Consider the following 144,179-nt stretch of genomic DNA (forward strand, 5'->3'; position numbering starts at 1 on the left):
TGGAGCCCACTGGGGGAGAGCACAACGCCGCTAACCTTCCTGCACTTTCTTAGACCCTGTCGCGTCATTCTCCGCCATATCGTACTTTCAAATATCTCCTCAAAATTCCTGATGCGACTCTTTCTCTCCTTGTGTAAGGTGCACTTATCCACTTTGCCCTCCTTGATGGCCGAGTTTACCCACTACTGACCCCAATGACGTGTGAAATTCACACATCAGGATCGGGAGGGGGGGGGGGCAATTAGAACTCAAAAAATCCCACAACACGGATGAAGCTAAAGATGCCCGGAGAGAGACTCCTAGGAATCGAACCCGGGCGATCTCGTTTGCCAGATGAGCGATTCCCCGCTGTACCGCGGGCCTCGGACAGCAGGATTCCGTCTGCAACGGCCGAGCTCCTCATTGATACTCCAGCTATCTTCGAATCCACCGAGCTCGATGGGGTAATGGACTCACGAAGAGCAGACAGGGACGGATTTCTCAGTGTTCACATTAGTTTCTTGGCCTTGACCCTTCGACCGAATCTACTCATACCCTTCCTTCGACCACAAAGACAGCTCACTCTCAAGTCTCCCCTTCCTCTCATTCCTTCCACCTCCCTATATATTTGGTGAATACATACTATTTACATGGTGATGCTTTAATAAGAGAAACCTATGCAGGTCGTAGTAAAAATTTAACTCGTGAGATTGTTCTTTGGGCGATCTATTGCCACCTTCAATGTTTCGTTTCCACACAAAATGGGTGTCGCCTGAATCTTCATAATTCATTGGAAACTTGGTACTTTTGGAACTCGTTTTGTTAACTTCCTCAATTCTACCATTGCAAATTCAAATTTAAATGGAACAAGTCATAAAGATATTTCCACATTTCTCTCTTCCTGAGTTGTTGTTACAACATCGAATTTACCGAATTTCAAGGTAATCGTAGATTTTCTTCTGAAAGATAACGAATATTGAGACGAAAATACTTGCTTGCTGTGGAATCTTAGGCTTCCATCTTATCTAGTGCCCTCGAATATACGATAACATAATGTGAGATTTTCCGATACGTCATGTACAAAATTCCGTACAAATCAGCCGTAACCTTCTATTAGTTGGTAATTCACTTACTCATTCCGAGGAGAAATTCGCAAAACAAGCGTCTAAATGTGATATTAAAGCGTAATCGAGTATTTAGATACTGCGAGCATAAATAATGATGCGAAGGAGGAGTGAACAGGAATCGATTCTCAAGAACCTAATGTGAACACTGAACAATCCTTCCCTGTCTGCTCTTCGTGCGTCCATTCCCTCAACAAGGTCGGTGGAGTTGAAGATAGCAGGAGTATCAATGAGGTGCTCGGCCGTTACCGACGGAGTCAGGGTTAACATAACATGCAAGAATGAAAACACACAAGGCGAAAGCATCTCAACATCTTCCTCTGCTTATCCTGGGGTCTGTCTCTGGTTACGGCTCGTGACTTGTGCCTCTCTGCCTTAGGTGGCGGCCGATGACAGGATAGCGTTTGTTGGAAATTCACGGGGGTCGGAGATGAGAGGAGTAAAGGTGACGTCCCTCCTTAAGGGTGCTGTCCCATGAGGAATGGTAGTTGGCGCTGAAGGTCCAGTGGGAGAAAGTCCGATGGTACAGGGAATGTGACGAGTAACGGGAGGGTGAGGCCTTGGGGGTTGGGGCACTTGATAAAGTTTTAGTCGTCTTTACAACGATGAACCCCTTGCCCCGAGGAATTGCCTAGCAAATCTACACAAAAAAGAAACTGCTATCAGACCAGTGACCTCCAGCGTGAATGCACCAGCACATAAATGAGCATTTAAAGAAAATTCGATTTTTAGACTATTAACCGATATCTCCGCCAAGAATGCGATTAAATAGTTCGTTGTAAACAATAGACCCAATAGTAACTGAGAATATTTAGTTACCCGACTTGTCTCTAACTGTTAGCACAGATCTTACCTTTTTGCTTCCCGATAGTGATTTCACCTTGCTGTACAATTATAGCGCACCAATTTCTCCCTTCCTCTGCAAATTTGGCATATTCTCGCACTGCGTCTTCCACCATGCTTCTTTTGCTTTATTCGTTGCCCGTCTCAATTTATTATTTAACTCTTTGTGCTTCCTTTTGCCTATCTCTGTGTTTACATTCTTCCATTTTCTTCTCTCATCTATCTTTGTAATAATCTCATCCGTGATCCATGGTTTCTTTGCCCTTTTCCCATTAACGGTTTCTATCGTTTCTTTTGCGGCTTTGCTGGGATATCGAAAGCCGCAAAAGAAACTATAGGAATCGCTAATGAGAAAAGGGCAAGGAAACCATGGATCATGGATGAGATGATTACAAAAATGGATGAGAGAAGAAAATGAAAGAATGTTAACACAGAGTTAGGCAAAAGGAAGTATAAAGACTTAAATAATAAATTGAGACGGACAACGAATAAAGCAAAAGAAGCATGGTGGAAGACGCAGTGAGAGGAAATGGGAAGTTTGCAGAGAAAGGGTGAAAATGGTGCGCTATGCAGCTACGCTAAATCACTATCGGGAAGTAAGAAGGGAAGATCTGTGCTAACAGCTAGAGATAAGTCGGGTAAGATAATAGTTGAGACAGAATAGGTCCAAGAGAGATGGAAGGATTATATACATAGAAGATCTGTGTGGCAAAGAACTTAGGCTGACAAGGTTAGTCATAGAAAAGGAACATGATGTAGGGGAAGATAGCTTAGGTCCAGGCATACTGGACGATGAGATAGAAGGGGCATTAAGGGAGATGAAACTAAATAAGGCCGTGGGGGTGAATAACATTCCTGCGGAACTACTGAAATGTTTAGGAAAATGTGGGAGGAAGAGGCTCTATGGGCTGATTCGTAGTATCTATGAGGAAGGAATCTGGCCGGAAGACTTTGTGAGATCAGTTTTAGTTCCTATCCCGAAAAAAGTAAAGGCTACATCATGTGAGGACTACAGGACAATAAGTTTGACATCCCACGCAGCAAAAGTTGTTTTCAGGATCATAAACAAAAGGATAGAAAGTAGGGCAAATGACTACTAGGGGGATGATCAGTTTGGGTTTAGGAAGGGGAGAGGCACGTGTGATACCATTGCAGGAATAAGATCACTAATCGAGAGAAGTATAAAATACAATCAGGAACCATATGCCTGTTTCGTAGATTCCGAAGGGCGTTTGCTAAAGAGAATTGTGAAAAACTAATGAGTATAATGCGGAAAATATTTTTTGCATAAAATAGTAACATCTAAATACTTTGATCCATCTCTATCTAATCTAAGTATTTTTAATAAATTGTAAGCTAAAAAAATCAAGGTGCGTGTAATGGGCCGGGGAATGCGGTAACATTTATAGTGTTAAGTTGAATTCCACTTCCGTCCTGTCCTGCAGGTTCCCCTCCGTAACTTATGGTGTCCTATCCTTGCAACATCTATATTTCTGCACCCCTGGGTCTGTTATTATCTGTTTATATTACTGAAAAGTTAACTTTGTTAGACTGCTTACATGAATTGTGGATTTTAATAACTCTTTTGGGGCCATTCAAAAATAGGGACTATAACAAATAACATCCCCTTATTTATATCCTCAAATATTTAGGTACTTGCGTATATTTTGGAGTACGTATTTTTATAGTACAATAAACAAAGTTCGAATTAATAGTGATTTCATCGAGTCTCAGTCAATCATCAATATTTATTTATCTACTACATTTCGTATCCAGTTTCATATTTTAAATTATTTTTCTTCGTAACCATATTTTCTTCTAAAACAATAAACTTAATTCAAATGTATCAATTCTGGGTAAGCATAGCATTCAATGTTACTCTTTTCGTTATTATTTATGTAAAATAAATTTGAACTCTGGGAATTTTTTTAAGTTGTGATAAACACATTCTTCTTAAATATTTCTCTTTAGTAAGTTGGTGGGCATATTTAAATGGGGTTATAAATAAACATACAAGAATATAAGTTCATTGGAACAAATGTTCTTGCTTATTTTAATTTCAGTTTTTATATCACTAGATTTTAGAGTTTTGGAATCCCACTCTACATATAAGTACAAAAAGAAGTATAAAATGAGCACGTCTACAGTCATTTTGAATTTCCAATAAGTGATGACGTTTCTTCTAGTTCATTGAAGAGCCATATTAAATGAGCAAAGCGTTAGTATCTCAGCAAAAAACTTGCTACGCGAAATATAACACGTAGTGTTGCATCTTTCCGTAGGCAGTATGATCGTTGCTGCTATTCGGTGTAATTCATGGGTGGAGCAAACTAAGTTGAAAAATTAAGGCAGTTGTAAACATATTGAAATCATATTTACAAATTCTCTCCAGTGTCATGTTTAATTTAACACATGGCGTTTAAGGAAGAGACGAGTCAAGCTCAAAACTTTGTAGAAGAAATAAACTTCAATGAAATTATAGAATTTGAGGCGAGTTTTGCAGTGCATTTCCTTTATGTTTATTTTTTGTATGGTTGGACATTGGTATTGTGCATTGATAGTTCGTATTCATTCCATGGTCATCATTGTTTTAAGAAGTGTTTCGCCTTGTGTTTCTTTCATTACTTAGGTTGTTCAGACTGTTTACCAGTTGTTACTGTGTTTTTATTCGGCTTTTGTTGACAGAAGCAGAGCAGGCTGAGCAAAGTGTGTAATCTCACTGTGCTCGGGAATAGAATTCGTGTAGCTTTACAGCTTAGTTCCTTGAATAATTTGATTCATGTTGGAAACTTAAGTTCACAGTTAATGTTTCCATCAAATGGCAATATTTCGTTATTTTTCGTTATAGAAAGCTTTAATTGACACTCTTTCCCTTGTATCCTCTTCTTAGGTTGTGGGGAAAGGCTCGTTTGGAGTTGTTAAGAAAGGAAAATGGAGAGATAAATTTGTTGCCGTAAAGCACATAGAATCTGAGGACGAGAAGAAAGCATTTACTGTAGAAGTAAGACAACTATCGAGGGTTAATCATCCAAATATTGTTAAGCTTTATGGTGCTTGCACCAAAAACCCCGTGTGCCTAGTGATGGAGTATGCCGAAGGTGGTTCACTATACAACGGTAGGTAGTATTTTTATTTGGTGCATTTGAAATTAATGGGAATATGCTGTCAAACTAGTTATAATTTTTTTCTAATGGAAACATCCTCCTAAATTGCAATTGAAAGTTTTTGAGCTTAGTAAAATTTAGCTGTTAATTCTGCGCAAGAGGCAGAAAGTTAAAGATAGTTTCAGTTATAAGATAGTGGTGCACCTCGGTTTAAATACAGCTGTTTATTATAAGACTACACTCATGAAGACTTAGCTATGCGAAGAATATCTTTTCAAATGACAGCCGTCAAGATGACACTGTGATCTTGTTATGATTTTCACTTTGCTCCATCTTAGTTGTGACCTTGTCAGTTGCCTTTTTGGGTTTATCTACATTTTATTGGCCAATTAGCATAACTTACCATGTGTACAAAATGTGTAACTTAATGTGATGCTTGGCCTATCCATGATCCAATATATTGAAAATACCCAATAATTAAAGTTACGTTCACATTATTGGCGTTTTTCATGGGAAACTATTAATTTGCAGTTCATGTGGACATTGCTTGTAATTTCTGTTACTTGATTTAATTTCTGAACGAGAAATTTTGAGAAAGCTGTCTTGTTATTATTCTTAATTTCATTCTCAGAATCAGGTTTCAAAACCTATTATCAATGGGAAAGGTATGATACTTTTTAGCAATTTTGTGCATAATTTCGGGGATAAATGATGTTAAAATAAAAAAACAGCTGGATTCCACATGGTAACATTTTGACTAGGTGAATTTTAAATGGTTAGCATAATCCTATAGATTAATATAAAAAAATTGCTGATTTTATTCTAGTTCTCCATTGCGAGCCATTGCATCATTACAATGTGGGGCACGCAATCAGTTGGGCCTTGCAGTGTGCAAAAGGAGTAGCCTATCTTCATGGAATGACTCCCAAAGCTTTAATTCATAGGTAATCTTTTTATTTATTTAAAAATTTAGTTTTGTAACTGTTGAAAATATATGTTCAATGTCACCTTAACCAGTTTCTGAAAGTCCCAAAGCCAAAAATGTCTGTTTCTAATAATTTTTACCCTCTTGCGGATACTATCTCAGCACAAATCCAGAATATTTTAGTCAGACATGAATGTCTATCGTGATACAAGGCTTTGTATCCACTGAGGCACTTTCCAAAAATTTTCTCCAATTGGAGTAAACATCTCGTTACCCCTCTGAAAATCAAACCTTCAATACATAACTAGTGGAATGCACATTTTTTGGAGACAGTGTGCCATGAAATCTAAGAATCCTGTCAAAATTATTCTTCATTTGGTGTCATATTCATTCAAGCATGGCATGCTTAATGAATTTCAAAAGAAATGACATTTTGGATCTGCTGATTGCAGAAATTGGCAAGTTGGAGCCAAAGAAACTTATGCAGATAGTTTATCCCTTGATAACTTTTAATTGGTATCATTTGGATGTAGGTGTTACATATTTGGTAACAAACTGACTGATTATTAACACACTGCTCACATTCCTTCTAATGAAATGCCACTTTTTCTAACACAAAAGCGTACCTCATACGAGACTTAAGTATTTTAATGCATGCACAGCAATATTCCTATGCTGGAAAATAATCCTGTCATTTCTTCCACTATGGATAGCGTCTCATTCGTAGAATCCATTAACCATCCATGTAGAAACACATCAACAATTGTATTTCTAGGGATCCCATTTAAAGTTGTTGAAAACCAAGGGCTTAATTGTGAATTTCCTTGGTAAATGCTGTGGTATTTGTATGTTTAGTTAGTCAGTATCTAAGGTTGATAGTGTCTAAAGTTATAATTAGGAATTTTTGTGTTTGAATTTCTTAATGCAAAGTCAAATGTGCATTAATTATACATTGCATTTTAGAAGTACACACATACACTATGACAGATGAAAATCATTCCATTCTTTCTCATTCGCTGCAACAGCGATCCCTGGCAATGTGTGGTGGTTTCATATGAAAACCGTTGGCATTATAAGTGACGTCTATTGAGGGTAACCAGCATTTGTCACAATGTCATGCCCATGTGTAAGATCTAGCCTTTTCACCAGGATACGTAAAATTTATTAAAATTTTATACTCGTGCAGGGTCTATCCCAAAAATAAGTAGAATAATTTTTTGCTACCAATGCAGATGGATGGAGTGGGGTGATTTGTGATGGGATAGGTAATGGGAGATCTAGGGAAAGAAATGCGACCCACGTCAGTTAACTGTAGGTATTTACAGTGTGAAGTTAACCTGTCATTCAATTGGGGCTAACTCAATTCCAAAGCTTTAGGAAAAGAAATGATGATACAGCAAAAAAGGATTTGAATTATATACTTTGTACTTCTGGGCTTCACTTGGTGAAATTGTGTGATGTCCATATTAAAGGAGTTTGTAATTTTCTATGGACTTCATTTTGATGTACAACACATTTCACCGACTTGTGGCATCATCAGGTTCAAAGATCTTTCACGTGCAGCAGTTGATTATACATGCTTAGGGCAGAGGTGAGGGGGCAGGTCTGTGGGAGGGAGAGGGAGGGTGGGAAGTTGAAGGTCAGGGTTAATCGAGCAAGGGAAAGGAATAGGTGGTGGTACCTTGGTTATGACGTGGCATGGGCTGGGGTCAAGGGCATGGGAGGGAAAGGGGTGAATAGGTACATTGGACGGTTGGATTTGTTGGGAACTAACCCTCAAGGTCAGTTTCTCGGAAAGAAGATGGGAGGGATGAGAGTATAATTGCATTACAAAGAATCGTTTTTTAGGAGAATATGGAATATTTCAGGGAAAAGTTGCTATTGTGTATCAAATCTATGAGGTGTTTTGCAAAGAGGGAATTAGTGTTTTGATTTTTGTGACACCTGGCGTGGTCTTTGGCTCGTGTTGTGAAATAGAAGATATATGTCCTATCACCTTTCTACTTCACACAAAGCAACCTTTTACCCACCCCTCATTCTCTCGAAATTCATCAGTAATGGCAAAAACAAACTGGAAACACTTTTTTAATCGGGCATCTGAAAACTAAAATGTGATGATTGCAACACCTCTTGGTGCCCAACTGTGAGGAAGTCCCACATGAAAACCAAAGTGAATGCTGATACATGCTTGATTTCCACTTACAGTAAATTTAATATTGTACTCTTGAGGTTTCTTACTAAGAGTAACTGTGAAGTGGTATTGGCAGATGCTATTCATTCATGCCACGTTTAATTCTGTGGCCAGTAGGTTTGTTTACCTATAGGTTAGGGGTACAAGTCCTACCAAAATAATATCATATTGCATGAACAAAATAAATTGTGTGTTATAAGGGTAAAAAGAAACTTAACATATCGACCATTTCAACCATTATGGTGGAAATTTCCATTACCACATTTATGGTGTAAATGTTCAGTTTCTCTTCAAAATGCATGTGCTACATCTACCACTGCTCCTGCAGATGTTGTTTCCCATCTTTGAGGTGGGCATTTGGTTGCAAAATCTATGAGGGTCTACTTATCACAGGTAAATACCCTTAACAGCACTCCGGAGATTTAATTTTCATTTAAAGTAATAGATTTGATTTATTATATGTCGTGATTGTACAGTAGTACAGTTGTTCATCCGCCACTCTTTACCCATGCGTACTCGTTTCAGTCGCTCATCTTTAATCGCTTTATAAAATGCTAAGTTCCCATGACTTGTATGCAAAAGGGCCATGATCTTTTTGAGTGCATAATACCATGTACTGGTAAATAACATTTAAATGGGTTCGGCTATCACCCACTCATTCCCAGGGAAGTGCAAGTAATAACCCCTTTTTTCCATGCCCACAACTGAGTGTGAAAGATGAATTCAAAAACCCCAGTCCCCTTTCTTTTTTTGGGTTCCCATCTCTTTAGTTTTTTAGGCCCTGACACTGACAAGTAATACTGATTGCTTAAAGTAGCTCCATAGACTGCGGGCATCTTTCTTGCTGTACTATATTGGGTGTATTCATGGAGTGACTTTCATTCCATTTGCTCCGCAAGGGTATTGTATTTAACTATGTATTGAAAATGTCTTTTAGGGACCTGAAGCCTCCGAACTTGTTGCTCATAATGGGAGGGAAAATTTTGAAGATCTGCGACTTTGGTACAGCCTGTGACCAGAAGACATACATGACAAACAACAAAGGCAGTGCTGCATGGATGGCTCCTGAGGTATTTGAGGGTGAGCTTTATTTTATAATACTAAATGGGAATTACACCAGTAATCAGTGTGTTAGTTTGGAAGGTGAAAGTAAAGCTCACCTTGTCCTAAGCCCAATGCTGCATGTGAAAGGCACATTTCAGGATAATAAAGGGGTCAATGCAAGCTCCCCATAATGCGAGCCTCAGGTTTCAATCTCAGAGATATTATTTCTGCAGCGAGAATGAATCAAGCCCTGTATACCAAACGAAATAAGGTTTTTGTTTATCTGAATGGCTTGCTCAAGAATTTGCTGTTGATCAGGGGTTGAGGAAGTGAGAGAGAATGTGTATTTGGCGAAGCATTGCAGAGCAACTCTTGTATTTGTTACGGAGCCCAACACAACTCCACTTTTTTGTGAGAGACATGTAGTCTTCTATGGGATAAAGGTGGGAGGCATTAGGGAGCAGGAGCAGCCTGGGAGCACCTGCTCTCAAGCTCCTCTAAGGGATATCTCGATCCCTCTAATTTCTTTGCCATACACTCTAGGGACACAATAAACAAGGAAAATAAAGGAAAGCCTTGATCATCTACACTTGGCAGTGTTTCTTTCAAACCCTGAATCTCAACTGTCAAGGGCAAGGTCCCTAAACTCATAGTTGTGTCATGTGGTGCTTGGCTCCAGTGTGTGTAACAATTTGGTGGCCAGAGTACGATTTGGTCTCACCCATTATTTGTGAGGTTTCTCTTTGCTTGGGTGCTGTAAGGAGTCATTATACACAAATTAGTGAATGTGCATTTGTAGAAATATACTGTAGGCTGCCCCACGTAAAGGAGCTGAAAAACTTTCTTATTGATTTTCCAGGGGAGGGCGATTTTTCAGGGTGCGTTCCAGGCATGGTAGACACATCTCCTAAAGTGTATTGATGCAGGGGGAGGGTATTTTGAAGAATTTTAAGCATTTGTACAAGTACGGTGAATAAATCAATTTTCCCTGAGAATGGACATTACTTTTATGGTGGACTCTGTATATGAAAATACGAATATTGAAAGCCATCAAGGAAACAATAGCATATTTGGAAAAGGACATAAAAATCATGGATCATGGATTAGATGATTGGAAATATAGATGAAAAAAGGAAATGGGAGAATATACTACCTTGATCAAAAATTTCCCGGAATTTATTCAGAAAATTAAAAATACAAGTTTATTCATCTAAATCTATATTGTCCCCTTCAAAGTAATCCCCATCGACTGCAACACACTTATGCCAGCGCTTGATCCAATCCTCGAAACATTTTTTATATTCGGTTTTCGGTATGTCCATCAGTGCTTCCTGCGATTTTTCCATTACTTCCTCTCGGCTGCTAAAACGCGTTCCCCGTAATGGTTTTTTAACTCGATTGAACAGAAAGAAGTCACAGGGAGCCAAATCAGGTGAATTCGGTGGCTGTTGGATGGTATTTGTTGCATTTTTCGTCAAAAAATTACGAATAATGATAGCACTGTGCGACGGTGCGTTATCATGGTGCAAAATCCACGAGTTTTCTGCCCACATTTCTGGTCTCTTTCGGCGAATTGCTTCACGCAAACGTCTCATAACGCCCAAATAATACTCTTTGTTTACTGTCTGGCCTTCTGGCAAAAATTCATGATGCACTACACCGTTGTAATCCATGAAAACCGTCAGCATTGCCTTCTTTTTTGACTGAAAACGACGTGGTTTTTTTGGTCTCGGCTCATTTGGTGAACGCCATTCACTTGCCTGATGTCTGGATTGCGTGTCGTACTCATAAACCCACGTCTCGTCTCCAGTAATGATCCTTTTGATGAATGTGAGATCGGATTCAGCCTCGCAAATCATGTCTTTTGCGACGTCAACACGGTCTCTTTTTTGCATGAAATTGAGGTCTTTTGGCACCAACTTTGCTGCTACCCGACGGAAACCCAAATCATTAACCACAATGTCTTGGGCGGATCCATAGGCAATGTTCAAGTCCTCCGCTATTTCTCTGATGGTTAATTTGCGGTTATTGACCAACATTTCTTTTACTTTATCAATTTTTTCACCGACTTTCGATGTCGATGGTCTGCCACTGCGTTCATCATCTTCGATTAACTCACGACCACTTCTGAACTGCTCGTGCCACTGGTAAACGACCGTTTTTTTTAGAGAATCGTTGCCGAAACCCTTTTCCAACATTTCCAACGTCCGTGCGCCACTAAATCCGTTTTTTACGCAAAATTTAATACAAGTTCGTTGTTGCAAATTTAAATCCATTTCTGCAATTGTAAAAAATCGCCAACACACACAGAGATAGATGTACTCTTGGCTACGTAACTTTTGCAAATGTCAAGTTATGACACTAAGATTTAAAGGAAATATCAACAACAGATGTACCAAGTTAACAAAAAAAACAGAACTCAAATCGGAACGATGGGAGCGCCACACGGTGGTTATTCCGGGAACTTTTTGATCAAGGTAGTAAATACAGAGTCAGTTAGAAGCGAGTGCAGAGTTAATAATAAATTGAGACTGTAGCAAATAAAGCAAAAGAAGCATGGTGGAAGGGGCAGTGCAAGGGTGTGGAAAGTTTGCAGATGAAGGGTGAAATTGGTGCGCTATACAGAAAAGTTAAATCACTATCGGGAAGTAAGAAGGGAAGATCTATGCTAACAGTTATAGATAAGTCAGGTAAGATAATAGTTGACACAGAAAAGATCCAAGAGAGATGGAAGGAATACATACATAGAAGATCTGTATGCTAAAGAACTTGGGCCAAAGAGGTTAGACATAGAAAGAGAATATAATGTAGATGAAGATAGTTTAGGTCCAGGAATACTTGACGATAAGAGAGAAAGGTCATTAAGGGAGATTAAATCAAATAAGGCCGTGGGGGTAGACAACTTTCCTGCGGAACTACTAAAAGGTTTAGGAAAATGTTGGAGGAGGAGTTTTTATGGACTAGAATCTAGCATTTGTTGCATCTATGAGGAAGGAATCTGGCTGGAAGACTTAGAGAGATCAGTGTTAGTTCCTATTCCGAAAAAGATGAAGGCTACATCATGTGAAGACTGCAGGACAAAAAGTTTGATATGCCACACAGGTAAAGTAATTCTCAGGATCATCAACAAAAGGGCGGAGAGTAGGGCAAATGATTACTTAGGGGATGATCAATTTGGGTTTAGGAAGGGGAGAGGTATGCGTGATGCCATTGCAGTAATGAGATTTTTAGTTGAGAGTAATATGGAATACAACCAAGAGGTATTTGCCTGTTTCGTAGATTTCAAAAAAGCATTTGATCGAGTGAATTAGGAGAAACTAATGAGTCTATTGCAGAAAATAGAAATAAATTTAAGGAACAGGAGGCACAACCTATCAATGTATCAGACTGTATCAATGTAATGCATTTTTCCAGAAGGAGAGAGGCTAAGTTAAAAATTAAAATATGAGGGCATAAGTAGAGCATGTTGAAGAGTTCATGTATCTCGGAAGTGTTTTGGACCAAATAGGTCAAAGTAATAGTGACATAAGGAGAAAAAATTGCGTAATGCATAGCATCTTTCACATGGAGGAGGGAAATGATGACAGGGACGTTGAGTAAGGATGTTAAGAAAAGGCTCCTTAAAACTTTGATTCAGAGCGTAGTTATGTATGGCTAGGAAACATGGTCACTGAAGCAGGATGATAGACATCAGAAGGTTTAAAATGGCGGTGGGGAGATGAATGGAGAAGGTGAAGTGGACAGAAAGGAAAAAAAGCAAAGAAGTACTAGGTATGGTGGGCGGGGAGAGGGGATTGTTGGGAGAAATCATGAAAAGGCAGGAAAAATGGATGCCAAACATATTTATTGGCTGTGTGATGTTGAAGAAGATAGAGGGGAGAACTTAAGGCAAATGAGGGAGAGGCTGGAATAGAATAGGGATGTTGGAACGGAATGAAGGGCGGAAGGATGTATATGGAGATGAAAAGGGGCTAAGGGGCTAATTGTAGAGAAGGATGTTGGGTTGGTTTTTATCAGCAGAAACAAGATAATTATTTGGTAATTGCGTACATCCAAAACCTACCTTAACTGGTAGATTGCCTTCAAAAATAGGTTAACACTGGGCCCTTAAATGAAATTCTTTTGCTCAGCTTAACAGCAATTTTTTAATTTTCTGGTTTCGATCTGAAGATTTATGGAGGACCAAGAAATCATTTGGCGCATCAATGGAATGCCAATTGTAGCAGAATGTTATCAGTTGGGATTAAATTTTAAAATGAATTTTTGTTCTAAATACTTAGAATTTAGACATGAATGTGTTCCCTTAATTAATTGGAGGAAACCAGTAAAATATTTCCACTCTTGGCAAAAGCAGCACTTAATTTAATTGCTATCAAAGCTAACTCAATCAAAGGGTAAATGCTGAAGGACACAAATTTTGATATTTCCCGTCATAATTTCATAATTTGAAACTCATTTGGGTTTAAAATATCAGTGATTAATTATTAAATTTGATTGCCACTTGAAAAAGAATGGATAATGGTAAAACAAAAGTTTTCGAAGTATATCCATATCTGTTATATACTATATTAGTTTTAGACTTCAGCATGAAGATGGTAGCACTCTTCGACAAAAGTTGGGGAATGAAATCCTGGAAATATTTTAAAAAACTTTTTTTGGATTGGGTATTCCTTTTTAAGTTCGTATAAAAACAATAAATTCTTGATTTTTTGAACCCAAATCAAAGAATCGTGTCTGGAAATATTAAAAGGTATATCAGTCGGTGTAAACCCACCAACTGAATTAACTCTCTATATTGAGCAGTTTGTGGCTTGAATGGCAGAATGGCAGGTAAAATGAATGCTATTTTTGCCAAAAGTGTAAATAGGGTGCTCTTTTCTTTCCAGTTAAGTGATGGATGGTCATCATGATTAAATGATGGCTGTTTACTGCACTTGTGGACTTTCATACAAATTTCATGCAACTGATAACACTAGGCTGTTAAAAAATAATAATGTATTGTTTCACTAAAATGTTACACCTGGATCTTCATCTTATTAAAGATGTAAATTGCATCAAAATTTACCAAATTTTACAAAAATATTTTCAAAAATGGTCAAAATCTTAAAAATTCAAGCTATTTTAAATCTCCATTAAAGAAATTTGTTGAACAATAACTGATGTCATCTATTTAAATTATTTTTTTATATTTTTAAGTTCATGTTTGCTTCAATATTTCATCTCCTAATGTTGTATTTGCCTTTCAAAATTCCGGTTGCTGCTTTCCTAAAATTTTTTTATAACCGTGCTGAAACAGCATCTTGCAAAGTGATGTATATCACTTTTTTGGTGAAGCCTTCGGAATGCAAATTGGCAGAGAGAAGTTGAGTCTTATAGGATCCAACACTTTACAGTGGCGATGGTCAAGGCATACAGTGCCCTATGTATGTTGAAAAAAATTTCACGGAAGGTGAATGGGAAAAATGGATTCTAGAAGCTTTAATAAGATCAAATAGGAGGATATAGGAAAGTCAAGGTGTGTGGATAGAGAAACAGGTAAAATAGAAGAAAGGGGAAACATATAGGTATGGTGTATCAAAAGCCACCAAGGAAACTGTGGGATCAGTTAATAAGACTAATGCCAGGAAACTATGGATTACACATGAGGAAATAAAGCATGTGAAGGAGAACTAGGAAGAAGAAAGTACAAAAAGACAAGAAATTAACTGAGGTGTGAAGTGAATAGTGGGTGAGAAGCATGGTGGAAGGTGGCAACTTATCTGCAACCGGTACATGCCTCAGACTTCTTAGGTTCTTGTAGCATATGGGGAGTCGGCATGGGCAGTGTTAGGGAGAGGGACAAGACTGGCGTTTCAGTGATCGCCTGTGCTTTTCATTGGTATAAATCCACCGGAAGGAGAATGCATTTTCACACAATTATAGGTGTAAAGAACGAGGATAGGAATACACCAAATAATTAACACATGGACAGTGGGGAAGGTAAAAGGATTCAGGTTCTAAGCAGAAAAACGTTTCCTTGAGCAGGACTTGAGCCATGGAGTCTGGACTTGCCAGGCCGATGCTCTTACAATTAAGCTTCCATTGAAATGTAATTACCTGTGGAATCTGGAAGGCATTTATGTAACCAAGTCCAAATTCTTTGACCAAGAGATTGTGTTCAGGAGCTATTTTATATATGTGTGAGATCAACTGAATATCATTCCTTAATCCTCTACCTCTATATATCCGTACATATGGCTGTCATATTTGAAATTCCTTAGTAAAAAATCATTTAAATTTTGATGCTCTGTTTGTAGCATCATGTAGTGAAAACCCCAGGTACATGTACAATGTGCATAGCATAAGTAGTTGCTGTTACTTTTCTTTGCTGTATGCATACTGGTCTTTATTTTTCTCTGACACACAGGTTCAAATTACACGGAAAAATGTGATGTGTTCAGCTGGGGCATAATCCTGTGGGAGGTTCTGGCTCGGCAGAAGCCGTTTGATGGCATTTACATGTCAGCATTCCGCATAATGTGGGCCGTGCACACTGGGGAGCGGCCGCCGCTCATCCGACACTGCCCTCCCCCTCTCGAGCAGCTCATGACCAGGTGAGTGAGTGGGGGTGGGTAAGAGGCACCATGGGCCATGCTGCCCTCTCAGCCAGATGTACATTGCGATGATTTAATGATTCTGTTCATGTTTACAGTTGCTGGGATAAAAACCCAGCCAACAGACCATCGATGGGAGAAGTGGTCAACATCATGTCAGAATTATTTCCATTTTTTGGTGGGCATGATGAACCAATTCAATATGTTGACTCATCCGAAGGCTCTCCGATGGGTAAGTGTGACCTAAATAGTTCATTACAAAGCTAATTGTTGGTAGAAAGAATAAATATTAGAGAAGGCGAGCGAGGAGTAAGTTCATGTGTGCCATTGGGTGACATTAGGTAGAGTTAGAATATTCAGGAATAGGAGGAAGAGTGGAGAGAACCATGACATTGACATTAGCCTATTGTTAATGATGGGCATCAAGGGGGCCACAGTTAAAATGCCCTGGTTGATGCATTGGCGTACTGCACTGTGTTCTCCATGTTAAACCCCAAGTAGGGATCAGGGTACCACTGAAAAATCCTACCACCACCAGATGTGACACCTAAGTCCGAAGGCAGTGCATATATATATATATATATATATATATATATATATATAAATGTATATGTGTGTATATATATATAAATGTATATTTCTATATATATATATACATATATATATATATGTATATATATATATATATATATATATATATATATATATATATATATATATATATATATGTATATATATATGCACATATATATATATATATATATATATATATGTATATATATATGCACATATATATATATATATATATATATATATATATATATATATATATATATATATATATATATATATGTATATATATATATGCATACATATATATACATATATACATATACATATATATATATATATATATATATATATATATATATATATATGTATATAAATACATACATACATATATATATATATATATATGTATATATATACATACATACATATATATATGTATGTATATATATATATGTATGTATATATATATATGTATGTATATATATGTATATATATGTATATATATATATGTATGTATATATATGTATATATATATATGTATGTATATATATGTATGTATGTATATATATGTATATATATATATATTTACATATATATATTTACATATATATACATATATATATGTATATATATACATATATATATATATATATATATATATATATATATATATATATATATATCAATTCATGCCACTGTAGCTAATAATAATCTTCAACTATTTATGATCACAAATTTTCATTGTTCCACACCAAGAGCAAAAAAAAACTCATGGAAAAGTCTGGAATTGAAAGGGTTACAAATGGGTGAATGACAATGTGAGTGGCAAAATGACAACTTGAGCTATCATTTGCCCTATCCTTGTATGAGCTGTAACTGAAATAATTCTTGGAGTTGTATGTGAAAAATGACAATTTTTTCCTTATATACCAGGGTGGGGTGAAAAGTTTCCGACCTAACAAATATACAAGACATTATTTCTGAAATTATCTGAGGTCAGAAACTTTTCAGACCACCCTCGTATTGTAGCTGCCTAAAGATGGTGCGTGCTGCAATTGGATCTCATAGTGGTAGCAGTTATTAGGGGAGACGACCGACAGCTGAGGTCATTTGAACCATGAGGGATGGATGGGAAAGGAGGAAGGGTGGAGAGAAAGCCAGCGACTGAATTAGCCTGTTCTAAATGAAAGTTGCCAAGGAGTGGGCAGCTTAACATCCCTTCTGATGGACGGCGTACTCACTCAAAGTGTTCTCCGCAAACCACCTCAAGTAGGGATTGGGATACCACTGAAAAAGATCTGCCGTCTTCTCGATTCATGCCCGGGTCCTCTGCGTGAGAAGCCAGTACATTAGCCACCATGCCATCAGGGTCCCCTTGACACTCATTATATGGAATAAGCTGTTTTTGAAAACTGCCAAGTTCTTGTATTAAATGCGTAAGTACCTTGCATAAGTCCATAAATCTGTTCTGGACGAGATGCCAAAAACATGCATATGTAATTATATGGCATTTATTCATCATTAATGCTCATGAAAAAGGCCAAACTACCGATCTTCCCTATAAAAGCACCACAATATCATATACCTTGTATACAGCATCATGAGAGTGTCATCTGAGTAATTCATTTTTTGTGTGGAATTCTAGCCTTGAAGTTCAATGTGCTACCATAGCCAAAATGATTTGTTCTCGAGGGTTAAACTCAATGCATGTTCTTATTTACTCTTAAAGGGTTCTAAACAAATGTAAGTGTAACTAGAGGGATACAACTTATTTAGGGTGGTTCATCGTCTCTTAGTTTTCTTGGTGAAATACAGCTTGTCCATTTGGGTTGCCACCGTGGCATTAAAAATCAATGCTGCCACAAATTAATAAGCCATGAGAGTTTTCCTGTAGAGTTTACTTTGTTAACGGGAATGCATGGTATTTCTTAATGCCATCCATCAAAAGAGAGCTAATTCTCATTATTTGGGGGTTCGCGATGGTGCGGTGGCTAGCGTACTGGCTACCCACCCTGAGGGCTCGGGTTTAAATCCTGGAGGTGTTGAAAATTTTGCAGTGGTATCTCGATCCCTACTTGAGGTGCTTTGTGGAGGGTACTTAGAGTGAGTAAGCCGTCCGTCAGATGGGACGTAAAGCTGCGGACCCTTTGGCGTCTTTCGTAAAGAGTAGGTTAATGTTGATGCCGGGTTTCTCTCCACCCTTCATCCTTTCCTGTCCATCCCTTATGGCGAAAATGGCTTCAGCTGTCGGTTGTCTCCTCTTAATACTACTGTTACTTCTCATTATTTTTTGAGAAAGGGATAGGATGAGAATAAAGTTTCCATGTCTCCAAAATTTAAATTTTAAAAGCATAGTTCATGTGGTTATTTTATTAATTTGATGGTAAAAATGGCAAGTATTCTTTTTTTCAGGCGAGGATGATGGTGATACATATGTCCGATCAATGAGTGATGACTTCACGGACACCCCAGAAGAATGTATGTGTAAGCATTTACTTATGAATGAATATTGATGAAACTTATCATTGAAAGATTGTTAGCGTGGGCGAATCCATTGATTTTTAACTATCTGTAATTGATTCAGTCACAGACTCATTTATTCCAACTGATGCCAACCAGAGCATTATTGAAGAAAGGGAAAACTTCAAGGTACCAGTTCCAGAGAGCAGACTAACACACCCTCTCCACATTCACGTGGATGAGGTGAGTACGGGAGTGGGCAAGCGGCCTTACACTTATCCTCTTATGCATGCAATCTCTTCAGCTGCCCTGCACTGACCCCTCGAGGGCACCTTTGGGAGGGCTGTCATTTAGTTAAGGACCTGGTGTGCCAATATATTTTCTCTTTTTTCATATAGTTGATTTGGAATATAATGGGATGTGGTAACACACCATTCCTGTGTGTTGCATAAATTACTTGCGCCCACTGAAAATGACTTCTTGCCAAGTGGGGGCAGTAAATGATTAAACGCAGTTAATGGTTAATGACAGTTAATGAATTAATTTCCATTTCATGTTAATGAATTGTGAAGAAAATAATGTCTTATGCTGCCATAATGGTACAATCCATGGTGGTATTATTAGAAAATATGGGAATATTCATTTATAGCAATCCCGCATATAGCAAAATTCTGCCTATGAGTTGAGTACTCGGTCCGATGGACATTTCTATGGTCGCACATTTTAATCATCGGGCATATGATGAGTTCGGATGAGACAATCTCAGCTATAGTGAATTATCCTTTGGTCAATCATTCCATATTTTATAATGAAATTCTCACCATTTCCATCTCCTAACCAACCCTTCCTGCATTGTAAGTTTTTCTAATGCATGGCATCACTTAAACCGCCCTCAAGAGTGGCCGCCTGCAGTGCTGCTGCTGCTGTTTGGCATATCCTTCCGTCAGGTGTTTGATGCAAAGGAAATCTTCATTGAGAACTCCTTAATGCTCCATGAAATTTTTAAAGTTTTATGGTACACAAACTGGTATAATGTTATTAACTAAATTGATGAACATTAATCCAAAAACACACTACAAAATGAACATTGATATGTAATCAACTTATGCTAAAAAATTTTTAACTGCGAAGGATGTAACTCATCGAGCCTCTCCGTCTACATTGTTCATCTAATTCAAACTATGTGAAAAAAAGAGTAATTGTTGATTGGCTTTATGCGGTTTGTGAAGCTGATGAATCATCCTGAAAACTTCCTCTTCCATGTTCATCTGACTTATTTATTGCTGGAAAATTTTCTCTGTTGGAGTCACTATTGGATGTTTGTCATTGCCATCATATTCATTCTCTCCTGTGTCCGAACCTCTTATCGGTGTCAAGGCGACCTCGGGGATGGAGTACCTCATTGACAGTCAGCACATCTGTAATATGTGTCGCCCACTCAAACCAAACCTCAAACTCGTTTAAATTTGCTGACAACTTAAAGGTGATTGTATTTTCTCTCATCCACCAGTGAAACTTTGGTCAGCTTCTTCTTCTGGAGGTTCTGTGTTACCAATGTGAACCTCTTCATCAGTGATGACCTTAAATTCAGCTTTTCGGAAGAAATTGTGCACCGTTTGTGGCCTTACTTGATCCCAAAACATCGATTACAAAGAAGGAATAGTGAGAGAGCGTGTAAAGCCATACTTTCTTCCTGCACTCGTACTCTTTTTTAAAAATAGCCTTAATAATGTTGGGTATAAACTTAGTTAAATGTGATAATTAGTGTTGGTGGCACTTACTGCGGCAAAATGCATAGCCTGATGACTTATAGTTGATGACTGATGGTTGATTTTCATGGCCTTCTTCTCTACCTTCTGGTCAACCAAATTGGATAGGTGTCCAACCAACATCTTCTTACAGTGATGCTTTATCACCCCGATGATTCTCATATAATAACAGGTTGGAGCTTTCATGTGGCATTAGGTGGAAAGAATTCGGCCTGAACATTTTTAGGGAAACCTAAATCTGTTGGATGTCCAGGGTGGCAATCGATGAATAAAATAAAGATAAGATTCATAGCCTCCACCTTCTAGTCAAGTTTCTTCAGCCACTCACTGAACAGAGCTCCAGACATCCATGCCTTATTTTAGTGCTTGTATTCACATGGAAATGGTTACATGTTATTAGATTCTTGCCTAGGTTTGGTGGATTTCTTATCAGCAAGGGGTTGTAACTTCCCTTATCCGTCTGTATTGCAGCATGGAATAACAGTGACTCACTTTTTGCTGTTGTCTATCTCTGTGGCATGACTCTCTATGGAATACCATGTTCTTATCAATAAAGATTAAAGAAAAAGCTCCTATTCATCTGAATTGAATATGCCTCCAGGCATGTATCTCTTGTTTTTCGTGGGAAGAATTTCATTAACCCACTTGTCAATGGATATATGATCAACTGCCTTGGGTTTACCACTAATTTGCTGGTATGCAATTTTTTTCCTCTTCCTAAATGGATCCAGCCATTCATTCGTTGCTGAAAATCCTTGAATATGCCTACAACTAGCTATTTTCTCCAGTTCCTCTTTAAAGTTTTGACCATTGAGTTAGATGTTGTTGGCTCTAGTTTGATCAAACCATTCCACAAGCCTGTCCTCTTAATTCTTTAATCTCTGGTGTTTTAGTTTCTTTCTTTTTACATTGCCCTCAGCTGTAACTTTTTCAGAAGGCCCTTTTGAGCTTAAACAGTAGATGGTGAGATGTTGTATTTCTTGGCCATTTCCCCTGTTGAAATTTGGAAAAAAAAGATTATACTGTGAGATAAAGGTAAATTAAAAAGGATCTGTTGTGTTAATACCGAAGATTAGTGGTTAAAAAAGCTTGTGCTCCTATGGCGTGCATAGCAAAAAATTACAGAGTTCCAATGTTGCAAAATCCCATTAATGACAAAGTACTGTGTCTTCAAATTCTTTTTAAGCAACTTCTTAATTCTATTATTATCTGGAGTTGCCATCTAAATTTGTAAAAGGACCGCATTTTTAAAGCACCTGAACATATTTTGATAGTTAATAAGATAAAAACAATATTCAAATGCAACCATAAACTTTAGCAGTGATATTTAAGACTGTTTTGGTGTATAACACTCAGAAGTTATGTCACTTCAGGCCGTGTGTTATCTTGTATTCCTTTTGAGAAGTAAGCATATTTATGACATGCAAGGTGATATGTTGCTGCTTTAAGGCCTAGAGAAAGATTTTTTTTAAATTTCCGCTATGTATTAAGTACAGAGAGTAGAACACCTTCGGGTTCATTTCCATGAAGATGATGCTTGAAAAAAATTCAATTTATCTGCCTTATTCAACATTTTTCTTTTATACTTCCTATCTTATCAAAATGCTTGTCGCAAGTATAGAAATCATCAAACCTATGCCCAATGCAGTATTTTTTTTAGGCGCAAGTCATCATACCATGGAAACTTCAGTACTATCACACCTTTTAAGTTACCAAAATTTGATCTTTTTTGAAAGATACGGTGCCTATCTTGATTGTAGTTACTCAGTACGTGTGATCCTTCCGTTGAGTTTTGCTAATTTCATGTATAAGTTAAGATAAACCTTCATTTATACAGTTGAAGATATGAACTGTGCTTAAAATGTTACTTTCGTAGAGATGACATAGACATTCTCTGTAAAAAATCGCAATTGGTGTTGGATCCGTTCACTGATAATGTCATTAGTTCTATGCATTAGGAGAAGTATGTATGTTTTATTAGGACTATAGCATCTGATGCTGTGAATGTTTTCTCATTCGGTATGTAAATGTGAATTCAGAGCTCTGCGTGAATGGAGGCATATGTTGAAACTGGAAAATTGGAGTACATTTCTGATTCTTTGATAGTGGGCTCATGCTAAAATGAGTCTGATCCCATTAGAAATTTTCGAACAATTGCGATAAAGCGGACGTACAGCATTCCAACCAAAGGCCCAGGTTCAAATCCTGGAACAAATACTTTTCAAAGGTATCCTGAACCCTACTTGTGGTGCTTTGTGGAGAGCACTTTGAGTGAGTACGACGTCCATCGGATGGGACATTAAACTGCAAACCCCTTGACGCCTTTCGACAAGAGTAGGCTAATCCTGATACCGGGTTTCTCTCCACCCTTCCTTTCCCATCCATCCCTAATGGCGCCAATGGCCTTAGCTGTCAGTTGCCTCCCATAAAAACTACTGCTACTCGAACAAGTGAAAATGAAAGGATTGCGTTCAATCAAAAATTAGCCATTCCAAAGTATGAGGTTGTTTAATATGAGGCATATTCAAAAAGTAAGAGCTGTGGGGTCATAAAAATAAATTCATCGGAAAAAGTTTTCTTTGGATGTTTTAATTTACTGTGAACCAACATCACTTCTCTACGGATTCGCCATTAACCTTGTAGCTTTTTTCGATTGCTGCACCAGCAGTTTTAATCTCTCACCATAGAAGTTCACCGTGGAGGAATAGAACTATTTGACAATGGTGTTCTTGAGTTCATCATTTTCTTCGAACCGTTTGCCCACTAAGCCTTAGTTTCGAGTGCAAGAAGTAGAAATAGTCACTAATTTCCAGGTCTGGACTGTAGTGTGAGTGATCAAAAAGTTCCCAACCAATCGTGAATCCTCTCTCCCTGGCTCAGACAGCGGTGTGAGGGCAAGGAGGAGGAGAACTATTCTGGATGACAGTTTCCCTCGCTGTTCATTTTGGATCACACATCTCAGTTCGGTGAGTATTTCATAGGATGCATCAGCTGCAATTACCGTCCCACATTCCATGAAATCAACCAAAAGAGCACCCTTTTCATCCCTGAAAATGGTGGTCAGTACTTTAGGACTTGGGGAAAAAGAATACTTGAAGTTTTTTGGTTTTAGTGGAGTTCAATGGTTCGAGTGCTTTGACTGTTGTTTTGTTTTTGTGTTGGCATAGGATATTCACATCTCATTGCCTGAAACAATGTGGGAAAACTAGTCATCTCCATCTGTGGTCCATAAATGCTTGTCCACACAGCATTCTTTGCTCTTTTTATTGGTTGGTAAGCATTTTTGGTACCCAACATGCACAGGGTTTGTTATATCTGAGCTTTTTTTCCATGACACTCATGTAAATGCTGATGCATCTGTCAAGAGGAAATTTATCAGCCAGAACACTAATTGTCAATTGTTAATCAGATTGAAGTTCTTGGTTCACTTGTTGAACAATGATTCTCTCATCAGATTCTGGATAAACTGGGCCTGTATTCTTTATCATGCACATTATTTGTACGGCCATGTTTGAAGTCTCAACACCACTATCCAACCTTTCCTTCACCCATTGCTCTAGTTCTATAAATTAGGCATGACTCGATGAATTTCGGTGGCTGATGATCCTTTTACATGTGAAAATCGAATTGAATGTGACTGGTGGAAGCAATCTTTTTGGTGGACATGTTATCTGTATTCATGAGCAGATAAACAACTGCTGAATCAAAAAAATAACTTGAGTGGCTCCAGAAACGGGCAATAGATGGCGCTGGATGCATACAACAATTTTTTGGGTTTTCGATGGCCAATGATTGTGAAGTGGGGAGAGAAATACCTAATTTTTTTTTCAAGTTGAAAATATATAAGTAGTTATTTCCTTTATTATATAGCGTGATGGGGAAAAGGCAAAGTCAGTTTGAAATTATGGAATAACCTTATGTGATGGTGTGTTTTTTGAAAAAAAGTGAAGTGTACGAAAGTGAATTTGGTGTTACACGATGCCCGCAGAGGTTGAAAAAAATTCTGAGTATATCGCTTTCCCTATTAGTTAATTAATAGTTGATTGAAATTCCCACAGGAAACACTATTTTTACCTGCAGAAGTTTCTCAGTGTTTTATGAATTTTCAGGTCCCTGGGCCCCCTTTGATACTTTTACTTTATAAATTCTTCAGTAATGTGCAGAAAACTAAGTTATAATTCTAATTATAAATTTCCTTGCCTTTTGATTTTGAAGACACAGCTAACAGGCAACCAAACATGGCATTAATATATGCCTGTTATTAGTACACAATCACTGAAGAAATAGGGGAGCATGTGAAAGAAAAGTATTTAACCTTTGATGAAATATTTGATCAGTATGCTCATACTCTTCATTTAGTTTAACATCAAACTTTTGACTGATAATCTTACTCAAAAGATATACTTCGCAGCTATTTTTTCCATTAGTTAAGTGATGCTAAATATTCACTGAATGGTTAGGTTTAAGTGTTTTTGGTAGATGGAGCTCATGCCATGAAGACTTCGAGTTGCATGGAGTCTATTGATGATAATAAATGGTGCAGCACATGTTACCACCCTCCATTACACAGTTTGGGAAGTGAAATATATTAAATTATATTAAATTGAACAATCTTTTCTGAGTAGTTGTAAATTAGCTTTAAAAAGTATAGTCGCTTTGAGAAATGGACCTGATGAAACATTTGAAAAAGTGAAATCTTTAACCATGGTGAAATCTTACTTAAATGAACGTATATCCAAGCTAAACAAAATATATTTCTAATTTAGATTTCTAAAATAAATTTCTAATGTATAAAAACTTAAATCAATGCAAATGAATTAATTGTTTTGACTATGTTCTACATCATGTATGCAATATTCCTCCTTTAATCAATTTGACTGCATAGACAATTGGCTTTAATTTTATAGACTATGGATAGATTTATTCTAATGTCATGATAGGTTTTTATTTTACCACTTTGGATAAAAATAATAAGTATTAATTTACTCTCAACAGCAAATACAAATAAAAAGTAACTACCAAACATGCAATAGCATTATGGCTATTTTGTTAAAATTTCCATGTAAATCCCTCGATTAGGGTAGAATACTGCGAGAATGTTAACATTTCCAAATTTAATTACACAAAGTGTTATTTTTTAAATTTGACATTGATAAAATCTTAGGTCTCTGTTGATAATTTTTTTACAGTGCAACTGAATATTTGTGTGCTCATATGCATGAATTAAATATTGGGCATGCTTATTTGTTCATGGATTGGATGTGCACTGAATAAGGAAATTTGGAAATTTTTAATTAAATAAAAATTGGATATTGCCATTAAATGGTAATCTGATGGAAGAGGGCCATGTCCCGCTCAGCTAGAGAAATGCTAGCGTGGGTTTTTCATTTTCATCCTTCAGTGCCCTTGGAGACCGGCATTTAGGAATAATGGTTTTAGTACCCATAAAAATTGATTTTATTATTAATCTGAATGGGAAAAAGTATGAAATTGCAAGGTTATTCCTTGGTGACTTTTTGTTTTCTTATTAACATCAGTCAGGTTGGTAGGTCTCTGGTACCTTTTTCACATTCCTCTGCCTCCCAAAGATTGTGACTCTAAGAAGCTATTCCAATTATTTCAGGAATCTGTTTGCAATTGAGTGAAGTGTGTCATTTGCTTTTGATTTTCATATTTTATGAACTGATTTGGAGATTTTATCATTTTAACGAACACATTCCTTAAATGGAAAATCAATCTTGCCTAACAAATCAGTCATGTTGAAACTATTGACATTGACTTCATTATTTAACTACTTACTTTTTAAATTGTTTACATTTTAATTTTATTTCATAGAATACTTGGACATTACCTGAAAACAAGGAGAACCTCATTCATACTGACCGAGAGTGTGAAGGCATTTCCAGTGGACGAACTTTGACCCCCAGTGTTTGCTGTAATACATCTAGTCGTGTTCTCCAACCCATTGAATGTAATAGTGAGAGCTTGAGTGATTTCTGTCACATGCCATCTAAAACTGGTACGCACCAGTTGTTTGCACCTTCAAACATTGCTTGTGTGAATGCACCGAATAGGTGTAATGGGAAAAAATTGGGACTGACTCCTCTCACGGCAGAGCTGGGTCACTGTAAGAGGAACGGTTGCAGCCCTGACCAATTGAACTGTATTGTTGGGGGTAACAAACTGCCTTGTAAGGATCCAGTGCATGCATCCCCATGCAAGGACTTCCCAGCCAAGTATTGCAATGAGTCATGTAGGGATTGGCTCTGGAATGAAGATCTGATGCTTAAGGAAAACAAGGACTTCCTGCAACACGGTAATACTACACCATTTTTTGTTAAAACGATGATAATTTTTTTTTGAATTAAGTATCATACATGGTAATAGACCGATAGTAATAGTGAGCACGTACCAAAGTCCATGCTTGAGGTCTTCAAAATGAATTTCCACCATACCATGACATGCAAAGCTGCATAGAGCCTTGATCATATCCTTGTGTGGTATGTTGGCCAAAATGTCCCGATAATTGCCGCAGCTCCCAACTCAAGCCTCAGAGTTCCATTAACTATGCCAAAGTTGTGTATTTATTTTATTTTAAAAAGTAATGTTTTTTGAGTGACATCTTGAAGTCTTATTTCTTTCAAAGGAATTAAAACAAGTTAAACTGGTTTTTAAAGATATCTAAAAATGTTCCTCAGACTGCATTTGCCTTAGACAAGTATTTTAAATAAGCAAATTGTGAAGCCTAATTGTTGTTGCAATAAATATGCTTTTTGTAGTCAAAGATAGCATTTGTTTATTGCAAGTTCCTATTTCTATGATGCATCATTTAAAAGACTTAAAGAGAAATTGTTAGTATTATTTTCAGAGAAAAACTCTCACTTAAGCTTATAATGAGACATGAACATAAAGTTTTCTGTTTGCAACTTTGGCATGAGCATGGCAGACACATAGAAACTTTGGGTTCAGTGACATATGAGGCCCATGCTGCTCTCAAACCTCCTGGTTTACCCCCATTCACAGATGTGTCTAAACAGGCTCAGAGTAACAAATTTTAAATTTGTTTATTTTTTGGTAAATTTTGCTTGTGTCAGTGATTTCATGAAAGCTTTTGATTAAAATATCCTAAGTATTGTTGTGTAGACAGTAATCTTAAAAAATCTGACTGTTTTTTTTCGTTAGTGACTGTTACTTCATCAACAAAAAAGCCAGGCATTGCGTATTCTGAAATAATGGAAATTCTCCATGTTGTCCCATTTCATGACGTGCTGTTGACCGGCCAAAGGCCTCTAAAATATTTAGTGCATAATACATATTTCATGTGATTTGCATGTAAAATGCTGGCGCATTGTAATTTAGTTTGGATGATGGAGATAGAATGCCAAGAAAGCATAAATACAATGTTTATTTGATACCAAGAGAGATTAATTTTCAATCTAAAAAGGAGATGAGAAGATGTTTGCTAGACTAAGGCATTCAAAATGCATCTGAACAAATCTCATAAAATATGCATGGTTTTTTTTTTCATTTGTATTTGACTATGTATGGCTTATTTTAAGGGTCCAATCACCTTACTTGCCTTTTAAAAAACCTTCACAGTTCGCCACCAACTGACATTTGCCTTCGTGTTCCACTGAGTTAAACGAACTCAAAAAGTAAAATTTAGCAATATTTGTAGGTTATTAAGGTTTTTGTTCTCTTTGTTTGAGACTGTTTACCTGTGGGGATTTTTTGTCGGAACTGATAGAAATATTTAATTTGAAGGAAGGATAGTAAGTTCGGTAGTTTCAGAAATATTTGTATTTTTCACATAGAGCTTGTGCCATTCTTAGATTATCCTGCTTGTCATACCTCTTTGAAGCACTTCCCTTGAGATAATATATTTTGCATGAAGACAGATCACCAGTGTAAGATAAACGTAATTATAAATTAACGAAGAGGTACATTGCTTGAGATTGGTTAATCCCAATAAGTGTTCCAGGTTGTTACCCTTTGGAAATTCCATGCAGGAGCCATTTTATTTGTTACTCAGAAAAGAATATTAAGTTAAGTGGTTTCGTAAGTGTTTAAAAAGATTGTACTGGAGTGAGTCTTCCTTTTTTTTGGCCTTCTTCAGAGCATCGTGATAAACGGTGTATGTCCAGAAGGTTCAATCATGTGTGGAGTTCCTATTAGGAAAAAATTTGCATACTTTTGTCATTTGGTGGGATGTTTCTCGCTCTGTTACCATCCTCCTTAAAATGCATCATTTCCCGGTGGACCTTTGGCTAACTTGAGCGATTGAGTGTGTCTACCCGGTTCTGGATGAGTGGGTTGATCAGTCAGTTGATCAGATCAGTTGATCAGATATTGCCTAAGTATGAGACAAGCAAGTGTACTTGGTGAATAAGCAGTTGTGGATGGTTGGTGGCGTTACTCTGATGATGTAGAAGACTTGTTGAAAAATTTGGTGAAGGGCCTTTGAAGGTGCCATGACTTGGGGAGTGGCAAGCAATAGGCCATGATGGGCTTCTGAGCAATGTAACTATTTGGGCACTGAAAAATTTGTAAAGAATTATGCCAATGAAAGTGGAGAAGAAAGCAGTAGAGTATTTTATTGAAGACCAATTTTTACTTTGAATAAGTAGTAGGACAAATGAAGCTATTATTGCTCTCAGACTAGTCATAGAGAAGATAATACCGAAAGATCAACGTAATTGTATTGGATTCCTTGACCTAGAGATAGCCTTTGATATCATGAGGGTAATCCCAAAAATATGGTTTCCTATTTTTTTCAGAAGTACAAAAATCTTTGTCATTTCAAAAGTTAAACATTTGCCTATTTTTCAGCCTAATTGCCATTTAGATCGATGAATATTTGTGGATGCTGTGACAGTTTTTGTATGTCCGTGTCATACCAGCTCATCACCATGTCCTTGAGAAAGCATTGAACCTCATCTTACACCTCGTTATCGGAATTGAATTGTCTTCTGGTCAAATGTTCTTTCAACTTATGGAACAGGTGGTGGTATCAAATTCGAAATTATAGGGTGAGTGGGGGATGATGTTCCATTTAATCAGCTGCAAGAAAGGTATGGTTTGACAGGCAACCTGTGGGCGAGTATTGCTGTGAATAATGCTTACGTCCTTGCTCAGCATTCCTTTTCTCTGGTTTTGAATTGCCCATCTGAGTTTTTCCCATGTTTAGCAATACCTTTCTGCGTATAATGTGGTTCCAGCAGGTGTAAAGTTGACCAACAATACCTTTTTGATCATTAAATGAAGAACACAATGTACATTTCCACTGTTCTTTATTTACATACAACAAGTTTCAATGCATAGGTGTCATCATCAGGTACAAATTAATCAAGACGCGGTCCATTTATGTACCATTCATGAGGGAGAGGAGGGAGAAGGAGGGGAAAAAGTGGGGTTGCGTTTGGCGTTGATGGGAAGGGGGAGAGGGGTGTTAAGCCTCAGGAAAAGTGAATGGTGGGTTCAGAGTGAAGGGGGGGATTGTTGGGTTTTTCCTTGGAGGAAAGAGGTATTCCAGGAATAGGGAGAGGTATTCAAACAATAAATCGTTATCCAAATGACCCATTTTTAAATTCTTCCTAATTTCCAGCTCTTCCCACTTGTCCATTCTCATTCCTTTTTCCATCTGGTGTAAGAGTTCCAGTTTGAAATCACTCCCATGATTTTCTTCCCATAGATGCTTGGTGAAGTGAGATTGCTTGAAGTCAGAGTTTCTGAAACAGTGTTTGTGTTCCTCCGCCCGTATTTTTAATGATTCCCCCGTATTTTAATGATATATATATATATATATATATATATATATATATATATATATATATATATATATATATATATATATATATATATGTATATATATATGTATATATATATATATATATATGTATATATATATATATATATGTATATATATATATATATATGTAGCACTGCAGTCCTTACATGTTAACTTATAAATGCCAATTTTGTGTACATATTTTGTCTTTTGTAGTATTCAAGAATGATTTTAAGTTATTCGGATAGTAAAAAGCTATTCAAAATTTCTTCCTAGGAAAGAGGTTGGCTTACTTTTGTGAAATCAATCCATAATACGGGAGTTTGCACCATTTGTAACCTATTTCCTCCACATTAATTGGTTTGGACAAAAGATTGTATGCTTTGAAGGAACATTTTCTGTGCAGTATTTTTTAAATTAAATTTTCTTTGTAGGCATTTTTCATTGCTAAGCCTTTAATCGTTTTGAGTTCATTAGCAAAATTACTTCTGGAAAGAGGAATGGCCAACAGTCTGTTTAGTAGGAAATGAAAAGTGGAAAGCTTGTGTGATATGTGATGGCAGGAGTTGGAGGGGATGATGTGGCCTGTGGTGGTACTATTCCAGAAAATTGCAAATACAAAGTCCTGTCTCTTTCTCGACACTGTAATATTTAGAAAATTTAGTTGATTATTTTGTTCTTTCTCACAAGTGAAACTGATACTTTTGCATTGGGAATTAAGTTGTTCACAAAGATTTCTAACTGTCTGTCAGTGCCTGTCCATATAGCAAAGATATCATCTACGTATCGAAACCAACAGTGAATATTCTTTGTAAAAATTGATGGGCTGCTGAATATTTTTCTTTCAAAATCGTCCATGTACAGGTCAGCAAGTAGTGGTGATAACGGGGACCCCATGGCTAATCCTTCCACTTGTTTGAAAAATTCATCTTTAAATTGGAAATAATTTTTTTCAACACGAAATCTTAATAGTGACATGAACTCATTGAGGAAGGGTGGTGGTTCGTCCCCAGCACTTTACAGCAATTTTTCAACCACTACCAATATACCTTTGTGATCTGAAAACACAGTTGCCATGACCTTACCGGCAGACTGCATTTGTTTGATTTTGTGCAATTTGGGGAAAGAGGGATACCACCACTTGCGTGAATGTTGCCTGGTCTCTGGTGTAAAGTGGGATGCCCAGGTTTCATCACCCATGACAATTGAGTCCAAAGGTTTTACAGGTGTTTACAATTTTGCATAAAAAATTGGGTGTGAAAAAAATCTCGGCCAGATAGGTGCTGCATTTGCTTTCTTTGAAGAATATACGCAATCATGTGGTTGATTTAGAGGCTGGTTTGTGGCTTTTCTGTCACCATCCTGGTAGGTTACTGCATCGAAACTTAAGTGTGGATGAAATATGGATACACTACTACTCTTCAGAGACAAGAGAACAGTTGAAGCTGTGGGTTTCTGAAGGCAATCTGGCCCCAGGGAAGGCAATGGCAGTGAAATCAGTCGACATGGTGATGGTCATGATTTTTAGGGAAGCATGTGGAATCAGCTGCATTGATTACTTGCAAAAAGGATGAGTGATAAATGAAAGTATTATACATTGCTATTGCAGAGGCTGAGCAAAGAAATCAAGAAATAACCTCCTCTCTTGGCTAAAGAAAAAATTCTTTTACATTCAGACAATGTACAGATGCATTATCTTGATGAAAGTGCAGTTTTTATGGTGAAAATTATGGAATTTAAGTTCTTATTACAACATCACTGTGTTCCACTGATTTGGCTCTCAGTGACTTTTTTAATTTCCAAACTTGCAAAAATATCTCGGAAGAAAATGATTCACATTGAGTGAAGAGGTAACTCAAATGCTTACTTTGAGGACCTTCTGGATTCCTACTTTTAGAATTGCTTAAGAAAATTACAAAAACGCTGACCTGACAATTGCAGAAACACTGACCATAAAATTGCAGGAACACTGACCATAAAATTGCAGAAAAGTGTATCGAGTGCTAATGGGAGTATGTGTTTACAAATAAAAAAATCCACCCAAAGTAGTTTGTTTTTCTATTTTTGCTAAGAACTTATTGAATGACCCACTTACCTTGTCTTGCAATGTGCTGAAAATTTATTTTGTTGCTATAGAATCATTAATGATTTATGCCAAGATGTGTGGATTTTTGTACTGAAATTATAGGTAGAAGAAGCTTTTTTGGAAGCATTTCAAATTCCACCAGTGGAAAGGCAATAATAATATAGAATGTTTTGTGAGTAGGCATGGATGGATGGATTGAAAATGGATTGAAATTAATGCTGAAGAATGAATAGCATCTCTAAGAGTGTTTATATATTTTACCAAAGACTATGGCCATAGCATTGATAGTGGATTTTCTATAATTCCTGTATAATTCTCTGTAGATGTATAAATGTATCAATATATTTTTGTGCGCGTGGCATTTCATTCTGAGGGACATATTTTCCACGTTTATTCATCTTTTAGTTTATTTATCTCTTTATTTAACCTAGTTGAAAGTTGAGCTTGTTGAAACTTTAATAGGTTTTTACTATCGTGTGTAATTTGATAGTATTTTTACTTTGATTAATCACTACTCAATTCTTTGTGATGTTTTAAACTTCATTCTCCACAACAATGATTGTTTGCTCATTTGCTACCACGAGACAGCCATTTGGGTTGGGCTGAGCGTGCATATTCTAACGTGCAACCCAACATGAGGAGGGGAACTATGTGCAAGAAATAGACCAACAATGCTTACAAATAGTGAAAAGAATGAGGGAATGTAAGTTCCACGTATTTGAAGTTCTAAAAAATATTGCCCAATGGAAGTGATTCTAGTGCATCTGTTCAGAGAAAAACTTGTTTATGACTTGGTAGGAAAATAAATATTCCATGATGGGTAAATAAGCTCATCACTTAGATTTGTTTTACACTGAAATGAATATTCTTTTCAGTCTTGTCATGAAATCAGGAAATTATTGTACGAAGTGCTTTGTTCCGATTTTGATTAGATAAAGGAAATTGAGAGACACTTGTGGATTAACTCTTGCATAATGGCAAAAATTGGCAAAATTGTTTAGGTTTAACTTTGTCGAACTTATCCTTTACAGAAGGAAAAATTACAACTTTGTCAGTTCCACTTTATATTTTAATCTTATGACCAGGTTTCAATACATAATATTGTTTTCAGGTGCATTTTCAAGCTTTACTTTCAAATGTATACATATTGGTCTTGTGGCAAAAGGAGGCATTTTGGAATTGGACAGGAGTAGAGTGGGTGGGTTCATAGAAACAAGGTTTTACACATCACATAAAATTGGTGAAACAAATTGCATTGTCCTCTTGAAAATGATCCACAGCAGTCAAAATCTCAAATTATTTTGAAGCTTTCTTGGGAAGGGTTGCTCAAGTTGGTGGAAGGAAATTGAGAAATGACCGAGGAAAAGAGGGCCGAGGGAAGTGGGGGGGAGGGTGGGAGAAAACATCAGTGAAATCTTTGTATACCTATTTCTTGGAGTCGTATTCATTGAACGATATATGTGTTGGACTGACATGGATAGTAGGGTGGAGGGGATCGAGATGGTGCGGGGGCTAACGTACTGGCTTCCCACCCTGAGGGCGCGGGTTCAAATCCCGGCGGTGTTGAATATTTTTCAGAGGTATCTCGATCCCTACTTGAGGTGCTTTGTGGAGGGCACTTTGAGGGAGTACGCCGTCCGTCGGATGGGACGTTAAACTGCGGACCCCTTGGCGCCTTTCGTAAAGAGTAGGCTAATGCCGACGCCGGGTTTCTCTCCACCCTTCATCCTTTCCTGTCCATCCCCTATGGCGCAAATGACCTTAGCTGTCGGTCGCCTCCCCTCAAAACTACTACTAGTAGGGTGGAATGAGAGGGAAGCACTTGCTCATTAGACAATTAATCGTTGTTCTTGGAATGCTGGGCAATCTCTAGCATCTCCAATGCATCAAGTCTTCTTCTGTTATCTTCCGAGAGGAGGATGTTTGACACAAAGTTACTTTTGAGGTTGCCATCCAGAAGATGATTGGCAAAGATGGCATGCCCTTCTTTCTCTCAAAGACACATTCGATGATCCACAATTGTAATGGTTTATTTAATATTTCAAACTCTGTTCTTGGCTGTTGATGTGAACGGATGTGTCTCAGCGAGCTCTGGCTTCTTCTTCACCTTCCCCTCCCACCTGCGCTTTACCAATGATCCAGTTTTTTGGTGGCTGTGACCGACTACTGGATGTTCTGTAGCTTTAGCGATAAGTGTTTTATATTTTATTGTATTACTATATTATTCTTTTCCAGAGTTAAGTGCCTAAGAGTCATTTATTATTAGTGAGTGCAAAATATTAGCTGGTTGGCGGGGAGGAGAGTTTACTTAGTGTATTACTTTGTATTCAAGTGTGTCGATAGTAAGTCTCACTGCGTTGAGCATTGCCTGCTTCACTTAAATCGCTCTCCATCACGCGTCGTCTACGTACGTTATATTCAATCTCAAATTTAGTGTTTTGATCCATTTTCTGAAATAGCTAGTGGATTTATTTTTGTTAGTTTAGAAAGTCAGTGACATCAATTTGCATGATCAAGTAGCCTTTGTTGAGCCCAAGGAAATTTTTTATTTATTAAATATGTAACTCTAATTGTTTTAACCTAGCCCTTGTTTAAAAATTTGGCATTTTCGATAGAATTACGATGGCTTCCACTTTGTCTTCTGTCGTGATGCACACCTGCGCCGATGAAGGTGTTGCTCTAAGGACCTGTATAGCTGTGTTGGAGGGTGTCATGACAGCTTCGCTCTAAGTTTGACGAGAAAGTTGCTCTTCCGCAGAAGAGCTTGCCTCTGGGTGGAGTTGCGAAAACTTGCCGCCCCAATGGGTACACTAGGGTGTGCCCGAATGCAACATATGGCGGAGTGATCAATGCCAACGTATGCATGATCTGCATGGTCTGTAGACCATGAATCTGAAGAGATTCAGGATTCCTTCAGAGAATGGAACTTGAAGTGAAGCGGGTGGTGGTGTCACGGGGGTTGACGTGATTCTCTCGACCTGCAGCCTTGTCCCGAGCATTGATCGTGGACCTCTGGTTTGGAGCCAAGTAGAAGGTATCAATCAGAGGCCACGTGCTTCCTGCAGGGATATTGGGGTGTCCTTCATCGACCTTCAGCCAGAAATCCAATCGTGTGGGAACCCCTGAACCGTTCTGGTGTTTACTACACATCTGAGGCCGTCAGGTGTGTAGCGGGTAAGATTTTTGAGCACTGCAGGGCTTTTTTAGGTGAAAGTGTAGGTCCAGGAGTGGGTCTCTTAAGTCTTCTTTGCCAAACTATTTAGCTTTAAATGTAGTGAGGGTCAGTGCTTACAATGTTTCATTTAATACGAATCAGATGGATGGAAAACATAGGATGGATAATTTTATAATGGATTCAATGGTAATAAGAAGGTGATCCTCGTTAAAAATTCAAAAAACTGTCATGTCAAGGAAAAAGTATCTATTGTAGTGATAAAAAACCGAAGTTAAAAAAGAAGTAGCAGAATATCATCACCTTATTCAAAGCACAGGTGCAGATATAATTATTGGAACGGAAAGCTGGTTATTCACTACTATTGCTGGCGGTGAAATTTTCCCAAAATACTTTTTCCATTTACAGAAATGACAGGACAAATATAATCAAGGGTGTTGTCTTTATTGCAGTTAAAAATTCTTGCTTCAGCAGGGCTGAGGTAATTCCTTGTAATGGTTTAGAAAGCATTTGGTGCTCAATTAAAAGTCCTCAATTCAAAAGAATTTATGTATGCGCATTTTATAGATGCTGAGTTGACAGAGTCCATTCAATACTAGAATTAGGTCAGCAAATCAAAGTTTTTTTATCCCATTTCAATGATCGCGATGTTAAAATTGATGGAGATTTCAATGTCCCATCTATTGACTGGAGCACATACAATTTTAAAACGGGCGGTAAAGACAAAGATAGTCTTAATTATAGAGAAAATGAAAGGAATTAGTGACTGCAGCATGGAAATGCTAAGCTTTCACTTCATGGGGCCCAAAATAAGAAGCTTAAAGGAAAATTTACTTGTTCAAAGAAGGGGACTGCAATGGCCTTAAGTGTGTTCTACTGAATCAGTTTGCTAGTTTTAAGAAAGACAGTAATCAATACTGAGGATACGTGCAATCACTTCCATGAAATCATGCACTTAACAGTCAACAAGTTCATTCCCAGTAAATTTATAAGAGATGGCACGGGACCGAAATGGTACAATGGGAATGTTAGAAAAGTAATGCGACGTCAAGGACTCGGTCACACCAAGATAAAAAATATTAAGGCATGATATCTCTAGCAACAAAAGAATGAGATCACTTATGATTATAAGAAGCAAATGTCAAGAATGAATTTTGGAAAGCATTACGTGAACTCAAAAGGAAAAGATTGGCGGAAAAATTTAAAATAGTATCTAAAACCATCTTGGTCACACGTCATAGAGGTTCATGGAAATAAGTCAACTGTTAATTCACTCAAAAATGATAAAGGCAAAAGAGTAACCAATAGTTTTGCAAAGGCTAACTTATTAAATTCCTTCTTTCAAAGTGTCTTCACTTATGTCTCACCGAATGCCTCCAATAGTTTACCAAATTGTGCCTATCAACCAATGCCCAAAAATACAGTTGAATGTTTGCTAAAAAATAAGCTTAATAAATCCTCCAGTCCTGATGAAACATCATATATTTAAGAATCCCTCCCGAATGAAATATCTTATTGTTAAGAATCTAGTTATAGAAATTGCATCATATCTGGAAATCATATTTGAGAAGTCGCTAATAGATCACATGGATCCCAGAGATTGGAAAACTGCTAATGTAACACCTATATTTAAAAACGGAGGCAAGGAGGAACCAAACAATTACAGGCCTATTTCCCCAACATCCATTTCATTAAAGGTTATGAAACATATAGTTTCTAATTTGATCGTGAGTTACCGAGATATCAGAAGTTATTAATGAAATATCAACACCGTTTCCGAAAAGGAATATCCTTGGAGAGATAACTTTCGCTTTTTGTTCATGATATTCTAACATCAGGAGAATGCAAAGTTCCAGTGGATGCGATTTTTTTTAGATTTTAAGAAAGCCTTTGAAAAAGTACCTCATAGTAAACTACTCACAAAGCTAGAAGCATATGGCATAGCTAAAAATATTTGGGGTTGGATTAAAGACTTTTTGAATGGTCCGGTACAAAGAGCAGTCATAGATGGAGTAAGCGCAATTGCAGTAGAAGCTACTTCAGGTGTTCCCCAGGGAAGTGTTATTGGACCTCTTTCATTCCTACTTTACATTAATGACATTGACTCCATAGTCACCAGTAAGATATCGTTTATTTGCCAATGATGCAGTGGTTTACCGTGATATCCGTGATCCAGAGGACACAGCAGCTTTATCAGATGACCTACATGCTAAGCAATGCTGGTGCGACACTTGGTAATTAGAATTAACCTTGAAAAAGTGCGTAGTCTCTCTCTTTTATCTCCTTAATCAACTTCAATAAATTACATTGTGCCCTTAGTGCTATAAAACCATCTCAGTATCCTCTGGAAAAAGCTCTTAAACTACTCCATATCCTTTTTTCGCCTCAACTTCACTTCTCCCTGATACATCCCCATCCTCTATTCCCCTTCTTACCCAAACCCAAGAGATGAATGGATTGGGAATGTGATGGGCTCCCAGGTTGAGGCCCCTATTCATTTCTAAAGACATGTCATCATGCCTTAATTCTTTCTTGTTACATTAATTTGCAGTTACTCTAAATCACCCATATAAGCATTTTCTAGTTACCAATACAACCCTCCCATCCCATCTCATGACCCCACAGTTTTCTCTGTGCTTCAGTCTCCAGTAACCAAGCACCCCATCACTGGTCATAGGTTTGTGAACATTTGTTTCCTCTTGATGAGAATAAATAAGAAAATATGTGGAATTAAAGAGTTATTGTACTATGTAGTATGGGGTATTGAAATATTTTAGTGTAATGTTAGTGCTTACAAGTACAGCAGTGTGTAGTGCCAGGGTCAATCAAAATTGCACTAAGCTGGTGGGCAATATCTAATAATGGTATTTCTTGAAGTACTTAAATCCCCCTAAAAATTAACATAATAATAGGAGAGCCAACAAGAATAAAAAGCTATTTATATTTCCAAAGCATTGTATCCATTTAATGATCCTTGCTTCGACTTATAATCATCATTCCTTTAGTCCACAATTTCAAAAATACTGTTTCTAGAGACTGAATTCGGTGCTACTAAAGGCCAATGAATATAGCCATCGTCCTCTCTTGTAACACTTAAACATGTCACTTGTATATGCTCCAAAAATTTCACGAACTCAACAATGGTTGCAATTTGGAAACAAATAGGACGATTTATGTTGGCTGTGACAGTAGGAAGTAGTAGGGGAGATTTTTCTGGCATACTCTGGCTTGGGTGTGGCAGCCATAATTTCAATGTCTATGAGAGTAGGTTGCAGTATATAAGATTTTTAATTAGTCAACTGGCACTTGTGGGTGGCATACCTCTTCTGTGACTTTTGTTTGATGATAGAGAGGATTACCTTGAGTTAGCTGGTGCAAGGTTTGGAAGGCATAAACATTTTGCATGTGAAAATAAGATGGAGGGAATATTTTCGGTGATTGCTCCAGTGTAGGTTTGGTGTCTGTATTCTCATTGACTGTAAGGGTTGAGAACAGGAATGGAGGTTTTTTCATTTTAATGCTGGCAAGGTTATGGCAATGCAGAATCATCATGCTCGAGGGTCAAGAGATGGAATGTAGTTTATCATTCAGCCAGCAGGCACGAGTGTGGCAATTGCATGTTCTTTGTCCTTGAGGGTAAGTGGCGGTGGGGAATATTTTTCATGAGTCACCAGTTACCTATTTAGTGGGCGTAACCTCTTCATCCCTCCCATGACCTTGATGTGATGAAAGTGCTTGTGTGCCCTGATGACCCCTAGAGCTGTGCTACCGGGAGCAATGATAATTGCTCCTGGTAGGGTCATTCATGGCAGATAGATTGAAGATTAGGAGCCAGGTAAAAAGTTGTCTACAGCGTCTATTCCTCAGTGAGGTGGCTGCAAAAGTATCGGACTCCAGTGGGGCAGCCATTGAGTGACGGTATTACATTAAAAACTTTTGAGGAAGGCAATGGGGAACCATCTCAATTATTACTCCAAAGTTTATATGATGGACAGTATAGAGAAAATGAGTCCTGGCAACTACGGTACTAGGCCTAATTGGTCAAATTGCCTGGCAGCGGGAGAGGCAAGGCTTTCATGATCTTCATCGCACAAAAGCCTTGGGAAGCAAAACTGACTGCAAGCATATTAAGCGAGAAATGGGAAGAGGAAATATAGATATTTTAGGTCTATGCAAGGTGAGATGGAAGGATAGCGGGGATTATTGGAGTGATAGTTATAAAATAATATACAGTGGAAGGGACGAGAGCCACTGAGGGGTTGCCATAATATTGAATGAAAAGGTAGAAAGAAGCGTAGTCAACACAGAGCAAGTAAAGGATAGAATATTGCTGGGAAAGATAAAAACAGAACCGACGAACTTTATCATTTTTCAGATATACATGCCACCGAGCAATCATAAGGAAGAAAAAGTCAATAGGGTATACTATTAGTTGGAGGACATAATCATGTGTATTCCTGCAGAGAAACATTTGATGGTGAAGGGGGATTAGAATGTGATGGTAGGCAAAGGGAGAAATTTTGATGAGGTGGGGCATTACAGTTTAGGTATGAGGAATAACCACAGGGAGAAAGCATATTGAGTTTTGTAGTAGAAACAAGCTAGTCATCATCAACACATGGTTTAGACACCACAAAAGGTGTAGGTATAAATGAAAAATATCAGGTGACTCTGAAAGGTATCAGTTAGATTTTATTATGGTTAGGCATATATTAAGCAATGGTGGAAGCGGATGCAGACTCTGATCACAATTTAGTACTAATGAAATGTAGCATCCTATTAAAAAAATCAGGCTGGTGAGGCGGGTTAGGAAATGGAATGTAGAAGCATTAACTGGATTGACAAGGAAGGAGTATCAGGAGGCTGTGAAGAAAATTATAAGATAGGGAAAGGAGCAGAATACTTTCAAGGAAAAATGAAAATGTATCAAAAAAGGGATGTTGAAAGCCACAAAAGAAACTGTAGGAACCGTTATTTGGAAAAGCACAAGGAAACCATGGATCAGGGACCAGCTGATGATGGAAGATGTAGTCCAAGGATATGGAAAGTTTGCAGAGGAAGGGTGAAATTGGTGCGCTATACAGCAAGGTTAAATCACTATTTGGTAGAAAGAAGAGAAGATCAGTACTTACAGTTAGAGATAAGTCGGGTAAGATGATACGAGGGTCATCCGGAAAGTAGTACCCGTTCGTGAAATAAAGACACAAAAGTAAATATTAACAAACATAAAAAATTTTATTTGAAAGAGGATACTTTAAACTACTTCTCAACATAATCTCCAAGCAAATTAAGGCATTTGTCATAACGTGTGACAAGTTTCTGTATTCCTGCTGCATAGTCCTTCGCCGCCAGCTCATTGAGATACGCGAGGGACCCATCTTGCACAAATTTTTGCATAATGCAGATGGTGTTTAACAATTTCATGAACAATTGTTCGAGAAACATTGGGAAAATGCTCACAGATGTCATCAATTGTGACGCGCCGATCGTTCCTCACGAATTCGTCAACTGAGCTCACCAGTTGGTCTGTAATGACAGACGGTCTCTCCGAACGCTCATCGTCGTGTGTGTTCCCCCTCCCCATGTTGAAGTTGCGACACCACCGCCGAACAGACGACTCGTCCATTACATTGTCTCCATACACCTCCTTTAATTGGCGATGAATATCACATGGGCGAACGTTTCTTGCATTGAGGAATTTAATCACTGCCCTCACTTCACAACTGGCGGCGTTCTCAATTTTTTTAAACATTGTAAACAATCACAGAAACAACACAGGCAATGCTAGCGTCACGCAACTTGGCTCAGAGAAGGCAGACAAGCCACTGAAGCTATCTGACCTCGTCCAGCGGCTACTCGCGTCGTCAGCACTTCATGCGGCACGAACGGGTACTACTTTCCGGATGACCCTCGTAGTTAAAAATGTAGAATACAATCAGGATATATTTGCCTGTTCATAGGTTTGGAAAAGGACTTTGATATGGGGAATTAGCAAAATCTAATGAATGCATTGCAGAAAATAAGAATATATTGGATGGATAGGAGGCTAATCCGCAACCTGTACATGTCTTAGACTGCTCATGTGCGAGTGGGGAACGGAGAGTCCGGATGGGCAGTGTTAGGAAGAGTTGTAAATGTGTGGAGGAAATGATTAAAGAGTCATGGGAGAACTGTAGATGGGAATGAAATTCAGCAGAAAATTTGTAAAATCAGTTAGGTTTGCTGATGTCGAAGCTGTAGTTTGTCAGTCAGCCAAGGGATTGTAAGCATTGCTGAGTGAATTGGAAATTCAGTGCAATAGATATGGAATGAGATTTAATGTGAATAAAACAATGGTTATGCAGTTTTCCAGAAGAGGAAGGCTAAGTTAAGCATTAAACTATGAGGGCAAAAACTTGAGCGGGTGGAAGAGTTTACGTATCTTGGAAGTGTTTTGCACCAAAATGGTCAAAGTAGTAGGGGTATAAGGGGAAGAGTTGAGTTAGGCAAAGAAGCAAAGTGAAATTTTTCTTTGATGGCTGCTCACATATGTTGATGAAACCACTTTGTGTTATAGGTTTAGCATCAAGAAAGTGCGATTTCCAGGCGCGGTTGTGGTGGGAGTAGCGTGTTCCTCTGCAATGGCCTGAAACAAGATCATGTTTTGATCGATGTGGCATGCGCTGGTGTGATGGGAAAATCACGTCATGGGTGTGGTGGTCATAACTTCATCTACGACGGTCGGTCGCAAATGGGGAGTTTTCGGTTATATGCAGGCGTCGATATGAACGCGTAACAACTAAGCCCTCGAGGTTCAGAAGTGGGAAGGGGCATTTTTCATGAGTTGGTCGTCGCGGAGATGTAACATCTTCGACTTTCAGGTTTAGGTTGTGGAGCTCATGCCCTTAATTTCGAGGATCGGCAGTTGGAAGAGAGATATTCCATGATTCATCAGGTGCGGGTCCGGTTGGGGTGAACTCTTCCCCTGCGAGCGTCAACAGCCGCAAGGGAGAATTGCCTTGTGTCGGCAGGCGTACGAATATATGCCGTAACACACTGAATATATACAATATTCCGCGATCTTGACAAATCGTTTGAAAAGGTCAACTGTTACAGGGGTGGGGGCTGATGGAATAGTCGAGGGAATCGAATTTCCTAAATTTCAATTCAACCCAAAAGTAGCTGGGTCATATATCCAGATCATGTTTTCACTTCTGTGGGCAGTACCCGAGACTGCCACGTTTTTTTGATCATGTGCAAGTAAAAATGCGGCGCTCGTTAGAACACAGATTAGCGATCAAGTTTGGATGCGTGAAATTTGGCAAGACTGCTACGGAAACTCCCTTATGCCTTCGAGTATCAGAAGCAGGATGGGAGAATTTCCATGAATCTCCAGGGACGGGTGTGGCGGGAATTAAGTTTTCTACTGCAATATTAAGGAGCAGATATGAAGATTTTGCATTAGATGGCAGGCCTAGGTTTGGCTCACCTTCACCTTCGACTCTTTTGTCTGCGAGAGTGGGGAGCTGGAAGGACGATTTTCTGATAGTCCTATGGCTGACCTTGTGGCGCCTGTAACTTCATCGTCCTCTAGTGTCAGGAAGAAGGAAGGAGAGTTTTCTTGTCTGCAGGCTCGTGCGTGGAGACCAAGCACCTTCATCTGCGACTTTCCTTCGCGCCTATATGTTGGTTATGAATGCATTTGAACTCTAATTGAATATCTGGTTTTCGTGTGCACTTCTTAGATATTTTCCCCGTCTGATATCGCATTCGATGCATCAAAGATTACCCATTCCTAACGTGTTCTCATGATTCTCCACTTTACATCTCCGAGCGCTCCGAGAATCAGTGGGCATCGTTTGCACCCTTCGAACCGGAGTACGCTTGGCCCTCGAGCCCCCTTCTCGGCGATACGACCTTCCCCTGCGAAAGGCCCTTCGAACCTCAGAGACGTCGTTCTCAACTAGGCTAGTCTACTTTTTGCGAAGAAATAGGTTCTCTTTGGAATCTTAGCTATATTTTCAGAGAGAAAATTGATTATTAGTGATTCATGAACTGAATTAAATTATAGATTGGTGTGGAAACAATCTGGAAATAAATACGGAATACTGTCACAATATCCTCAATCAGATTCCAAGCACTTGGGTAAGGAATCGGGAGAGAAGAATGATGTTATTCCATGCTTGCCGGGAAATTGGAAATCGAAAAAATGAGTGGCTGTCCCGAGTAGAGGGCATTTCTTTTTGAGGGCACGTGGGTCGGGGGTGGCCGCGAAATAGGCGGCGGCTCGGCCCCTTTTGGGGGGGCGGGGGTGGTCGCCGCAGAGTGCTCTTCCGGAGTGCGGCGCCGCGGCGGCCCCGGCTGCACCTCGCGGGCCGAGGGGGTGGGCTATTTCTGGCGGGCGGCCCCGGGGGGGGGGGGTCGCGACGGAGGGAGGGGGACGCGCGATGAGAGCGCGCACGCGCTGGTGTCGGCGGGAGAGAGCAGGAGAGCGAGCCGGCGAGAGAGTGTCGGCGGAGGCGGCGATGAGTACGGCGCAGCCGGCTTACTGCCGCGATGGCATCTACCGCATCACGGAGGTCACGGTGGCCGTCAAGGGCTACTCGTGGGAGCGGAGCCGCGGCCGCCGGGGGCGCGAGAGCCGCTTGCCCCGCCGCGGGGACCCTTGTAAGTGGCTGCGAGGTGTACCGTGCTCCTTCCGTCCTTGACGGCGTGACTCAGCCCTCTCTATTTGCGCCCCGCCTCGCTCGAGGCTGCACGAGGAGCGTGGAGCGTTATTTTTTGAGTGTCTGCCGTTCGCTCCATTGATTTCATTCGTTGTACCGATGAAAGGTAGTCAGTCCTCACTCCCGGGTTCGGGAAGTAAATAGAGAGGGTAGCGGACACTCAATCAGTTAGAATATTAAGTTAAATTGACTGAGGTGGAGTGTATTGGCTCCCGTCCAAGTATGACGAATGAACTTTGGCGTTCGCGGACTTCCTCCTTCCGGCATCGTCAGCAGACTTGGGATTCGCTTGGGAATAGTCGGCTCTTGGTGCTCGATATTTAGGCTCCCAGGTTCGGCATTCGCGAGCGGTGCCACCGTCGACGACGTGGTTTGGAGTCGTTTAAGGGGGGGGGCTTAGAGCGGCCACGGAGAGATGAGGGAGGAAGGAATCAATCGCCGTCTCCGCACTCGCTCTTGGAACGCTTCAAGGGCGCGCGCGGTACTCGCGATGCCCCACAAAGTGTGTCCACGTGACCGATCCGGAAAAAAACGGAACCAATTGCTCCCGTTGTTAGCAATCGGTGTCGAATTTTCTGCATTTGTGGCTGGTTGGGAGATGAAATTCATTATGACTTCAGCGAGTGGCCATTGTTTGAAACGAACGTTACAAATAACTTTCGAACACTTGATATAATGTCCACATTTCTCTCACCAGATGATCAGTCATGAGGTCGTGTGTGTAGAAGTGGTTGTTGGTTGTCATTTGTCACTTGAGTAGGAGGTATGGGTGGTTATAAGAATTCAAGAAGTTTCAATTGTCATTCATTATGTTACCTACTGTTGTGGTTTCAAGTTGTGCTGGAGAAATATGATTCCTTGTATAGAATATTCACTGGCGAATTTCCTTTAAAATTCTCTCTCTGTTCTCGTCTATCAATATAAGTTTCTTCCTTTATATATATATACCCTCTACTTCATTCATGCCACTTATCACTTGCAACATCTTCGAGTTACTTGGTATGTCATATACTTGAGATTAATTCACTGATGGTTTCACAGGTATTATCTGGCATAAATATAGTGATTGTTTCACTGACTGTGAAGTAATTTTACCCCAACTCACAATTTCTCCCTTACTTTAAGCAGTGGTTTCACTCTTGATAGTGTCTGCCAACCCGGAAATCCAGGAACACTGGAGAATTTCCAGTAGAAGCCCATCATTTTCCATCCAAAATGCGTACATAGCAAATCTAAATAACTTAGATGACATTCACACTTTAGTATGCTCTTAAGCTGTACCTCTATTTATTAGATTTTGAAGAAACCTTAGTTTTCACTTCACTTGCCGATATTTTAGATTATGAATTTCCCCTCCATTTGTTACAATTTGTATTTTAACCAAGAATCATAGGGTAACTCTTAACAATATTTAAGTTCCAGTATTCGTCATAAACTTAAAAGAATTTAAAAGTGTTGTTATAGAAAAATACTAAATGCACTGAAAAGTAAATGTAAAGACAATTTCTAAAGTTATCCATGAAGTAAAAGCAATTGTAATTATGGTGTAATATCATGCTGCGTAACAAAAATTCATGAATAGTAGTCAATCATTTTTCCATAGGTTTTGCTCGGCTGGCCCGAGCTAAACACCCCTAAATTTCTAAGCTTCACCTAACATGATGCAACATGACACCATTGACAAAAATGAACCTCTCTGTAATTACACGTATTTCCTTTATCCCATCCAACATGCATATCCAATTTCTACCCCTCCCCCTCTATCACAGTCTGGAATATTTCACTGCCAATCACGCTGCTCTGTATCCAATTTTCCTGCCTCCTTTGGATTTCTGCCAACAATGATCTCTTCTCCCCTACAATGCCTAATATTACCTCATTTGTTTTCCTTTCCATCTATCCAACATTTTCCATCCTTGTCCACACCCATTTCTCCCAAGTCACCAAAGCCATGCGTATCATCTTGCTTCGACAACCAGGTTTCCACGCTGTACAAAACCACACTCTAGATCAAATTTTTAATGAGTATTCTCTTGATATCCTTACTCAGCATCCCTGACATCAATTCTCCCCTCTTGTAAAAGTGTACCATGCTCAGCATCTTCATCTTTTGTCTTCTTACTTTGACCAACCTTGTCAATAAGCCTGCCGGGATAAGTCAACTGTCCCACATGCTCTTTTTCCCCTGGAAGTTTATTGTTTGACTAAGTCTTTCTCCTTCTCAAATTCCTCATAACCTTTGTTTTGTTTACATTGATTCTCATTCTGCACCATTAAACACACATCTTATTATGCCCTCGGCAATGGTTGTGCAGCCCTTTGGCTGGTTGAGTGACTAAAACTTGATATATCGCCAGTCAAAAGTTGCATACACCTCCAGTATTATTTACTTTTTGTAGCTACTTGCTGATCCCCTCTCTCCTATCTTCTGCAATACATTTGTTAATTCTACCCCAGTAATCTATGGAATGGCTTCTTGAAATCCAGAGTTTAAATAAACATGACTGGAGTCTTATATATCTGTCAATGACATCCATTATTGTATGGATGCCATTGAGAGAAATATATGGCTCACATATGGCTTCTTTTCCTTTTTTGGGGTGGTAACTAATAATGATCCAATGAAGTCTTCCGGCCCTTATAGATGAGCCCATCAAAACTCTTCCTTCCATGCTTTCCTAAACCTTTGATTAGTTTTGCATGGAGTTGATTTATCTTCACAGGGTTGTTTGGTTTTCCTTTTCTTGTTTTCAGGTCCCATTGTTCGCCTGAGGCTGTCAATCTATTTTTTGAGATCCTTCCATCTTTCTTCTGGTATCAATCTCCATACTCAGAAATTTTCAACTGCTTCAAGGCACTCATTAATTTTAGTGACAGTTAATCCTTCTACATTCCATTTCCTCATGTTTCTTAACTTTTTTATCCTCTTTGAATTTAACCTTACTAAATTTTCTGTGGCATCAAAGTATAATCTGGAATCACACCTGTTCATGGGAAATATTGCAAATCTCAGACAAACTGTAATGCATGGTAACTGATATTTCTGTGTATCCATCGACATTTTCCAGGAATACTTAACTTTTCACAACCTCTATTGTGGTTTTTAAAGCACAAGTGTTTGTTGTGATTTTTATTATTTCTCCTGAAGACTTCAATTGCTTTCTCTTTGTGGTCATTCCTAAACTGCACTCTCCTACTTCACTCCCATATCTCCTTTCACCAACCAACCACCTTCAATTGGGTAACATTAAGGTTTAACTACTTTTGAAAGGTAGGTTTTTATTATTTAACTATTTTGAACTCAGAAATTCAAAAGGGATATCACCCTCTAAGTTTCTATTGCTAAATCCATGGGTGCTAATCACATTTTCACAGATGATTCCATCTGTTCCTGCTTTAATATTTAGTTCTCCTGTAATCACAATATTTTACTCCTCAATGGTAGCTTCTAGTAGTTCATGATATCCATTCTTCTCTTCTTGAGGATGTCTCACTTAGGGCGCCATTCGCTTAAACTACCATAACTTTCTTTTTGTCAATATTGGTACACATATTGCATATGCATTCATCTGCAAACTCTACTTCAGAAATTATATTGATATTTTTACTGAGGATGAATGATTCTCCAATTAATTTATTTGTAATTCCTATTTCAGCACAGTTTGTATCCAATTTGTGGTGATCTTACTTCATTTTCCTTCCATTTTGTACAAGATTTTCACGTTTACCAGGTATTGTGGGAATGGTTCCTTTTATTTTGTCTATTCTTCTATACACCCACATCTTGAAAGGTTCCAATATTTACTTATCATATTTCCTCAACAGCCTAATTTCCAAGCAATATGAAAACATGCCACGTATTAAAGCTTTTTGTACGCTTTGGGATAACTTATTTTTATGGCCTTAGTACTTTGCCCACCTTCTTCTGACACACTTCCAATGACCTCTTCGACCTCTCTTTGTGTATATCCCCCAAATTTAATGTTTATCTTAGCTACCCTATTTTAAAAAAATCTAATTTCCTTCATTCTAATATGATCAATTCTCATTCCTTACCAATCACTCTGATTCTGCAATGCACAAAGCAATGTTTATATGTTTTTTGAAATGGATAACTTGATCATCTCAAATCAAATTTGATGAGTATCTCTTCCTTCACTCCTACCTCCAGCCCTTCCTATGCCTCCTGTAGCATTTCCTGTGCATGTATGTGTATTGGCAAGAAGACAATAATGGACACCTTTGCCATAATCTCCCATCGTACACCCGAGCCTTGCACAGCCCAACCAGGTTCTCTATTCGCTATCTGCCTGTTTGCTGTCAATGGCATGTATCAAGGTTTGGAAATACTGTATATTCCTTCAGTGTGTTATTCCATTTCTCTTGAATCTTCTCTGGTTCAATTTGTAATTTTGATGACCATACTTTGATTTTTATTAAATATGTTCCCTTTTTTAATACCTGAAATTGGTTTTACCTTACAGTATTGTCCACCAATTTCACCCTGCCTTTGTAAACTTTTCGTATTTACGTGGGTAAGGTGAAAAGTTCTCGACCTGACAGTGAAAAACATCGATTTTCAGTTGAAAAATAACTTCATTTTTCTACATAATCTCCCTTAACTTCAACACATTCGGCCTGGAAGACTATGAAAATGTTCATTTACGCCCTCTCATCTTCTTCATTGGACGCAAAGTGCTCCCCTGCAAATTTCTGCAAGTTTGGCAACTGATGGAAATCTTAGGGTTCAATAGAATAGGGGGGATGGCCGAGCAAATCGTACCCCTAATTCCTTAGTTTTCCCATCGCCTACGTACATTTTGAGCAGGTGCGTGGTCCTGGTAAAAGATGATTTTGTTCTTCTTCAGACCAGGCCTCTTCTCGCGAATTTACACATCCAGCTGGTCAAGAAGGTTGGAATAATGCTCGACTGTGATTGCTCTGTCTTTTCCAAAGTAATGAATCAACAGCATCCCTTTCGTATTCCAAAACACACTTGCCATTACCTTTCCGGCAGATGCGATCGACTTCGCTTTCTTTGGCGCTGAACCACCGGCTTCCACCCACTGCTTTGACTGCTGTTTCGATTCTGGCGTGTAGTGGTGGACTCACGTCTCATCTATGGTGATAAATCGCCGCACAAAATCGGTTGGTTCCCTCTTGAATCGTTCCAAATATTGATGCGAAAATCGTTTGCACATTTGCTTTTGTTCGGCGTTCAGCAAATGCGACACCCGCCTTGCGCAGAGCTTTCACATCTCTAATTGTTTTTGCAAGATTTTTCACGCCCATTCTTCCGATATCCTCACGGCCTTAGCTATCTCACTCATTTTCATTCGCCTATTGTTCAACAGGATATTGAGCACCTTTTCGATGTTTTCCGGTGTGGTTGCGGTTTTTGGCCGTCCTTCACGAGTGTCATCTGCGAGGGATGTGCGACCACGTTTAAATTCAAATGCCCGCGTTTCAGCTGTTTATATTGATGGAGTAGAGTCCCTGTTCGCGTTTGTCAACTTCGGGTGATCTTCCTTGGGGACTAATCAATCCAAAAAGGAGAATTTTACGACCGCTCGAAATTTAAGTTTGTCCATTTTAACGAAAAAGACGGAGGACGTCTACTGCAACAAAACGTTTGTACGAACTGCTTGAGAGAACAAGTTGAAACTTGTCAAATCAAATTATTCATGTCAAATCCTGGTCAAGGCTATTGATTTTTACACTCTGAAATTGTTGCATTGAAATGCATATTAGCGGATGACTCCGTCGAAATTTACTGTTGCGGCATTTCCCGCAGTTTCTTAGAATTTGAAACTTGTTTGAAGAACCCAGGCAGGAATAATAACTTTTCGCTGAATGGAACGCCATCTCTGTGTCAGTCCGAGAAATTTTCACATTACCATCGTATTTCATTCTACGAGTACTGTATTTACATTCTTCCATTTCCTTCTCTCGTTTATTTTTCTAATTATCTTGTGAGTTATCATTGGTGTCCTTGTCCTTTTCCAATAGACTCTTCACATAGTTTCATTTTAGGCATTCAATTAACCTTTTTGAGATATTTAGGTTTTTCTTATATTTTATCTAGCTCCCTTGAAACAATCAATGTTGTCTACCACCTGCTGATAACCATTTCTTGCCTTCTGGTTAATGCTTCTACATCCCATTTCTTCAACCATCTTCACGGTTTTATCCTCCTGAATCTGACGTTACATTTCATTAGCGCTAAATTGTGACCAGAATCTGTGTCCACCCGCAGAAAACTGCTAATTCATCATGCTGTTCCTACATCTGTTTGCAATCATAATATAGTCTGACTAAAATAGTCATAACTTATTGGCCTTATATATTTACTTAATAGATCCTCTGTATTTTCTTTCTATCTCTCTTGAATCTTTCTTGGCTTGATACTTCCCCTGCCATATCTATAATAGTGTCCACATTTTCCCCTCATACTTTCACTACGTACATGATAGTGGTTTCACCTCTCACTTTGCTGTTCTTATTTGTTTACACCTTCACCGCTTAGTTGGGCTGGGTAGAAGCCATTGCCCCGGGATAAAGGGGGTTTTTCTCCGCACCGTGATCCATCACTCGTCCATGGCGTGCACAGGCCAAGGGGAGGGCGGAGTCATTTGGCGTCCTCGTTGCCGTACGTGTCGTCTCTCTCTCGTGCGGAAAATGTGTCATTTTGCGTTTGGAACAGGGTTAGTTTGAATTCTGTTTATGGTTTTTGTTTGCGAATAAAGTTCTCCTGAAATTCACCTTAATTGGAAAGTTTCTCAGTGCCTCGTAGTGGCAACCAACCCAAATGATCTCTGTGTTGTCTCTTAACATTTAAACTTATCATGCGACTAGGCAGGAGTCATCCAGGATGCTGTAGGTGAGGTCATCCTCTCGAAAATCCACTCGCTCCCACACCTCCAATGTGTTCACTTGGTTAATCTGCGTGCTGTGTAGCCAGACATCCGTTGCCTTCATTTATTCGATTTTCCCTGGTGCTTTTTCTGTTTTACCCTTTTCCATTTCATGGGATTCCTCTGACTCACTCTTTTCTTTCTCTGTAGTCTTTTTCTTGAAGCTTCCTTCTTTCTTCCTGCCTCCTTCACCATCACCATTCGTTTGCATACATTAATGCGTACATGCATGGTACCCTAAAACCCACCGCTAGGGTGTGTGGCAGGGGGTGATTACACGTCAGGCTACTTTTGGCCCCAAATACTTTCCCTCCTAGCGCTGTTGGACAACATTATTCTGATCCCTTATGCTTGAAATGAATGTGAGGGAAAGAGGCCTGTTATTGCTCCGTTCCTCCCCGTCTCCGTTTTTAATGATAGGCATAGTTTCATCCTCTCCTCATGATGTAATTTCTTTGATGCCTTATCGAGGGTCGTTGAACGGTTTTTCGAGACATTCCGGTGACAGATCGCAAGGACGTGTTGTGCTGAGTTCTATTTTATAATCTTGTTAACGGAGAAAAGTTGTAATTTCAGTTTTCAGATGTCCACTTGCTAATCATCGAGTCAATTTCCCAGGAAGACTTCGTTCCCCTTATGTCCCATATTCATTCCTAGGATTGGCCCCCGCCGGGAAAATAATGGCAAACGAGATCCCCATTGTATTAGCGGCCGTGGCGTCGGCCTGGGGTTCGCAGACGACTCTACGCGTGAGTCATAAGAGTGCTTCCTTGTGAGATTTCCCTGGATTGTTATTAAGCACAAAATCGAGTGGTCGACTCCACCACCACGAACACCCGGAGTACTGTACACGGGAAACATTGAAATTGAACTGTCAATCGTAGGAGCGCCCCCCCCCCCAATCTCTTATATTACCGGAGTCGCCCGATCAGTTGCGAGCACGCACGAAGGGCCAGTCCCAAAAATATTTGAAAACAATAATAGGTTGCTTGGAATAATTTTGTTGCCTTGGGGTGGTCGTTCGCAGTTATTCTGATTCGTTATCTTTCCCTGGAAATTGATATCCTTTCGGTTATAAACTTAATGGATGTAATCTTATTCCACGATCTCCTATCGTAGTAATATGGTGGTAGCATATTGCATTTTCAACACCATCCCAAAAGAGACATGCTGCCAATGTATGCAAGAGATTTAATGTGTTGTTGAAGCTTAGTTCTGTGAACGAAATCCTACCTAGTTTACCTGATACGCTAGTAGATACCCTTCCAAGTTTATCGTAATCGTGTTTTAAAATCCGACCTCCCCTTGGGTGCCTCTGTTTTGGCAACCTTAGAATACTTTGAGAGGATCATAAAAACTAGCAGCATACTCGCGGTGACGTTTATCTGAAGGAATACTACTGGAATCGATGCATCAGTGATACTTATTAAAGTATCCCGATACTTTTGAGACATTTACCTTTAAAATACTATTTACTATTTAAGCGACGTCACCAGCGAAAAATAATTGGGATTTTAATCTTTATCACAACATTAGGTTGCGGTAGCCCATTGGTCCAGATCGTTTAGATAAAAGATAAAACCATTATTTAGGTTTTATTTCAACAAAAATTTCGCGTGCTAGATTTTTCGGTACGCTTATTTGAGTTATTTTTATCGAAAAGATTCAGCAGTAGTTAGTTATTGAAGGAGGGGACCGACAGCAATGATCCTTGCCGCCATCAGGGATAGGAGGGTAATTTGTTAGGGTAAGGATTTTCAGGGAATGGAGGATCGATGGAGAGAAACCCGGCGTTAGCATTAGCCAACTCTTTCGGAAATACGCCAAGGGTTCCAGATTTTTTTACTTTCATTTTGGTCCAGACGGACTGCGAACTCATTTAAATTGCCCGCCACGTAGCACCTCAAGTCGGGATCGGGATATAACTTAAAAATCCTGCCTTCTCCGAGATTCGAAACCGCCTCCTCGGGGTGGAAAATATTCAGGATTGGGGATTTAATGTGTATGCATTTCCACTCATCCTTTACGCAATCCTCCAGCTTGCTTTTAGTACACTAAAATGGTACCAGCATCTGCAAACTTCGCATTGAACGCCATTTCTCGATTTTTTTGCGGCAAACGCTGTATGTGAGATCAACCGCGTTTACTTAACCTAAGCGAAAGCGCCTAAGTACCTGGGTCCTGTGCTGCCATTTGGGAGCGCCCGTACTTTCACTAGGGTGTGACGGGGAACACGTCCTTTCACCTCGACATCTGAGTTTTTACTTCTTATGCTTTGCAGCATAATTTTGGTAGAGGTAAAAATTTTATTACTTTGTTTTCCATTGTATACGCGTAGAATATTAGGTATGTGCTGTATCAGAGAGAAGCGTCACTCCCCTCTCCTCTCCTCACTTTTTGGGAATCGGAAAAGCTGGCAATTCTCAAATAACGATACTCTAAAACTTCTCACTTCACCAACTAAAGTTATGACGGTGTACGTCTTGATGCGATGATAAACATTCAAACGTCTGAATATGACATTTGTATGCCATCATTTATACATGACGATATTGAAAGATAGTAATCACCGAAATACGGAGGATACGTGGAATCACTTCCTTGAGATCACGCGATCAGCAGTCAACTAGTTCATTCCGAGTAAATTTATAAAAGATAATACGGAGCCTAGACGGTACAACGGGGATGTTCGAAAGGCATTGTTAATTCACTCAAATGTGATAGAGGCGGAAGAGTAACCAGCAGTTTGGAAAAGGCTAAATAATTAAATTCCTTCTTTCGAAGCGTCTTCACCAATTTCTCACCGAATGCTTCAGATTACTTACCAAATGCTACCGGTCGACCGATCCCCAAAATTAAAATCTCATATACTGGAATAGAACGTTTGCTGAAAAATATCAAGCCTAATAAATCCTCCGGGCCCGATGAAATACCCACTCAATGCAATGTTCCAGTAGAAGCGATTTTTTTTTAAATTTTAAGAAAGCCTTCGACAAAGTACCTCCTAGTAATCTACTCACAAAGCTAGAAGCATATGGCATAGATGAAAATATCCGGGTTGGATTCAAGACTTTTTGAATGGTCAGGTACCAAAAGAGGGAACATAGATGGAGTTAGCTCAGATGCAGTAGAAGTTACTTCAGATGTTCCCCCGGGTGATGTTATCGGCCCTCGTTTATTCCTGCTTTACGTTAACGACATTAACTCCATAGTCACTGGTAAGATACGTTCAGTTGCCGATGATGCAGTGGTTTACCGTGATAGCCTTGTTCCCGAGGACGCAGCAGCTCTATCAGATGACTTAAATGCTAAGCAACGCTGGTGCGACACTTGACAATTAGACTTAAACTTTACAAAGTGCGTGGTGATAATTTTTTGGAAAATGAGCAATTCTCTCCTGAACGCCTACTGTATTGGGAACAGCGAAAAGTGAATATGTAGACTCAATTAAATACCTGGGTGTTACCCTCACTCACGATCTCTCCTGGGTGAAACACATATGGGGAATATTTAGACATGATAACAAAATATTGGGATTTAGTAGAAGAGTACTGGGTAAATGTGATGAAAAGGTAAAAGGGAAATGTTATCGGTCGTTGGTTAGGCCTCATTTAGAATATGCTGCAAGTATATGGGATCCCCACGAAGTAGGACTAATTACCGAATTGGATCGCGTGCAGCGTAGAGTAGCTAGATTTGTAAAATGTTTTTATGATAAACTTTTTAGCGTATCCAAAATATTAGAGCTGCTAGGCTGGGAATTACTCGCGAAGAGAAGGTTTAATTACAGATTGAAGTTCTTACATAAATTGGAAGGAGGTTTCTTTAGCAGTGATGTTGAAAATATATTATTACCCCCATCGTACTACGGTAGGAAAAATCATGCCGATAAAATTGGAGAGATTAATGGTATAAAAATAGATTTAAGATGTTATTTTTTCCGCGAACGATAAGGGATCATAATAACATTGTCCGACCGCGGTAGGGTCATATTCGGTTAAAAATTAGTCTGGTGCGTAGTCACCCCCTGCCACACACCCTAGCGGTGGCTTGCTGAGTACATCAATAAATCAGTTAAACAATAAAAGGTTCAGTGCTGCCGTGGACGTTTTCATTGGGATTTACCATTTATGAACGAACATAGAGAATCCTCAGATAACAAGTCAAATTAAATACTATCTGTAAATGGAGGTTGCAGGTCTGGTCCTGACGTGCTTCTGTTAACCATCTTTCTAGCTTTGTTTCTTGGTATAAATTTATTTAGCACGTAAGTGCGTATTGTTAATTGAATGGAGGTCCGTGTGTTCTCTTCACCGTTCATTAACTTAAAAATCCTGTTGCAAACATGGGCTTTCAAGTTGTATGAACCTCGGAAAATTATTCGGATTACGAAAAATATGTTAACTACGGGTCATTGAAAATTTCATATCGTTTTTAAGATTAATACAACATTCAGCAAGTACGTACTGTGATATTTTTGTTCCTTCTTGGTACTAAGATCTTTATTCGTGCAGAGGCTCACTGGGATCGGGAAAATACATATCATAGCGAAAATGCGCTCAGAATAACAAATACAGCCATATGCTCATAGAAAATATATTCGCTTACATTGATAGAGAAATAATGACTCTCTTAAAATATCAAATCTCATCAACAGCAGTATTATTCTGGTTATTTACTGTCTGTAGAAACTGGGATTCGTTTATTAAATTCACATGAAATGCAGTCTCATTCAACATTAGTGTAATGTATCATTTGAGGAATTGGTCTCATCTCGGTGACTTTGGGTCATAAATAGCAGAAGCCTTTGAATTTTTTACTTATAATCGTGTTCATTCAACTTCACGATTACCGCGATCTAAATAGGAACATTACCATACCGTTTCGTAACTCGTAATACCACGATATTACATTTGTTTATTCATGGTTAATGCCGGCATAATAGGAGCAGTGACCCAAACGTATTGATCGAACATGTTACTTTTATGACGTATTCATGTCAACGAGTAAAAAATAACTAATTTCAAACGGCGGAAAATTTGTGATAAATTCTCGTCTTCATTTTTTACGCCAAATTTTCGGTTACCTAACATTGGCAAATCAGTATCAAAAATACTGGCAATTGGTTTATAATTATTTGCGGCAACATTTCGCGTCCATTGTCAAGGGTGTTGCTGAAAGGAAAGGATTATGGATTAGAATTAATAAATGTCTAACCAACTAATACTTCTTCCTACGCACTTGACTGTTTGGCGAGAATGCTCACTTCCGGCGTTCCCTGCTCTCTACGAAGCGATTGATGATTCAGATGGCAACTAGAAGTGGAAAATGAACCAGCATTTTTTTTATCTGAGTCATCGAATCTGGATTATAACAATGTAGGAAGCGATAAAATCCAACTTATGTTCTGAGGCCCAAGTTTACGTTATTTCAAGATATGGCACAATAAGAATTGTATTATGAACGTGGTGGAGTCATCAGTCGGCAGATAAACATAGGTCTAGGCCTAGAAGATTTCAACTGTTACATATCTATTCGGAGAACCTTGGCAGGCAGGGGTCGACCGTGGATCAACCTCTTTCTGCCATAGGGGGACAGGTGAGAGGGAGGGCATTGGGAGGATACATCGGCGGAAACGAATGAGAACTCTCTCCGAAAATGGCGTGCGTTGGCTTTCAATCGCCACAATCGTGGCATGAAATTTGGCATCGACGCGAACCATTTTATTAGCTTGTTTCTCACAAATTCAGTCATCTTCACGAGGGCGAGTTTTCTGGATGAATTTTGTATTGGGTGCGGGCTGTGTACTGTGGTTTCCTCGAGACGCAGTGCGGCGGTCTGGCGCCCCCTCCCCGAGGGTGCGGCCCGCGGAGAGAAACCTCGCTCCCCTGCCCCCCCTTCCATTTATAGTTGGCCTCGCTGACTCAGCGTGGCCCAAATTAGACGGAATGTTTAGCATGCGGTGGACTGGCGGCCAGTCCATTGCACCCGGCCACCGGACCTCCGGCGGCCGGGAACCGTGTTTACGTTGTCCGATTGTTTCTTGAAAGAATCCTGCGCACTTGTTCAGCCCGTGTAAATTGTTGGCCTTGGGAACAAGTCGCCAACACACTACAAGAGTCCAACTCTTGTGCTCCGCATTGCAAAGCATGTTAAATGTGGCGGAGCAGGAATACCCCATTCGGAGTAGAAAATCTCATTCCTTGTTTTCTAATATGTGACGGGGGGGGGGGTGATGAATAAGGGTGTCCGGCGACCAGAAAACCGGGACGAGTCGGGATCATTGCTGCGGTCGAGGGAAAATACGACTGAAAGTGAGGAAATGTTCTCACGGAGCGTCGCAATTTTATTTTGAAATATTTATCCCATCGAAAAAACAAATGGATGACTTAAACTTGAAAACCCTTTTGCGATCCTTCGAAAGTTAAATTGCTGTCACAGAAATTGGATTTTTTTCTTTCGAAAACTTTTTATTGCTTAAGCTGTGGAAAATGAAAAGCAGTTATTTAAAAAATTACCCTTGTGTAGAGCGAGCATTCTTTATAGAACCCTCGAATTTAGTTCATCGTTATTACATGCAGAATCATCTAAATTGGGTATTTGCAAACAAGAGAAGGCCATATTTGGCAAAGAAAAATTCTCTTCCATCAAAACAATGCACGCTTGTAGTTTCCATGGCGAAAATTATGGAATTAAAGTTTGAATTATTATATATCCATGTGATTCACATGATTTGCCCCCCTGTGACTTCCTTTATTCCCAAACTTGCAAAAATTGCATGGTAGAAAATACGTCGAACAAACAATTCACGTCAAACGAGGAGGTCATCGCCAGCGCAGATGCCTACTTTGAGGATCTTCTGCATTCCTGCATATTGGATGGCTTAAAAAAGTTAAGAGATGCCCTGGGAAAAGTGTATCGAGCTAAAAGATGTTGAAAAGTAGAAACTACCCAAAACGATTTGTTTTTCTAAGGGCTTATTGAAGGAGCCACATTAGTTGTTGAGGGCCAACTAGATCCTACCTTTTTTTGGAAGATTCCCAATGATGATGAGTAGGTGTGGGAGTGGAGTAAGCTACGTCCGTATGTTATGCTTCCCTATCCTCCTCCCACTCCGCAGCTCATCTTCAGTTAACACAGTTTCTATGCTGGAGAAACAAAGTGAATATTGGTTTGATATATTGGTGACCAGCCTGGTAAAGAAAGAGGAAGTTTGGACAAATGAGGCATCATAGCCTGTTGCATGGCCCTGAAATAGATACGTACACCCATGCTCCTATTTTTCAATTCTAACTTTATTAACTTGTATTTTCAGGTGTCAGTGAAAATAGTGATAAAAATCCTGATGGTGTGGATAACTCAAGGGAGGAACTGGACAATGTGTATTTTCTAGTGCTGGATCCTCAATATCATCCCATTACTCCAGACAGAACGTGTGAAGAGTCAGTGAAAATATTTGAGCAGCACAAACAGGTTGGAATAAATTTAACGAAGTGCTGCATGCACACACCCACTTACAATATGCATGCATCCTCAAATTAAAACAAACATTTTCCATTTTCCTTTCCATTTCTTAGCCCTTTTTCTCTCATGACATATTTTCTTCCCAGAAAGCCGGTACTTAATTTTTGAACATTTTCAGCTGATATTTGAATATTTTCCTTGAACCTAATTTTTGCCCACCGAATCGAATTACCTGAAATAACCTAAGTTATTAAATGTTTTCTTCCAGAAACGCTTGTAACTATTCCCTTGAATTGACTATACTCCTTCCTCCCTATAATTGCTTGTTGGTATGTAGGCCTGAATAAGTACCAAGTTCATTGACTCAAATTCTACTTCTTCTAATACAAGGTCGGTCCCAAAAGTAGTAGGACTTATTTTTTCCTGGTTAGACGGACAGATGGGCTCAGGCTGCGTTTGATGGAGGGGAGTCTCAGGAATGGCTGGAGGCTGGTGGCAGCTGGCTCCCAGCCTTTGCGTAGTGTGGATCGTTCGTTTATGAAACCTCGAAACACTCCATCATGAACAGTGATATGCTCTGTTACTGGAACACTGCTACGCCATCAAATTTTGGGTGAAACTGGGTTAACTGTGAAAGAGACTCATGACATGCTCAAGGCAGCTTATGATGCTGCCATGGATAGAATGGGTGTTTTTGAGTGGTACAAGTTTTTTGGTTGGGTAGAGAAAATGTTGAAGGTGCAGAACGTTCAGAAAGCCCTTTGACCTCAAAAAGTGACGAAAATCTTGCAAGAGTGGAGGCTTTGAGAGGCTTGGTTGTAAAGGGATCGCAGATCAAGTGTTTGCATGGTTTCTGGTACTAGGCATCCCTAAAAGTAATGTGCATAGACTTGTGACCAAAAACATGGGCGTGAGAATGGTGTGTGTAAAGTTGGTGCTGTGAGTGCCCTTGGGCGAACAAAAGGAAACTCACATGCAGATCTCTCAAGAGCATCACGACCATGTGAGTGAGGTCCCAAATTTTTTAGACAATGCCCCACCAGACTTCCTCCTCTTCCCCCACCTCATCCGTGCCGAAAGGTCATCACCATGACTCGGTGGAAGCATTACAATGGGCCATGACGAGCGAGTCGAGCAGCATACCGTGTGCTGCCTTACAGAAGGTGTACGGGGTGTGGAAAGCCCACTGGCAGTGGTGTGATGATGCACAAGGCTGCTGCTTTGAAGATTTCTGACTGAATGTATCAATTCTGGCATAAATTGTTTTTAATTGACTCAGTCCTACTGCTTTTGGGGCATACCTTGTATTTCAATCGCCTTTTTGTTTATTATTAATGGCACCCCTGGGTGGCTTTCCTCCCCTCCACTATATACATATTACTCTATACCTTTCGCTCCAGTATTTCCTCTCCTCTTGCACAGCTTACAATGTATCTAATCCTCTCTCTATCCCTCAGTTTATATTTTTTGCTTTCCTGGCCTCAACATTGTGATAACATTCCAAGTCCCCATTCCAGCTGGTTTGTTCCTCTTCTACATCTTCTTCACTGCTGATTCAATGAATTCTCTTCGCAAGTATTTCGTGTGAAAATCGCTGTGGAAGCCTTGCCTCTTCTGCTTCCAGGCAGTACACATGGCCCATTTGGCCGAGTTCTGTCGTTGCCAGGACTCATTTCCTTTTTAATTAATTTTAGCTTCATTAAGGGATTCAATCCAAAATGTGAAATGAATCTGTTCAATTTTTCCAAAAACTCATCACTCTTTGCCACTTTACGGCAACCATTAACGTTCCCACCTATTTGCTGCAAACATAAGTGCTTGGAGTATTTTAAAATCACCTTGTTGTACCCTTCATAATCTGAAGCATTTCATTCTGTAATAATTTCAACTTTCACTGTACTCTTGAATTTCTCCAAAGAAGTGACACGCTCACTTATTCAACTCATCGAACCTCGTCCTATGTTCTGTAGTGAACCCTCCTTGGAGAATATATATGCCCAGAAACTGAGATGTAGACAAATTATGAATCCAAGGCATACCTGTGGTTATATTAGTAGCCATGTTCTGCCCAAATTATCTAACGTAACCACACGCTACCACCAACTACTAATCCAGGTTCACAGGGATATGAGTGAAAGCGAAAGAATTTTTGAGTCTCAGACAATTAATTATTTACTTTGGAACAAGAAAGAACTCCCCTGGCTAGGATAGGTGGGTTGGGAATAGAGATGGGTCATGTCCATTGTGTCAAGGGGCAAATCAAAGGGTTGCTCTCTGGAAAATCTCCCAGGCCAGGTTTCTGTGTGAGGGTGATCACAAAATGGTTTAGTTAGTCCTCCACGAGAAACTTATATTTGCAAGGAACCTCATTTTCATAGTCTATGGACCCTTGTGATTTCTTAGCAGGTTTAGATGTACATTTAGATGGCCTTTATCCCTTTAGAGTCCTCTTTGTTGTGGTTATCAGATGTCTGAGGCCAAAGATGGCTCACTGTCATAAGCTCATGAAAATGAAGGTTCTTTGTCATGGCTTGATTACATTTAGCTATCTAAGGTAGTCAGTTATGAAAGTCACTTACCATTTCAGCATCTACTTGTATTTCACCAAAAGTCGTTGACAGCTGGAACTCTCACTCATGAAGTATGGAATTTTTGTGAAATGAGTATTTTGTGATATGGGATATGCATAAATGTAAACTGAATGTATGCTAAGAAAGGTATTGAGATTCAACGGCAATAAGAGGAATCCAAAGACATCACAATTTGTTTTCCTTCATGCTCTCTCTTTCATAGAAAGCTCTCTTTAGGTCAAGTAAATTTATGGAGCACATAGTTTTAATTTTGCTTCCATTTTCTGCGTCATAATGTTTTCACTCAAAGCACATTTTCCTGTAATTTATACTTTTTTTCCCTTGTCCTGCACAAAATGACAAAAAGGGTTTCACTTTATTTTCTACGGATTATCCTATTGCCTCCAAAAAAAATGAAAAAATTTTTACCTTAAAGTTCTGCTTGATGATACACTCACTACCCATTGCTCTCTGCTGCCTCATTACAGTCACAGATGATAAATAAAAGCAAAGTGTTGTTCCTAATTGTGCATTTATTAGTACTGAAGCATAATTATTTGCTGTCTTATTAGCAGTTTTTTTCTTCCGTAAAATGCCCATGGTATATTTATATATATTATCAATTCATTTTTAAACATCTATCATTTTGTCTTTTATTATTTTAGCTGGCCAGGGAATATTTGAAGGTGGGGACAGAGATGGCGTATTTATCTCGATGCATGAGTCAGTTGTCTGAAAAACTAAGTGAAGCTGAAGGCCTGCATCAACTTGATCAACAGGACACTGAGCACTATGAAGGAGAGCTGCGCACACTGGAGAATGAAAAGGTAGGAATCTCATGGTAGTTGATGTTTGTTCATGATTGCAGTGCATATTGTCCTCTTTGATGACATTAGTCTCAAATGTGTGAACAATTTGAGGCCCTATGAATTTGTGAGAAATGTAATGGAAAGTTCGATAGAAGTAGAGCTGATGCTAGGATAAATTTTGGGACCATAAAAAGAGAGATAAATTTCTAAATCACCTATAACTCCTTTATTTCAAGGGATAAAATTGTATTTAAATTGGAAAGAATTTTATTATCAGACTGGTCATCCAATTCATTCAGTGCCCTTAACCTCACTGCTTAGGAGTTTATTTTATTTCATTATTTATCTATTCATATTTACACTGCAGGCCACCACTAGGGTGATTGGCAATGGGTGATCAGATACGAGAACAATTTTACCTGAACATGACCCTAGCGTGGTCGAAAAATTTATTTGGATACCCCATGGTTCGTGGAAAAAATGACATATTAAATCTGTTCTAAAATTAATTTCTCTAATTTGACGAGCATGATCTCTCCTACCATAGTGTGATGGGTGTAATAATACATTTTCAATGACCCTGCTAAAGAGACCTCCTTCCAATGAATGCCAGAGCATTATCTGTGATTTAACCATAGCTCCATGAGTGATTCCCAGCCTAGCTGCTCTAATATTTTAGATAAGCTAAAAAGTTTATCATTACAACATTTTACAAATCTAGCTCCTCTATACTACACGCGATCCAATTCGACAATTAATCCGACTTCGTGAGGATCCCATATACTTCCAGCGTATTCTAAATGAGGCCTAACCAGCGACAGATAACATTTTTCATCGACCTTTTCATCACATTTACCCAGTGCTTTTCTAATAAATCTTAATTTTTTTGTTAGCATGTCCACATATTCCCCATATGTATTTCACCGATGGGAGATCGTGAGTGAGGGTAAGGCCTAGGTATTTAATTGAGTCTAAAAATTCCATTTGGGTGTTCCCAATGCAGCAGGCGTTCAGGAGGGAATTCTCATTACCCAAAAATTTATCAGTATGCACTTTTTTAAGTTTATTTCTAATTGCCTAGTGGTGCACCAGCATTGTATAGGATTTAGGTCATCTGATAAAGCTGCTGTGTCCTCTGGATCACGGATATTATGGTAAACCACTGCATCATCGGCAACTGAACATATCTTACTGGTGACTATGGAGTCAATGTCATTGATGTAAAGTAGGAATGAAAGAGGTCCCTGGGGAACACCTGAAGTAGCTTCTACTGCAATTGCACTTACTCCATCTATGACTGCTCTTTGTACCGGGCCATTCAAAGTCTTTAATCCAACCCCAAATATTTTTAGCTATGCCATATGCTTCTAGCTTTGTGAGTAGTTTACTATGAGGTACTTTTTCGAAGGCTTTCTTAAAATCTAAAAAAATCACATCCACTGGAATTTTGCATTCTCCTGATGTAAGAATATCATGAACAAAAAGCGCAAGTTATCTCTCCAAGGATATTCCTTTTCGGAAACGGTGCTGATATTTCATTAATAACTTCTGATATCTCGGTAACTCACGATCAAATTAGAAACTATATGTTTCATAACCCTTAATGAAATGGATGTTGTGGAAATAGGCCTGTAATTGTTTGGTTCCTCCTTGCCTCCGTTTTTAAATATAGGTGTTACATTAGCCGTTTTCCAATCTCTGGGAGCCTTGTGATCTATCAGCGACTTCTTAAATATTATTTCTAGATACAGCACAATTTCCAAAGCTAGATCCTTAAATATACGAGTGGGTATTTCATTGGGCCCAGAGGATTTAATAGGCTTAATATTTCTCAGAAAACATCCTATTCCATTATGTGAGATTTCAATTTTGGCAATCGGTCGATTTGGTAAGCTATTGGAAGCATTCGGTGAGAAATTGGTGAAGATGCTTTGAAAGAAGGAATTTAATAAGTTAACCTTTTTCAAAAAAAGGCTTGTTTCTCTTTCGCCTTTATCAGTTTTGAGTGAATTAACAGTTGACTTGATTTCTAAAATTCATTCTTGGCATTCGCTCTGGATATCTTATATTCATAGGTGATCTCATTCTTGGAAGGGGAAAAGTCTCAATTTGACTCAGTGAGATCAGCATTTTCATCAAAATCGATCTATGCAGAGGCTGACAAAAAAAATTGCAATTCACTGGTTGTTCTTTATTTATTTATAATTTTTTCTACATTTCGTTTTGATTCTTTCGAATATAGTTAAATATGGTAGTTTTTTGAAATATGTTTTAAAAAAATATTAGTATTGTGTCTAAAAATCGAAATATTATTGCTAAAAAAAATTCTTCAAATTTATAATACTGTAATAATTACATTTATTTTTCATATGATGTAAATTATTATTATTAACTACAATATTTTATTTTAAAATAAAAAAAACTGCACAGGGATATCTGAACAAATAACTTCATAATATTTTTTTTCCTATGGTGATACATTTTCTTAAATTACCCTTCGCACTTCTCACTAGTACCCCTGGAATTCCCACCACATCAAGAGGGTTAATTCTATTTGTTCTGTCATTTCTGTAAATGGAAAAGGATTTTGGGAAAGTTTCACTGTCGACAATATGGGTGGGACACCAGCTTTCTGTCCCAATAATTATATCTGCACCTGTGCTTTGAATAAGGTGATGATATTTTGCCACTTTATTTTTTAAACTTTGGCAATTTACTACCAATACAGATAATGTTCCCATGACCTTATGGTTTTTTGAATTTTTATCAAGGATTGTCTTCTTATTTATATTCAATCCCTTATAAAATTTTCTGTCCGATGCTATCTGATTGGTGTTAAATGAACTATTACTAGCACTGAACCTCGCTTAATTTAAAGATACATAATTTGGCAGAGAAGACTTTAAAGACCCACTAATTGACCTACATGCTGACCTACACTTAAATCTAAAAAAAGCCTTCCAGTGCTCGAATATATTACCCACTACATACCTGGTGGCCCCAGATGTGTAATGAACACCAGAATGGTTCAGGGGGTACCTACATGATCGGATGGCAGGGTGGAGGTCAACGAAGGACCCCCCTATATACCTGCTGAAAGCATGCAACCTCTGAATTGATGCCTGGGGTTGCAGGCCAGGCCCCAATAATGCTTGAATGAAGAAATTTGTGAGAGGTCCATAGAATCAACAGTGTTGCCCTTTATCTCAGAGATATGAGCCCATAGTGAAATCTTCCAAATTATGGTAGAGGATTACTGGACTTATTATTTTTATTAGCAAAGAAAATAAAACATATTTTTACTCGACTTTATGATAAATAGAAAAACAGTTTTAACAGCAATCTTCTAGCAGTCTTATAAGGATCAAAAGTGTGCATGCAGGATCTGTGACAGCAACCAACCAATACTTTTTCAATGGGCTGATATTTAAAATAACTCAGCTTTAACCTTGATATGTAAAAAAATCTTCACTGTAGGTATTGGGTAGATGAAACAAACAGGAGATTGGCATGCATCTGAACAGGCTTTGACGTCCTTACCCAGTAGAATGAAAGGGGAGAGAAATCGAACTTACCTTGATTCATGTATGCACCTGGAAAGGTTAAAACTTCCTCGCTGTGAAGGCGGAAGTGAGAATGCTGAGATTACCTTAATGCAGTTTTTTTTTTACTTTCAACCCATTTTTAAAATTGCCAAGAACTTTTACAGCATAATCACTCTGCCATCAAATGAATCCACATCAACTGTAGTTAATGCTGCCTACCCAAGTGGCTCCTTAAAAAAAAGACTAGGAGTATAATTAATATAAAATATTTCATCAGGTTGTTCAACATTTATGTTTTCTTTATTTTATATGCTTGACAGTTACTATATTGTGCCTAGCAAGTTGGTCAAATGTTTTGGTGTTTCATTTTTATGGTTTAAAATTTGTTGACATTTGGACGTGACCTGAAAAGAACTTGGTGCAAATTATTTTTTAAAATGATGAAATTGATTGGCAGGAGGGCCTGTTGCAGCTCCACAGAAACCTCAAGAGGCAGTTGGAGATAATTAAGGGGCAAAAGTGTGAGCACCACGATGCCTGGAAGGTGCCGTCAGATTGTGGGTGCCAATGATAGGCTGTCCGTCCTTTGGATGGATACGCTCTCTTGCATGGCCCAGCATCAGTGGAGAAATGGGAGAAGAAGCAAATGCCTTTCGTGGGTGTTGGAGGGCTACGTAGCCCCTTCATAACCACCCGCCCTAGCACTGACACCTGACCCAGATTGGTGAATTGAGATTCGTCACAGTATTGTCATGGTAAATTATTCACTGTGCATGCAGTGGAACCTCATAATATGAGCATAATCCATTCCGCGATCTTTCTCGTAAAGCGAAACACTCGTTTAGTGAAGCAACTTTTTGCCCATAAATTATTGTAAAATGCAATAATGCATTCCATGCCAAAAGAAATGAATTTTGTACAAGATAAAAAAAAAATTAAATGTACATTGTTTAAGATCATGGATCACGTTCACCTTTTTTTCTAATGCAGAATGAAGCCACCAGGAATGCACACTCATTTGTAAAATAAAAAAAAAAATTAAATAAATTGTATATTAATTACGATACGTACCTAATTCCTTTTTACTAGAAAGCTGTCTAGAGACATTTACAGTATTCTTGCCAATGCTTCAAAATTTGGTAGATTCATTCATCAATTTGATAAAAGCAATCTTTCAACATCTTTGAGAATATGTGCCCGTTGAATAGATACTCTTTGTCACTCAATTTTAAGCATCTATCTTCCTAGTCTTGTCCATGCTCTTGAAGAAAAGGCCAATTGTTGATTTTGACTGATTGTTGTTGTGCGTGCTAGATTAGCCTTGCACACACCTTGTTTCCGATTTGCAATGATTTTACTTTTTATTTCTACTGTTCTACTTCATTTTTATTCTCTTATGGCATTCTGTGTACGAATTTTTCTTCAGGGTCAATTTTAGAACTATGCACTAAATATTATTTAGCTTTGCTCCAAAGAATCACTAATATTATGTCTGAACACAAGTTTGGAAAAATGTATGATGACTAGTGATGCTAAAATGCTAGCAGAATGAATGCTAGAGACAAACTGCAGTAGTAGGCGTGCAATGAATCCATAAATTCCCCCTTCTTGCCATTTTAAATGCAGAAAGTTGCTCATCAAGCGAGTTGTTTTGGGGACCAATATTTTTGCTCATTTTGCAAATTACTTGCTGTTCGAGGTGCTCGTTGGGCAAGGTTCCACTGTATATGTTGTCTGTATATTGCTATACCCTAGGTAAAATCTTATTTTATCATATTTATTGCCTTGCTGTAAAGTATTGTTTTAATAAATGGGTACGTGATCTGGGCAAGGTGAATGAGAAATGAGAGATAGAGAGATGGGTCCGGTGTAACCGATGCCGAAGTGGGAGGGGTTGCTGATGAGTGAGCCCTCCCAGTCTGGAAGCTCTGTGCACTATGGTGTGGTGAGCACACTGCCTTTGGGTTTGAAGACTTGGGCATGAGAAGGGCTTAGGGGAGAAAACTTCAAAGGCACTTAGGATTGTAATAATTGCTTCTGACACGGGTGGTCTTGGAGTCCTCCTGGTAGCCTGGCCATAGATATGTTTTTGGTGATGATGAGTGGCATTTTGTCATGAGGGGGGGTAAATACCTGCTGATACTCTGTGCCTGCTTGCATTGTGGCACTACCAAAAGGACCAAAAACAGAGATGAGAAGGATGTCAGTGGAGAGCTTGCTACTGTGAGAAACTGCTCCATCTTCCCTTCCCTTCACTCCTTTGTCAGTAGATGTATTTTCAGCATGTTCATAAGGATGTACATTATCACAGTGGGTAAAATTGAAATTTACAAGTAGAAAATCTGTTCAGTTAATTATAATTCTAGATTCTATAATATTATTTTAATTTATTGTAAAATTCTGAGACAATATGTGACTAACCCAAAATTTGTCTCTGAGCTTCACATCATGTATACAATAATGTATCAGCTTGCAGTAAACCACAGTTAGGTCATAGGGTGTAAGAAATTGTAATTTTCAAATATTTTGAGGATGGGGATATTTGATATTTGATGTAACATTACCATGATATATTTGATACTCTCGAACAATGTGAAATTTTTCTGAGTATTGCGCTTGAGGACTGGAGAAAAAATTGTCACATTTTCCTATTATTTAATTGAGTAACCCTTCCTCAAGTTTTCTAGAATTGCTGGATTCAGAAAAGTATTAGATAAATGAGAACCCTAATTTTGAATCAATGATTTTTATGGATGGACTGCAACCAATAATGTTAAGAAATACAAATGATGATCTCAGATTACTAGACTGCCCTAAAATGTTAACTTCATTGCAATAAATTAAAATAATTTGGAATCAGAAAAGCAGTCTTTGAAAGGGTGCTCACAGATTAGAAATTTCTACACTTTTGTTTGATTGATCTAAATGATATGCATGTCCCACACAGTGTACAGAATTCCTAACATTCCTTGTAGATGGTGTGTAATTATCTGATTTAATAGCTGCTGAAAATTGTAGGCAGATGTGATTTGTACCTTGCATTGATTCATCTTAAGAGTGATTCAAGGTTCATAATGCTACCTAAATATTTCATTGCAATCGCAAAATGGATAAAGCTGAAAAATGGTATTCATTCATCATAATAAATCACACAGGTCAATTTATGACATCTTTTTATGGTAATTTATTATGTCCTTTGGATCTTAAATTTGACATGAAGGTAGATACCTAGGTATTAAGTAACTGAAAAAATAAAAGTACTTCAAAAATTTGACTTTTTGTGTACTCTTTTAATTCAGGCTATTTTACATTTAAATAATTGAATTTCAGGAAGAAATGAAAGAAATCTTATGCATGGGAAAAATGTTTGTTTGTGACAAACATATAGATAAAGGACCAACTACCAGGTGTACATGTATGAAATTCTGATAGTTTAAAAAAAATTGGAATAATGATAAAAAGAGCTTTATTCAAAGTACGCTCCATAGCTAGTTAGACATTTTTCCCATCTTTTGGGCAATTTATGGATACCACGCCAGTAAAATCTTTCCCATTTGCCTCAAGCCATTCATCGAGGCAATTTTCACCATCTTCTTATGAACCAAAGCACTGCTGAACAGGTGCGTGGCCCATCGATGCAAACAAGTTGTATTCGGAAGGAGCAAAGTCTGGTGAGTTAGCCGCATGGGGTAAAACTTCTCAGCTGAGTGCTTTGAACATTTTGCGAACCAATTTTGCCGTATGTGATGGAGCATTGCTATGAAGAAAAAGCACCTTATGTTGCCTCTTTTGGTGTTATTGTCTTTTTTCAAGCGGCAGACGGTTCAAGTCAAACAATTTTAGCTGGTAGCATTCATTATTAACAATTTCATTGGATAACTAATACTTCATTGGATAATAGCTCATACTAGGCCACACCCTTCTGGTCCCACCAAACTCAGAGCATCGTCCTTCTGCAAAAGTGATTCGGTCTTGGGGTCAATGTGGATAGTGCGCCTGGGTCTACCCATGGTCTTTTGCACTTGAGATTCTCAAAACAAATCCTTTTCTCATCCCCAGTTACAATGCAATGCAAACATGACTTCCTTTTGTATCGTGCAAGCAAAATATTACGTGTTTTTGTGCCTCTCTCTCTGCCTGTCGTTCAACTCGTGTGGTACCCATCTGCTGGTCTTCTGAATTTTTCCCATCTCTTGTAGGTGATTGAAAAACAGCTTGTTGACTAACGGTCAATTGCTCTGTGAGTTATTTTGTTGTTTGTGAGTCATCTTCATCCAACAATGCTTGCAATACTAAATCTTCATACCTTTTTGGCAGTTTTCTTTGTTCCTTGTTTGCAACATCAAAGTCACCTATTTTGAAATGCCAAAAACAACATTCACATGTATCTTGTGATAGAGCATGTTTACTATAAGCTTCTCAAAATAATCAGTATGATTAAGTAGCATTTTTCTTCAAATGGAAGCAAAAAATTAATGCTGTCTGCGAATGCTCTTTGTTTGGGGTAAATGTCGACTTATTGAACGTAGCAACTGCATGCAATGCAAATATTTTTTCAATATATAACTGGTGTACATCTGAAACTTACTGATGGCACAACAAAATGGCATATGTGTCAAATCTTTATACCACAAACTGCATTGGTGCACCATCTGTTGTCTGAAATCTGCATTTTGTACTTGTACACCTGGTAAAAAGGATTAAAGATTTCATGAATAGTTTTAGGCGTAACTTTGTGGAGTTATTTGATAGTGAATAATCTTAAAACAAAACTGTAACTCCACATGAAAAAGAAGCTTGATTGCAACCTAGGTTTCAGCATCTTCAGGTGTTCCATCTGGGAAAGAGGTAAGTTGGGAACATAATTGATACCTTTCTCCAAGAGCAGTCTCTTCATGGCTCAAGCAGTGTTCAGTTAAATTTGCAATCTTCTGGCTGAACACATGTGGAAGTGGTGTGTTATCTTCTTTGCTTTCAGAAACATGGTGGCTAAGTTGTTGATTGAGATGATCCACTTAGAATGGGCAACTCTGCAGCTACATTGCCTTAACTTGTCTTTGAGGAGTAACCACTCCACCCATTACTATATTTTGGTCAGTTCCATGTTTAGTACCATGAGGTAGTGTGAGATGGAATCCCTCTTTACATACCACTCGTGAAGTTCCCTCTTGATCCAGGTCCATTTGGCCGACTCCATCACATACCTCCCGACTGACGATGATGGTCTGCCCTTCACATTCACGTGGTGACTTTTCGCACTAATCTTAATGAATAATGTTATAACAAAACTAACTCGACATGAAAAGTAAGATATTGAAATGTGATGAAATAATTGACTTTGTAATTCCACACACTTTATTTAAAAACACGACCCAGGTTTCGAAGTTGAACGTCATCATCAGGTGACCTGATGATGACGTTCAATGTCGAAACCTGGGTCGTGTTTTTAAATAAAGTGTGTGGAATTACAAAGTCAATTATTTCATCACATTTCAATATGTTATGCAAATTCCACAAAGTTACGCCTGAGACAACAAATTTTATGAAAAGTAAGCTTTATTGCGACCTAGGTTTCACTGCGATCCAGTATCTTCTTGGGTTTGAAGTTACTGCACCGTAGTGAAACCTAGGTCGCAATTAAGATTATTTTTCATGCTGAGGTAATAAGTTTTGTTTTAACATTATTCATTAAAGATTTCACTAATGTTTTTAGAAGTTGGCTTATTATACCTGTACTTCTCTAGGACCACTCAGTTCAAAGGCGCTCTGTATGTTGCGCTTTTGGAAGCATTGCCGTACCAGAGACCTTATATGTATGATGATAGACCATAAGCCAAAATTATAGGTAAAACTTTAAATTCAAATTGAGCATACAAATCATCTGTCCCTCATTAATTCAGAGTGAAGGAGCCCACTATCAAAATATATTTTGTACTTAAACTACCTAATTCTCTACATAAGTTTCCAAAAAAATGATGCGTAATATTAAAAAAGTTTGAATTGTTGTAGTAGTTTCTGTTGCATTAAGTTATGTTTTATTAACTTGATAAAATTACTACTCACCATGAACATTTTTGGAAGATTTATGTACCAATTTAAATGATAATCTCAAAAATTTGTTGCATTTTTGTTATACGATCCCATCATACCCCATAATTCTCATTGGAATACTCGTGCTGAATGCATTAAAGCAACATTGTAAATTATGACTTCCATGGAATTTCCTTTATGTGTACTAGTTTTAAAGTCATTAAATTAATTCATTGCATCAAAATTCAACAGACATTCATGTTCAATTCTTTTTGCTATGTAATACATCAGAGGAAGTGGTAGTCCAGTGGGTAGAGTGCTGCGCTAATGATCAGAGAGCTCGGGTGCGATTCCTGGGCATGTCTCTGAGTATCCTTAGCTTCAACCAAGCTGTGTTATTTTTTGGACACCAGATCTACCTGGGAAACCATGGGCCGGGAGAAAGGAACTGGCTCCCTTTATTGCCCTGATGTGTGAAATCCACTGTCGCGAGGGACATAGGTGGGGAAGGATGGGTTGATAAAGTATGAAGTCATATCTTACTCTTTAAATACATTTATTGTCGAGAGACCTACACGACATACAATAAGAACAGTAAAACCCATGCATGACTTATAACAATCCACGTACACTCACGGGATAAGTCAGTAAACCTTGCTTGGTCTTACCGGTCGTCGGCTGGTCGCACTGGTAGCACGCCCTAACCAACGATCCCCTTCACGGTCGCCGGCTGGTCGCACTGGTAGCAAGCCCTAACCAACAATCCCCTTCACGGTCGCCGGCTGGTCGCACTGGTAGCCTGCCCTAACCAACGATCCCCTTCACGGTCGCCGGCTGGTCGCACTGGTAGCACGACCTAGCTAACGATCCTATGCGAGGCAAGACCCAAGACTCCTCTCTCCCTTAGGCATGGGGCCCTTATATACCGTCCTTAGCAGGTAAGGTACTCGTTATTCATCCTTAAGGAGTGACGACGAGGCGAGTCCAGCCTTGACCATTGCCCTGTGGGGGTAAATGAGGGTTGGGGTCTCGTGGCCCCCGCAGGCCGGATGCTGCACGTGGGACCCATGTCCTTTGGCCCCCTGCAGGAAGGAAGCTGCACGTGGGACTCATGTCCTTGCGACACCACATACCATTGGGCTTAGTATTGGGTGGACTCTACCCTCACCAATGTGCTCTTAATGTGAGAGTCAAGTTTCTCACTAGCGCAAGACAGTTGTACTATGTGCAGAAAAATCACTTTAATTATAAATGGTATTGATTGCTTTTATTATTCTTTGGATAACTGCTCCTCTTGTACACCTCTTATTCATTCCAATAAAAATAGCTCTCAAGTCACAGTTTGGTTTCAATAGCGTGATTGAGAGGATACAGTGCATATCATTTGGTACCATTTTAGCATGCTTGCTGAGTAGGAAGTTATTTCTCTCATGTGATTCCTAAGGTCTCTGAGATAATTTGACTGCTCACTGAATCACCAGTTATAGCATTAGCCAGGGTTTTCCAGGACAGCATAACACATTTGGACCCTTGCCCTGCCAGTCAGTAGCTGAGCTCTCTCACTTGTCCTGGTTTATTAGGGCTGTTGTCATTCTTGCGACAATTCTGAGATGCTCTTTAATACCCCCTCCTGCCATAAAACTTGGCCTATGTGTTGGGGGAGTTCATGTCAGTTAATTAAAATACATTTTTAATTGAAAATGCATAATTTATGGTACATTGTTATAATGTGCTTACATGAAAAGAGTTGAGTTTAATGATATCTCTGGGACACATCTTGAGTTCAATGAAATGTTATGCATTTAAATTTAAGGGTGTAAATTGTTGGTTGGAAAAAATGAATGTGTAGCTTGAACTAAACGATTTAAAGACTGCTTTTATATTCCCTTAGTGGGTTCTCCTGGCCAGAGGGTTTTTGAGTATTTAAATTTAGCTCTGCAGGCGCTTACTCTTTTACCTCTATCTTGTTTATTTTTTGAGTTATTAATGAAAAGTAAAAACGGTGATAAAGATAATATATTGTTTCTTAGTACAGTTCTCTTTTTATATTTTTACTGATGTTATATAACTTGAAAATTCTACATATTTTTTTAATATTAGATTTTCTTTCATTTTACACTCTTCAAAATGGTCTCAAACTTCTTTTTCTATTCTAAATTAGTTTTAGTGTGATAGATATGTATCTTGAAATATTTTTTTACGCTGAGGTCTACATTGCACTTAAAGCATCGAAAAACTGTGACTTTCCCCTCCTCGAAGTAAGCATAAGTGGCTTCTGGCTTTCTTCCCTCTCTCAATCCAATGCTTATTATCTCTCGCGTTAAGACAAATAATGTGTGCTGACATAGCAGCAGGTCAGCCTCTCAAGGAAGGAGTTTGGTGATTCTCTTCCCTAGCAGCCTCCCGTTAGTCTATGAGAGTCATATGAAAATCTCGATGGCTTATTTTGCTCCCCATGGAAACAATGGCAATCCACGCATTCAAAACAGTTAGATCATGGAGGTGGAAGAATAACTTTTTCCTCCACTTCCAGGTTCTTCTGCTTATGGAGTTACTATTAGCCATCCTGCGGGATTAATCTACACAACCCATATGTTTGCTAGAGTCTTTTATAATTGCAGGTTTCAGAGCTTTTCCATGGCTATCACAAAAGCTCCCCTCTTCAGGTGGCACATACATATTTGTCAACACATGGACATATCTTTTATCTCTCCAAATAATCGCCACCAGATCACTTCTGAATCTCACTTTCACATCTCTGCGTTTCATTTTCAATTCCTTATCCTTTAATTCTTTCAGCATAACAATTCAGTTTGCTCTAACTGTCCCACAGCAATTTATTTTTATTCTCCTGAGATCATCAAAGCGTTCTGGGGAGGAAAAAAATTATCCTTGTGCTCACTTCCTTCTACTCTCCTCATCAATTTTCACTGTGGCATGGGTGGCTGTTAAGTCTTTTGTTGCGTTTTGCCTGTCTTTCCCTATCTAAACAGTCATATCTACTGTATCCTATTGAGTCATATAGATTATATATTTTTATTCCTAACCTTATTATATTTTCTGGAATGTATGTTTGAAAATTATTGTGTCTTTGAATAATAATTACGATTTCGTCCACCACTAGGTACTCTGAAGGTCTTTAAAGTTTAGAATATTTTTCATTGAGAATATCAAAAAGAATCCATGTCTTCCAGAGTCTATTGTTACTTCATCATTACTGTTTGGCTCATTATCATTGTTTGTGAAATGTAAAAAATGAAGAATATGTAAATATCTATTGTGTGCCAGTGCATTACCATAGAAATGAGAGAAGGACTGATCTAATGACGTCCAACAGCTAAATCTTGGTTTATGCTGCCGTCCTCTTCCTCAAAGCTATCATTGTCACCTGTGATGTCCGCATCGGAATCCCTGTCAGAAAAAAGTTCCATGCTAATTTCACTCTCTTGTAATTTTCTCTTGAGATCCAATTTATGGTGATGTGAGAGTGGTTTTCTGCTGAATAAAAAGCAAGGAATAAATACAAAAATATACACACAAAGAAATTTTATTCAGGTGAAGATTGGTATTTGAAGAAGAATTTCAAACTATGAAACATAAATAAATATACCAAAATAAATGAAACAGTGAGTAATAAACCAGCCAAAGAGTCTGGAGGGTTGAAGAAATACTTATAACCTTAGGAACAGTCCAGGAAATCCAACGTCAAGGATTGTTGGTTTATTGTTAGGTACTCCCCAGATATGGTTCAGCCCAGTACGTTTTAAGGGGCATGCGTTGAGAGACTAGTCCAGACCTCATTACGTACTCCAACCATCATCATAGAAGGAGTGCGAGATAACTCAAGTGAAATGGGAACTAAAGATCCCATTAGGCCAGCGGGAGCCACTCTTTAGCAGGAACTGAAGTTCCCTTTCGTCCGATAAAGGTTAAGTTATACCATATTGGCAACATGTTGATGTAAATTTACAGCAGAATTTTCAATCTAAAATTGATTTATGCTATAAGTCGGAAGAAATAAACAGAAATTAAAGTTCTCCATATGCAAATGATCATCATTGAATGGGAATCGCACAGTAAAAATTATCAGCCCTAGAGTCCATGCAGGGTTGATTAATGTGTTTATGGTTTATAAATATATATGCACACACATACACCACCTGATTTGACAGATTTACATGGGATATGGATGGGGTTTAGTCATGGCTGGTGGTGCAGTGGCTAATGTACAGGCTTCCCACCGAAAGGGCACGGGTACAAATCCTTGAGACAACAAATATTTTTCAGTGGTATCGTGATCCATATGTGAGGTGCTTTGTGGAGAGCTTTTTGAGTGAATACGATGTCCGTCGGATGGGACGTTAAACTTCAGACCTTTGGCACCCTTCGACAAGAGTAGGATAATGCTGATGCCGTGTTTCTCTCCACCCTTACTTTCCCGTTCATCCCTAATGGCGCAAATGAGCTTAGCTGTTAATCGCCTCCCATTAAAACTACTACTTATCTATCCCCACAATTGCTGAATCAGTTTACTCCAGTCACAAGTTCTGCTTCCTACTTTTAAATTTAAATGTTTTGAATGCTTTCAGAATAATCTGATAATGTGTACCCTGGCTTTGACTGGTTAATTCATTCTCAATACACTCAGCTGCTGCTCTTACAACTGTATTATTTTTTGCTCTTTCAGCAGCATTATCAAAATTAATCATTTATTTTAATTATTATCAAAAAGACTTTCTAATGATTCCTTGGCTTGATGTTATGGCTGCAGAGTTTGATAGAATGCCTCAGTAGCTTAATTGGCTAAATCACCAAGCCCTAAATCAAGGGATCTGTGTTTGAGGCTCCGCCGAATGATAATTACACTATGATATTTCTGATTCATTTCTGTTGTAAAATGAAATATTTTGGTGTTGGAAATAATACTTTATATGTTTTAGCAAAATGAAATGGTGAACCTTTGATTAAATTGTGGTTTAATCATGCGTCCACTTGTAGACTTAGCTATAGCCTATCGACTATTGTGTGAACATGTATTTGTAAAAAAACCAATCCATTTTACTTCACTAAATTTGAATTGATAATCATGTAATGCTCTTGATATGCTTGGAAAAATTAGCTTGGAATATTTATTCAAGACTGAAACCCAAGCATAGTCAATATCTAGCGTTGCCCAGAGTCAGTCACTGAATAGGTAAGCATATACTTCAAGTACTTACATACTGGAAAGATGTACTAAATTAAGCCCACTCCACTGCAGGAATCCACCTCTTTGAATAGAACAAACAGCTCTTTTAATAGTGAAATTAAAATGGTTTTTGAGAAAAGAATGTATGTAGTTTTAGCTGTTCACTAAGCTTATTACATTGCATATTCCATAGTACTAGACCCAAGTACCTAATGCCCAAGTACAGAATCCAAGCACCGTATTTTCCCATCGATAATGCGTGTCTTATGCATAATGTGCACACAGAAGTTTGTAGTTCTCATAAATTTGTATAGATACCGTGTGCCTAGGGCTTCATAGTTATCTTGAACGTTATAGAGGCCACGCATATGTATGTATATAAATATATATATATTTATATATATATATTGTATATATGTGTGTGTATATATATATATATATATATATATATATATATATGCATGTGTATTAATATGTATATATATGTATATGTGTGTGCATATATGTCCCACGCAGCTAAAGTTGTTCTAAGGATCATAAACAAAAGGATAGAGAGTAGGGCAAATGATTACTTAGGGGGATGACCAGTTTGGGTTTAGGAAGGGGAGAGGTATGCATGATGCCATTGGAGTAATGAGATTATTAATCAAGAGGAATATAGAATACAACCAGGAGGTATTTTCCTGTTTCGTTGATTTCAAAAAAGCATTTGATATAGTGAATTGGGGAAAACTAATGACTATATTGCAGAAAATAGAAATAGATTGGAGGGATAGGACGCTAATCCACAACCTGTACATGTCTCAGACTGCTCAGGTGCAAGTGGTGAACAGGGAGTCTAGATGGGCAGTGTTAGGAAAAGGTGTAAGGCAGGGTTGCCCATTAACACCGTTGCTGTTCAACCTATATGCAAAGGAAATTATTAAAGAGGCATGGAAAGAACTGGAAGTAGGAATGATAGTGGGCGGGGAATTCGTAAAATCACTTAGGTTTGCTGATGACCAAGCTTTAGTCTGTCAGTCAGCCAAGGGGTTGCAAGCATTGCTGAGTGAATCGGAAATTCAGTGCGACAGGTATGAGATGAGAATCAATATTAATAAAACAAAGGTTATGCGATTTTCTAGAGAGAAAAAGGCTAAGCTAAACATTAAAATAGGAGGGCAAAAACTAGAGCACGTAGAACAGTTTACGTATCTCGGAAGTGTTTTGGAGTAACACGGTCAAAGTAGTAGGGATGTAAGGAGAAGAATTGCACTAGGCAAAGAGGCTTTCACAAGGAAGGGGGAGTTGATGACAGGGATGTTGAGTAAGGATATTAAGAAAAGACTCGTAAAAACTTTGATATGAAGTGTAGCTATGTACGGTGCGGAAACGTGGTCATTGAAGGAGGAGGATAGACGTAGACTGGAGGTTTTTGAAATGTGGGTGTGGAGAAGAATGGAGAAGGTGAAATGGGCAGAGAAGAAAACAAATGAAGAAGTACTTGGTATGGTAGGTGAAGAGAGGGGTTTGTTGGGAGAAATCCCAAAAAAGTGGATGAATGGGGTTTTGACCGGCAGTGGGATGTTGAAGACAGTGATAGAGGGGAGAATGCTGGGCAAACGAGGATAGGGAAGGAACAGGATAGGGATGTTGGACGGGATGAAGGGAGGAAGAAAGTACTCAGAGATGAAGAGGGACCTGGTATAGAGTAGGATGATGGATTTTGTATTTTGTTAGGAGTCACAAAATGTTTTATTTAGTAGCTATGTCCATCCAAAAACCTACCTTAACCGGTAGATTACCTTTTAATAATAATAATAATAATTATATATATATATATATATGTAGGTCGCGGTAGTCCAGTGGGTAGAGCGTTGGACTGCTGACCGGAGTCCCGGGTTCGATTCCCGGGCAAGGCAATCTGGGCACCTGCAGCTCCACCCAAGCAATGTGATTTTTCAGGTACCAGATCTTCCCGGCAAACCATAACCAGCACAAGGAAATGAACTGGCCCCCCCTACCCTGATGTGTGAATTTCACACGCCGTCGGGCTTAGTACTGGGTGAATTCTACCATCACCTACTAAACCGACCTTCAGGTTGGTTACTGTGTTTATGGTTTATATATATATTACTGTGACACGAGCTAGAAAAATATTTTTTTAAAGCATAAACATGCGCTCAAGGGTCATTTTGGGTATGTTTAATCATAGTAATCAAGTGGGAGCTATGTTTGACAAATGAGGATAGAGCTAGAAGATATATAATAAGATCAAAGAAACGAACATACTTCTAAATATCGCGTCTCATTCGTGTCGGGATTTTATCGAGCAAATGTCATAAAGGAATGTAAAAAAGTTAAGCCTCTGTAATTACAGGCATCGCCGGTAATAATTGCGTACAACTAATTTAAGATTTTTGCCTTATCTTGTATATCCATTTTCTTGTTTCCCATCTGTCCATTTAAAAGTTTTAAATGAACTTGGGGATTTACAAACGCCGCCACTTTTTACCCAATGTCACGTGTTATCCTGGCCGGAAATGTTCCCTCCCTTCAAGATCCAACCCAAACCAGGCACGTTCTATTCTGTATGGAAACCAATTTCGCTTGCGGAAGATCGCCCCGGCTCTTGATCTTGTTTTCGAAAAGGAACGACGTTATTATTTTAGCGTAATTTTGACATGCTGGAGAATAATGCGAGTGGACAAAAATAAAATTTAGTGTAGGAGTTAATAGTTAAATCTAATTAATGCCGTTTGCCTAAATATGGTATGAAATTCTTGAATCAAGTAAACTAAATTCTGGGTATGTTCATGAAGGAGTAACAATGTATCCTTAACATTATTGTGTATGTTTTTCGATATAACTTCCAGTAAGGCAACGGTTTACCAGCACCATAACGGTGATATTTATTATTGGTGTGAGGCGAAGTCCTAAAGAAGATATGGCTAGACCGACATATCAAAGGTTCGATCGCGTTGACCGGCCAATAGATCCACAGGAGAAGTATGAATTCAAAGGTATATTTTTATACAAAATGAAGGCATTAGCTCCTTCTTTGTGGTTTAACTTTGAAAACTTGTACTCTACTGGAGAATCTAAGTAATAGAAGTTTTAATTGTTCTTTACAGACATGTGCCCGCACGTAAGTAAAGGTGTGGACATTGCGGGACTTATGAAAACATGGATGAAGAAAGATTACGTTGGTTGTCATGTTTGCAAGAATAATATATGTCCAAGGGAAAATGCAGGGGTAACTTCTCATTAATATTTAAGTATTTTTTAAGCTTGTCTAATATTTCGCCTATTATTAGCATTTCATTTCTAAGTTAGGTTATGTGAAGGATAGCTTAAATGTTTTGGATGTTGTAGAAAATCTTATTTTGCAAGAATATGCTGTGCGTCTTGACAGGAAGGGGATGTTCATTTGAAGTACCAGTTCATATTATAGCTTGCAAAAATTGCCTATAGTGTCCCTTCTCTTTGCAGTTTTCTCATTCGGAGCTTTATCTGTATAGCTTTAGCATCTATCCCCATTTGATTTAATGTACATTTATTAATTCTATTTTGGGAAATCTATTGGTTAGTTTTTACTTCAATTCCCCAGCTGAAATGCCGAAACGGATGCCCATGCGAGTTCTGGAGTAAACTGGACTATTTTCCTTATTGTTGATATCATAGATGGCCATTTTGCTGTTGAAGTTCTGGGTTATCACCTTTCTGTGGCATTTGAGCATGCATGCTATTTGGTATTTGGGAACCACCTGTAGGAGTGTGATAAACAGTTTTAACATTTGAATCTTGGCTTTGAACCCTATCCGTGTCACACCATTCTTTACCAAATTTCTTGGTAGTTCTCCAGTGTTAATTTTCTGCATCTGACGTCTGCCTGTATATTTGGAATATATACAGAAATAGTGACTGATTCAAAACCTATGAAGTCGTTTCTTTTTTGAAACGTACATCATGCACTGGCAGATGAGTTCAAACAGTGTGGAGAACATTTTATTTTGGTCTTTTATTAATATTATACTTTCTAAGTTTTAAATTGTTGCTACGATTAGGAAGTTATTCATAATTTTTCTGATACTTCAATATAATTTATTTGACAATTGATGAGTTGGATATGTGATGCATGCCCTGAGGAAGCAAATAAAGAATTACGTATTAATGTAAATTTGTATACAAGTATTCCTTATCGCTTTAAAATCACAAGATGACTTAAAATTTCAAAATGAAAATAATCAAAATTAGGTTCGGATCATCTAAGAAGTTTTGAGTTCTAGGATGGCAAAACTCCATCACATTGAGGAAATGCCAATTCAATGTTTTATGCTGAAAATTTCCCTTGTGGATGAAAAAGGAACAACAATGGGGAAGCATGGATAGTGCAATAATGTTTAAATTAAAACATTAAATACTTCTGACCACTTTAGATTGTGTGATCAAAAGTAAAAACTTTTAAGAAAGCAAAAATATTTCAAACTTAGTTCTTTAAAAAGTATATCAAAATTCCACAGCACTTTTAATTACCTTAAACGATACACAATTTTGAAATGCTAACCAGAGAGAATATCATGCAAATATATCCGCGAAAAGGTCAATCCTCACACAGTTAATTGAATAGTTTGCTCTCTTTCTTTCCTCCCTTAATTCTGTCCACTTCCTGCCCCTTCCTCGTTTGCTGAGCATTCTCCCCCTGTCACATTCCTTAACAACCCATTGCCAATCGAAATGCTCTGCATCCATCTTTCTTTCCTCCCTTGGATTCCTCCCAACAATCGCATCTCCCCCCCCCCCAACCATGCCTTGTACTTTTTTGCTTGTTTTCCTTTCTGCCCATTTGGCATTTTCCATCCTTCTCCACACCCTTGCACTTCATACTGAAGTGTTTACTATTCTTTATTTGATATCCCTACTCAACTTCCCTGTAGTCAACTATCTCTTTGCGAAAGCATCTTTGCCTAACGCTTGGTATATCCCTAGTTCGTTGACCATATTGGTCCAAAACACTTAAGAAATAGGTGAGGTTCTATCTGCTCTAGTGTTTTGCCCATATATTTTATCATTAACTTGGCATCCTTCGACAATGCTTGTAACCCCTTGGCTGACTGGCTAACTAAAGCTTGTTAACCTCCAAACCCGATATAATGAGTTGTCCCCTGACTTTTGTTCCTACCGCCAGCTCTTGCCATGCCTCTTTAACCATTTCCTCCGTGTATACATTGGACGGCACAGGTGACAATACCCGTCTCCCTAACACTGCTCATCCCGACTCTTCTTCCGCCACTTGTGCCTGACAGGTCCAAGACATGTATCTGTGGCCAAGGAGTGGCATCTGCTTCCACGCTACTATCTTTTATAATAGGTTCATTAATTATGCCCAGTTTACGCTAGTAAATGTCTTGTCAGAATCTAAAAAACAAACTTAAGGCATCTGATACAAAATTGTTTGTATTCTACATGCCTTTGTATTAGTGGCCTTGTTACACATGTTTACTTCTCCCCTCCTTGAATCTAAAATTGGTCATACGTTATCAGTAATTGGGTCAAAAGGAGTGAGTAGACTGGTGGGAGGGATGACTTAACTGGGACCTGTTCAAGTTGTCGAAGGCTCCACCACCAGGAAAAGACCATATTACATCATCTTTTTGTTAAAAATGAAAAATATAAAGCATTTGCACTTTGAATCAAGACAAGTGAAATCAGCGGGTTAAGGGTTTTTTGTTCAGGATGAGAGAGCTTGTGAGTGCAGTTTTCCCATATTCAGACTTCCAATATTTTGTCGAGAATTTAATCTCTTGGTAGTGATTGAAACTGTTTCCTTTTTTTTTTTGACATATATCATAAATACCAAAACTGGTGTTCTCCTTCACAGTTCAGACTTTCTGAAGGGATCGAGAGCTGCTGCTAGCTGTTGAAGTGTATTAAATTATTGATGGCTGTATGTAGTATATTCATCAAATTTGATTGGAATAGTTGTATCATATTTGAAAAAGTGATAGAATGATGTATACATTCTTTATGTACTTTGCAATTGTAAATATCTACATACATATCTAATGCATTTGTCAAAGTTATCTATTTGGCAAAATACAGAAAGATAAAGGTGGATGCATGGTGTCTAGGGTTGGATGCATAATCCTAATCCTTCTTCCAACGGACAATACGGGATAGCAACTTGAGGGTTGTGGATAGCAAAAATGCCAGTGTCTAGGGCGTATTTAGTTTTACCCCAATACACTTTCACCAACCTTGTGTGTTTTCCTGTCAAAAGCCCTAAACTGCATGGAACTGTAATTTAAGTATGTAGCGCTTGTTATGGTGTTGCTTGACCTGCAATGTTTGTTTTCAAGCTTCTCCTGCCATTCCTGGTCTCTCCCCCTGTGGTGTGTCACATTCCCAACCTCTGTCCTTCGGGGCGGAGAACATTGATTGTTGCATGTCCACATGGTAGTGGAATTTCGACTTCTTACTTTTCAATTCTAGTTTGCACATTATTGGATAAATATTTACTACATCCTAAGGTGCATGTGTATGTTAGTTGATAGTACATATTTGCCTGTGTGTAAGTTAAAATGGTTTCGGCATGAATGCCACTACGGGTGTAGATTTGCATGAATATGTTCATTTTGCATGTGGTTTTGTTTTCTTTAATGGGTGGTGACATAACACCGCCTGCCGCACATCCTTGCGGTAGCTTGCGGGATATTATTTAGATGCATAAGTGGATATTTTTCACATCTCTTTTTCATAAATGTATTCTGAATTTGTATCCCAGTCATATTTTTATAACAATATTATTTTTGCAGCAGTATGAAAAGGATCTGTGGATCTGTCTGAATTGTAGCCATGTGGGGTGTGGGATTAATCGATCCAGCCATGGATATGAGCATTTCAGCAAATCGCATTCGGACTGCCACTCAATGATTGCTGTTGTTGACACCTGGGCTCTAAGGTAAATAATTTACTATACTTAGTGATAATGGGGAATTGTAATATGAGCTATGGAAATTTTTGTTGGACCCTAATTCGTGCTGTATGTGGCCAGGGTGTGTTCACATTATCCAAAATCTTGATTTTCCTGGGTTGTGTCACCTGATGGAACATTTCCCCCTCTAAGCCTGTGCACCATTGATTGCCAACGACTTCTAGTGACTTAATATGTTGCACTAGAACCCCAAAGCATAATGAGATCCCGTGTAAATTTGAAATAATTTTATTTTAATAGCATATACCTTTTGTACCCTCCTAAGTTTTCTCCAAGGTTAGATCTGTAGTAATTCTTATGGTAATTAAAATAACAATGGAAGTGAATATTTGATAGAATTCTTGTGTGTCAAATCTGTTTAAATTATTCAGGTTAGTTCAGAATTAGATCAGGTTATTATTTACAAGAAAGAGAGCTTATATCGAGCAAAAAAAATCATTTGGTATTTTGTGGTATTTAGATGCAAATTGCTGTTGCAAATGTTCTCCTTCCTACTAAAATTTTACCAAATGTTGTGAAGATATTCTTACCTCTACAATTTGTTGGTGTTGCTAAAATATTTAACATTGAAAATGGGAAATATTTATCATCAACTTATTATGGGAATTCCACGCTCCTCATTGCTCGTTATGCGAAAAGTCAATCGTAATGAGAGTTATTTATTTTATTTATTTTGGTTTAGTCTAAAAACAGCGCTTCGGCCTTCACATTGGCCTTAGGGTAATGATATAACATTTAGACAATGACATACAGCCTAGCCCTGGGTGGAGGAAAAACCACCTAGGCGGGAATCGAACCGGCGACCTTTGGGTAGGCAGGTGAGGACATTAACCCCACTGCCACTAGGGTCAGCAATTGTTATATTTGCAACCAGTATTTAGGTTTGTAATCTGAATTAATAACTTGCTCTGTGGGTTACTCTAAGTGAGGTAGTCATTAAGTGAGGTACTGGTTAAGTGAGGTTACACTGCATTGGGGTATCTCGAGGCCCATAAGACACCAACTCATATGACTGACCAGCGCATAAGGCGTACCCTGATTTTAAGGTTACAATATACAAAAATACAGACCAGACAGAGAAGAGAAAATATTTTGATGTTAACGCCTTAAATGAAGAAAAATGAATTGTATAAATAAAAAATTAGCAGTTACTCAAAATGTATTCATCGTAGAATCCTGGGAATTTGTCAATTTGCCCAAAATGCCTTTCAGCTCCTTTGCTTCCGTGTTCTGATGGGTGATTCATTAATTCAAGTTTAAATGCAGTATTGTATGACGATCTTCTCTCTTTGGTTCCCTTGAAGTAATTTTAATTTTTATGCAACGCTTATTTTCTGTTATTATTCTGATACTATCCGAATTTTCATTAACAGCAACAATTTTCTATCCTTATATGAAACTCTCACACTAATTGAGGTTAAATGCTTGTGGATTCCGAGTTAATCGGGAGAGATAGTGTGTGTGAATGTATAAGCAGAGAGCATAGATGTGTTCCTTTGTTTGTTTAAAAGTGTTTCTCTGTGTAGGCTTGATAATGGAATAGTTTTTGTGTCTAATTTCTAGGTGCCTTCTCTGTCGTTTGAATATCAACTTGAAAGCCAACAGCAACGTTTGCGAAGCAATCTCTTTCCTTGGGAAATATTGTAAGTAGCATCTCTTTGTTTGATATCAGGAGAACATAGTGTAATATTTGAAGTTTAGTAATTATAGAATGATCATGCTAAATGAAATTCCCAAAAATTCTAACGGAGATCAGGCCTTATATCTTTAAACACAAATAGTCTAACTGATATCTCTGCGAATTCTTGGGCATTTTCCACATATGTACACCTGTTGTGGTGTTTAAACCTAGTGTTCCTCATGGTAAAAGCCTGTCTTCGGCAGAGCTGTATTGCTTTCTTTCCAAAGCCATTCCATTTACTTAACCCTTGCCATAATCCCATCTCTCTCTACAATCGCTTTCTCTCCTCCCTTTTTATATCTTTGAAATTCTTTTGTCAATCTTTTACTTTTACTTATAATATTTTATTAATCATCTGTTCTTTGTTTACTATGCTTCTTCCTACCTGTTTGTTTAGTACAGTTGTCACCCCTCGCTGTCTCTTTTCCCGTCCACTGCGTGTTACTTTTATAACTGTCATTCTGGTATGCCCAGCTATTTTTCCATTTCACCTCTCACCGGCCTAAAATGTTTGTATTTCTTCTCTTTCTCTCTCTTGCTTTAGATTTTCCAGTTTTCTTACCCCGAACATCATCCTAGTATTCCAAGTCCGTATTATAACTAGTTTGTTCTTATTAATTGTGGCTCTGTCATTGCTATGGCCAACGGGGCCTAGCCCCATAGTTTCCAGGATTCCTCTTCTCTATATTGCCCATAATGGCATTCTTCGGCTGAATGGTTGAGGGGGTTTACTCTGGCCTTCCTCAATAGTTTTTTTAAACATGAGACCATCACTCAAAGGCCGCGCCACTGGGGTCAGACGCCTTCGTTGCCAATCTACTGAGGGACAGGCACCATGCGGACTGCCCTTTGTCTGTGTTCCCTCTCCTATTTTTCCCAACACTCCCTCAATCTCCCTAATCCGCGCTCACTTCCCCCACCTGGCTTTAATTTTCTTGCAGCAAGTTTCATGAATGCAACAGTTGCAGAGTGTAAAATCATTTGCATTGTCTGGGATTTGAACCTGGATCCCTTGATGGGTGGCCCAGTGCTTTGGCCAGTCAAGCTATTAAGACATCCTCTTATACTCTGGCATCTCCCGCAGTTTCTCGTTTAAAGCTTCATGAAGTTTTGCAATGCCTATATGCCAAGGCGTAGCACTTCATCCCAATTTACTGACATGTTAGTCGAAAGATGACATCACTATTTTGAAACTTGTAATTGCATTTAAGATTCTAATTTCCTTATCTTTCTTAGATAAAAACCATAAACACAGTTATCAATCCGAAGGTCGGTTTGGTAGGTGATGGTAGAGTTCACTGACTACTAAGCCCAATGGCATGCCAGGTTAACACATCAGGGTAGGGAGGCCACGTCCTTTCCATTTGCCGCCTATGTTTTACTGGGATGATCTGGTGCCTGAAAAATCACACAGCTCTGGTGAAGCTGAGAGTGCCGAGAGAGGCTTGCCTGGAAATCAAACCTGGGCCCTCTGGTCAGTAGTACAATGCTCTACCTCCTTGTGGGAAGGAAATAACATTTGAAAACAATACCTGCAAACATTAATTCATTGAGCACGCATCAATTTATGCACAATGGTTTGTAAACAAATGAAGGTGAAATTCAGCTGGTATACACAGTCAGGGGGCTAGGATTTAAACATGGACCTGGCATTGAAAAATAATGAGTAAGAAAATTGATGCCAACCAAGCTCGCTCACTGAAATGAATGCTAAAATCATATTTTACTTTCAAGCAAATTCCACAGAATTCCTTATCAGGTTGACAGAACTTCCATTTTACAGTTAGAATTGGAGCCAATAGTAATTTCAGTGCCTGCTATTTAAGTGTCTTAAGCTGTGGCCAAAGAGTGCTACTGTCTCTCTTAATATGGCTAACCAACCATCCACAGTAACCAGCCCAAACTTTGGTTTGACAGGTGAGGGGTAGAGTTCACCTTTTAGGAAGCCCAAGAGCATGTGACACTTTCAGGGTAATAAGGAGAACAGTTCCTTTCCCTGATCCATCAGCAGTTTCTCTGAAGGATCTGGTGACCAAAATGTGACACAGCTTGGGTTAAGGAATCATGACAGCAAGTGTTTCCTTCCTGAATATAGCATAAAAAATGAATTACAAACTTGCTAGGTCAGTAAACCTAGTATTCTCAATTTAAAGATAAAATGATATAATTTTACTGGCAAAATGCAGATTTGTAGGAACCGCATATATGTATGGGTGTTTTTAAATCCAGATGTTTCAGTTCAAGGTTTTCTTGTTGTTGAATTTGCAGATGCAAAGCTGAGAATGAAGAGCCCCAAAGAGAAAAAAATATTTCCAGTACTGGTAAGTGTGTGACTCACATGATCCAATTTCCAATACCATTGAAAAATATATTTATTTTCTCAAATACTTTAATTTATTAAAATCATAAATTTTGAAGTATTTGATGATATTGGAGAAAGTGCTCATAAATTAACTTGACAAGTCAATGAGTTGAATGACCACCTATCTTCCCAGATTACAATGAGTACAACGTCTCCATAATGTTGTCTGCTCCCTTTCAAATTTGCATATCAGCAAGATTCAGAAATAAGAAGAACAAATCTTTTATGGATGGAAGCTATATGTTTCCCTATCACTAGTGAAATCAATCAATTTTATAATTAATATACTTAAGCCATTGTGACTTCATTCATAATTATGAATCTTATTTAATTAAATTTTCCACGGTTTCTGTAGGCTGTAAAATTCGTTGGGTCTTTCCATAAAAATCACGTAAAATTGTTGAAAATATTTCCAGTCATCTGATTAATTTGTATAAGCTGGGCATATAAGTTCTAAAAGAATGTGTTACAACCTAAAGTGTCTTTAGTCTGGCTCATCATTTTGCAATGATCATTTAAAAGTAGGGTTTTGTGAATTTTATCAATTAGACATCAAAATATGTAGGTATTTAGCAAAAATATAGCTTCTGTAATCACAACGGAGTACTTGATGGAGATTGAGTGAGTAGCAATTGTAAATTGTGCCATATCTTAAGAGTGAAGAATGGTAGTTAGATGACAGGCCCTCATGATTATCTGATGAAAAGGAAGGATACAAGTGAGATCAAGATTTCCTAGTCCAATTTCAGGCAGTTAATACAAAATGCCAGGAAAATAAACACTGCAAATTAGGCCAAAAGCTGGGTATAATATACACGGGAGTGGTGGATAGATTGGACCTACTAACATCCTCTCACATTAAGTCGAGTAACATGCTACAAAGACTCTCAAAAAAGACTCCACATTTCCACTATATATATAGTTGCCGACCCCGGTGGCGGCGGGGTAACGTCCTCGTCTGCCATTCCAAGGGTCGCGGGTTCGATTCCCGCCTGGGTGGGTTTTCCTCCACCTAGGGCTTGGGTGTTTGTAAATGTGACCATTGTTATCGTTGTTAGTTCGATGTAAAGGCCAAAATGTGCTGTTTTCGGACTAATACTGAATAAATAAATAAATAAAATAAATATTTTGCTGATGAAACAGCTACCACCTGCAGAAGACATATTCCAATGGGATAAAATTTTGTTCTAAATCCTTTAGATAAAAAGCTATCAGCCGACTTATTAACATTTGGCAAATTTTTTGCTGGCAAAGCATGAGCAAATTTTTCTGCTGGCACAATTTGTACAAATCCACTACCTCCCCATTATCCCAAATTCAATCCTCCTACTGCCACAGGTGACAAAAATAATTTGTAGAATTTGCATAAAAAAGTGAAATGCCCTTCAACAATTTATCATTGTGGCCCCGATTGCTGTGATAATTCTCTTTGCATTCAAAATTAATTCAATTTTATTATGGTAAGACAGACAAGAGATTTTAAACAAAAAAAAGTTATTGTACATTTAAGGCAGAAAAACACTTAGATCAAATTTTCCCCCATAATTACCCTGCTAATTATTACTGACTGGAATTGCATTGATATTAATTTCTTACTTTTATTTTGCCAAACCAATTTTTGTCTGGTTTTTCAAAGGGGAATAAAATTCATTCTTAAAATAAACATTTTTATCAACTACTGCACGTGCTCCCATAGTGTATATAAGAATGAATAATCGAAACCCAACAGAGAATGTTTCCATAGAGGAGACTATAAGGTGTGTCTTATACTAGAAGAGGGTAAATACAATCATATGAAGCCAGATGGCTGTCAAAAAGAGGCTATAAATGGCCAGGTATACATCCCATGGGGGAGTAGGATAGGCCCTGGGGAAGAAGGCAAAAGAGCACTCTGCAGGTCAAACCTTTTCCTTCCCGTGACTAGGATTTCCAGGGAGTGGTATTTAGTGACCTGCACAAAACCCTATCCCATGGAGTGTGGTCTTTCAATAATAATTGATAACAGCTTTCATCCCTTAGAGACTACCACCAATGTTCTGATAACACATACAGGGTATAGCGCTTATCTCCGGGCAACTTTCAATTTGAATTCTCTGCCTTACTTTAGTTACACTGAAAGTTGCAGTTGGCATTCTTGGAAGCTATAAGCATCTAGCAAACAGTCATGACCTCAAAATGCCCTAGATGTTACATATTAGTGTGGAGTACAATCGAAGAGCTGATATTACCAAAAGTGTTCGCGCTGGGCGTTTGCCCAATGAAATAGTTTGATTCTTCGGGTACCCCAGATCAACTGTTTATGATATTGTGGTTAAGTATAATGCTTCGGAAAAGTCTGGGGAAGGTTTCGCTAACCAGGTGAGGAAACCTCCTTTGAGGAAATGCTCAGGCACTGATTTCAGAGGAATATTGCAAATTTTGAAGAATGTCGTGAAACCGTGGTTGGTAACTGTGGCCTCGGGGAGACAATATGTCTTTCAACAGGACGGTGCACCAGCTCATATAAGTCCTTTAGTCCAAAACTGGCTCTCAGATGACATCGACACGTTCTGGTCAAAGGAATTCAGGCCCCTGAATAGCCCGGACTTGAACTCCCTCGACAACTATGTTTGTAGTATAGTCGAAACAGTTACCAATAAGACGAGGCACCCTAATGTTGCATGTCTACACATCACTATTGTAGCAGCATTCGCGAATATGGACAGCGCTGTTTTAAAGAGTGCGTGCCATCAATTAGGGACAAGATTGCAGGCGGTCATTGCAGTTGAAGGAGGTTGCATTGATAAATGTTACTCTTGACAGATAGCACTATTTGTATGCAAAAGGATTTTCATTTTTATTTGTACTTTTTTAATAAATTTGCTTTTAAACAAAATTTTCATTTGTCTGGATTCAGCTGCCGTACCCTGTGCATATATGCTGACACAGACAGAATTAAGTTATTTAAAAATTAAACTTAACTAACTAGGAGGTCAGGGACTAGTGAGAATAAAATGTTTAAGTGGTAAGGAGTGAAAAATAAGAAGTGCGGAATAGAAACAATAAATTGGAAGTTACTAGATTTTATTGGAGGGAAGAATGAATAGGTGCAAAATGACCTTTGACATCAATCCTCCCTAAAAGTATAATACCAATAGATATGTGGCAATAGTTTACTTCTTGGGAGGCAGAAAAATATTTTAAATGTTAGAGAATGCAGATGCAGAAACTATGAAATAATATAATGACCCAAATTAAAAATTACTCTTATTTAGAGCCAATTTTATCAAGGGCATCAGCTATTTGAGTTGTCAACATAGTGAAGGACTTATTGAGCAACCCAAGCACAGGGTGGATTGATGGGAGTGTTTTGTCATTATTATTATATTGGATTCCTTAAAGGCAGAGCTATAAACACAACAAGATTAAGGCTTCTTACAAAAATACTTTCTGTAATTTGACATAACCAGCTATCCGTTGGCAACTTCTGTGATTATTTGAAAGATTTTGATTCCATCAAGCATGATATCCTTTTCCAAAAACTCCTTTGTTATAGTAACAGAGGACCAACCCATACATCTGCTTGTATATCTGCTGTCTTTGTTAAACAATGTATTCATTTGTGTCAACAAAACTATACTGTTTATATATATGCTACTGGGAGAGTTACCGATAGTCATGTAAATCTCTGTAGAAGAAAGCAGTAAGAAAGGCATACAGATTAAAGAATGAAAGTAAAGAAATGCCATACCATTACAGCACCTTGGTCCGGAACCTAAATAAGGAAAAGGAAAAATTTCTTATCAATGCAATTTCGAAGGATAATGCAACAAAATACTATCGATACGTGAGAACGAGGAAAGACAACAGGGAAGTGTGAACATATTAATAACTAACAATAATGGCATTATGACTGACACTGTAGAAATAGCAAATATATTCAACTCCTGCTTTACAGATGTTTTCCGGGCAAGAGAAAACAAAAAGGAAAATAAGGCTTGCCTAAATAGCTCAGAAACGACAGAGAACTTCATCACGGTAACAGCACAAAACAGCTCACTTCCCTTGACAAATGATATTATTGTGGAGGACTCGTATTTTGTGAAAAAATTAAGGATGATGAGGAAAAATAAGTCAGTGGGACCAGAAAATATATCAATTGACATTCTTAAACTGGGTGATACTGCAATAGCTTTTTGCCTGAGTCATCTATTCAAAGTAACTTTAAATAATGATGCCTTGCCTAATGATTGGAAAAAAGCAAACATTACAACAATTTAGAAGAAAGAGGATGGAACAATAGCCAAGAATTATGGACTGGTAAGCATAACATGATTTGTTTGCAAAATAATGGAAAAAAGAATCTCTGGCTACATTCGGGAATGGTGGACAAGAGATGGATGATTAATCAAACATCAACATGGGTATGGAATAGGATACTCGTGTGAAATGCAGCTTTTGGGATTTAGCCAATATATTGGCGACGCAACAGATGAAAGGAAGGGTTTTTAATGCAGTAATCATTGATTTTTTGGCAGCTTTCATTGCTTTCAGCTTGCCTCATGATGGATTATGTTAAAGTTGGATTCGTTACCATTGAATTTGAGGGTAAAGCAATGGATACAAAATTTTCTTACGGGCAGAATACAAAAATTCAAAATAAGGGCTATATTTTAAGTAGAGGTGAACATTATGGTAGGATATTGAAATGTAATGAAATAATTGACTTTGAATTCCACACACTTTCACAAAAGTGTGTGGAATTACAAAGTCAATTATTTCATTACATTTCAATATGTTATGCAAATTCCACAAAGTTACGCCTGAGACAACAAATTTTATTATGGTAGGAGTTCCACAAGGCAGGTTCTAGGGCCATAACTGTTCCTAATTTACATAAACGATCTACCAAATAATTTACATTCCCGAGTAAGACTCTTTACTGATGATTGCATTATATACAGACAGGTTGTGCATGTAAATGGCCGCATAATACTACATCATATGCCTACAACCTATACTTAGTATACCTGTATTTACACCCTCTTTTGGAGAAAGAAGTATTCCGTGTAGCAATCATTGCATATATTTAGGTGTTTACTTAACTAGGGATCTTGGGTGAGGAGTCCAAGTTGATAATTTGACATGGAAGGCATTCAAAGTACTTCATTGGGTAATGAGAAATTTAAAAGGAAGTAGCGTAGCCACAAAAGAAAAGGCATATAAGGTACTGGTTAGCCCTATTCTAGAATACTCGTCCATAGTATGGGGGGATCCATATGAGGTGGGACACATTAAAAAGATAGAAAAAGTTTAAAGAAAGGCAGCATGATATGTACTCGGAAGGTTCAAAAGAACAGATAGTGTCATAGAAATATTGGATGTACTGAAATGGGAGAGTTTGAAAAATAGAAGAAAAAGGAGAAGTTTAGGGGTGATGTATAGAATTGTTAAAAATGACGAAGCATGGGAAGATTTATGGAAAGAGATAAAAAAAACCAAACTCGAAGGGAAAAAACGACCACAGTTTTAAAATGAAAATAAGAATGCAAAAAACAAATAAGAGAAAATGCTCTTTTTTAACGAGAACCATTGTTGAATGGGATCAGCTGCGTGGAGGTTTGTTTGAGCCCTTTCCTTCCAATTTTAGGAGTTTTAAGAATAAGTGTAAAGCAGCCACTGGGTGATGAACTTCATTGATCAGTGATGCTATAGTACTTATTAAAATATTGTTTGTATGTGATGTGGACGGCGTGAGAAGTTGTATTGCAAAAGTGAATGATGTGTTAACAGTGCGTGATTTTGAATGATACATGGAATTGAAGAGTTTGTGATTATGGACAGAGTGAGGCGATGGATGGAGCATTGTAGGTGTGGTGTGAACCTAGCCCTAGTGTGATGGTAAAGGTGCGGTTGGTCATCTTTAAGTGTCATTGTATGTTAAGAGCATTTTGTCTCATATCTGTTCTTCTTGTCTATGTATGCATGTGCATCGTAATAGTGACCGTTGACCAGACTTGACTGTTGCCACCAGGACAGTTGCCTAATTGCTATGAGATTTATATAATAATAATGAATTAGACTATATCAATTGAGCCTGCAGTATTGCTCGAGCAACATATATGATGCACTTTCCCTATCAAAAAAAGGTTTAATGATTTTAATGAATATAGAAGAGAAACTGAAAAATATTTAATAAATGAAACTTTTTGTTCAATTGAAGGATACCTCAAAAACTGATTAATTTTATGAAATGATAAAATTATGTAATGCTGTTTATGTTGTATCTTCAAATATTAAAAAATAAGTAAAGCTCTGTCTATTACCATTGTGAATGTGATGAGGTCTATGTTGGCATACAGCTAACCATAATGAATAATGAAGTGTTATCTTGTCTGTCCATGGGGTGAAGAACAGTCTTTGGATTTGTTGCCTCCTAAATATTTACTTTATCAATTTTTTAGAAACCAATGCCGTGGCAAAATATGGGCCTTTTGAAAATGTACTTTTATCAAATGTACAAGTATGATTCTATAAAGAATGGAAATCAGCCTAGTTTTTAAATTTAATCGGGCTAAAGGCCTTATATCATTTGGCTGGGAGTGCTTTCAGCTACCGTGTATATCACCTAATTAATACATGCTCTTAGTTTAATATCTTTACTTGGTGAGAAATCGGGAGAGGCTTGTATTCATGTCATTTTGGGTATTGAGATACTTCCATCAGGGTACACGTACTGTCTCTCACCTGGAATGTGTTTTCAGGGCTTGGAGAATCTTGGCAACACTTGCTACATGAACGCTGTCCTGCAGTGCCTGGCACAAACCCCCAACTTTGTCAATTCCCTGGAATTCTGTTGCCGGAAAAAGCTGGGTTTTCATCTCTCCGGTGGTGAAAATTTGAACTGCCATGGTCATGGTGATCACCTGGTGAGATTTATTATCCCAAGTGTAATGAATGCAATGAGTTTTGGAGTGATATTCTTCCCTAGAAATGTAAATGAATGTATTTGAGGTAGTGGTGCTAATTTGACTGGAGCAGGTCGATTAGAGATACTTTAATTTACTTGAGTGCAGGAGTGGCAGCTGCCTCTCTCACTTTACCTTCTTTTCATCCCGTCCCACCCCCTCTCACGTCTCCCAATTTTATACCCCCAACACACCTGCACGTGCTTTGCATGCACCTATTGCACAAGTTGGATCTTAGTGTTTTATTTTGTTCTTTGAATCAAACTATGGAAGAGACCTCATGTTAATTCTGCTAGGATAATCTTTTCTTTAGCCTTTCCTAACTTGTTAAGACTTGATTGATTAATTGATGAACATGATGATTGATTAAATGTTGATTGGTAACTTGATGAATTCCAGCGTAGCTTTCGTAAAAATCGATTCATATTGGAAATGAAAAATAGTAACTTTGTGATTCCACTGAAATACTTTTAATAAGAGACGACCCAGGTTTTGACCTTCGCCTGAAGATGACGTTGAACGTCAAAAACCCGGGTCGTCTTGTAATAAAAATTTTTCAGGGGAATCACAAAGTTACTATTTCTCATTTTAAACATGATGACATTTCATTTGAGTCAAAAAGATACCTTTCTCATTTAAGGTACGCTTGTAAACAGTTAGACTATTCCGACCAAGTGATGGAAATACTCTGAACAATTAATGTTTCAGTGTGTGAATTTTTTCCTTTTTGGTAGCCAATTATTATCTTGTTTATTAAATAAATCCTCTCCTGGATTTTTTTCGTATCAGCTGTAATATTTTTCCTAATCTTTGTGGGAACTTTGGTGTTAATATTTAACTCTGCTGTTGATTTTAGCCTCCACTTGAAGGTGTATTACGTGATAGTGGGCAGCTGACCAAGGCTCTTTTCCGCATTCTGTACCAAGTAATTAGTGGGGCAAAGCTGAGAAAGATTGGATTCACAACAGAGAACCCCAGTGAAGTTATCAGAATTTTGAAGAAATGCTACAACACCTTCAACGATGGAGAGCAGCATGATTCACATGAATTACTAAGATTTCTCCTGGAAGGATTGAGAGCTGAGGATTTAAAGGTAATTGCCTTTGTTGTGGTTATTTGTTTGATTCAAGTAGATGTTTTGATAAATTACTATGGAGAATAACATTACATTTTTATTGAGGTTTATAATTACAAAATGTTAGCTGTGCCTCATCTCTGATGCCTCTCTTCCTTCCCTCCGTCAGAGATACCAGGGTGGCATCTTGCGTGCTATGAATATACGCCCTTCCTTAAAAGAAGTGCTGCCCCTGGAGATAGAATATCTCATAGCATACAAAAACCAGGCTACTCAGTACAACCTTGTGGTCGAGCAGATATTCGGGGGTTCATTGGTTAGCATCTTGAAATGTCTTGATTGCAGTTCAGTCACTGCTACCTTTGAATCCTTCATGGATATTAGCCTTCCTGTGGAATCTGAGAAGGTAATGTTACTCTTATTTGTATAACATTTATTCCGAAGATAACTGCTTTTGTTGGTGCCAACTTGTGAATTTGCTTAATATATTCTCTTTGGGTGTCCATTCTTTCCCTTGTGCTGCTTGACACAGGTCTACATGCTTTCATTCCCATTTGCAAACTACAGTGAATTCATGATGAATTCAACTTGGCTCAGTTAATTGCTCAATACTCCTATCATAGGTGTGGGCATCAAAGAAAGAAACCTATAGTCACCTAACCACAAATCAATGTAGACTCATGCAGTAGGGTGATGGTATTGGGTGGAAAAACTTGATTTAATGCATCAAATAATTTTTATTGACAGCTCTACAGTTTAAGTGTATGACAATAATTGGAAATCTCTTTAAGCATGCTCCCATGTGAACATGTCCTGTTTTTCTTAACCTCTGTCCCAAAAGTTCCCACCTTTGGGAACTCCCACTGCCTACCCCCCCCCTCCTGCCCCCACTATAGACTTAGGAGGTGTAGAAATAAATTCATTGCTGACATTCTCCGTTGGCTGTTGCAACTTTTGAACCCTTTGAAGTAGAAAAGTTTCTCTTTCATGTCTTTATAAAAAAAGGGATAGATTTGCTGCCAATTTTTGTGCTGTAATATTTTGGGACAAAGTTGCCTAAGGACACAAGTTTGCGTGGGAAAATTAGCCTGGGCTTAAAATCTTGGTTTTTGTAGGTTTTTTATTTACAGATTTCATCAAGATTTAATGAAATATTTTCACTTCAGCTACAAAACTTGACTTTATCCCCAGACTATCCCAGTTATACATTAAAATATGTTGCATGACAGTACAGTAATATTTTCATCCTTAATATTATAATCATTTTTACGTATAGTTTTTTCACGTAGGTAAATATTATCTAAATCTCAAAATTAGATATTTTTTTCCCTTCTTTCAAATTTCTCCCTACCAACTAATCTCATTCTTTTCTCTTCGCATCAATGTCTTCGCATCAATCTACCATTACTCAATTCTATGCTTGCATAGAAAATTTTAGTGTTGTCTGATACATGTGAACTTTGAAGCATGCTTATGAAAACATGAACATTTTTACTGAACATAATTAGTAAAAAAATTGCTGTAAAATTATTCCAAGGGACATGGAGGCAAAAGAAAACCTGTACCAGACGATACATTCATGCCTACATTGGCTTTTTAAATATCGTCTTCACAAAAATGTTTCTATTTGCATGCTAATCCAAAAACAGCTTACATGACCTTTACATAAAGTAATGAGGGCAATCCTAAGTATCAAAGCCGTAGTTAGAGGACCTAGGCAGGTGACCTCTGAATTGCCTTGCTGGCTATCACCAAGGCCTGCTAAATAAATCATTGGAACTGCACTCATTGTTAATCAAAGCAATGCGTATTAGGATGTGTTATTAGCCTTGAGTGGTCTGTGTTGACATTTAGTGTTTGAAATTAAAAATTTTGGCTCTAAAGCATGTCATTTCCTATTTCACTTAACATTCAGATGAGGGGAATTGAAAAGGCACCACTTACTAATGAGGTGAGAATATCCAAATATCAGCAAAAGAAGGAGCGGAAAATGGCAAGAAGGTCAAGAAAAAAGCTAAGGGTGGTAAGATTGAATGCTGAAGCACCCCCGGCGCAAACTGGGCACAAGCACAGTTACTCCTCGATGGAAAGCGGAACAGGTAATTGGAATTGGGAGGGGTTGATGCTGCTTAAATCAAAAGAAGGCCTTCTTCCGTGGTACTGGCCTCTTTTAATCCTCAGAATTGTTATGGGGCAACCTTTGCTCATGTGATGTGGAAATGCTTTGGGAAACTTTATATTGATCACCATTTGCATTTGATGCATTAATTTGTATTTTGCACTCATTATGCTGTAACCCCGTTTTTCTATTGAGATTTTCTCTTTTTCAAGTTTCAGAAAGAACTGAAAGATAATGATATTTATATGTAGTACTGTTAATGCATACTGGATAGGTATAAAATTTGGGTGAAATTCCCCAGAGAAATGTTTAAGTTTTGGTATTTTATTACCAACTGTAAGTAATTTGATTTTTTTTGCTTGGAATGTGAATTATTCCTGATTCTCTTTCATTGCAGTCACTTGCAAAGTTTTGTAGGGATAGATAAGTATATATTGCATGAAGAGGAATTAGTTGACCTTAACAATATTTTTCAAAGAATGATCTTATTCATGTCTGAAGAAAAAATGATGTAGAATTATTAGAAAGTGGAGTTGGTGATATTCATTGTTCCATGAGAAGGCCTTCCTAATAAATTGGTGCATATTGTGATCACCTCTTAGCTCATATAATTCAAAATGAATTAGGAAAGCCACCAAAAACCAATGGGCTACCGTTGAATATCTGTTAACTCGATAAATCATGAGTCCTATGTTTTTCTGATGGTGTTGTGTGGGGATTGACGTTCGATGTAGCTTTAGGGGCTTTTAGTTTTAACGGGAACATTGTGTAATATTTATATGTCATTCCTGCTTGGATTGAAATTTTTTGTAACCTTACATGACTCCACAGCCGAAGGGCTGAATCGCCTTTAGAAACCCATTTTCCAGACATCCTTTGTCTCTGGTGTGTGGTATTGTCCATGAATTGTCCACATTTATGTATTGACGCGGAAACTCTTAAGGATTACGATGGAAAAGTTCCAAATCAGCTGCTAAATCAAGCACGTGATTGGGTTTATTCTACACCAAGGGCAAACGTGGCACCCATCCTGCCAAAATTTTTTCACACCCAATTTCTCATGCAAAAATCAAAATTCTGTACTTAGTGGTATGTCCGTGGCTTACACAGTGTTGTGAAATTTCATTTGTGAATCATTAAAAACCACATTGTGGATTTTTTCAATCATTTCAGAGAAAGTGACTTCCAGTCAATCAGTCGATTCCGAACCATGTTAATCATTTTTGGATGCATGACCATGTTTAAATTCGTTTGCCCAATTGTAAATAGTGGCTAACACGAGTAGATGTGCCACAAACCCCATCCAACTCAGCTTTGATCTCTTTTGGTGTGAAGCCTTTTAAATAAAAGTGTTTAATCACTCCACAAGATTCACTTTTTTAAAGAAACAAAAGTTAGTTGCCTCACTCGACCATGAAAATGAAACAAAGTCATGGATGTAGCTGAAAATTTAATTGCGGTCTGGTGATGCTTACTAAAAGCCAAACTTTTCTGATACAATGAGTGCCATCTCTTGGACTGTCCAATTTGTATTTATTTTACGACCCATGTGAATATGGATTACTGTGATGCTAGACGGAAAAGAAGATGTCAGATTTTTTAATCAAAACATGAACAAAATACTCTAAAATCATGATGTATCTTATTGTGTTGTTTTTCTAACTTGTTACCTGTTAGTGTATAGGTAATCCCAACTCCAAATTGTGTTTGCACTGTTTCATCAAGATGTTTCAAAGTGGCTTAGAATGTCATTGGCTTACCCACTTTGTCTTTGTTTTCTCTAGAGATTAAGTTGTGAATCATGAGCATAGGTCACTGTACAGGACACTGCGTACATTACGGATTGCACTATAAGATATGACTGTAAGTGGCAGAGCCAAATGTGCTTTAGTATGACTCCTTTTACTGAAACAAAAAGTACATGGCACGCAAAAGAAAAAGTTTCAAAATATATATATGAGTATACTTGTACGAGGGTCATCCGGAAAGTAGTACTCGTTCGTGCCGCATGAAGTGCTGACGACGCGAGTAGCCGCTGGACGAGGTCAGATAGCTTCAGTGGCTTGTCTGCCTTCTCTGAGCCAAGTTGCGTGACGCTAGCATTGCCTGTGTTGTTTCTGTGATTGTTTACAATGTTTAAAAAAATTGAGAACGCCGCCAGTTGTGAAGTGAGGGCAGTGATTAAATTCCTCAATGCAAGAAACGTTCGCCCATGTGATATTCATCGCCAATTAAAGGAGGTGTATGGAGACAATGTAATGGACGAGTCGTCTGTTCGGCGGTGGTGTCGCAACTTCAACATGGGGAGGGGGAACACACACGACGATGAGCGTTCGGGGAGACCGTCTGTCATTACAGACCAACTGGTGAGCTCAGTTGACGAATTCGTGAGGAACGATCGGCGCGTCACAATTGATGACATCTGTGAGCATTTTCCCAATGTTTCTCGAACAATTGTTCATGAAATTGTTAAACACCATCTGCATTATGCAAAAATTTGTGCAAGATGGGTCCCTCGCGTATCTCAATGAGCTGGCGGCGAAGGACGTATGCAGCAGGAATACAGAAACTTGTCACACGTTATGACAAATGCCTTAATTTGCTTGGAGATTATGTTGAGAAGTAGTTTAAAGTATCCTCTTTCAAATAAAATTTTTTATGTTTGTTAATATTTACTTTTGTGTCTTTATTTCACGAACGGGTACTACTTTCCGGATGACCCTCGTATATCAGAGAGTAATAATCAATGTCAATTGCAAAGATATGAGAATGATTTAAATAAGCGATACAAAACAATGCATCTAAAGTACAAAAGTAAGAAAGGAATATTATTTTTGGTTTATCACATACATGCTGGCACAATAATTCATCATTTTGCTTAAAAATGTTGAAAGTTATATGATAATGTGTTGTGGATCTCCAGTATTAAGTCTTGCAGGAGTGATTTGAAAAGACAGTTCAAGGTCAGAGAGAAGGCACCACTGGTATGTATCCAATTTATTTTAAGCGAGTAGCATCTGTTGAAGGAACAGGACTATGGTTTCAGCCAGATCAGCCCAGCTTTTTTCCATGATAAATTCACTTTTAGGTAGGACTTCCAAGAAATTTCAGCTGGAAACTTGCTGAATTAATCTTTTGTTTATTTGTAAAAATAGACTTCACTGGGTTTTTGCGTGGGTGAGACCATCAGAATTTTATTTTTATTGAGGTAGGTGTGGGTTTTTAATGAACTTTTGTTGCTTGTCCAGAGTTGTTAAATTGTTCATTGCACAAGGTTAAACATATGTTCTACCAGGAAACCTTTCTCTCATTTAATATTGGCTTCATGTTGGCCTTTTTTCAATGCAGTGGGTCATTACATCTCATTGCATCTTAGTGAGGTGAAATTATCATAACTGCGATAAAGAATTGAAAATGCATAAGATTCTGTTTCATGTCCACCATATTAATAAGTCGGTAGAATGTTGATTTGTCTAATTGATGACAGTTACTTGCTTATTTGTATTTTTTATAAATTATGTGTATGGATATCGTATTGTGTTGAAAAACCCTTTTGTTTGCCATTTCTCAATTAAGTAATTTCAAAGCATATGTTGTATTTGTGTGCATTTAGCCAAAATTATGGTCTCATATGCTTTGTAGAGCCACTTCCAGCTATGCCTGAGTTAGAATATGTCTCCATTTCATTCCAACATTGAGCATGATGTTTGCCAGTTTAAATTATTGAGTGCACTAATACAGTCAATAATTTTCTTTTTAAAGAGAGTGAAGCTGATGTCGAGGACAATACGGATGCAGAGAATACTGCTTCCATCTCGCAAGACGACAGACTCAAGACTGTGGCGACTCCCGTAGCCAAATCGGCTGATACACTCAGGAATCACGATGGTGATCTTCCAATCAGCCGGGTGAACAAAGATGGAACAAGTGAGGTTAAGGAACTGTACCCATATGCTTTAATGCTCTTTGACTCAAATCAGGATGGGCAACTTGGACAAGCAGGGGGACAAAATGTTATAGGATGTGAAAAAAAAATATGTGATGGCAATTGTAGCCCAGAGTTTAGTGTCGCCGATCATGATGTTAGCCCTGAACTTTCTGCTGTCAGTTATGGCATTAGTCCTGAGGTTTCTGCCGTCAGTTACGGTGTTGGTCCTGAATGTTCTGCTGTCAATTATGGGTGCTGCATTGTGGAGAATTCCACTGTGGCAGGTGTGTCTGGTAGTTCAGAACGATCCCTAAATGAAGATTTTGGTTCATGTGATGGTGGTCGTGGGTCAACAGCAAGCAGCATCGAGCAGGCAGACTGGGAGGAGGATGAGGAGGAGAAGAAGGGAAACATTTCGGTCACCCTGCACTATGAAACGTTAGTCCAGAAGCTGGAGAAAGCTATCATCATGAGTCCGGAGCCAGATTCGGGTGATATTCCTCCTCCTGAGGCATTTGAGTTCCCTGGGGGTGATAATAGTCTCAAGGATGATGCACAGTGTGTGTCTTCCTTGTGCATGCTTTATGAGAACTTCTCTGGCAGGTGTTCACCAGCCATTCAAGCCAGTTCCTTTAGTGTGTCTCAGAATCCAGAGAAGGATGACAAAGAAAGGGTTGATGACGACCTGACCCCTGATGTTAACCACTTACCTCTGTCTTGCAATGCAGAAGAGGAAGTGATTTCGGATGAGCTGTTGAATGTGCTGGTTGAAGAAGTTGAGGGGTCCGAAAAAAGTGATGGTGAGCTACTGGAAGGGGAGACGGGGAATGGCGCTCTAACTGACAGATTTTCGAGTATAACGGAACCAGCAGATGGGAAGGGAGGTGTTTGGGGGACAACTCTTGCTCCACCATCTGAACTGGAGAGTGTGGAAAATAGTCTGGAGCATTGCCTTCGGCAATTTTTTAATGAAGAGTTACTGAGCGGGAAAAATAGAATAGGTTGTGAGCACTGTACCCGGCGGACAGGAGGCAAAGAACCAAGTAAGGTTTTTTTCTTGCATTAGAGTAATACATTGTGCATGGTTAGTCTCCTCTTCGAAGTCTTAGATATAGTGGTTGGATGCAAATATTTATTTAAACCATTTACTTCTAATGAGTATATTGGTGAAAATTAATTACTAATTAAATAATTATTATTAATTAATTTTCATTATACGCAATAAATATAAATGGCGTGTGCATTTGTCACTCGTGTTTACGCTGCAGATAGCAATGAGTTCGTCTCTTGCTCTATTGCGAGGTGTTATTGGAGTGGAAATTCTTATTAAATTCAATTTTCAAAGTTGATTATGTACACCATTGCTTTATTGGGAAATGCATTAACTGTTACACTAAATGGCAATAATCAAAGTAAGTATGAAAGTTTCTTGGCACTGTATTGGAGAAGAATTAAGAAATAATTTCAAAGCGCAGAAGCTAAAGGATTTAAAGGAAGCATTGCTGCTCTGTATGTCATTGCTATTAATGGATCAGTACCTGTTTTTTTACTTTTCAAATTGCAATGCCACCAAGTGTTCAGAAACTGCTCATTGCTATGAGATACCTTCTATTATGCATGCATTTGGAATTTTGAGGAAAACTTTTGTGCCTATGCAAGAAAATATAATCCCCTGACTTGAAGATTTCACAATAAAAATGGTATGCATTTATCTTGCTAATATCAGTCAAACATGAGGTCCATAGTCATGTTTCCTTAATGTATTCCAGTTTCAAGAAAGGGTGTACTAAAGTGATTAATATATATTTTTAACATGCCCTATAATGGTTGCAAAAAAACTACATTAGATAAATATATTCCAATGAAATTATGATTTGAAAACATTAAACTATTTAGCCTCCTGTGTCATGCATGTTTCTTTTACATAAGCCTGAAGGAAAGGAAATTAAAAGAGCTGTAAAAGTCTCTTTTAATGGAAATGTTCAGTTATGATTTCCTTTCATGTAGATTGAAAAGTAGCATAATAATGCCTCTATTTGTCATAGCTTGTATCTTTCAGTCTCTTAAATTAATATCTTTTTGGAAGTCTTATTGTCATATTAGTATTACTTATATTTTGGAATTTTCAGTCTCTTAAATTAATATATTTTTGAAAATATAATTTTCATATTAGTATAACTTATATTTTGGAATAACTATTTGTGTGACAATGGCAATGAAAAATGTAAGTAATGGTCTACTTTTTAATGTGCTCCTTATCCTAAATTCCTGGAATAGTGCAGATAATACATGGTAGGGATTTGTTTCCAATGAGCTCCCCGAGTCCTACCTAACAATCCACAGACATGTCCGTTATGATATCGTGTGGGTCGATTCCAAAATGGCCCCGACCCGAATTCCTGTAGTTATTAATTGATTCTCACATTTTGATTGTTGATTCCAGTGTCATTGATTCGGAAAAAATTCAGTCTTCAGTGCCAAATGAAAATAAACAATGATTCATATTATTATATTTTCAATATTTTTTCAACAGCCAAGGAATCATTGTAATTTGGTATCCAAAATTACAACTATCTGACATTATTCCTTTATTCTCCCTACACTCCATTGCCAAGAACGGAATTTCCCAAGTTGTTCCATAACCCGGGTACCACTAAGAATTTTATTTCATATGTTTGACTTAATCTCAGTCAAAGACTACCATTATGTTGTACTTAACACTTCCTGAGCAAATTTCAGTGCTCAAGCTGTTTCTATTCCACCCTGGGCCATTTTGCCTCTCAAATTCAAGTGGAATCTTGAGTTCTGGAATGTAAGCACATTCACACCACACTGGATCAAATTTGAGGTGTGGCAGACCCTAGATGGGCGAAATGTGGAGGGGATGGATCGACCATGGCTACGTGTCTACGATAGAATCACAGGAATAGTCCAAGCTGTGCTAATAATTGTATGGAGAGATTTAATTGCCGAGTTATTGAGATCAGAGCTTGAAAGAAAAAAATTAAAAGTAGTATTCGGAACACAGTCGTCACGAAAAGAATTGTTTGTATAGCATTTCATGACATGTTTGTGTATTTTTTTGTAGATTGAGTGATGCTGAACTGGAGTTGTACTTACAAAATTGATAGGGAAGATACAACATGTATGTAGAGCACATAATTGTACGCTTTCTGAATAGATAAAACATTTTGAAGGTATTTAAATGTCATTTGGGGTGTAAAAATTTTACAATCAAACAAATTCCAACGAAACTCTTGAATATTGGAATAATAATTTTGTGGATTTGTGAGGTTGAAATTTCCTATCCTCTAATGAGTTCAAATTGTTCTTGAAAATTGAACAAAGCTCGAGGAAAGCCTCAAGGAGAATTGTGAAGGAACTTGCAGTACTCAGCAATGGCAGTGGAAGAAACATTTGTGTGGATAATCTTTTCATAACATTCCCTCTCTCAAAACAATTTTTGACTGGGAATAAGGCTATTGTTAGCTGGTTGAAATGAAAGAAGCCATATATTCCAGAAGAAATGGCTGCCAATAAGAGTGGGAGTGATACCGTATGATATTTTGATTGGATGATCGAGTGACAATGTGCTCTGTTGTGCCAAAAAAGACCGAAGTTGTAATTATGTTAGCACTTGGATGCAGCAGTAGGTAGTGATGGAAAGAGAAAACCGGAGATGATTTTGTGTTGCAACAAATGCTAAGTAGGTGTTGATTTGATGGATCAAATGTTTGGCTGTTACTCCAGAAAACATTATGCAAATAGATGACTGCTAACAATCTGTTTTAACGTGATGTGTCTTGGAGTTTTTGTGCCATTTGTAATTTATGTTAAGAAGAGCAAAACTCTCAAAATACGGCAAATTAATGCTGAATGTACTTGTTTCTTCTGAGTCAGGAACATTTAACTTCAGTGATCAAAGTGCAACGGGAGCATCTTCAAGTTATGCAACACTATGACATAAAAATTGCAACTAAAGACCTTTTGGTAAGCAATTTGGTACTTTAGATGCTTCTGTGACCCTTGCTGTTCTTGAGGATTCCACTGGTAGGATACCTTACACCAGCATTTATCTGTAGCATGTAATACAATCAAGGTATCAACATGAAGAGGAAGACTAGAAAATCGTGTGCTGATTGTGCAAAACTCGTTTGCAACCAGCACTGTGTTTCTGTTACCTAGTTTCGAGAATGCTGTAAATGAGGCTTTTTCTCTGTATTTGTTTGAATTGTGTGGTTAAATTTTCTGTAAGAACAATCATATTTAGTTATTACATCATCCTTAGAAATCTAATTGGCAAGATTTCAATCAATTCATGCAGGGTTTATGTCAAAACTAAACATTATCATGGTGGTAACCCTGGTTATGGGAACCATGCTTGCGAATTATATGAAGCCAATTTTAAAAGATTCAAAATACGCCTGACATGCTTTTTCAACTTTGAAATGAGTATGTAATGATGATATAAAACCCTCAAAGAGCCTAAGGAAAATTTAATTAAAATGGTCGCATCAATATTTGCATGCTGGTTACTGTTATTTGATATGATATTTAATATGCTCTAAATTGTTATCAATAAAATAAAGCATCCTGACTCAATTAGGATATTCTGTTTGGGGTTGTCATTACATGTATTTCCTCCTGAGCATAAAAGTCATTTAACACTGTGAATGAAGATATTGCTTAGAATTTTTTGGCTTGTAGGTAATTCCAGCTTGGGATAGGAGAAGGAACATTTCAGTAGTCCCCAAGATTTGTTGGTATTCCTGATGTTCCTCATGCGTCACGGTGGCAACATTTTAGGGGGCCTACCAGTGGACCGAAATTCAGTGGTGTGTCAGCAAACATTTTCAGCATCATGGGAACTGAATTATTTCCAGTTGCTCACATTGGATGAACTGACTTGCAATACTAAATCAAGAAAAAGTTGCAATGTTCCTGTAATGAAACTACTTGGAAAGTGAAGTTACATTAACACATGTGAGTGGTCTGAATACTTTTTGACCTTGACATGAAGATGGCAGGACTCTTCAACAGAAGTTTGGGAATCTTTGTGCATGCATTGAAAGGTACTCGCCGAAAGTTGAGCAGTTTTAGACACTTAGAAGTTGTTCGACCGTCATTTGAGTGAATGGTTATGATGCGTTTTGTGAAAATGGAAAATAATGAGCGGTTATTGAATATTTGTGTTTGAAAGTCATTACACATGAAAATCAGATATTAGTTTAATGCTCTGTACAGGGGCTCTGTAGCATCATTTATGGACTTGAAGTTTTGTGCAGCTGAATTTAAACATGGCTGCACCAGCTTGCCTGATTATGAGTGCTTGAGATGGCCAAAACCTGTGACAACCACTGATAAAATTGAAAAAGTTCACCAACTGATGCTGGACAACCGTTGAATAAAGGTTAGAGAGATAGCAGAGGCTTTGGGGTTAATGAAAGAATGCATTTGTCATATATTGACCGATAAAGTAAGCGTGTGTAACATTGATTCATAACTGTTGATGAAACTTGGATCCACCACCGCAGTCCTGAGAGGAAAGAACAGTCAAAAGGGTGGACTGCAATGGGTGAACCTTCTCCAAAAGAGGCAAGGATGGTTCCATCAGCTGGGAAGGTGATGGTGACTGTTTATTGGGATAGCCATAGAATGGTGTTCATCAATTAACTTCAAATGGTAAAACAATAATGATAAGAATATTACAAATCATTACCTAATGAGCTGACGGCAGAAATAAAAGAATGATGACATTTAAGAAGAAGAAGGTGCTTATCCATCAGGACAGCGTACCTGTTCGCACTTTGGTGGTCGTCACGGCTAAAATCCACAAATTGCACTTCAAATTCAAATTGGCTTAGCACTCACCAGATTCACCAGGTATCCCCCTAGTGACTTTCTTCTGATTCTTAACCTTAAATTTTTGCTTGGAGGGCAGATTTTCATCGGACAAGGAGGTTATCACCTACCTAAATGTCTATTTTGGGGAGAAAGATATCAAATACTATTTGGAAGGATTAAAATAGTTAAGAAGTCTATAAACTCAAAAAGCGACTATGGTGACAAATAGAAGTAAGTGTGAAGAAAAAATGTCTCATTTGCTAGGTTGGAAGCTTTTCAAACCATCCACATATCCCAACACCAGTAAAGTCTGATTGAAAGTGATGGGAATTCAAGAGAGAACCAAGCTACAGAACTTACGGTAGTAGAGTTGATATGTTTAGCATTCAACCCATTACAGGTGGATTTTCAATTTGTGCAGGGGTTTCCTGAAAATAAACATTAGTTCAGCAATTAGTTACTAAATTACATAAAGAAAATATATTTCAATACATGTGCAATCATTGTTGTATGATTTCATCAACTGAGTAGGAAATATTTCTTTTTTAAAATTGATTAAGGTGCTATTATAATGCAGACATTGTTTATAGTTTTTATTTCAACCGGTAACCTTCTCTAGAGCATACAGCCTATATTTTTAGGTGTTCCTGTTTCTGATGTGATTTCAGTGCAGGTTTGCAGCAGTCATTGAATTGTAACGATGATAGTTGTCATTGCTGTTACAGCTGTAAGGGCTGTGCATAAAACTGATGATTGCAGTATATATACCTATTAACAAACATTCTAATCCATTCTTATACTTGGGTGTGTATGTATACATGTTCAGTTAAACCCCTTGATAGCTGTTTTCTAGAGATCCCAGAGAAAAGTGTAAAATTGGAGAAAATGCAAAGAGTGGGCAAAGGACAATTTTTGCTTTTAAAAGCTTAATTACTGAAGTCATTGTCTGCAGTGTCATCGCGTTATGGATATATTCGACTGGAATGTCTTCTACATGATCAACATAAAATCCTGCATTCCTAAAGTGGTTTAATATTTTAGAATCTTCAACTTGCTTCCAAGCCCATGGTATGTACTGTAAAGCATCCAGTACATTCAATTTGATCATTGCCTTCATATTCCTACCACAGTCATGCAGAGATATGAATATCTGTGCAGTAATTTTTTGATGGTGCATCAGTGAGTAAATTATATGTAAACCAGTGGTTGCAGCCCAGTGGTGCGATTTGCGGGAAAAAAGTGTAACTGTGCATTGCTCATGTGCACAATCAGTGATTGAGCTGGACACTGATCAATAAACAGCAGGAGTTTGCTGTTCTGAGGCCTTATTTTAGCATTCAGAGCATGAACTTCATTCTCAAATATCTCTGAAATTATTCAAACTTTGAAATTTGCTGTTCATGTCGTGGGCAACTTTTTTACATATTTGACCTAGGACTCTGATTTAGCAATCACTTGTGGCTGAAGATTCTCACTTCTATCTGCATTTTTGATTGGTAAAACAGTAAATCTTTGTTTGTTTGGTACCTCTCCATGATATAGTTCCCCTCTGAATTTCCATGTTTTTGCTGACACCACGTTAAAAAGTAACAGACTCATTTGCAATGAAAATGTCTTTTGGGCTATAGCCTTCAAGAGGTTTATTCAATTCTGTCTTGACATCAACGCTTCTTCTATCACAAGTTAGTTTTTGTATACAGCCTTGTATACAAAGTTGTGCCAATTTTTTAAGAATCTCCAGCCAATCATTGGAGGCTGTGAAATCTATGATTCTTCATCTTGTGGGAAATGTGTCTCATATGTTGATATGTTTGATACGCTATCAATTAAAAACCACTCTTTCAGTAATTCTTCATACTTGGAATGCTTGACATATTTTCTTTCTTAAGACAAATGCCCATGCTGGTTTGTTTGTTTCAGGATTGAATCATGATTTTTCACTTTTCTGTTCAGTGTAGAAGCATCCAATCGTAGCTGTTTCTCCAGATCTATACAGATTCCATCATGAGAATCAATTTTTATTTTGCCTTTAATTGAAAATGTTTTTTGTCTTGTCTTTCCATTGTGAAGCAGGATAAAATTTATGTTCCCCAGCAACAATGGAAATATTATCACATTAGAATCTGTGCTATCATTCCATTAGACTTTTGTGAACACTTGCCCAATATCAAAATTGTTTGAAGAACAAAGTTTTTTTAATTCAGTGTAGTTTTGATGCGAGGAAGCAAGTTTCAATACTCTTTATTATTCAGGAGCCCATTACTGTTATATCTGTTTTGTTGAGACCGTAAAAATGCTCCCAGTTGTCAGTCGCCACTTCTGGCATTGTTTTGGTAGTGAAATAAATTAGATTTCATTTATTTACATTTAAGCTTATTTAATTTTGATTACGCTAATCCTGTAGAAGAAGAGTAGCATTAGTTGACCTTGAAATTAGGTAGTATAGAAGTAGTAGACACCAAAAAATTTGTATCACCAGCATATAATACTGGAATTAAAGAATTTTAGAAATATGTGAGATCATTAATATATGAACCAAAGGAATAGCGCTGGACACAATACTGAAACCTGTAGGATGCCAGCTTTAACATCTTTTGCAGGTTAAACAAATCCAATCTCATTTTTGTATAGGGAAATGCATTGTTGTCTACCCTTTAAATATTACTAAAATATTTAAATCTTAAAAACTATTCCATAAATATGTTTTTCCGAGTGTAGTGTAAGGGTGTTATGGAAAATTATTTCAAAAACTTTGCTGAACTGATTTGACAAAGAGTAGGAGTTTCGATTTGACAAGTTGGTAGGAATTCATTTGTCCCTTGTCACCTTTGCCCATGTAAAGAGGACTTTGGCTTAGTTTGAGCGGAGAAGGAAACTTGCCAAGCCTGAGAGATTCATTAATTAAGAAAATTAAAGGGATTTAACTGCATTAAAGACTTTCTTCTATGCATACATGCAAGGATGCAGAAATGCTGTGAAATAATTTTAACTGTTCAATTTTGGTGGATGAATCATTAATTTTTGGGAAATGCTCTTTCAAAAATTCTATTACAACTTCAACTGTTGCTTCTAGTTTGAAATTCCATGAACAATGTGCAGATTTTCATTACTTAGCTAGAATAATTTCTGTGGAGCATTGAGGAACTGAAAAAGGGAACATAGTTGCATGGGGGGGGGGGATTTTAAGGATTTAACGTTCTGTGAGACCAAAAAGTTATAGTTTTAAATACAACAACAAAATTAAGTTTTTATTTTCTGTTTGTATTACTGTTACATATTATGTTTTATTACCGAGGGAATGATTTTTAGTAGAACTGAAAAAGTTGTAGGATCTTTATATGGCCTGTGTACTTTTCTTTACAGAAGCTGGAGAAAAATTAGTTCAAACTAATGCTATGAAGCAGTTATTGTTTGTGAAACTCCCTGAAGTTTTAACCATCCACCTGAAAAGGTTTGAAGTGGTTGGAAGCCGAATGAGTAAAATTACCAGAAAAGTTAGCTTTCCCTTGGTACTTGATGTATCCCCATATACATCAGTCAAAGTGAAGGTAAGCAAAGCATCATTATGTAGAGAAATCCTTTTGCCATAATATTTTCCTATTCATCTGGCTGCAAGATCAGTATTTTTTGTAATATTGTCAAAAATGTAATTCCTATAAAAATATTGTGATAAATATTAGTCAAGTTTAAAATTTTAAAAGTTAATATCTTAGTTTTTTGCTCTTTATAATTTGTTACCTGGTGTTTTTGTTGGAGTAAATGTGATAGGAATTTTGTGCCCATTTATTGTTTGGAAGTCCAGAAAGAAATAGAGTAATTATAAATTTATTTCTAGTATAAATTTATCTTATTTGAAGAATTGTGCATGAATATTGCTAACTCAAGTGGGGACTTAAGAGGAAAAATTCCATTAGGCAAAGAAGCTTTCACTAGGAGGCAATAGATGACTGGAATGCTGAGTAAGAATTTTAAGAAACAGTTCATCAAATCTTTGATGTGGAATATGGTTTTGTATGGTGCAGAAACATGGTCATCGAAGTAGGCTGATAGGCGTGGATTGGAGGCTTTTGAAATGTGGCTGTGGAGAAGGTGGAAGTAGACGGAATGGAAACCAAACAATGCATGAGACATGGTGGGGAGGAGAGGTTTGTTGGGAGGATTCCAAAGGAGGAGGAGGAGGAGGGGAATGCTACACAAATGACGAAGGGATGCAAATAGAATAGGCATGCTGGATGAAATGAAGGAAGTATGTGGGATTGAGGAGAGGCTTGTGGTAGAGTTAGATGTCAGGATTTCTGTCAAGAAAGAGGTTTGGAGATGTATTGCTGTAACCTTGTATAGGCTGTGTCCAACCAATACCTACCTTAACTGGTAGATAACCATTAATAATAATTGTTAACTTTCCATCTAGAGTAAGTACATGAGGAATGAGTAGTGGAGAGAAATCTTCTTACCTTGGCCAATAAAAGGAGCATGACGGTCCGCGAGGGTGTGGAAACTGGACGATATGTCTCCCTTATCCTTATGTACTTCAGACACTATCCTAAAGTACCATAAGATGTTATGTTTACAAGCCATATGGCATGCTGCATACAAATCATCAGTTGTTTCTAATAATATTTCTTTGTTTTTTAAGTTGTAGATGAGAGAGGGGTTATCATCTACGCTATTCTTCCTAGCCTACACAGTGCCTGAAGTATCTAAACATTTGAAGTTGTGGAAACTTATGGCGCTATGATGTTAGTGCATCTTTAAATCACCTCTGTGGGGATTATTTTTTTCATGGTCCACTCCAGAAAAGCAGAAGTGGTTAGCAGTTTTTGTGATTTTATTTTAACACTGTTCCTTCATAATTGCTACATGTCCATCCATATCAGTAGCTTTCTCTTCCACAAGCTTCTTTGCTTTGGCTTATTCTGTGGTTATTACAAGCATTTTTTCAATCTTGCTTTTTAATGTTTCGCGAGACTTTTCCAATTTATCCCTTAAACTTTGGGTGCTCTTCAAAAGTTAATTTTACTTCATCATACATGGAGCATAGAGATAGTGTGAGTTGCATACGATAAGGTGATGATACCAGGAAAGTGAGATAGATGTTGGAGAAGAGTAGACATTTTGAATGAAATTAAAGGGAGTATGCAGGTCTAAAAATGAGGCATTAAACGGTTTAAGAATATTTTGTGTCATGTTAGTTGTTTTTAGGCTGAGGAGTACTGTAGTTTTGGAGTGTACAGTGCTAGGATCCATCGGAAATCTTCCCAGACACAGTATCTTCCCAGACACTGAATCTTCTCCAACCCAGAATCTTCCCTGGCCCAGAGTCTTTCCAGGTACCGATTCTTCCCTGGACCAAAATCTTCCCAATGCAAAACCTTCCCTACCCCAGTATAGTATTTATAACGATGTCTCTGACACATTCATCTTATTTGCAACAGCCATACTGATGTTATATATACGTAGTCGACTCTTCTACTGAGGACAGTACTGGTGCTAAGGGTGCCTGTGACCAATCACCACAACTATTTTAGAGAGAGTGAAAGTGTCTGTAATAAGATTCAGATTCAGAGGTGTAAACAAAAGGACCATAATCCAAATCTGAAAGCATTGCTGCCCTCTAAGTAGAATCTGGGTACTGTAATCTGCCCATCTCATGCTGTGGCCAAGGAAGTGTAAAATATGGACGCTCTGGTGACTCCTATGGTGTTGAGTGTGAATGTTTCAGTTAAATCAGAAGTCAAATGTCTTGCCAAGAAAATGAATGGACTGATTAATGGGGTTTTTTGGCCAATGAAATTCAGTTTACCTACACATCTATGTGGCACCCTGCAAGCTACTGCTTGGGCGTGTGGCCAGCAGTGATTGCATACCAGACTAGTTTTCATGGAAAATGCTGTCCCCTCCTAGCACAATCTGATTACGTTATTCTGATCCCTTATTGTTTGTGGGAAAAATGACATTGTAAATCTATTTGTTCCATACTTAATCTATCTTAATTTTATTGACATGATCTCTCCTACCATAGTGTGATGGTGTTATAATACATTTTCAACATCATTTCTAAAGAGACATCCTTTCAAGTTATGCTAGAAATTAAATTTGTAAGTTAACCTTCCTTCCGTGAGTGATTCCCAACCTAGCTGTCATAATAATATGATATGCAACTCAGTTTGTCATGACAACGCTTTACAAATCTAAGCCCTCTATGCTTCACAAGGTCTGATGCAGCAATGAAATCAGCTTTGTCAGGATCCTATAGACTAGCAACATCCTAAATGAGGCCTTACCTGCAAAAGATAACATCTCTATTTAACCTTATTTGTGCATGGAGATTGTGGATGCCTCGCAGCCAGTGGAAAAAGATGCACTTCGTTTTCTTCTTGGATAAGGAATCATTTTTTTATGGGAAACAGCTTGTTTAAAGGTGGATGTACCTTGTTTCACCGACAATTTTTGAAGACTGGCAGAAGACGTGAATGAATAGCAATGCCCATCACTTGGCACATTTCATGACATTATTTATTGCTATGGTGAATGGCAATACAGTAAGCAGGGCTTATATAACTGTCTTAGGGAATATAACCGTGTTTTTGAAACGGAGATGGAAAGCAGCTAAGTTTGTGGCAGTGGGGAATTAATTGAAAATCCATGTGGCTTGCTTGTACAACCCTTGAGCACTAATGGTTCCATTATGGGATGGGTGGTCAGAAGATGAGACCAGATGACTTTGGTATGCTTTTAATAGCTGCAGTGATTATGGCCAATGTAAATGCCTCCAACTTATGTATTGGATCATAGCTGTGGTTTTACATAAAATTGAATTCATCTTTGAAATTTTGCCAAATGATATATGGACAATAAGAATGTCTACACCAAAGAATGTATATTGCAACTACTTTCTTTGGCTTGGGAAATATGACAGTGATACCTTTAGCATGCATAGTTGTGCACAAACAGGCTTCGCTGTCATCGCCAGTGTGCACGAACAAATTGTGAGGTCAGTGGTGTAATAATCACCCCTGGAACTGCTGAATGAGGTGTGTTCTGTATTGTTCTGTGAAATAAAGTTAAATTGTGAATAAATCTGGATATATTCATCCTCTCCTGTTGCTTTGGGTATTAGTGCTTCCTCAATGAGGATTGTGGTCATTACAAGCACCCATTAAAATGTGGCTTCAAGCTATGATGGAGTCAACAGTATATCTTCCAGAAGGCAATTTTTAATCAGCAGTATTTTCCCCACAACATAAGTGGTCACCACCACCACTTGAAGTGGGCTGTTGAAATGCACTCCGGGCGTGTGCACTAAGGCCTCTTAAATGGTAGCATCTACTCCACCATTGGCACTCTGTCCACTGGTTTCATCAAATTGAAAAACTAAAGAAACCACTTCAAGTGTCTTTAAATCAAACTTGAAAATGAGTCCATTGAGGACAAACACAAAAAGGTGTTTGAATGGAGAATCAAAATGGCCAGCTCCTTATGCTAATAGAAACCCATGTAATTCCATCGTAGTGGTAACATCATTAGAATTAAAAGAAACAATAAAAGTATTGAAAGCGTGAGAAGTCCCCTTCTTCCCTCCTGAGAGGATGTCAACCTCTGAAAAAATTTCATTCTCTTCAGCACTCTGGTTTAGGAGATTTCACCTTTCCTGAGAGACTGAGGCAGGGAATCTTTTTGGGTCTGTTGCATTGACCCCTGTTCTGGTCAGGTGTGTTACTAGCAGTGCCCATGTTCCTCTCTCCCTTGGATGTGCCTCTCTGTTCATCTTTTCCTTATTTCCATAGCCGTATTGGTAGCCGTGTTGGTAGCCGTGTTGGGTGAGGTCGTCACAGTGCCTGTCTGCATGAAAATGGTACACTTTTAGGATGGTAAAGGATGTGATCAAAGTGAAAAGATAGACACAGACTTAAACTGTGGTATGATACATTTCCTTGCCTATACTAACGAAAAACAATCTTACATCGGGCATTACGATATACTCTCTGTTTGACTGTGATTTACGGTTTAGGCGATAGAGTTGAGCAGGAGACAAGCTTGATCATAATGAATGGTTGGTTGGAATAAGTAGAAAAAAGCGTGGTGGAAGATGCAGTATGAGGGTATAGAAAATGTACAAAGGCATGTTGAAATGGATGCACTGTCCCGGAAGATGAAAGCACTTTGATGATTTAAGAAGGGAGAAGTTTTGCAAACAAGCAAAGAGAAGTCAGGAAAATCATTAATTTACCCAGAGAAGATTGAGGACAGTTAGAAGGAATAAAGAGAGTAACTATATGGTAAAGGTATAAGACCAGCGAGCATAGAAAGAAAATGTGATGTAGATGAAGAAAGCATAGGTCCAGGCTTACTAGATGGTGAGCTAGAAAGGGTGTAAAGGAAATTGAAATCAAATAAGGCTGTGGAGGTGGATGACATTACTGAGGAACTAATGAAAGATGAGAAAAGTGTGGGGGCAAGAGTTATTATGCACTAATTGGTGGCATTTATGATATAGGATTTTGTCTTCAAGATTTCATTGAATTAGTCGTAGTTCCTATTCCAAGAAAAGGGAAAGGAAGCGATACATATATGAAGCCTACAGAACACTGCGATTTTGCACGTGGCTAAAGTGTAAAGCAAGTAAAGCAAAGTCTCAGGGTCATCAACAAAAGGATGGAGAGCAGGGCAAGAGATTACTTTGGGATGATCAATTTGGGTTTGGGAAGGGAAGAAGCACACGTGATGCCATAGCAGTGATGGGGTCACTAATGGAAAGGAAAATAGCATAAAATCAGAATGTATTCTTCTCTTTCATAGATTTCAAAAAGGTGTTTGATGAAGTGAATTGGTTAGAACTAATGAATGTATTACAGAAAATAGGAGTAGATTGTGAGGATAGTAGGAGACTTACCTGCAACCTGTGCATGCCATGCACTGCTCAGGTGAAAGCATTGGATGAACCGACTGGGTGGGCAGTGTTAGGGCAATACGAAGATAGGGTTGTCCATTATCAATGATGCTTTTCAGTGTATATGCTGAGGAAACGGTTGAAGAGTCACAGGAGGAACTGGAGGTAGGAATGGAAGTCGGTGGAAGAATGATAAAATCAGATTGTTGATGATTAAGCTTGAGTAAACTAGTCCAGACAAGGGGTTGCAAGCATTTTGGAGCTCATAGGAAATTCAGTGTGATAGGTATGGGTTGAGAATAATTTCAACCAAAATGATGGCTTTGCAGTTTTTGAGAAAGAAGAAAGCTAAGGTAAATATTAAAAAAACGAGTTCACAAATTAGAGCAGGCAGAACAGTTTATCTATCTCCGAAGTGTTTTGGGCCAAAATGGTAAAAGTATGTGGAACATTGGAAGAAGAATGGTGTAAGGTGAAGGAGAAAGTGTCACAAGGAGGAAGGAATTGATGTTTCCCTATCAATGTATCCCTAGATAAAGTAATGCTGCACTACTTCATGCAGGGTCATCATCCATTCATCGGAGTTTCTCACTTTTCAATGAATTAATTTCTGTGCATTTTGTAACAGTTGGCCCTTCCTCCATCCTCAAATTTCCATTCTTTCCACTCTCCTCTCTCCTCCACTATTTTGTCTGCTATTCATGGTTCTCATTTCAATTCAACAATTTCAGAGTGTAAAAATCAGTCAAGGCGAATGATTTTTACACTCTGAAATTGTTGCATTGAAATGCACATTAGCGGATGACTCCGTTAAAAGTTACTGTTGCGGCATCTCTCGCAGTTTCTTTGGAATTTGTCATGGTTCTCATTTTCACCAGTCTTTCTTTCGCATCTTCAAATAGTTTCTTAATTAAATGGTTTTACTGCAATTATCACTGTATTAACATTACATTGGTGAATACTAATGAAATGGTAATTAGATTGTGTTTTCTGTAATGTGGATAATGACTGCTCATGTTTTTCTTCACTACTCTGAATTACCTCTGCAATGCTTTAAATTTGGTGTGAAGCACAAGCTTTAAGTTTTGATGAGCATCAGTTTGCTTTTGTTTGTCGGTCACCATAACCATTTCACCTCACATAAAAGTCATATGCCTTTCTTTATCAATGGCACATGCTATTGCTTTCCTTAGCTGTCAGTAATTCTGTGCAATTTATTTCCTCCAGGCTAAGCAACCTGACGTATCGTCAAGTTATCAGCTGTATGGAGTTATAGAGCACTCTGGTCACCTGTCTTCAGGCCATTATGTGGCCTATGTCAAGGTAAGTCGTAGCTTGTAAATACTATTTCTGATTAAGATGTTATTCTGTTGTAATCTCTCTAAGTTTAAGTGCTCGGTGAAAGGGCTGAAAATCCGCTAAGCATATACGTATGACTCTAGCAAATGCAATGTATCCAATTTGCCTGCTGTGAAGAGGATATGGCTACATGAATTATTCCGCTCATGACAATAGCCATCCCTCACTTTCTAGGCCTAACCCTTCACCTTTCAAACCATTGAGTATTCTCTCATATACATGTTTAATATTCTGATTCTCATTCCATTTCTCGAAGCAGCATCTTTCTAACATGCCAGTAACTAGGGCATACATTCCATATCATTTTATTATCCACTCATTCCTCCCTGATCTATTTTATTTTTTCTGCAAGCCCTGCGCAAGTGCTCAATGCCAACCACGTTTATTCACCATGTAAGTTTATCCTGGCGCACGCTATTTTATCTTCTCTATGAAATATGGGCTGGAGGGAGTACCCCATCACATCCTACTGCGGGCAGGCGGGAGGGAGAAGTTGCTGATGGGATGATTTAAGGTGGCACATTAAATTCCCTCAAGGTGAGAGGCATTATCTCAGCTTAAAGGACGGAACTGGGAGACCAAGGAAAGAGGAGGATTTTGATTGGGTTTTTTGTTAGGTTCTGTGGATGCCAAAATATAATTACTATCAAAAAATGAAAGTTAGTTGCCTAAGTCCCAGTTTATCAGAGACACAAATGTCGCAGATGTGTGCCATTTAGAGACTTGAGTCACTATTTGATGAAAGATGCCACACGTTTATAAAAAAAGGTGGTTTGAATATCCCATTCCCAAAGGAAAGGTGACGCACAAATGAGGTGGACTGATCAAAACAGGTGTCATGCCTGGACCCACGGAAACCAAAGAACATCATTTTCAAAGGAAAAGGTGCTGGCCACCCACCCTGAAGTGTCAATTTCACTAGCCATTGAGCTTAGTGTTGGGTGAAGACTCCCATATCCTGCCAAAGGAACCTTGGGGTTGATTTCTGTGTTCATTGTAGCCTCGATGCCAGAGAGCCCCTAAGCCAATGGTTACTTGGTGGTGGCCGTAGACGAGAACAAAGTGGAGGCCAACTTGAAGGATGCCTTTGATTGATGGAGAGGAAGGGTGGTAACAGCGTGGGGATAATGCTTTTGAATAATATTAACTCCCAAGTGTTTCACCTCCATACAATTTGGAAAACTAATCATGTAGGAAAAAGGATCTTGATTATTATTAACTTACTTGGACTATACCTACTAAGAAATACATTGATTCACTCACAAAAGGAGATCATTTGAATATGATCATTCTTAGTTTCCATTCTTCTCTTTAAGAGCCACCATAGTTTCACTTGAACCATTTATCTCCCAAAGATGATGATTGATTTCACCCCATGCCCTTTGGCCAATGTGTTAGTGCCATATTTACCTGGTTTTTAATTATTTCCCTCCCCCTAATTCAGCCCCCCTATCAAGTTTATTTTACCTCTAGCCCCAAATGAAAATGTCAATTAATGGTGAACTCAGTTCAGCTGTAGGTTTTCATGTATTCTCAATGAAATTTTTCCACCACGAAATGGGAATTAGGGTGTTTGCAAACAGTTCACAGGAGGTCATTTGTCAGTGTTTGGCTTAGAGTAGCATGGGAAGTTCTGCCGTTACCATCACAACATTTGGCATTCACCATTTGTACTTGACCTTCATCCAAACTTTGAGTGATACACGGTCTGCTCCCCGTTGGGTTTCTCTGCGTATAGAAAATTTCGATTGTTTTTTGGCTGGACAAAAGAATCACGAGGTGAGATACACGGTCTCTTTGTATTTAATCACCTAGTCATTTTATGTAGGTTTTGCTGCAAAATGATAAATTTCATAAATGTCCTCCAAATGCTTGCACAAGGGAAATCGTTCAGAACACGTTTGCCCGGTCTCCTTTGCATTTCTGATTGAATATCTGTGAAAGGAAACTGAGAAAGGGGCCAAATGATTGTCCTACATGGCCGATTCAATGTTTGTCTTCCCATTTTAGGGAGGGCAGGGAACTTGTGTACTTTGGAAGAACTTTTAACATTCCTAATCGAGAAAGCTTTCCGTTGGGAAAACCTTCTCGGGAGCAGACTAATCGTGTTCACTTATGGGAAGTCTGGATGTCACTGGGTAAACAATAGATCTGGTTCTGATGTTGTGTGTGGGGTTGTAAGCTTAGTGGTGGTGGTCATGGAGTCCATTCATTAAAAACTGAAGTCAAGAAATATAATTATCGCTGTAAAGGGAGAATCACTTGTAGTTTTTGATATTCTTAGTCCAGTTTTGAGGGCTCTAAAGGATGAGCAAGTGTTTTGATGTGTGCACGAATCATTCTGAGGAACACCTCAGTGCTGGTGTTGGTGAGAGAAATGTGACCGTTATGATACCTTTTTATGGACTCAGGATCCCACTCTCAAAACTGGGTGGATTGGGGAGTAGTTAATGTTTTGGCCAAATGAGAGCATTGGATATCTGCTTGATTGAATGCATCTGTATGAATAGCTGTTTTGGTAAATTTGTGTAGGTAATGTGTTTTAATTTCATAGAGGGTTATCTTGGGAATGTGACGGAGGAATTCCTTCAAAGTGGTCCATATTTGAAATGCATAGAATATGAAATTTTTGTGTAGCATCGTCTGCCAAGATGGCCGGTATCCTCCCCTCGCCTGTGCTCTGATGGGTTCTCAGAAAAGGCAGTCACCAGCGGTCTATTGATTTTGAGTGGGCTGATGCACTTTGGGTGTGAGTCATTACTGAGTTTTGTAAAACTGAATTGTGTGTTCCATGGAAAGATGCTTAAAGTGCATTGTCCTGAAATTTATCCTGTATGAATTTGAGGAGAATTCAAATGCATAGATATATCTGCCTCATTTTTGCAGTAGCAGTTTTTTTTTAGAATGTGGAGATGGAATTTCCTTTGGCGGAATATGAAGTGTTATCATAGGTGACCATCAATTAATAAGAATGCCAGATTTCCTTGTTCTGTTGCCCTGGGTTTCTTGTGCATGACTAGTGAAAGTGGAATATGGCATCACGCATGCTTGTTATTCTATGGATTACATTTGGTGTCTCTTTGTGTAGTTTGAGCATCAGACTTAATTTCCTTTGTGAGGAAAAGTTAATCAATGGATTTTCAAGTACAAACGGATGCTAAGCCCTCAGTATTTCCGACTGGTGATCATAGTTTCGGTTAGGAATGTGTCTCGGGGGATATATTTTTTCATTCAATTGCACTATTGTGCACCCACGTAACTAAAAATTAATTTATTTTCATATAATTAGAGGAAATGGTGATATGATGCTGTGACTCTAAATGATTAAGAAAAGATTTGCATTTTTTAAAAATCCTATGGATAAATGCTTTCCTAAATTAATAGATGTTGGTTGCAGTTATTCAGTAAATGTATTTGCTACAAGTTTTAGGAAGCTACCTAATGTTCCTTTAGGTAATTGAATTATTAATAAGCTTTTCCGTTCATTATGCTTTCTTAAATGTAAGCTGCTTGGTAAGCCCCAGAAATGTAGTTCATGCTTCCATCAGTTACCTTTTATGAGAGGTACGAGGGCAACTTGCATTCTTGTGTGTCATGAGCTATTGTGTAGCGTACACTTCTGATGAGGCATTGGAATAAGATACATACTACCCTTAGTCACTCATGCCCAAGGTATATTGAAACAGCATGTGGCATAAAATCCTGATAGTTAACCCTGTGCTTATGGAGCGAGGTATGTCTTTCAGGTTGACCATGCGGTGTTCATGATGTGAAAGGGATGGTGAGAGCCTCAACACCTTCTGCGAGAATAATTTCAATTTCTTTTTTAAAAGAGTAAACTCATAGATAATTTGACAGTGGTTGAGTGGCTTGATCTTGCCCCTATAAAGAGGTTTTTATTATTGTCGTAATTATTGTTATCCTAAGCTAGAAAACTTAGGCATTAATTTTATTGTTTGCATATTATAGGCATGGGAATATGTGGGTGAATAGTTACAAGTGAATTCCTGAATAAGGATTGCGAACATTAATACAAAGTGCCAATATTTTCCATTCCTGAAATTAGCCATAACTGCATGATCATTTGGACAGGATACCCGGAGAGAAAAAAAATTACGATCTATGAAATGAGTACCTTTGTAAAATGAACTTGTGGCATAAGTTCTCAATTAGTAGCAGTGACTCCATGTACAATATGTGCCCATCCATTTTAATGATATATTATTCAATTATTATGAAAAGTAATTGGAGACTGCCCTCAATCTGGCATTTTTGATATTCGGCCCGCCAAAACAGCAATGGGCTTTCATACAATTAAAACATGTTTATGCCCAATGCAGGGTGTCAAAAATCCACAAAGGAAGGGAATAGTGTAGTAATTACATATTTCCCAGAAAAAATTGGGAATTGATTGCCAGTCTGGAAAATTTAAAATATCCTCTCCACTGCATAATACTTATCTGATGTGAATGGAACTTTGGCATGGGTGTAGCCGTGCAATGATGCCACTTAAAGAATGTTCGGTAAAAAAATTTGGTAAAGCTGGATTCAGGGTTCAATTTCATCATCAACGGAGTGTTAAGACAAGTGTAGTGAAGGTCTGGTGAAAAGATGATAATTTTCATTTTGGTGTTCAGTAATTCTCCCATTGTGTTTTGTAGGTCCAGGAAGAAATATCTGGCCACGGTGACCAGGTCAAGACATTATTATCACCTGATAGGTGTGAAGTAAGTGATCCATTGAATGTGAAAAGTGAATCTAAAAAAGATACCATGTCTAAAGGTGGGACTGCCAAGTGGTATTTCACTAGTGATACCTTTGTGAAGGAGGTGAATATCAAAGAAGTATTGGCTGCCGAAGCATACCTTCTGTTTTATAGGAGAATTGAATGATTTCTTTTCTGTTTTTTGTGGTGTTCATACCTCAGTCCATAATTTTATTATTTCTTTGAATCACTTTTTATTTGCGCTTACCTTCATTTTGTCAGTTGGACATACCAAAATCACAGCGATCCACTGTGAGTTTTATGCTTAAGGTTTGAGTGTGGCCCTTTTCATGCCATACCCTGGGTGTTTGCTGATCTGGATAACTTGGATGTTTTGTGGGTATTCTCCGAGTTACTGACATTTTTTTGAAGGTACATTCCATGTCCTTCATTTTGAAGTTGCAAAAAATGGTGTTAACTGGTGACAGTACTGTAATTTAAAGAAATGTTTTGGTTAAATTTTGATGATTAGAGAATACATTCTGAAACCCCCAAATCTGGAAAGTTTTTTATTCCTCTAACCCAAATTCCATTATGATCATGTTTCCTGGTTTTAAAAGTAATCCTCATGCAAAATTGAATGTACATGTAGGTATTGTAAAAACATAATATCTCAATCCATTCAAGGTAGACTACATAAAGGAGAGCCTGATTTTAGGTTAGCATTGGAATAAGTTTTTCTTCCTCCTCAACTTTTTCCAGTCTCTTTATTTGGGAAACTGTTTTAACCTCTGGATGATATATACATAGGTAAGGTGAATAGTTTTTGGCCTGGCCATGAAAGACTGCGATTTTCAGTTGAAAAATGATTATATTTTTCTGTTTTATCTCCCTTGACTTCAACACATTTGGCCCTAAAGACTATGAAAATATTCATCTATGCCCCCATCTGCTTCATTGGAAACGAAGTGCTTGCCAAGGCACCTTTGTGAGCAGGTGGCAGCAGGTTATCCTGGTGAAAGATGATTTTTTTCTTCTTCAAGCCAGGCCTCTCTTTGCAAATTTTGGTATCCAGCTGGTCATGAAGGTTGGAGTAATGTTCGCTTGTAATTGTTCTGCCTTTTCAAAGTTAATCAATTAGCAGAATCCCTTTCGCATCCCAAAACACATGACCTTTCCGGCAGATGCTTACCTTGGCGCTGAACCACAGGTGCTGAACCACCCCCTGCTTCAACTGCTGTTTCGTTTCGGGCATGTAGTGGTGGACCCGTCTCATCCCTGCAAGCCACGGCAAGGGCGTGTGGTGGGGGTGTTAGGGCACCACCCGTAATTAAGAAAAATAACTCATGCCAAAGGCACAGATTTATACAATCCCCAAAGAAACTAAGTGGTCTGAAGCTAAGTCATTAATTTATATTAAGAAGAGCAGCGGCCCTATTACACTTCCCTAGGGGACGCCCGAAGACATCTATATCTGGCTGCGTAAGTTTTTGCGGCGGTGGTTTGAAGTATTCTGCATTGTCGGGTTTCACCGCGTCGTTGTTTGATTCAGACAACAGTTTCGCCGAAGTTACATTCGGGTGGGTGGTATCTACTCTCCTTAGCTATTATGTTTGCTTTTTGGAATGAGATCTCGTGACCGGGTTCACACCATTGGTGTTCCGAAATGGCCAACAGGTGAAACTGCTTTTTTAGCTCTCCCCCTTTTGTTTCAATGTAAAATATGCAACCGAAAAAAATAGAACCAAAAGGATTCAAAAGTGTGGATTACTGTTTATTGTAACCATAGAAACCAAAAAACCAGATTTAATTCTAAAAGACAAGAAAAACCGTAATAATTTATTGAGGAAAATTTTCTTCAATTGTAAATGAGCCAATATTTCATGAAATTATGCAGAAAACGACATTCTTTTGTGTTAGAGTGAATGTTTGACGTGTTCAAAAACCATTTATTCTTTATTTAGAATTTTTTATTGTTCTCATTTCACCATGAAAAGAACATTTACTCCCACCTTTTGCTTCAATGTGAAATATGCAATCGAAAAAAATAGAACCAAAAGTATTCAAAAGTGTTGATTACTGTTCATTGTAACCATAGAAGCAAAAAAAACAGAATAAACTCTAAAAGGCAAGAAAAAACTGTAATAAATGATTGAGGAAAATTATCTTCCATTGTAAATGAGCCCATATTTGCTAAACTTATGCATTAAACGACATTCTTTTGTTTCAGAGTGAATGTTTGAGGAGTTCAAAAGGCATTTATTCCATTTTTAGAAATTTTTATTTTTCTCATTTTACCAGGCACAGTGCCAACCGTTTTTGCTTCAATGTATATGATGATATGCAATCGAAAAAAATAGAACCATAATGATTCAAAACTGTCGATTATTGTTCATCGTTACCATAGAAAACCCAGATTTAATTCTAAAAGGCAAGAAAAAACCGTAATAAATGTTGGAGGAAAATTTTCTTCCATTGGAAATGAGCCCATATTTCACAAAATTATTCATAAAACGACATTCTTTTGTGTTAGAGTAAATGTTTGACGTGTTCAAAAGGCATTTATTCTTTTATCAGAATTTTTAATTGTTCTCATTTCACCATGAAAAGTGCATTTACCACCCCATTTTTTTCAATGTAAAATATGCAACCAAAAATAATAGAACCAAAAGGATTCAAAAGTGTTGATTACTGTTCATTGTAACAATAGAAACCAAATAAGCTAGATTTAATTCTAAAAAACCAGAGAAAACCGTAGTAAATGATTGAGCAAAATTTTCTTCTATTGTAAATGAGCCCATATTTCATTAAATTATACATTAAACGACATTCCTTTGTTTTAGAGTGAATGTTTGAGGTGTGCAAAAGAAATTTATTCCATTTTTAGAATTTTTTATTTTTCTCATTTCACCATGAAAAGTGCCAATAACCGCTACTTTGGCTTCAATGTGAAATATTCAATTGAAAAAATAGAACAAAAAAGATTCAAAAGAGTTCATTATTGTTCAACAATACCATAGAAACCCAAAAAGCAAGAATTAATTCTAAAAGACATGAAAATACCGCAATAAATGATTGAGGAAAATTTTCTTCCATTGCAAATGGAAGTTCCATTGCAAATGGTATTTCATAAAATTATCCCTTAAACGACATCCCCTATTTTTACAGTGAATATTTGAGGTGTGCAAAAGGAATATATTACATTTTTAGAATTTCTTATTTTTTTTTATTTCACCATGAAAAGTGCGAATACCCTCCCCTTTGGCTTAAATGTGAAAATTCAATCGAAAAAAATAGAACCAAAATGTTTCCATGTTTCTTATTTTTAATTTTTATCATATAAACATAAAAAACCGTCCATTTATTCAAAAAGGCAAAAGGAAACTGTAAAAAATGATCATGCAAAATTATCTCTCGATTGGAAATAAGGCCATATTTCCAAAAATTAAGCGTAAAACGAAATTTCAAAATTAATGTATTCAACGACATGGTTTGTTTTTAGAGTGAATTTTGCAGGTTTTAAAAAGGCATTTATTAAAATTTTAGGATTTTTTATTTTTCTCATTTCTCCATGAAAAGTGCCAATACCCCCCTCTTTTGCTTCAATGCGAAATACTCAATCGAAACAAATCGAACCGAAATGTTTCCATGGTGTTTTTTATTGTTACCAAATATACCAATTAAAACCTGGAAATCATTCTCAAAGACAAGAGAAAACTGTAATAAATGCTTCATCAAAAGTTTCTTTGTTTGTCAAATAGCCAGTGTTTCCAAAAATTATCCATAAAAAGACATCCTTTTGTCTTCGAGTGAATGTTGGAGGTGTTCAAAAGGCATTTATTCCATTTTAAGAATTTTTTATTTTTCACATTTCACCCTGAAAAGTGCCAAAACCATGCACCCCATGACATCAATGCGAAATATTCAATCGAAACAAATCGAACCAAAATGTTTCCATGGTGTTTTTTATTGTTCATTGTCACCAACTAAATAATTAAAACCTAGAAATCATTCTCAAAGACAAGATAAAACCGTATTATATGCTTCTTCAAAAGTTTCTTTGTTTGACAAAGAGCCATATTTCAAAAAATTAGTCATAAAACGACATTTATAGTGAATGATGGAGATGTTAAAAAGGCATTTATTCAATTTTTAGGACTTTTTATTTTTCCATTCCACTATGGAAAGTGTCAATACAACCCCTTTTGGCTTCAATGCGATATATTCAATCGAAACAAATCGAACCAAAATGTTTCACTTATGTTTATTATTGTTCATTGTTACCGAATGAACTAATTAAAACCTAGATTTCATTCCCAAAGGCAAGAAAAAACCATAATAAATACTTAATCAAAAGTTTCTTTGTTCGCCAAAGATCCCATATTTCCAAAAATAATGATTAAACTACATTCTTTTGTTTTAGAGTGAATGTTAGAGGGGTTCAAAAGGCATTTATACCATTTTTAGAAATTTTTATTTTTCTAATTTCACCATGAAAAATGCCAAAATGCCAAATTCTAAAAATGTAATGTTGTTTTGATGAACAATTTCACTTTCAGTATTGGCACAAAGGAAAGAATAACGTTTTATGCATAATTTTTGGAAATATGAACTTTTTTACAAACAAAGATAATTTTACTGAAGAATTTATTGTGGTTTTGTCTTGTCTTTGAAAATGATTTCTAGTTTTTTTTGTTTATCTGGTTACAATGAACAATAATCAACAGCATGGAAACATTTTTGTTTGATTTGTTTCGATTACTCAGACTTTTACAAACAAAGAAAATTTTACCGAAGCATTTATTGTGTTTTTTTCTTGTCTTTGACAATGATTTCTGGGGGTTTTTGGTTTCATTTGTAACAATGAACAATAATCACGATAAATGCTTCAGTAAAATATTCTTTGTTTGGAAAAGCGCCCTTATTTCCAAATGTTTTGCATCAAACGTCATTCTTTTCTTTCAGAGTGAATATTTGGGGTCTTCCAAAGGCATTTATTCCATTTTTAGAAATTTTAATTTTTCTCATTTCACTAAGAAAAGTGCCAATTCCCCCATTTAGCCTCAAGGTGAAATCCTTCATCGAAAAAAATCAAACAAAAATGTTTCCATGCTGTTGTTTTTTGTTCATTGTAACCAAATAAACCAAAAAAACCTAGAAATCTTCCTCAGAGACAAGAAAAAACCGTTATAATTACTTTATGAAAAGTTTCATTCTTTTCCGAAGAGCCAATATTTCCAAAAAATAAACCTTAAAACGACATTCTTTTGTTTTTGAGTGAATGTTGGAGGTGTTCAAAAGGTATTTATTCCATTTTTAGAAATTTTTATTTTACTCATTACACCAAGAAAAGTTCCAATACCTTTCTTTGGCTTCAAGGTAAATTTCTCAATTGAAAAAATGAACAAAAATATTTCCAAGGTGTTCATTATTGTTCATTGTAAGCAAAGAAACAAGAAAACCTAGAAATCTTTCTCAAAGACAAGAAAAAACCAAATAATGCTTCAGTTAAAGTTTTTTTTATCGTTGAAGACACAATATTTCCAAAAATTTTGTAAAAAACGTCAATCTATCCTTTTAGAGTGAATGTTTGAGGTGTTTCAAAGGCAGTTTTTCCATTTAAAAAATTTTTTACTTTTTTCATTTCCCCATAAAAAGTTCCAATACCCTTTTGGCTTCATGGTGGAATTCTTAATCGAAACAAATCAAACTAAAATATTTGTATGGTGTTGATTATTGTTCATTGTTACAAATGAAACCAAACACCCTCAGAAATCATTCTAAAAGAAAAAAACCAATAAATGCTTCAGTAAAATTTTCTTTGTTTGTAAAAGAGTCCATATTTCCACAAATTGTTTATAAAACGTCATTCTTTCCTTTAAGAATGAATGTTTGAGGCAATCCAAAGGTATTACTTTTATTTTATAAGTTTTTATTTTCCTCATTTCACCATGAAAAGTGCCAATACCCCTTCCTTTGGCTTCAAAGTGAAATTCTTAATCTAAACAAATAAAAAAAAATGTTTTCATGGTTTTGATTATTGTTCATTGTAACCAAATAAACCAAAAAACTGTAATATATTCTCAAAGACAAATAAAAACCACAATAAATGCTTCAATTTAATTTTTTTTGTTTGTAAAATAGCCAATATTTCCGAAAATTATGCATAAACATCATTCTTTTCTTTTATAGCAAATGTTTGCGGTTTTCCAAAGGCATTTATCCATTTTTAGAAAATTTTATTATTCTCATTTCACGATGGAAAGTGCCAATTCCTCGACCCGTTTGCTTCAAGGTGAAATTCTTCATCGAAACAAATCAAACAAAAACGTTTCCATGCTGTTGATTATTGTTCATTGTAACCAGATAAAAAAACCTAGAAATCATTCTTAAAGACAAGAAAAAACCACAATAAATTCTTCAGTGAAATTATCTTTGTCGGTAAAAGAGTACATATTTCCAAAAATTATGCATAAAACGTCATTCTTTCCTTTTAGAGTGAATGTTTGAGGCGTTCCAAAGGCATTACTTCCATTTTTATAATTTTTTTCCTCATTACACTATGAAAAGTTCCAATATTGAAAGTGAGATTCTTCATCAAAACAAATCAAACAAAAATGTTTGCATGCTGTAGATTATTGTTCATTGTAACCAAATAAACCAAAAAAACCTAGAAATCATTCTCCAAAAACAAGAAAAAACCGTTATAATTACTTTATGAAGTGTTTCATTCTTTTCCAAAGAGCGAATATTTAAAAAAAAAAAACCTTAAAAAGACATTCTTTTGTTTTAGAGTGAATGCTGGAGTTGCTCCATAGACAGTTTTTCCATTTAAAAAAATTTTTACTTTCCTTATTTCGCCATTAAAAGTTCCAATGCCCCTTTGGCTTTAAGGTGGAATTCTTAATCTTAATTAAATTTATCAATTGAAAAAATAAACAAAAATATTTCCATGGTGTCCATTATTGTTCATTGTAACCAAATAAACAGGAAAACCTAGAAATCTGTCTAAAGACAAAAAACCCATATAATGCTTCAGGTAGTTTCTTTTATAGTAAAAGAGATAATATTTCAAAAAATTGTGTAAAAAAAAGTCAATCTTTTCTTTTAGAGTTAATGTTTGAAGTATTCCATAGGCAGTTTCTGCATTAAAAATTTTTTTTACTTCTTTCATTATGCCATAAAAAGTTCCAATACACCATTGGCTTCATGGTGGAATTCTTACTCGAAACAAATCTCCCCCGCAACACGCCCTTGCGGCGGCTTGCAGGGTATTGTGTAGATGTAGATGAAATCGGAATTTGTATTTGTTTGTATGGTGTTGATTAATGTTCATTGTAATCAAAAAAACCAAAAAAACCTAGAAATCAATCTTAGAGACAAGAAAAAACCATTGTAAATGCAAGAGGTCAATTTTCTTTGTTCGTTAATCAGCCCATATTTCCACAAATTGTGCATTAAATGGCAATTCTTTCTTTTAAAGTAAATGTTTGCAGGTTCCAAAGGAATTTATTCCATTTTTAGAAATTTATTTTTCTCATTTCACCATAAAAGGTGCCAATACCCCTCCCTTTGGCTTCAAGGTGAATCTCTAAACCAAAACAAATCAAACAAAAATGTTTCTAGGGGATTGATTATTGTTCATTGTTACCAATGAAACCAAAATACCCCAGAAATCATTCTCCAAGACAAGAAAAAACCAAAATAAATGCATCATTTCAATTTTCTTTGTTTGTAAAAGAGCCCATATTTCCAAAAAATGTGCATAAAAAGGCAATCTTTTCTTTTAAAGTGAATGTTTGAGTAGCTCCAAGGGCAATTATTCAATTTTTAGAAATATTTATTTTTCTCATTTCACCATGAAAAGTTCCCATACCCCCCTCTTTGGCTTCAAGGTGAAATTCTAAATCAAAACAAATCAAACAAAGATTTTTGGTCAACAAACATCAGATCAATTTTTTTGTTTGTAAAACAGCCCATATTTTCAAAAATTGTGGAAAAAAGGATACCTTTTCTTTTAAGTGAATATTAAGGCGTTCAAAAGGCATTTATTCCATTTTTAGAAATTTTAATTTTTCTCATTTCACCATGAAAAGTGCCCTTTGGCTTCAAGTTGAAATTCTAAATGAAAACAAATCAAACAAAGATGTTTCCATGGGGTTGATTGTCAATCTCTTTTACCAATGAAACCCAAAATACCCCAGAAATCATTCTCAAAGACAAGAAAAAACCACAATAAATGCATCAGTTCAATTTTCTTTGTTTGTAAAAGAGCCCATATTTCCAAAATATGTGCAAAAATAGGCAATCTTTTCTTTTAAAGTGTATGTTTGAGGTGTTCCAAGGGCATTTATTCAATTTTTAATTAATTTTATTTTTCTCATATCACCATGAAAAGTGCCAATACTCACCCATTTGGTTTAAGGGTGAAATTAAATAAAAACAAATAAAAAATTTTTTTTTCTGGGATCTATTATCGTTCATTTTTACTGATGAAGCCCAAAATACCCCAGAAATCATTCTCCAAGACAAGAAAAAACCAAAATAAATGCATCAGTTCAATTTTCTTTGTTTGTAAAATGGCCCAAATTTCAATGTTTTCTTTTTAAGTGATTGTTTGAGTAGCTCCAAGGGCATTACTCAATTTTTAGAAACATTTATTATTCTCATTTCACCATGAAAAGTGCAAACCCCTCCCCTTTGAGTTCAAAGTGAAATTCTAAATCAAAATAAATCAAAGAAAAATGTTTCCATGGGTTGATTATCGTTCATTTTTACCAATGAAACCCAAAATACCCTAGAAATCATTCTCAAGACAAGAAAAAACCACAACATATGCATTAGTTTAATTTTTTTGGTTGTAAAATAGCCAATATTTCCAAAAATTGTGGATAAAAGGCAATCTTTTCTATTAAGGTGAATGTTTGAGTAGTTCCAAGGGCATTTATTCCATTTTTAAAAATTTTAATTGTTCTCATTTCACCAAGAAAAGTGTCAATACCCACACCTTTGTCTTGAAGGTGAAAATCTAAATCAAAACAAATCAGACAAAAATGTTTCCATGGGGTTGATTATTGTTACTTTTTACCATTTAAACCCAAAATACCCCAGAAATTATTCTCAAAGACAAGAAAAAACAAAAAAAAATGCACCAGTTCAATTTTATTTGTTTGTAAAAAAGCCCATATTTCCAAAAATTGTCCATAAAAAGGCAATCTTTTCTTTTAAAGTGAATGTTTGGGTAGTTCCAAGGGCATTTATTCCATTTTTAGAAATCTTAATTTTTTCATTGGGCTTTTCTTTTAAAGTGAATGTTTGAGTAGCTCCAAGGGCATTTAATCAATTTTTAGAAATATTAATTTTTTCATATCACCAAGAAAAGTGCCAATACCCCCCCTTGGCTTCATGGTGAAATACTCAATCAAAACTAATACAAAAAAATGTTTCCATGCGGTTGATTATCATTCATTTTTACCAATGAAACCCAAAATACCCCAGAAATCGTTCTTAAAGACAAGAAAAAACCACAATAAATGCATCAGTTCAATTTTTTTCTGTGTAAAAATGCCCATATTTCCAAAAATTGGATAAAAAGTAATTATTGTCTTTTAAAGTGAATGTTTGAGTAGCTCCAAGGGCAATTATTCAATTTTTAGAAATATTTAATATTTTCGTTTTTTCATGAAAAGTGCCACACTTTTAGTTCAAAGGTGAAATTCTAAATCAAAGCAAATCAAATAAAAATGTTTCCATGGGGTTGATTATCATTCATTTTTACCAATGAAACCCAAAATATTCCAGAAATCATTATCAAAGATAAGAAAAAACCAAAATAAATGCATTAGTTCAATTTTCTTTGTTTGTAAAAGAGCCCATATTTCCAAAAATTGTGCATAAAAAGGCCATCTTTTTTTTAAAGTGTATGTTTGTGGAATTCCTTCATTATGATGGTAAAAAAGAAACTTTTCAATTCCACAATAATGTTTTAATATTTCTTGAGTGCCAATATGCTGACAATATCTTCAGTGTTTAGACTGGATCCAAAAGGCAATTAGGCAATTTTTTAAATCTGTTAAATACTTTAGATGTACTTGACTGCATGTATTGGACTGCAATGCCATCTAAATTGGACAGGCAGGGAGGACATTAGATAGTAGTAGTTTTTAGGGGAGGCAACTGACAGATAAGGTCATTTGCGCCATAGGGGATGGACAGGAAAGGATTCAGGATGGAGAGAAACCCGGCATTGGCATTAGCCTACTCTTTACGAAAGGCGCCAAGGGGTCCGCAGCTTAACGTCCCATCCGATGGATGCCGTACTCCTTCAATGTGCCCTCTACAAAGCACCTCAAGTAGGGATCGAGATACCTCTGAAAAATATTCAACACCGCTGGGATTTGAACCCTGTGCCTTCAGGGTGGGAAGCCAGTATGTTAGCCCCTGCACCATCTCGATCCCCAGGACATTAGATATTAGGATCAAAGAACACCATTCATGCTTCACAAAGAAAGACCACAAATCCAAATTCGCAAAACACCTCTTAGATAAAAATCACACCAGTAACTTCACAGCAGACATTCTTCACACTGAAATGAAAGGACACAGGGTGAATGCTTTGGAAGAGTAGGAACTTTGCCCATCCCTTCAGTCTGACAGGTTTGAGGTGGTCAAAGAAACATACCTCTCCTGTTCCTCCCTCCTTAAATTCTTAAATTACTCCAATATCTTTCTGCACCAACCCCACCCCCACCAAGGCAGTGATGGTCATCGACTGTCCCTTAATAAAGGTCAAAACATTGTAAACAAACATCCGCCCTAATTAGATGTAGAACACAATGTGTTGGTTTTTTTCCATCGCTATTTCTAAGATCGGTGGAGTGTTAGATTGTGTTCTTCATTTAATGATCATTTAATTAATATAAACTTTCACAAAATTGAGCCAGTAACCTTCCAATACATACCCTCTCCCTCTCCTAGACCACTAATAGGTTGCTGCCCCTAAACTCAACTTACCCCATCTCCTCTCCGTTACTCCCCTCTGGGAGCCAGACTATGTAAGTTGAAAAAATGTTGATGTATGTTACCTGATGATTGATGCTCAGCATCGAAACCATGATCATGAAATATTAAATCTTTTGTGTAGAAGTGTAGCTTCTTTGTACCCTCATAAGAGCAAATCTCCTATAATTCCAACCTTTGGATTGATTAGTCTGATGATGATGAATTACACATTAAGAAAGACATTGTAATTTTTTTTATTCCTTACAAATAATATACAACATCAAATTAAACAATAAAAAATCTTTCCAAATTACAAAGATTAGTGCAACTTCTGAAGGTATTAAAAAAAATCAGGCATTGCGGCAACTTGAAGTAAGGCACTTTTCATATTATTAATAGCTTACACAGATTACAGTATTAGACAATAGTCTACGATTATATGTAAATAAAAACAAAACTTATAGGTCTTCCTCCCTAGTACATGGAGCACTCTGTGTTTTGTCCCTGCAAACTTGAACTTCGTCACGTACATCAAGGAAGCTACTGTGCTCCTCACTAGCAGGCAAAGTGACAGAGCATTTTTCATTCCTGCTGCTCCTCTGAATCAGCAGAATATATGCCTTTTCTAAGGATGAATTAAATAATTCGGTATTGAATTTGATTTTGTGGTGCAAGTATAGCCAAGGTTCTGCCACAGTGAACGGGTCATTATGCTCTATTTGTTCCTCCATTACTCTTACTACCCTCATGGCTTCTTCTAGGTGCCCCCTGGCACTCTGGCAATAGGAATAAAAGTTATTCTCTCCAATCTTTTCTCCATCTGGTCTAATATTGCAGTGGACTGTTTGGCAATAAAGGGTCTTATGAAAGACTAGGGAAACCTTTAACTCTTGGATACAATCAATGAGAATTTCCAGGACTTTTTCTCTGAGAGAAATCCTCAGTGTGTCATCCTCAGATGACAACAGGTCCACCAGCAGTCGTTTAACCAGTTCTCCTTCCTTAAAATAAAAATTTTTCATGGCAACCTGCAAATTAATAAAAAAGTAAAATTTTTAATATACAGGGTGCAGCAACATAACTTCCTTTTTACAATGCAAACTTGTACAACCAATGTTACTTTTAAGTAAAATTATGCTGTTTTCAAAATATATATAAATAAAAATACTTTAATTATTACATAGTGGATTTATTTGGCTATTGCCTTGGCTTACCACCTCCACACATAAATTTAATTCACAAACATTATTGCAACCATTCATGATAAATTAAAGTTCTTATAATCTGGAAATGTTTTTGTCTGTACAATATCTCTCTGCTCCACATTTATGGCATTTGATATACAAGGGTCATCGCAGAAACTAGTATCCATTCCTGCTATATGGAACTCTTGCAACAATTTTGCCGCCGCTCAATCTCACCTTCAGTTGTTTGTCTGCCCACTGTCCGTGAAACTTTATAATGCAGTCATTGCTTTCATTGCATCAGTGAGCCTTTAATAATGCTTAAAAAATTGAAAACACTGCCATTATTGAAGTAAGGGATGCTGTCAGATTTCTCAATGAAAGAAATGTGTAACCAGGATATATTCATAGTCAATTAAAGAAGGTTTATGACAACAATGCTATTGACAAGTCGTGTGTTTGGAGCCAGTGTCAAAACTTCAACTTGGGGAGACAGAATGTCCATGATGATGATCAATCAGTGGGAAGGGAGGGCGTTCTCCACCATGACAATGCCAGGCCTCATGTGACTTGAAACATATATATAACTACTCATCCAAAAATTCAAATGAGAAATTTCCAACCATTTACTATACAGCTCAGACTAGGTTGTTACAGATTTTCACCTCTTCACAAAACTAAAGGACTTTACAGCAGGAACGAAATTTCAAAGTGACAAAGAACTGGAGGGAGTGGTGACTTATCTCAATGGACTAGTAGCTGGAATAATTAAACCCCTCACACATTATGAGTCGTATATATTTACACAGAGACTATGTAGAGAAGTCATCCTCCCTTTGCACTTGGATGCAATTCTGCCAATTCCCGTAGTCTACTTGGCATTCAATTTTTAAACACCCAATTTTTATAGATGGTGGCACCAGAATGAAAGACTACATTTCTCTCCACATAAACCTATTTATTCGGAGATTTTAACAATGAATATTATTCATTGCATTCATTTAGTTATTTTCTAAATTCTACAATTTTTCATGGTTTGATATTTTCAGAAATATTCAACCAAGTGAAGACCTGGATAACATTCACACGTCTTGCATATATAAATTGTCTCTCTTTTTCCACCTTTGACTTTTCTATTTGCGCAACCAACACAATCTTCGTTTTTTGTTAAGGTGAGGAATTTCAATGCAACAATTTCAGAGTGTAAAGTTTATTCTCCTTGATCCCGGTCAAGGCGAATGATTTGTACACTGAAATGCATATTAGTGAATGACTCCATCAAAAGTTACTGTTGCGGCATATCCAGCAGTTTCTTTGGAAGGTGAGGAATGATTGATTACATGGAGCTTTCCATCTAAGTACTGCTTGGGCTTTTTGAATGATAATATGCACCTCGGAGTCTGTGCTCCACCTTTGAAATCTCCCACAACACCTTGTACGATTTCCCGGATAAATTTTACATGCAGAATCGGTTTTTAATTTTTTTTCTGGGCATTCTTGGTAAGAAATTTTCAAACCTTACCTCAAGCCCCCAGAAAAATAAATGATGCCACCAATTGTGTATTTTCTCATGAAGCAGTGTGCTTGAGAGGTGATCTGCCAAGTCAATTTCCCCATAAACTTTTTAAGGATCTAAGTCCCATCTGCAGTTATGAATCAATGCAAAAAAACTGACTTGCTTCTCTTAGACCGGTAAAACAGGGCCTTGGAAATGTTTATTAGCATGAGTTTTTGGTCCAAAGTGCGCAAATGTGTCACCCAAAGAGTGAATAGCTTACGCATGTCCAATTCTTCAATTATTGAATGACAAACACATTCTTACAATATGCCCATAGCCTCTGCTATCTCTCTAACCTCAATTTGGATATCGTCCCGTACTATAGGGTAAATGTTTTTGATATTATCAGGGATTGTTTCAGTTTTTGGACATCCTGAACAGCCATCATCAGCCAAGCTGGTACGACCACATAAATTCAGCTGCCCAAAATTTCATGGTATTAAATGATGCTGCAGTGTCCCTGTACACAGCGTCCAACTCATCTTTAATGTGCATAGGTTTATTGCCTTTCAAAAACAAATATTAATTGACAGCTTGACACTCAAACTTTTTCTGTTTTCACAAGAACCCTTACAACAACTCACTAAAACAATAGTCAAACAACAACTGAGTCTCTTAAATTACTGAAATTTTGGCGAGTGCATTTCAATGCACGCACAAACACATTCCTTAAATTATATAAAAGAGTGCTGGCATCTTCATGTTATGGTTGGCAGTTTTTTAGACCACCCACTGACTTTCCAGCCAACCCTCATATTTATGCTGCAATACGAAGTTGATCTGAAAAGTTCTTGGCCTGATGATGACAATGAAAATTCATTTTCAAAAAAGTTTATTTATCAACATAATTACCTTAAAAAGTAATACATTTCACCCAGTGGTGCTCCAGTTCCATTATTCCATCTCAGTAGTGTTCTTCTGGAAGTGCTACAAAGTACGTACTCGTCTAGAGCCAAAATCACTTCTTGTTTGAGTAAAAAACATTGGCCAGTGAGGAAACTTTTGAGTTTGCAGAAGAGGTGAAAGTCCGAGGGAGCCACTGTCAGGGAAATGAGGGTGTGGTCCAGCACTGAATTGTACAAATCCCTCAATTTTTCCAGCGTCAACACACTTGTGTTTGGGTGTACCATCCTGATAGGAAATGGTTTCTTTCCGATGCCAGCCAGATTTGCTTGCATGAACTTTTTTGTCATTTTGTTAGAAGAATACTCCCCAGTTTTCCCCAACCTTTTTCAAGATAGTCAGTCAACAAAATTCCTTGCACAACCCTAGAAACCAACACCATGACCTTTGCGGCTAATGGCACCATCTTTGCCTTCTTCAGAGCTGAAGAACCTGCCTATCACTGCATGGAATGTTGTTTCGATTCTGATGCATAATGTTGAATCCATGTTTCATCCATTGTCGATTGTTGATGCAAATAATCAATCTTGTTTTTCATCAAGCACGCCAAGCACTGTTTGGAAAGGGTCAATTGAAGGCATTTTTGATTCAGAGTGATCACGAGCGATACTAAAAGCTATGTCATGTGGATTGACTCATGCAAAATGTAGCAATTTTTTTGAAGCCACTACATTACAAACAATTTCACACACATTCTTACAATGACCTTCCAAAATCATATTGTGCATATTTTCAATGATTTCCGTAGTGGTTGCACTTTTTGGACATCCTTCACGTGGACGATCATTTTAATAGCTTTCAAGGTCATGTTTTAACTTAGCTGCTCATTGCTTCATGGTGGAAATTAAAGGAGAAAAGTCCCCACACATTTACAATCCTTGCAAGAAATTCCTTCATCCTGCAATGGTCTTCACTAATGAGGGCATTGGTTTTGTCGACGTTTTCATCAGTTCTTGATGTTGAAGGGTGGCCTGAACGGGGCTGGTCTTCAATTGACATTTCACCATTTTTAAAATGTGTAAGCCACTCATAGACTCTGGTTTTGCTTAGGGCAGCTTCCCCAAAACCAGTCTTGAGCATTATAGTAGTTTCCGCAGCCGATTTCCCCAACAGGAAACAAAATTTCACTGCAGGGCGTTGCTCTTAATAATCTGCCATCATGTTTTTTGCCAAAATGAAAAAACTTGTTTCACTGAAACAGCTCTCATGGACGGACCGATCTAGTCACAGCGACGGCCAATAAAATGTTTCATATGAGTATATTTTTTCCTGAGACCAAACGGCCCTTTCTTTATGAGCATGCCTCGTACAATAGCCAATGGTTTAAAGCCTGTTCCTTAAGTGATATAGATAACAAAAAGTGACAAAAATAAATATAGAAAATATTAAATGAAAAAGAAAATACATACCCTTAAGTTTGCTGAAGATAGAACTTCAGCCTTTTCAGCGCCAGACTCATCAATATCAGGATATCTCAGGTAGGGGTGATCGAGATTGAAAGGCAATGGATGATGCTGTCTCTGTAGCTGCAACTCACGGCTAAATGCCAAGGCTAGCCTTTAAATGAAAACCAAAAAATTATTGATAATCTTCATAGGAAAGACAAATTTTAACCAATATTATTGACTGCATCTCCAAATAATTGCTTTCATCATTCAGACAAAATTCAGAGAAAATAAAATTCCCTAAATAAAAAACAACAACCTTTGCTTTCTCATTTCACCACCCACTCTGATAACCAGAAATGATCTTTAAATAACATACCAGTAAAAAAATTCAAGTTGAGCATAAGTTGATCTGGTTCACATATTATGACAATCAATGCAAATACATTTTACATAAGAATACCAGAAATAATAAGAATGTAAGCAGTTAAAAAGTGAAGAGCACCTCATACAAGGTGTGATCAAAAAAAAGACAAACTAATTTTTAACTTGTTTATTTTGACGGATCAGCTTAATTGAACTTGTCGCCCGCAAAGTACATGCCTTGGCTGACAACATACCTTTGCCAACATTTCTTCCAGCACTTGAACCCTGCCTGTTAAGCCTCCTTAGGGATCCTCTTCAGGTCTGCTGTACAATTAGTTTTAATGCCCACAATAGAGTCAAATCGGTGCCCTTTCAAGGTTGATTTTAACTTTGGAAACAAAAAAGTCTGATGGAGCCACGCCTGGAGGGTACGGTGGCTGTGGGATCACGGAAGTTCCAGTTCTGGCAAAAAACTCTGCCAAAATCAGTGCCGTATGAGCCTAGTTATCGTGGTGAAAACACGACTCATTGTTTCTCCTTTCGCCCGGCCTCTTTTGGCTCACTGTGACCCTCAGCCTCTTCATAACCTTTAAGTAGAAATCTAGGTTGATGGTTTTGTCTTTGAGGGATGTATTTGTAATGAATCAGCCCTAGCCAATCGAAGAAACACACCAGCATGACCTTCACATTGGACCGCAACATGCGAGCTTTCTTTGATCACGGAGAATGAGGACCTTTCCACTGAGAAGACCGGGCCTTTATCTCAACATCATAACCGTAAACCCAGGTGTTGTTACCGGTTACGATGGTTTTAAAAAACTCTGGGTTGGCATTGGCTCGATCCAGAAGTTTCAAAGAAATATCCACACATTTTTGTCTCTGTTCATCAGTCAGCACCCGCAGGATTAATTTTGGTACAACGTATGTCATGCCAATAATGTCTGTCAAAATTGTCTGACAGGAGCCTAACTAATGCTCACGTCCTCAGCTATCTCCTTAACAGTTAAACGGCAATTTACCCGCACCAAATCGTTTGCCAATGTGACATGGTTGGAGTCTGTCGAAGTGGAAGGCCACCACATTTGCGAATCTTCATCTGTTGAGGTTCTGCTTGATTTCAAACGACTGTACCATTCAAAATACTAGCTTCGACTCATAGCTTCATTAACAAAGACTTGCTGAATCATTCATATTGTCTCCTTTTTCCAAGTTTGAAACAAAATTTCATGCACACACGCTGTTCCTCTAGCTCCTTCATTGCTGCCATTGCATGCAGTGACGAACAGGTTAAGACACGTACCAATGCTGCTGCATAACGACTGGACATAAGCAAATGCAAAACCTCTCACTTTGGTTGTCACATGTGTATCTAGATGGAGCACTGTCTCTTGTCTCGATCCATTGAACGGTTTGCGCAGAATAAAATCAATCCGGTCTATTTTTGATCACACCTTGTATTTATGTAAAAATTTTAACATTATTTTATTTAAACTTTACCTCTAGTTATATCTCAATGAGTTGATTTCAACATCACCAAATAGAAGCTAATGTTTCACCATTTCTGGAGTTGACATTGATACCTATATTTAGGAAGTATTTATGGAGATATAACAATTTAAGTGATACCTTAAAAAAACTTGAAGATGAGGACTTGAGTGATGGATTTTTAAATATGAACCATATTTTCCAACTATAATGTGGACCTAATATAAATGTCACTGATGTTTTCTAACAAAAATTTGATACTTTTTATCATCATACAAAAAAACACCTCATTTAAAAATTTCCTGCTCATACAACCTTATTCCTCCTACACACCTGTAGAGATGTCACATTATCGTAGCAACAAAAACTGACAAGTGAACATCCCCAAAAAGATTTTCCTAAATTTCACTGTATTTACTTCTTAGTTTAATTTCCAAAGAAACTGTGGGAGATGCTGTAACAGTAACTTTTAACGGAGTCATCCGCTAATATGTATTTCAATGCAAAAATTTCAGAGTGTAAAAATCATTCACCTTGACCAGGATTCGAACCTGGATCTCTCAATGTCTGGTCGAGTGCTTTAGCCAGTTAAGCTATCGAGGTGTCCTCTTAGAGTATAAGAGGATGCCTTGATAGCTTAACTGGCTTAAGCACTTGCCCAGACATTGAGAGATCCGGGTTTGAATCCCGGTCAAGGTGAATGATTTTTACACACTGAAATTGTTGCATATAAGTTTAAACATTCTCAGATCAACAATGTAGTCATTCATCAGAATTTATTCATTTTCACTAATCCAAACACTTGTGAAAAATAATAAGTATGGGACATAGAAGAGAAGTATACTAAAAAAGTAGAATGTCAAAGTAACATGCTTAAAAATGTGAAATTAGTTTTATTGAGTGTTTTAGACAAATTTCTGCCTTGGCTCCTAAAATATAATTGGTAAAAGACAATTATCCATTATAATACATGGGCAACTCCAAATCAAATTAGCAAGAATTGATCTTGCAAATTTTCATTCTTTTACATTGTACATCATAATTAACTTTAAAGAGAACTATGATTTATAAATGTAGCAAATATGTTAATTTTTGCAAAATTCACAGTATTTCTGTATTTAAACTGTTGATTTTTCAAGTATTGTTGAAATAGATATTGATCCTACTCTTTACTATGTCATATCACAAGCATTTTCCTCCATTTGGTGAGTATATTGCTCAGAAGAGTTTGCACTTTTTGAAACAGTCCTGGAACGATTAATTCTGAATGCTCATAAGCTCCTAAGTCAAATTTTTAGAAAGTTCTGAGAGATAAATGAGCACACTTGTAGTTGTGGTGAACAAATCACTCCCAGCTCCTCCAAAGTTTAGGCCATTTTCACCAGATTCCCTCTCTTAGGTGACTCATAACCCCCAGGTAGATTGACTGTCTGGCCTTCAGGCATATATTCGTGATGCACAACCCCCTTTGCATCGAAAAAAAGTCAACAACACCTTGATATTCAAGCAAACTTGTCGAGCTCTTTTCAAGCAGGGGATGCTTCCATAACCCATTGTGAAGATTCCACATTTGTTTCCAAGTCATATGCATAAACCCATGACCCATTAGCTGTTATGATCCTGGAAAAGAAGGTTTTATCCTCTTCAGCTTGATCAAACAATTCCTGACAAGACTTAAATCAATGTTGTTTCTGGTCTGCTGTCATTAGGCAAGGCAGGAATTTGGTAGCACTTGACGCATCCTCAATTTTTCAGTCAGGATTTCATAGCACAACCCAATCAAGATGACACACTCCTCTGCAATTTCCCTGACAGTCAAATGTTAATTTGCAGGAATGAAATCATTCACTTTCTCGATGTGGGGGTCATCAAACAATAATAATGGTTTTACGGAATGCTCGTCTTCCACTGATTGCTGCCCCTTTTTGAGCAGGGTAAACCACACATAATACAAGGTATGATTCATTGCATTCTCACTATAAGGCTCGGTAATCAACTCATCTGATTTTTTGCCGCACTCCATGAACACCCCTTCACTTAAACAGCTGTAGCTAATCAACAAAGTGGTTGAAGGGGGTTATAGAGGAAGTTTCTGCAGATACAGCACCTTTGATTGGAGTAGTAATATTTAGGGGAGGCGACCGACAGCTGAGGTGATTTGCGCCATAGGGGATGGACATGAAAGGATTAAGGGTGAAGAGAAACCCAGTGTCAGCATTAGCCTACTCTTAACGAAAGGCGCCAAGGGGTCCGCAGCTTAACGTCCCGTTCGACGGATGGCATACTCACTCAAAGTGCCCTCCAAAAATCGCCTCAAGTAGGGATCAAGATACCTCTGAAAAACATTCATCACCGCCGGGATTTGAACCCGGGCCCTCTGGGTGAGAAGCCAGTACAATAGCCACCACACCATATCGATCCCCACCTTTGATAGGATTATGAAAAATAACCAACTGGAGATGCACTATTCATAAAGTTATGGAATCTTTTGAACAGCCCTCCTAACCTATCCATATTGGTAGTCCATATTTTGAAACTCGTGCCATTCAAAATAAACTTTGAAATTTTCTAAAGTCCCTTAACCCCTCAGCGCGGTTCAAAGTACATGATATGTTGCAGTCGGTAAGCCATATCCGTGGATCAACGTATGCCAAACACCCCAATCCACTCCCTCGGTTTTGAATTTTTTTCTATGGCGCCATTGAATTTTTTTAATATATATGGTTTTCCCAGGCCTCATAGATAATGAGTCTTGCTAATTGTTCTGTTTCAACCACATGAAAAGGCACTCTATAAGGAAGATAAATCTATGAAGTCCATCGTTATGAGATAAGTTAGTTCTTTGCATTGACACTTTGTCCTCAGGCTCTGTTCGTCTTTATTGCTTGATATGATTTCCCTATCTAATTTCTCTGGAACCATTTGTACATCATTCTTCCTGTCTGTTTCGTCATAACAGCAGGGCAACAGCATAACATGGCAAAAGGCCTCGGCATTGTCCATAGCCTCAGTTGTTAGAATCCTTTCTTCAGAAAGAGAAGTAAAAAAGCTTTGTACATAATGCCTGTAATGGATTCCATGACGGATAAGCTTTTTTTGAGTGAAGATAATAGAGAGAATTTAGTTGAACACCTGGACGGAGAAAGAGAAGTGAGTATTGGATGTGATAGTGAAAGTTCAAGTGAGAAAGATTGGTTGAGAGGCACTTCGTTGAAAAGATACAGCTGACCGAGAAGAAGTCCAGGCCTCAAAGAAGATGTCCGGTGTGCTCTACACGAGGTAAAAAGAGGGATACAGTGTACTGGTGCCCTGACTGCAATGCAGGCCTATATTCAGGGGATGGTTTCATATTATATCACACAAAACTAAACGTTTAGACTGGAGGTTTGAAACTTAAAGGCGAATGAAAAAGTGAAAACATTAGTAAAATTTAGACTAAATAGAATAAGCAATTGAACATTAAGTATTTTTTTAATATTAGAATAAACATTTTAAAAGATATAAATTATTTTCAACAATGCTGCAACAGGGAGAGATTT

General features: G+C 37.7%; 2 protein-coding genes across 4 annotated transcripts; both read left to right on the forward strand.

Moving 5' to 3' along the window:
* The first annotated feature begins 4,250 nt into the window (after nucleotides 1-4,250).
* LOC139699786 (mitogen-activated protein kinase kinase kinase 7-like) lies at nucleotides 4,251-68,900 on the forward strand. 2 transcript variants are annotated; one of them, XM_071598223.1, is made up of 12 exons: nucleotides 4,251-4,436; nucleotides 4,837-5,062; nucleotides 5,877-5,994; nucleotides 9,104-9,246; nucleotides 15,617-15,803; nucleotides 15,902-16,035; nucleotides 18,789-18,860; nucleotides 18,961-19,079; nucleotides 26,441-26,921; nucleotides 58,585-58,742; nucleotides 61,969-62,130; nucleotides 66,115-68,900. In XM_071598223.1, exons 1-12 carry the CDS (start codon nucleotides 4,359-4,361, stop codon nucleotides 66,226-66,228), a joined length of 1,992 nt encoding a protein of 663 aa, XP_071454324.1. In that variant the 5' UTR covers nucleotides 4,251-4,358; the 3' UTR covers nucleotides 66,229-68,900. The 2 variants fall into 2 exon arrangements, with proteins under 2 accessions (XP_071454324.1, XP_071454325.1); XM_071598224.1 differs by having other exon boundaries at nucleotides 18,789-18,854.
* A 10,591-nt stretch (nucleotides 68,901-79,491) lies between these two features.
* Usp16-45 (ubiquitin specific protease 16/45) lies at nucleotides 79,492-123,298 on the forward strand. 2 transcript variants are annotated; one of them, XM_071598231.1, is made up of 14 exons: nucleotides 79,492-79,626; nucleotides 79,731-79,877; nucleotides 79,989-80,110; nucleotides 83,670-83,815; nucleotides 85,412-85,491; nucleotides 87,798-87,850; nucleotides 94,635-94,799; nucleotides 95,695-95,931; nucleotides 96,083-96,319; nucleotides 97,829-98,012; nucleotides 101,795-103,003; nucleotides 111,168-111,352; nucleotides 117,922-118,017; nucleotides 122,715-123,298. In XM_071598231.1, exons 2-14 carry the CDS (start codon nucleotides 79,802-79,804, stop codon nucleotides 122,943-122,945), a joined length of 3,021 nt encoding a protein of 1,006 aa, XP_071454332.1. In that variant the 5' UTR covers nucleotides 79,492-79,626; nucleotides 79,731-79,801; the 3' UTR covers nucleotides 122,946-123,298. The 2 variants fall into 2 exon arrangements, with proteins under 2 accessions (XP_071454332.1, XP_071454333.1); XM_071598232.1 differs by having other exon boundaries at nucleotides 83,673-83,815.
* Nucleotides 123,299-144,179: the final 20,881 nt, after the last annotated feature.

Source organism: Hetaerina americana, unplaced genomic scaffold (assembly GCF_022747635.1).
Source record: "Hetaerina americana unplaced genomic scaffold, ioHetAmer1.1.p SCAF_90, whole genome shotgun sequence".
Classification (NCBI taxonomy): Eukaryota; Metazoa; Arthropoda; class Insecta; order Odonata; family Calopterygidae; genus Hetaerina; species Hetaerina americana.

What these genes read in the sequence shown, in the direction of transcription:
- Usp16-45 (XM_071598231.1), top strand. Translation starts at nt 79,802, where the DNA reads ATGGCTAGACCGACATATCAAAGGTTCGATCGCGTTGACCGGCCAATA. An exon ending in AAAAAATATTTCCAGTACTG is followed by an intron (nt 87,851 to 94,634) that starts GTAAGTGTGTGA and finishes ATGTGTTTTCAG; the next exon opens with GGCTTGGAGAATCTTGGCAA. An exon ending in ATTATGTGGCCTATGTCAAG is followed by an intron (nt 118,018 to 122,714) that starts GTAAGTCGTAGC and finishes TGTGTTTTGTAG; the next exon opens with GTCCAGGAAGAAATATCTGG.
- LOC139699786 (XM_071598223.1), top strand. Translation starts at nt 4,359, where the DNA reads ATGGCGTTTAAGGAAGAGACGAGTCAAGCTCAAAACTTTGTAGAAGAA. An exon ending in TATTTGAGCAGCACAAACAG is followed by an intron (nt 58,743 to 61,968) that starts GTTGGAATAAAT and finishes TTATTATTTTAG; the next exon opens with CTGGCCAGGGAATATTTGAA. An exon ending in GCACACTGGAGAATGAAAAG is followed by an intron (nt 62,131 to 66,114) that starts GTAGGAATCTCA and finishes ATTGATTGGCAG; the next exon opens with GAGGGCCTGTTGCAGCTCCA.